The sequence below is a fragment of the Phocoena phocoena genome, chromosome 15 (assembly GCF_963924675.1).
Source record: "Phocoena phocoena chromosome 15, mPhoPho1.1, whole genome shotgun sequence".
Classification (NCBI taxonomy): domain Eukaryota; kingdom Metazoa; phylum Chordata; class Mammalia; order Artiodactyla; family Phocoenidae; genus Phocoena; species Phocoena phocoena.
Window position 1 is genome coordinate 25,803,177 of NC_089233.1, and position 144,179 is coordinate 25,947,355.

The 144,179-nt window shown below is 42.0% G+C and overlaps 4 protein-coding genes across 5 annotated transcripts in view; 1 reads left to right on the plus strand and 3 right to left on the minus strand.

Moving 5' to 3' along the window:
• Positions 1-5,182, minus strand: part of MPV17L (MPV17 mitochondrial inner membrane protein like) — an 8,156-nt gene extending 2,974 nt beyond the window's left edge. Inside the window, exons 1-2 of the mRNA XM_065893012.1 lie at positions 4,873-5,182; positions 2,210-2,280 (exon numbers count right to left, since the gene is read on the minus strand). Of these exons, the coding sequence (XP_065749084.1) occupies positions 2,210-2,280; positions 4,873-5,182 (381 nt within the window). The remainder of the gene's footprint in view (positions 1-2,209; positions 2,281-4,872) is intronic.
• Positions 5,183-37,805: 32,623 nt separating this feature from the next.
• PDXDC1 (pyridoxal dependent decarboxylase domain containing 1) lies at positions 37,806-73,085 on the plus strand. The gene is made up of 22 exons (XM_065892034.1): positions 37,806-37,876; positions 38,838-38,903; positions 41,475-41,555; positions 43,280-43,426; positions 44,594-44,783; positions 46,720-46,788; positions 47,847-47,925; positions 51,878-51,962; positions 52,834-52,882; positions 53,035-53,136; positions 54,012-54,137; positions 58,678-58,728; positions 63,907-63,970; positions 65,691-65,779; positions 67,236-67,341; positions 68,812-68,983; positions 69,586-69,704; positions 69,974-70,095; positions 71,074-71,166; positions 71,255-71,351; positions 72,212-72,316; positions 72,832-73,085. The coding sequence occupies exons 1-22, from the start codon at positions 37,827-37,829 to the stop codon at positions 73,083-73,085; spliced, it is 2,316 nt and encodes a 771-aa protein (XP_065748106.1). The 5' UTR covers positions 37,806-37,826.
• A 1,953-nt stretch (positions 73,086-75,038) lies between these two features.
• Positions 75,039-88,807, minus strand: NTAN1 (N-terminal asparagine amidase). Of its 2 annotated transcripts, XM_065892526.1 has the most exons (10): positions 88,695-88,807; positions 83,084-83,186; positions 82,942-83,007; positions 82,549-82,657; positions 80,598-80,671; positions 78,995-79,048; positions 78,394-78,447; positions 77,251-77,348; positions 75,800-75,913; positions 75,039-75,380 (listed from the first exon to the last, which is right to left on the minus strand). In XM_065892526.1, the coding sequence occupies exons 1-10, from the start codon at positions 88,773-88,775 to the stop codon at positions 75,201-75,203; spliced, it is 933 nt and encodes a 310-aa protein (XP_065748598.1). In that variant the 5' UTR covers positions 88,776-88,807; the 3' UTR covers positions 75,039-75,200. The 2 variants fall into 2 exon arrangements, with proteins under 2 accessions (XP_065748598.1, XP_065748599.1); XM_065892527.1 differs by lacking the exons at positions 82,942-83,007; positions 83,084-83,186 and having other exon boundaries at positions 88,695-88,796.
• Positions 88,808-92,389: 3,582 nt separating this feature from the next.
• Positions 92,390-118,597, minus strand: RRN3 (RRN3 homolog, RNA polymerase I transcription factor). Its single transcript, XM_065892239.1, has 18 exons — positions 118,509-118,597; positions 116,880-116,985; positions 115,666-115,722; positions 110,615-110,704; positions 110,373-110,502; positions 109,920-109,979; positions 109,505-109,568; positions 108,679-108,748; positions 106,079-106,177; positions 103,994-104,086; positions 102,862-103,000; positions 101,509-101,639; positions 99,583-99,713; positions 98,439-98,623; positions 97,200-97,308; positions 94,504-94,656; positions 93,446-93,533; positions 92,390-92,551 (listed from the first exon to the last, which is right to left on the minus strand). Exons 1-18 carry the CDS (start codon positions 118,595-118,597, stop codon positions 92,390-92,392), a joined length of 1,956 nt encoding a protein of 651 aa, XP_065748311.1.
• Positions 118,598-144,179: the final 25,582 nt, after the last annotated feature.

A 144,179-nucleotide genomic window follows, 5' to 3' on the forward strand; every position in this document is an offset into this window, starting at 1 on the left:
GCATGGCCTTCAACACCTTCCAAGATCCAAAGTCATTTGCAGTTGTTCCTCAATTCATATCTTATATTCTATGAATAGCATCTCTTGTAGTTTCTCCCTTACAGGTACACCACGGTGTTTTATGCATTCCTTCCTCGGCTCCTTCTGCCCCTGGAAAGGCCCCAGGTATCCGCCTAACTCCCCTGAGTTCTTTAAGACTCCGCTCAGGCATAACCTGCCCCCGGAAGCTTTCCTTGAGCCGCACCCTTACATCTCCGTGCTGTGCTAAGTACCCGTTTGCATGCTCTGAGCACTGCTCCTGGCATTGAGGTTAATGTTTGTCTATTTACTTGTCTATCTACCCCACGACATTGTAAGTCCCTTAAAGACAGTAGCAATGTGTGTGCGTGTATATCTCTCTATATCTATATCTATATATGTTTTGTGTTATCTTCTGCTAACACCTAGTGCAATACCTAGCAGATAGTTTCTTGTTATGGGAGATCTTCAGGAAAGTCCCCAAATGGTGCTGGGCATCAGACTGCCGGTACCCTCTTTCTTCTCAAGGGCATAGATACAACTGACTCATTTGGAACCACTGTTTTTGTTGTGTTTTGCTTTTTGTTTTTGTTTTTTTAAAAATATTTATTTATTTATTTATTTGGCCGTACCAGGTCTTAGTTGCAGCACCCATGATCTTCGTTGCCGCGTGCGGGATCTTTAGTTGCGGCATGTGGAATCTAGTTCCCTGACCAGGGATCGAACCTGGGCCCCCTGCATTGGGAGTGAAGAGTCTTAACCGCTAGACCACCAGGGAAATCCCAGAACCACTGTTTTTAAAAAGGTGTGTAAAAGTCGCCACGTTTCTACCCAATGAAGATAGCCTGTATGTCTTCATCAAAGAAAGAGAGTCTGAAACATCTGCAAATCCTTGGTCACAGGCCCTTTCTTTTACAACTCTGCTTGGCTTGCTCTTCGTATAAATGTATAAATGTCAGATGCACCTATCTCCATGAGATCTATAACATCATGGGCAAATTTGTTCCTTTCCCAAAGTAAAGCAGAAGAAAATCATATTTGGTTGTCACCATGGGCCCATAATTTTTGCCTCAAGAGAAGTAACAAGAGTTCTGAATGCTTTTCCCCCCGGAGGGGCTCGGCAGCATGTGGCTTCCACCCTCCCTGTCATCTGCCTTCAACCACCAAGCGGGTGATAATGGTTCTCGTGCTCAGAATAGCTCAACAGAAGATGCTGGGGGTGTGGTGAGGCTGGCGGGATGGCTGGGGGTGGCTTGGCACTGCTTCTGATCAGGAATTAAGTAGATGTGGAGCCCTAGACAAGGCTGTGTATATTCTGGAATCCTGAAAATTCACCTCATTGTCATTAATAATAGAATCAAACATTGTCATTAATAGAATCACACTAGGCCAGAGATGGAAAGCACCCCTGACTCTGCCAGGTCTTGAGGACACTGCTCAATAAATCTTCATTGAATAAATGAATAGATATTTGTGGGATTGGATCATATATATATTTGTACTAAGCAAACAGGACAAGAGGTGACTTGATTCCAGCCTCAGGATAACCCTGGGAAACATCTTCCTTTTCTGTAAATACCTCTGTGATGTCAAGAAGGTTCCTTTCATAGGGACTCAGCAGAATGCACACTTGGAAACATCAGCTCTAAATGTGAGAATGATTCCATTAAGCCACTCACATTCTACTATTCCTATTTTGCAATAACTTCTTTGGCTCCAAAAAAATCACTGTGATCGCTAACAAGAATAAATATAAGAATGTCAGAAATCGTTGTGAACACTGACTAAAATTCAGAGACACATATAGACACTCTTAAAGCTTCTCATTCAACTATCAAAACAAATTTAAGATCTGTCAAAATATAGTACCCTGTGCTAACCAACTGGAGCCCTAATTTAAGATTTTTTTTTTTTTTTTTGTGGTACACGGGCCCCTCACTGTTGTGGCCTCTCCCGTTGCGGAGCACAGGCTCCAGATGCGCAGGCTCAGCGGCCATGGCTCATGGGCCCAGCCACTCCGTGGCATGTGGGATCTTCCCAGACCGGGGCACAAACCTGCGTCCCCTGCATCGGCAGGCGGACTCTCAACCACTGCGCCACCAGGGAAACCCAAGAATATTTTTATTTAAATGTATTTAATGTTAAAAAGATACAAAAAGATCCTGGTCGTATTTTTAAAAGTCTGTCTTACCTTATATGTATTCCAGAATTTCGGTCTCAGGTCCAAAAATATGTCATCCTTTTCCTGGAGAATACTCATGCCTATTTGAAAAAACACACACCAGAAGAATTTTAAAAGATTTAATACGAAGAATACTGTATAACAGCTCATGTTCAAGTTTTCTATTCCAGTATGCAAGGTAACCACCACCATCACTAACTCAGTATGTTCCGTCTGACCCAACAGTGAAAACAAAAGATAATCTCCATTCTAAAGTTAGGTAAATTTTAAAGTGATGATAAATATGAACTGAGAATAGCAGGGTACCGAGTTATAGCAGAATGATTATTTTTTTAAAAAGCTGTTAGAGAATTCACAAAAACCTCAGTGTTAGCATGGTGGGACTATTGGTGACTTTTCTTCTCTCCCTTCAAAACATGTTGTGAAATGTTTAAAATTTAAAAAATTTAATTTCCTTCTTTTACAAAAAGGCTGCTGGACTCTGGGTATTCTAGCAACTGCAGATTTCCCATCTAAGAGGCTTTCTAAATGGAATTTGAAAGCAGAACACCAGTTCAGACTTCCTAAAAACATCTGGAAAACTTTGACGTTCAACAACCCTGAAAAGGAAGTCAGGGAACAAGGACAAAACCCTCCTATTTTAGGAAAGGTGTGAAAATGACAGTGCTTTAAAAAGTCTCCTCCAACTCTTATTAGGAAGAAGGGGAAATAAAATCTTTTCAGTCAATTGCCGGGGATTCTTAGAACAGGACCAGTAAGAAAACCGAACCCAATATTGGTAATAGTATTCCACTTACCCAGCACTAATTAAGGGCTAAGCACTTGATGTGTTTTCTTTCATCTGACTCTCCTAACCCTCAGCTAAGGATGATGGAGTTGCAGAGGAGGAAAAGAGCTCAGAGAGGTTGATAGTGATCCAAGTCCAACCCAGGTGTGGATTCCGAGCCAGACCTTTCAATCACAACTATTCTACCTCCCAAGGCAGCCCCAGCACAAAGGAACATCTGATACAGGCAATTTCCAGGTCTGAAGTGCCTTGAATAAACATCCAACCCACCCCCTTCCCACCATTCCCCCTTCAGTTTAAGCAATGTGGGCAAGAATCGGTTTCAGGGGCCTCAGGCTTGAACCACAGGCCCCAGCAGCCCTGTGACTGCAGCATCTTTCTGGTTTCAGGAACGCTGACATCCCCCCAGGGAGATGAAGACCATAATATGGATTGTGTTGCTTTCGGGTAGGTCGTTTATCCCTTTGAGCCTCAGTTTCCTTGTCTGTAACATGGGAATAACAATACCTGCCTCACTGGGTTGTTTGAGGATTAGATAGGAATCTGACTCCCAAATGCCAGCAGCTCCCAACCCTCCATCCCATCACCAGAGTACAAGGGCACTGCAGTAACAGGCATGAGGAACCTGTTTGCCAATCTGGCCTGGAAGTCACGCGCTGGGATCAGAGACAGATCTTCTGATAAATCAGGCAGCTCCTGGTCTCAGGTCCTCTATCCCCTGACCTCACTGACTCCATGGGCCATGTGGTTGGCACTGCATCAGGCATGTTTCCTGCGGAGTTTGTGAGTGACTCTGGCCCCCAAAATAAGATCCAAGGGGCAGTGTAGGTTCCTTCAAAGTGGTGACTTGACCACTTCAACACAGTTTAGAAGAAAGCACCAACAGCCACTGACAAGACCCCTTGGGGGATCTGTGATCCCCAATGCCAAGGCCAGGCCTAGGACCCTTGAATTTTCTTAGGGGATTGGGTGACCCTCCCCTGCCCACTCCCTTCCTAGCAATAGAAAACGCTATGAAGATGAAGGCCACAGGGCCCTTGACATTGTTTTTAGAATTTAGGGCGCTAAGAAAGGTTCCCAAAGTCAGGCCCTCAGGCTCCAGGGTGGACTTTTTGAGGAGGGGGCTCCCCAGACCCTCACAGGTACAGAGTCCTCTCATGGCAGGGGTCCGAGGTCTCCTGACATTTTCTGTGGGTTTTGATATGGGGATGGGACCCCCTTCAGGGAAATCTTGTTACAAAAGCAGGACTACCGCCCTGAGCACACATTTTGAGGGGAACCAGGCCGCACCTCAGATTCCACCGGCTCTGCCCGCACCATCCTGAATCCCCTCACCTTTTGTTTGTATGTTGAAAAGGAGTATCCCGCCAGTGGAAAGGAGACCCCGCCCCACAACATGGTCACGGGGCTCACAGCTGACATGGTAGCAAGCTGGGGGTCTCCTCGACGTTCCCGTGGACCTTTATCAGGGGAAAATGGATCCCCAGCCCTGCCTCCCCACTTCCGGCCTACGTACGCCCCAGGCCCCCTGAAACCTCCAGCCCCAGACTACGCGCAACCCAGCGTCCGAACTGCGACCTGGCCCCCTAATTCCTGGCCTCTCCGGCAACCTTCCCTCAATTTCTTTCCCCTCAATCCTGTTAATCCACGGTCCCCAAACTTCTCGACCCTCGCACCTCGACCTCCGGCCCTTATCCAGACCCTCCCAGTCTCCTGAACCCTGGCCCCCACCCCAGGATTCCAGCCCCGGTCCCCGGCCCCCAGAGCCCTAGGCTCCTGCCTGGTCCCAGCCCCTGAAACCCCGACCCCTGCCTCTCGTCCCCCAATTCCGGATCCGCCTCCGTCCCCCAGTTCCGGCCCCCAGGTGCCTGGCAAGGCTACTCACTGAAGTAGAAGGCAGAGAGGTACACCGGCCCGCCGAACGCCTGGTCGCACAGCACCTTGGCCAGGACGGCGCGCGGCGCGCGCCCCGGCAGCGCGCGCTCCAGCAGGCGCAGCCACACGTAGTTGAAATTCGCGTGGAAGGCCATGGCCACGGTGGCCACGTGCCGCGTCTGCCGCCAGTCAGCAGGGCCGCCTCGCAGCCGCTGCTGCAGCGCGTCGCCGGCTGAGAAGAGCGCGGCGTAGAGCAGCACGTTCATGGGCCAAGGGTAGCGCCGGACGGTGCGCAGGAGCTCCCGCCACCAGCCCGCCATGCCCGTGCCCTGGGCGCCGGCCAGCGACCGCCGCCAGCTCCGGGCCACGCCCACCGCCCCCTGCCCCCTACCCCCTACCCCCCGGCCTCCGCCCTCTGCCCCCAGCCACCGGCGCACCGTCTCCCGCCACCTGCACCTGCCTCCTCTCCACGCTCGAAGGCGATTGGGCGCCCCGCGTACACCCAACTGCACCGACCAATCCCGTGGCCACTGGCGATCCTGGAGGCTGAGCTTTTGAAATACTGCTGGTCCGCATATGCATTAACCCCTTACAAGTCATGTCCAGAACAGGCAAATCCTTACAGACTTAAGGGGATGGGCAATGGGGGGGCATGCGAAGTGACTGCTAACCGGGTGTGGGATTCTTTTTTGGGGTGATGAACTATTGTATAATTAGATAGTGGTAACAGTTGCACGGAAAACCATTAAAGACCCTTTTTTAAAAAAAAATTTATTTATTTATTTATTTTTGGCTGCGTTGGGCCTTCGTTGCTGCGCGCAGGCTTTCTCTAGTTGCGGCGAGCGGGGGCTACTCTTCGTTGTGGTGCGGGGGCTTCTCCTTGCAGTGGCTTCTCTTGTTGGGGAGCACTGGCTCTAGGCGCACGGGCTTCGGTAGTTGTGGCCCACGGGCTTAGTTGCTCTGCAGACCAGAGCTGGAACCCGTGTCCCCTGCACTGGCAGGCGGATTCTTAACCACTGAGCCAACAGGGAAGTCCCTAATTACACTTTAAAATGGTGAATTGTATGGTATGTGAATTATATCTCAAAACGAACCAAAAAAGGTTAAAAAAGAAGGGAAAAATTGGGGGAAAAAAGTGGTGTGGGCAGAATACCAAAACTCAGTTACCAAGATGGCAGTGTATTTTAAATGTCTTAACATACAAGGAATTCACACTTTCGACACACACACTGACTATGTAACAGTCTTTAGAGACAATGTCAGAAGTTAAACTTTGAGGCCTTTCATGAATGTGAGGTGGGATTCAATGGGGCTACTGCCTTCTTTTCAGAGTCTGTGCCTCAATGAATATTACCTCCCAAATCATATGCTGAGCTCCCAAAAGCAGGGGGTCATTGGAAACCCAAACAGCAGATGTAACCTCTGACCTCATGGAAATCAGTTCCTCTTTGCTTCTTTTCCTCTATTTTTCCTTCCTTCATTGTCACACCCAATTCCATTTTCATTTTCTCCCTCTCTCTTCTATTTGTTTATCCTATTTTAGTTAACTATTAATATTTTGATTTTTAACTTTTTATTTTGAAATAATTCCAGACTTTCTGAAAACTTGCAAAAATAGTACAGAGTTCCCATATATTCTTCAACCAAGCTTCCCCCAATATTGACATCTTATATAACCATAGTACAATTTTCAGAACGACTGATGTAATACTATTACCCAATCTACAGACCTTATTCAAACTATTGCCAATTGTCCCACTAAAGTCCTTTGTCAAGGACTGGCTTTCAATTCTGGATCACTTTGCCTTGTATTGAATTGTCATAGATCACGATCACCTTAGTCTCCAATCTGGGGCACTTATCAGTTATATCGTAGACTGTTCCTCAGTTTGTCAACCCTACTGTTATGGGCTGCATTGTGTGCCCCCAAAATTCATATGTTGAAGCCCTAACACCCGGTACCTCAGAATATGACTGTATTTGGAGATAAGACCTTTAAAGAGGTGATTAAGTTAAAAATGAGGCCCTGGGACTTCCCTGGTGGCACAGTGGTTAAGAGTCCACCTGCCGATGCAGGGGACACAGTTTCAAGCCCTGGTCTGGGAAGAACCCACATGCCATGGAGCAACTAATCCCCTGTGCCACAACTACTGAGCCTGTGCTCTAGATCCCGCAAGCTACAACTACTGAACCCGCGTGCCACAACTACTGAAGCCCGCGCGCCTAGAGCCCATGTTCCACAAGAGAAGCCACTGCAATGAGAAGCCTGCGCACCGCAAAGAAGAGTAGCCCCCGCTCACTGCAACTAGAGAAAGCCTGCGCACAGCAACGAAGACCCAACGCAGCCAAAAATTAATTAATTAAAAAAAAATTTTTAAATGAGGCCCTTAGGATGGGCCCTAATCCAATCTGACTGGCGTCCTAATAAGAAGAGGAAATTTGGACACACAAAGAGACACGAGGGCAGTGCATGCACAGAGGAAAGATCATGTGAGGACATGGTGAGAGGGAGGCCACGTACAAGCCAACGGGAGAGGCCTCAGAAGAAATCAAACCAGCTGACACCTTGACATTGGACTTCTAGCCCAGAAAACTGGAGAAAACATATTTTTAAAGGCACTTTGTCTGTGGTATTTTGTTCTGACAGCCCTAGGGCAGATTAATACACCCATTCTCTTCAGTTCTTGGGAATCTGCCAATTTCTGTGTTCTTTGACCCTTTCTATCCACCCATATGCTGATTCTCATCCCTCCCCTCTCCTTGTGCTTGTTACTGGTCCCAAGTAAATCTTTCTGTCAGACTTGTCCCAGCTAAGCAGGCTCCTAGCACGCACCTTTCTTTGTTTATTACTTACATTCCCCTTGTATTATTTTCCCATTGTTGCTGTGACAAGTTGCCACAAATTTGTTGTCCTCAGAGGTTTGGAGGTCAGAAGTCTAAAATGGGTCCATGGGGACTTCCCTGGCAGTCCAGTGGTTAAGACTCCATGCTTCCACTGCAGGGATCCCTGGTTGGGGAACTAAGATCCTACATACCACGCAGCGCAGCCAAAGGAAAAAAAAACGGGTCCATGGGCTGCATTCCCTCCAGAGGCCCTAGAAGAGAATCCATGTCCTTGCCTTTTCCAGCTTCTAGAGGCCCCCTTGCATTCCTGGATGGCCCCTTCCTTCAAAGTCAGCAGCCTAGCATCTTCCAATCTCTCTCTCTGTCATTCCATTGTCATATAGTCTTTTCTGACTCTGACCCACCTGCCCTCTCTCTTAGAAGGACCCTTATGATTACATTCAGCCTACCTGGATAATGCAGGGTGATCTCCACATCTCAAGATCCTTACGTTAAGAGTCATCTATAAAGTTCCTTTTGCCGTGTAAAATAGCATATTCACAGGTGTGGTGGATTAAGACATGGACATCTTTGGAGGGCCATTATTCGTGCCTTTCTTCTCTGTAATCCTTTTGATCTCCTCTAACAGCAATTGATCACATTAGCTGAAATCAAACTACCCATTTCTCAGCACACTGAGATCAGGACCATCGGTTTTTCCAGGCAATCTTTCATTCATTCATTCAGTTGATCAATATTCATTGAGCACAGTTATGTGCCAGGCACTAAACTATGGGCTTGTGGGAAGGATTTGTATTTGCAGTGCTTAAAAAAAAACCCAAAAAACGAGTTCCTGCCTAAATTAGAGAAAATTGTGGTCTTCATTATGAAAAAAAGAAAATCTCCCTAATGATTCCTACACAATTCCCTTAACCAAAGTTTTTAGAGAGAAAAATAGAGCAAAATTGGAGAAAATTGCAGGAAAGTAGGGTGGGGGGAGGGATTAGGGTTTCCAGGTAAAATATAGGGTGCCAAGTTAACTTGGAATTTCCTATGAGCAAAGAATAACTTCTTGGTGTAAGTATGTCCCAGTGCAATATTTGGGGCACACTAAAAAAATTTTCACTGTTCATCTGAAATTCGAAGTGAAATAGGCATCCTATATTTTTCTTTTTTTGGCCTCACAGCTTGCAGGATCTTAGTTCCCTGACCAGGGAGCAAACCCGTGTCCCCTGCAGTGAAAGCTTCGAATCCAAACCACTGCACCGCCAGGGGAGTCCCAAGGGCATCCTCTATTTTTAAAATTTATTTTGCTAAATTTGGCAACCCCAAAGGGATGGGACTGACATTTACCGAGAGCCCACTGTGGGTGTCGATTTTCTACTAAGCACTTTACTACATGAATTAATTTTCTCTTCACAGAAAGCCAGTGAGGCTGGAGATTGGTAACAATCTGTAGAGGCAAATATCCTCCAAAATCTATGGTGATCTTTATCAAGCAGCTCAATGTATTTACTTAATGGGAATTGAAAGAAAGAGGAATGGGGGCTTCCCTGGTGGCGCAGTGGTTGAGAGTCCGCCTGCCGATGCAGGGGACGCGGGTTCGTGCCCCGGTCTGGGAAGATCCCACATGCCGCGGAGCGGCTGGGCCCGTGAGCCATGGCCGCTGAGCCTGCGCGTCCGGAGCCTGTGCTCCACAACGGGAGAGGCCACAACAGTGAGAGGCCCGTGTACCGCCAAAAAAAAAAAAAAAAAAAAAAGAAAGAATGAATACTTCGAAGGCTGAGATGGTTTTACGACTATTGCTGTATATTTGTCTCTCCTTAAAAGCCACAAAAAATACAGTACTTAAAGACAATCTCATTCAGTAAAGATGCTAAAGAACCTGCTTGGCCTTCAAAGGGAAGAGATGCTCTAAGATTAAGTCATTACATTGATGCTTCATCATCTGTGCAAGTTGTGATTCAGAGCCCTCTGGCAATAATGAGACAACACATTTATGTGACATAAATATCTCTGAACACTGGGGGATAACCAGAGAACATAGTGCTGTGTTAAAATGGAAAAGAGGTGTTTTGTTAAGAGCTTTTTCAGCAGGGAATAAAGTACTGATGTGGGAACTGAGCTTCAATTTACAACTAAGGATCACATGAAACATACATTAAGATGATTACAATGACGCTTATTTGTAACCATTATTATTTCATTTTATTTAAATGAATGGGGGCTTAATAAGAACCACCAAGTGGGCTGCAGTGTCTAAAATCTTCTACCTTCTCTTGCTAATCTGTAAATTTCTACTGACAAACAAAAGGCTACTACTCTTAACAGGCTCCAAGACCAACAGGTCTGTTTTCCAATGAACAGAGGAAGCAATCAGCTTCAAAAACAGTCATGACCTTCAGAAAAGGTCATGGAAGTTCCTCCAGCCCCTTCAATATCACCTCTGAGATATCAATTGTCTCTGAGGGTGTGAGTACAGAGCCAGAAACTGAAGCAACTGTCTTCCTCCTTGTCACCTGAAGTGAGGTTGGCAATAAAAACCCTTATCTAATTCTCCTTCTTTCAAGCTTTTCTCCCCCACCCACCCCTTCCTTCATTCTTAGTAGAATTTCTCCAGCTTTGACCTGAATGGAAGAGGGTACTTTGATTTGAAGCTGGGCGTACCCAGTAAACACAAGGTTTTTGTTTAGTGTGGCTACAGATGAATAAAAAGAGCTATGCTTTATGCAAATGTAAATATGATTTTCTTTTTCAAAAATTATTTTTATTTGGATGAGTTCCAGTGGGTAGGATTGAAATGATGGAGGTGGGGGTAGGAGGCACCGCCACTGCTGACTTCCTATATGAATGTTCACGGGAGAGAAAGAAAGGGTACTCAGCTGGAAAAGGTCAGGAGGGGAGGTTGTTAGAAAGAAGATACAAGCCTGGTTCCCAACAGAGCCTTAATTTTTCCTGTTAACAGAAATGATATTAAACAATTCCTTCACGATATCATTGCATTTCAGCTCTGCTGTGGAAAAACCATCCCTAAGAATTCTGTCTCTATGACCTAGGCAACTCTTATGCCCTTGGCATTGGCACCAATTATGTGAAAGGTGCTTGGTTCCATATGGTCATTTTCAGACCATCTTAACATTGGAACTAAAACAAAGTACTAAGGTGAGAATTGTACCCGTCCTTTGCTCTTGTTTAGAAGTTTGGAACACTTCCCCATCCTTCTATCCTGCCCCCAATAGAGTATGAAAATGTGATAACAGATTTCTTAAGAGGGATGGCGGCCATCAGAGATTCCACCTTTGACTTGGTGCTTTGAAAATGTGCCATTTGGAAGAAATATTCAAAGTAGAGTGTTCAGGAACTCTGTTTTCACCAGCTTTATTTTAAGAAACTATTCTGCCCACATTGGTGTGGGATAATAGAGCAGCCAATTAAATTTATTTCATTAATTTTTTCATTGTTAAGTTTTGGGAAAAGAAATACCTTTTTAAGTTCTAAAATACATAAAGAAGAGATAAAATAGAAAATCTGAAATTATGAAAAACCCAACATTAGAGGTAGCTTTAAAGATCTTGCATATTCAAATATGCAAGTGATTAAGAATTCCCACATAAAAGGTGGAATTAATTTCAGAGAGTTTTCTTCTCCAGTTATGCTTTTTTGAACCTCTGGAAACTTCATTTACTATAGAAAATGTGTGACTCTACTAACGTGTGGAAGCAATAACTAATTAGTGGAATAATGGTTTAGAGATGATTTTAGTACTCTGTACGATCCAATCAGGAGGGAGAAATCACATTGTAATTAGAACAGGGAAAGTTTAATACAGTCGATTCTTATTACTTGATGTAGGTACATTCTATAAAGTTACTATGAGCACTGCAGAACTAAACTTGAGGGCCATTTTTTTTTTTTTTTTTTTTTTTTTGTGGTACGCAGGCCTCTCACTGCTGCGGCCTCTCCCGTTGCGGAGCACAGGCTCCGGACGCGCAGGCCCAGCGGCCATGGGTCACGGGCCCAGCCGCTCCGCGGCATGTGGGATCCTCCCGGACCGGGGCACGAACCCGCGTCCCCTGCATCGGCAGGCGGACTCTCAACCACTGCGCCACCAGGGAAGCCCTTGAGGGCCATTTAAAACAGTGAAAGTCCTGACAGAAAGCTCAAAAAATGTGGAAATAGACTGTGAAAAGGACACTTGCTTGCAGTATGAGAGACACAACAAAAAGGCCAAGCATCACCTTGTTTGACTGTAGCTGGGAAAGTGCAAGCTGGGTGATTCAAATATTTTGCTGCTCTGAGTGTGTGAATGTCTTCAAATGACAGCAAAAGCATCAAGAGTATTGACTTCGGGGTTCCAAAAAAAATTTAGCAAGTAGGGGAATTTGCAAATATGGAATCACCAAATAATGATTATCGACTGTATAAAGAATTATTAGCAGGGAATTGGAATGATGAGGGATTGAATAATAAGAGAACCCTAAAGAGTATAGAAATAGCAAACATAAGGACCAGCCACTACCACTAGGACTGAGATAAAACGCCCAAGAACCCTCCCTACCCTCTAGGGCTGAAATCCTGATCTTATTGGGAGGGTACAGCCCTGTCTCACCGAATGACAAAGAAGTCAGTTGCTCTAATGCCCTGACAGCTGGTGGAATTTGCTGGAGATCTGCTCTCTAGGGTAAACTGTTGTGGGAACTCATTGGAGGTACTCAGCTACAAAACCACCAGAGTGGGTGCCAGGGTTTGATACAGTGATTTATAATAAGAAATATTTATTTGGTCTGTGTCCTGTTTCTGGTACAGAGTTCCTAAAATGCTTGGAATTTCCTGAGTAATAAGAGCAATGGGAGCATCATTTTGTTGTAGTATTTGGTCTACAGTTTCGTACTCTGCCTGAAATAGCTTCTGAGTCCTCGATATAAAAGGAGTGTCTTGTTGTTCATAACAAGCCCCTTTCAACCACACCTGAGCTTATGTTATTGTGGTAACTTTTGGAAAGCTTCTAAGAGTGGGCTTGTTGCCAGGGGAAACCGATCTCATCATTAGAGGGTTAGAACTTTTAGTCCCACACCCACATCTGGGGATGCAGGCTGGGGACTGGAGATTGAAGCAATCACCAGTGGACAAGGATTTAATCAACTGCGCCTTTGTAAAGAAGCTTCCATAAAACCCCAAGATGATGGGGTTCAGAGAGCTTCCAGGTTGGTGAACGTGTGGAGATTTGGGGAAGAGTGGTCCCCAGAGAGGACATGGAAGCTCAGAACCCCTGCCCACATACCCTGCCCTGTGCATCTCTTCCATCTGGTTGTTCCTGAGTTATATCCTTTTATAATAAACTGGTGATCTAGCGAGAAACCTGTTTCTCTGAGTTCTGTAAGCCACTCTAGCAAATTAATCGAACCCAGTGAGGAGGCTGTGGGACCCTCTGATTTATATCCAGTTGGTCAGAAACACAGGTAACAACCTGGACTTGTGATTGGCGTGTGAAGTGGGAGGAAGTCTTGTGGGAGTGAGACCCTAACCTATGAGATCAGACTCTCCCCACGTAGATAGTGTCAGAATTGGGTTAAACTTAGGACACCCAGCTGATGTTACAGAACTGCTTGATGAGTGGAAAACCCGCACATCTGGTAGGAGTGAAGTAGGATTGTAGTAGAGTGTCGAGAGTAGAGGAGACACAGGAGGAGTAAGTTTTTCCTTGCATCTGGGGGAAGCTTCGCAGGGCAAGGGAGAAGCCCACTAGCAAGAACCTGGAAGCAAACCCCTTTCCTCCTGCAATGTCTCTCCCGCGCCCTCTAATGATAAAACTTAACATTGTGCCAGCTGGCAAAGGAGAAACATTTAAAGGGCCCAGATCCATTTTTACAGAGCAGGCAAAAAGAATGGATTTGGAGCCAGGAGATTACAAATTAATAACTAGCACAAGTACTATTTAATGTTATACATGCTATTTTCTTAGATATCTTTTTGAGTTAGATATCTTTTTGAGTTAACTATATATCATCTTTCCATGTCAATAAGTAGGTTATCTACATCATTGTTTGTGAAGGTGTGTTTTGACCAAGTTTATCATAACTTAACCAATTTTTTATTATATTATTGAATATACAGATTGTTTAAAATGTTTCACCAATATAAACAATCTGATATGACATTCTTTTTTTTTTTTTTTTTTTTTTATGCGTTACGCGGGCCTCTCACTGTTGTGGCCTCTCCCGTTGCGGAGGACAGGCTCCGGACGCGCAGGCTCAGCGGCCATGGCTCACGGGCCCAGCCGCTCCGCGGCCATGGCTCACGGGCCCAGCCGCTCCGCGGCATGTGGGATCTTCCCAGACCGGGGCACGAACCCGTGTCCCCTGCATCGGCAGGCAGACTCTCAACCACTGCGCCACCAGGGAAGCCGTGATATGACATTCTTATAGTAAAGTCTTTAACTTGATGTCTTTAGTTTAAATTTCTGGGAGCAGAATTTTGCGGACAAAAGATACGTATATTTTAGGCTTTTTTGGTTGTTATTACTGAATGCCAAATTGCATTCAGTTGAATATAATTGAAACCTATAAAAGGTTTATAACAATTTGAAATTCAACCAGTAATGCATGAGAGTATTTCTTCTCTCCTACTCTAATGAACCGTAGATGTTATTATTAAAAGCAAAAAAAATAAAATTGTTAATTTAATAGGCAAAAAACTCACTTGAATTTTGCATTTTTTTAATCACTAGTAATGTTGATGCTTTTTCATGTTAATTGAGCATCTGCACATGTTTTTCTTTTCTTATATCGTCTGTTAATGCCTTTGCTCATTCTTTTCGGTTACACAGTTTTAGAGAAGGCTGAATTCTTTCATAAAATATAAATAAATCTGAAACAAATGAAAGGTGAAATCACCTTTTTATACTATTTCACCTTTTTACAGCATCACCTAAAATTTAAGTATACTCTAAAATCCTACTTAGAAGAAAGTATTTTATTTATTTATTTATTTTTAAAATTTTGGCTGTGCTGGGTCTTAGTTGCAGGATCTTCGTTGCAGCATGTGGGATCTTTTTTTTGTTTGTTTGTTTTTGTGGTACGCGGGCCTCTCACTGTTGTGGCCTATCCCGTTGCGGAGCACAGGCTCCGGACGCGCAGGCTTAGCCGCCATGGCTCACAGGCCCAGCCGCCATGGCTCACAGGCCCAGCCGCTCCACAGCATGCGGGATCCTCCCGGACCAGGGCACGAACCCGTGTCCCCTGCATTGGCAGGCAGACTCTCAACCACTGCGCCACCAGGGAAGCCCATGTGGGATCTTTAGTTGCAGCATACAGGATCTTTTTTTAGCTGCAGCATGCAAACTCTTAGTTGCAGCATGCATGCAGGATCTAGTTTCCCGACCAGGGATCGAACCCAGGCCCCCTGCATTGGGAGCACAGAGTCTTCTCACTGGACCACCAGGGAAGTCCCTAGAAGAAAGTCTTAAACATAAATTAAATCATAGTTTAAAATGTTAGCAAAATTTTTTTTCATATTGCTGTATCAATGTTAACATATCTGCTTCAGATTTTCCAAGACATCATGTCCAATCCTGCTCCAGGGATAATTAGATGATGGTAGAGTGTAAATTACCAGAGGTGCTCAAACATCAAAGAAAAGTCCTTTAAGTAACAGAAATCAACAGAAACGCCTTCCTCAAGGTCTTGAAAATTAGTAAATTGTTGATGGTATTAAGTTGGCTTTGCTTAATTTTCTTCTATTTCCAGCTAGTTATCACTGAACAAATATTTTCAATGTTTTAGAACAAAGATTTCAAGTTTACGTCCTGAGGCATGGATTCATTTATAATTTACTCTCCATTCTTTTATCCTGCTTAATTTTCCTTATGATACTTACAACAAATTAATATAGAGCCATTTTTTATCACCCCATTCCAAAAGAATGTAAGATCTGCAAATGCAGAGACAATCTCTTAATCATGGTATCCCCGATTCCTAGAATACTGCCTGGCGTATAGTGGACTCTCAGAAAGTATTTGTTGAATCATTGCATTCAGTATTCATTCATTGAACCCCCACTGCATCCTAGACACTGACCTGGCTAGACTTGGGAAGTAAAATCGCCACTTGGACTGTGATGTTTTTTTAAGATGTGATACCCATTAAAACCAGATTGAAAATAATGAAAATGTTTAGGAATAAAGTCTGCACATCATGCCAGTATGTAGATTCATCATTCATTCATTCCACAAATAATTTTTAGAGCCTACCTGCTAGTCACTGGGAACAAAATAACATTAAAGACAGACTCCATCTCTGCAGAAATGGCATTTATCTCTGCAGAAATGGTCTTTTGGGGGGAAGACATTAAATAACTAATTAATTACAGTTATGCTAAGTACATTAAAAGAGAGACATAGGGGCCTAGAGGTGCCTATATGTACATAAGACATTTCCCAAAGAATGACAACCAAGACCGAAGAGGTAGAAAGGGCCATGTGAAGGATGCATGCTTTATTCTATGAGCAACGGAAAGCTTATAAACAGAGGATCCAGTTTCTCTGTTTAACAGACTACTCTTGTTACCGAATGCAAATTCAGGTGCCCGACGCACAGTGAGGCCAAAAAACCTCAACATCAGAGTTTGGAGCAAAGAAAGGTTTATTGCAGGCCCATGCAAGGAGAACGGGTGGCTCATGCCCGCCCCCCTCCCCCCCTGCCCCGCCCCTGAATTCCTTGCAGGGTTTCAGCAAAGCTTTTTAAAGGCAAAGTGAGGAGGGGCATCCCAGGGTATGTGATCAGCTTGTGCACAGTTCTCTGATCCGTTGATGGTGAGGTAGCAGGGAGGTGTCACAGGGGTTAAAATTATCTATATTTATCCTGAGGCATCAGTAGGTCTGGGGGCTATGTGCTCATGATCAACAAGTAGTTAATTTCTTCCATTTGGTGGTGAGTTTTTTGGTTTTTGTTTTTGGCCATGCCACTCAGCATGCGGGATCTTAGTTCCCCATCCAAGGATGAACCTGTGCCCCCTGCATTGGGAGCATGGAGTCTTAACCACTGGACTGCCAGGGAAGTCCCAAGGTGGTGGTTTTTAACATCTGAAAAACTCTGGAGATGTGCATGAGATACTATTATCTGGGTATTTCAGAGAGGAGCTACAGCAGAGGATATAGGGTAACGGTCTAGCCTGGGAAGGCCCCATAGGCTGAGTTACACTCTGGGTTCTGTGTGGCTATAGAGATCACTTATATAATGGCAGTGCTCAAGGTGTGGCAACAGAGATCCGTTTGTAGACAGCTTTAGGAGATATTTAGGAGGTATAGTTGGCAACAGTGATTGAAAGTGACTAGGGAAGAGAAAGTTTGTGTGTATGAGAGAGAGATACCAGGGTTGCTGGCTTGAACTACTGGGTGGATGATGGTGCCTTTACTGGGATGAGGAATGTTGAGGAATTTGGGGTGGAAGAGGATGAGTTCAATTCAGTCACTGCACGTATCTATATATACATAACTGGAAGAGAAGTTTCAGAAACAATGATTACCCTTACTATAGTTGATGTACTCTGATATGTTTTATCAACTTTATTGAAGTATGTTTTACCTACAATCAAATACATTCATATTACTTGTACAGTTCAGTGGGTTTTGACAAATGTGTATACCTCTGAACCTCCACCACAATTAAAATACAGAACATTTCTATCACCTGTAAAAGTTCCCTAGCACCCCTATGCACTCAATTCCCTTTGACCCCTGGCCCTAGGCTTTCTGTCATTATAGATGAGTTTGCATGGTATAGAATTTCATATAAATGGAATCACACAGTATACATACAGTGTCTGTGTCAATTTGTATTTGGCTTCTTTCACTCAGCATAATGTTTTTGAGATTCATCTATAACAGGGAGCAGCAAACTACAGGCTGTGGGCCAAATCTGGCCCACTCCCTGTTTATTTAAAGGCTCAAAAGCTAAGAATGGCTTTATGTTTTCAAACAACTTTAAAAAAATCAGAAGAATATTTCATGATGTGAAATTATATTAAATTCAAAATTCAGTGCCTATAAATAAAGTTTTATTGAGACTTGGTCATGATTCATTTCCTTATGTATTATCTATGGCTATGTTCATGCTACACAGAGCTGAGTAGTTGCAACAGAGACCAAATGGTCTGCAAAGCCTAAAATATTTTCTACCTGGCGCCTGACAGAAGAAATTTGCTGATCCCTGCTCTATGGTATTCTGTATATCAGCGGTTTGTTCCCTTTCATTGCTGCATAATATTCCATTCCATTGTATGGGCAGATCACAATTTATGTCTTCACCTGTTGATGGACATTTGGAGTTTTTCCTAATTATTCTTATTCCATATGTCATGTGCTCTGGTGTTTTCTATTCCATTTGATTTGTTAAAAATTGCTAAACATGACCCAGTAAACTCATTTCACAATGCATTAATGAAGTAACTCTCAGTTTAAGAGCCCAGGTATAGATGTTACTTGAATAATGGAGGATGAGAGTGTGTAGAATAAGGAAAGAAAGGGGCTTTAGGGCTGAGTGCTGAGGAAATCCAACAACTGTATGTTGGTAGATGGAGGAGCTACTCCAGAACACACTATTCCAGACTTTCTCTCTCCCAGACTTTACTGGGATAACTGTCAAGATCTGAATAGAGTATATTGATTAGAAAATAGTATTAAACAACAATGAGGTACCACCTCACACCAGTCAGAATGGCCATCATTAAAAAGTCTTCAAATAGGGACCTCCCTGGTGGTCCAGTGGTAAAGAATCCGCCTTCCAATGCAGGGGATGCGGGTTTGATCCCTGGTCGGGGAACTAAGATCCTACATGCCACGGGGCAACTATGCCCATGTGCCACAACTACGGAGCTCGTGCACCTCAATGAGAAAGCTCGTGCACCACAACTACAGAGCCCACACGCGCTGGACCCTGAACACCACAACTAGAGAGAAAACCCGCATGCCACAACTAGAGAGAAGCCCGGGTGCCGCAACAAGACACAGAAGCCCAAGCGCTGCAACAAAGAGACTGCATGCTGCAACCAAGACCCGATGCAGCCAAAATAAATAAATAAATAATATACATAAATAAAATAAAATAAAAACAAACTACTACTACAAAAGAAAAAAGGTCTTCAAATAAATGCTGGAGAGTGTACACTGCTGGTGGGAATGTAAATTGGGGCAGCCACTATGGAGAACAGTATGGACTTTCCTCAAAAAACTAAAAATACAGAATTGTCATATGATCCAGCAATACCACTACTGGGCATATATCCAGAGAATATATTCAAAAAGGTGTAATTCAAAAAGATGCATGCACCCCAATGTTCATAGCAGCACTATTCACAATAGCCAAGACATGGAAGCAACATAAATGTCCATCGACAGATGAATGGATAAAGAAGATGTGGTATATAGGTACAATGGAATATTACTCAGCCATAAAAAGAATGAAATATTGCCATTTGCAGCAACATGGATGGACCTAGAGATTATCATACTAAGCAAAGTCGGTCAGATAGAGAAAGACCAACAGCAAGTGATAACACTTATATGTGGAGTCTAAAATACGACACAAATGAACCTAGCTACAAAACAAAAACAGACTCATAGATATAGAGAACACGCTTGTGGTTGCCAAGGGAGAGGGAGGGGGAGGGAGGGAAGGATTGGGAGTTGGGGATTAGCAGATGCAAACTATTTTTTTATATATATAGGATGGATAAACAACAAGATCCTACTGTATAGCACAGGGAACTATATTCAATATCCTGTGATAAACTGTAATGGAAAAGAATATGAAAAAGAATATATATACGTATAACTGAGTCACTTTGCTGTACAGCAGAAATTAAACACAACATTGTAAATCAACTATACTTCGATAAAATTTTTTTAAAAGAGGAAATAGTATCAATGTTAATTTCCTGATTTTATTACTTGCATTGTGGTTGTGAAGGAGGATGTCCTTCTTTGGGGGGAAATATACACTAAGTTATTTAGAAATCAAAGGGCATCATCTGCAACTGACTATGAAATGATTCAGAAAAAAAGTAATGTGTGTATATACATATTTATTTAGAGAGAGAGAGAGAACAATGAAGCAAGTATGGTAAAATATTAACATTTGGGGAATTTGAGTGAAGAGTTTTTAAAATTTCTTTGTACTCTTCTGACAACTTTCCTACAAGTTTGAAATTACATCAAAAAAACCCCAAAATGAAAGTAGGGTGATATGGAATCATATCTCAGACTTACACTCTCGAAGAACCTTCCTCAGATATAAAAATGTATATGGTATAAGAAAATCCACAGTCCTTCCCATTCAGGTCAGAATTAATGTAAGTTAAAGAATATTAGTGCCTGCTAACAGCACAAAAAGAGAGAAAACCAGGTACTCTGTGCCTCTTGGTGAAGAGAACACCATCATCTTTGACTACTTTTCCCCAAACTTCAAATCTGAATCTGATTAAGCCTAAGTCCAACTGCCAATCTGCAGGAAATATAGAGAACAGAGGAAAACCCAGACTAAGGGAAATTCTAGAACAATAATCTGGTGTCTTCAACAAATAAGTTGCAAAGGAGGAAAAAGGTATAGGAAAACCTATAGATTAAAAGAGACTAAAAAGATATATAGATATAGATACAGATGGGGCTTTGTTTCAGTTTTTGTTTTTGTTTTTAAAGATGAAGCTAAGCTGTAGTGTTTAGGGATGCATCTTTGGGTGATAAAACTACAAAGAAAACGTAAGTGCATGATTACTATAAATGTGGGAGAGTGGTTATTTTTTCTTGGGAGGGGACTGGGATTGTTTTGGGGCTTATGGAGTATCTGAGAAGGTTCCTTTCATGGGGAGGATGGTGATTTTAGGGTGTTAGTGATTATAGGGTGTTAGTCAATGACAATTCATTTCTTTTAAGTTGTTTTCTATATTTTAACAATAGAAAGATTAAAAAAATTTGTTAGTGAAGTTGGTGTAACTAATGAAGTAAGGTAGGATACAAATGGTCTCAGGGTTGCCACCTCAAGTTGCCTTTAGGGACTGCAGACTTCTCTCTCAAAATTTTAAAATATTAAAAAATGATTGAAATCTAGTTTTTACAGGCAATTTAATTTAAATTTTTTAATTCATAAGAGAAAATGCATGCAAATGATAAAACTTCAAATAGTGCAGAAGAATATAAAATGGAATATTGCCATTTCTTTTCTTTCATCTCCAAACTCCTAGTCCCATTCCTCCAAAGCCTTTACCTTCTACTTTGTAAAAAATATCCTTATATCTGTTTCTTAATTCAGAAAAAATATATTGACTCCTTACTATAAAAATGAGAAATTTATTGCCATTTGCATCAGCTTTCCTATCTTCTCCAACTCCTGATTTTTGTTGATTTTATTTCTTCCGAGGTTTCATTTATGTCTTTAAATATTGTAGTTAAAACTTTGAATCTTGATTTAGCTCTTTTATTCACTGTTTTAAATGCTTTTGTTTGTTTATTTATGCCCGCGTTGGGTCTTCATCCCTGCGCGCAGGCTTTCTCTAGTTGCGGTGAGTCGGGGCTACTCTTCCTTGTGGTGCTTGGGCTTCTCATTGTGGTAGCTTCTCTTGTTGCGGAGCACGGGCTCTAGGTACACGGGCTTCAGTAGTTGTGCTATGTGGGCTCAGTAGTTGTGGTGCATGCGCTTAGTTGCTCTGCAGCATGTGAGATCTTCCCGGACCAGGGCTCGAACCCATGTCCCCTGCATTGGCAGGTGGATTCTTAACCACTGCGCCACCAGGGAAGTCCTTGATTTAGCCCTTTTAGAGAGTATCTACTTACTTCCTGGAATGAAGTTGAGGACATTAGTGATTCCCCTTAAGTTCCTCTTCACCTCACCTCTTCCTGCCCACTTTTTGGTAATTTATTATTTTTACATTACCATGGTGAATAATAACTATATCTTCCGTATGTGTAATTTGGTTGATTCTAAAACTTAAAGACTTAAAAACAACATCTACAATATGGGTATGTAAATATTATTCAGGATACAACAAAAATCATGTGAATGGACCCAAAAGGAAAAATAACCACAAACTTCCTTTATTTGGTTTGCTTTTTGCCTATTAATCAGGAAAGGTCTATATCAGAACATATAAGCCAAATTGTTCCCACAAGGAGTGGTTTCATCTTCTGGCTTCCAACAATATTTTTTTCATCTCTCTGTTCTAGCCCATAGAATGCCGCATTATAATTTATCAGCTTACATATCTGTCTGTCTACAAGCCAAGTGGTTTTAATTTCTTTTGACAGGAGTGTGTGTGTGTGTGTGTCCAACTTGATCTTGAAAGCTATGCAATGCTCCCCAGAAAAATGCACTCATGCAAAATTTAGAGCATAGTTTCAAGGGTTTCACAGACCTCCCCCTGGGTCCAAAGTAAAAACCTCTGCCCTAAACAGCATTTTCTTAAGGGCAGGATCTTATATTTCTAGCCCCTAACTGTCCAAGATGGCAGTCGATAAACATTTGGATAAATATTGAATGAACCAATTATTCCCACTTTCTTCATGTTGGCTTTTAAAGTCTACTTTAAAAATAGAAAATGTAAGTTTCATCTCTCTAGTATTTGTTTTGTAGAATCTACTTTTTAATATAATCCAGATACTTGGAGGTGGTTTTAAAAATTAGGAGTTTTTAATGATACCCAGGCTGAGGTGTTAAGGGGTGAGACGTATTGATGTCTGCAATTTTGGAATGTATCAAAACCTAAGACGTATTGATGGATAGATAGATGGATACTTATGTAAATATCATATTTGTAAAGCAAATACAGGTAGATGTTCATTGTAGGATAGGCATATGGGTGTTCATGGTATAACAACTTTTCTAAATGCTTGATAACAACACGTTGGAAAAGGTGACTTGTTTAGCTCGAAGAGGTACATTCCACTTTTAGATCTTGGAAGACATAAATCTATCATCCTTTTCTGTTTGCAGAGCTCTGTGGAGAATCTGAATAGTTCCCACTGTACACAAAGCTTCTTTTGGTAGAGAATAATTTTATTAACATAACTGGGCAATTTATCTAATACAGTTTAGAGAGCTCAAAAAATATAATTACTACACTGAAAATGCAACCCAGTCATTTACACAGATTTCGGAAGAGAGGCGCCCAGAACAGGAGAGAAGAGGTATGGTTTTGCGGTTGTAACGTCATCGGTGTACTAGAGGTGAATTGTTTTACGGACTGTAACCGTGATAGACTAGTTCATTTCAGTTTTCCTCATTTAGAGGGAAGAATAAGGAAATTTATGTCTTCTCTTATTCCCTGGAAACACCTTATGATTATACAGGAGGGGTGGAAGTGGTTATAGAGGCAGTATGTGTAATGTACAGACGCTGGGGTCAGGGTGCTTGGATCCAACCTAGATGTGCACTGTGAAATGGAGATAATAATGATCTCTACATCACAAGGCTGTTGTACCATAAACTGGAATAGCAGCAACTGATCTATTATTATCATTATTACCTAACAAGTCATAATTGTGGCCTGACACGAAGAAAGTGGCTGAGCCAGTTGTCTCAAAGTCGTTTCCGTCTAGAATTCTGCGGTAAGGTCTGAAACAAATACCTCAGCTCTGATCAGCGCCTTTTCAGAGTAGCGGTCACTGGTCAGGAGTCCAATAGCTGAAACCCGCGAAGCGCTGAGCACCTAGGAAACCACCGAAGCTGCGCGTGCGCGGGGGCGCTCGCTCGCCCCGCCTCTCCGTGGTGAATGGCCTGTTCCATTCCTGAGGAATGTCGATAGCGGGGAGAACTTGGAACACTACTAGAAGTAGAGGTGCGTTACCAGTATTTCCAGCATTTTGCTACATGAGTGACCCCTTATAATTATTATACTTCTACTCTGACACCCGGACAGGCTTCTGAAGAGAGTTTGGAACGGCTCCACCATCCATTCTCCCCCTCTCACCTGGAAACATTTGGGCTGGCCGGCGTGACGGCCTTGTACGGAAGCCTGGACGGCCCCGCCCACCCAGGGCCCCACCCACCCCGTGGGCCCCGCCTCCCCGTGGGCCCCGCCTCCCCCGCCTTCCCGAGCTCCGCTTTCCACTCCCAGCTGCGCAGCCAGGAAGTTCCTTTTCTTCTCCGCCCCGCCGGCCGCGGGCGAGCGGGACGTCAGCGTTGCCAGCGTGGAAACGGCGGCGGGGCTCGGGAGGCGGAAGTAGTGCCCGGGATCGCCGGGCCTCTGTCGGGCTCCACCGGCCGCATTAGCCATGGACGCGCCCCTGGAGAAGGTCCGTACCGGGGGTGGATGCGGAGCGGCGGCCCGAGGCCCCCGCCTGCGGGGCGCCTGTTTCCCGGTCGCGAGCTGCCATTGTGACCGGGGAGGGGGCCGGGGGCTAACGGGCCCGCCTGAGGAGGCCTGGCTGCGAGGGCGTCCGGCCCGTCGCTCGAGGCTGGGGCCTGGTCACGTCACGGGGCCGGGGGTCTCTGGGGTCCCTGTGGGCCGGGAGAGGCTGGGCCGGGTTCTACCCGGGGCCCCGAACGACCCGGAGCCCAGTCGGGGGCCGCGGGGCCGACCTTGGGGCCTGCGAGAGCTCGGCTCACCCTCTCGGATGACAGAGCTAACAACTTGCGGCCGCAGAAGCGCCTGGAATGAAGCCCCAGTTGTTTCGGAGCCAATTGGAAACCTGTAGGTTGTCTGTGGGTTCCAAGTTAGGAAGGGAGATGTGCAAGCAGTAATTTGCCATCTTCAGCTAGCCTAGGAATCACCTGGGGCCCTTGGTAAAAATCCAGATTTTTCAGCCCTCGGGTCGGAACCTTGGGGGACGGGACCGGGATCTGTGGGTTTAACGAGGTCCTCACGTGATTCTGATGCAGTAGTTTGAAAGACCCCTGAGGTCCAGAAAGGGGCGGGGCTTCTGTAGATTGTGAATTTCGTCTTTGGGACTGCTGCTGCTCCACAACTTTCTGGCTCCCCCTTTCCGTGGCGAGGGGGGGACCCTGAGGTCAGTCGGAAATCCACTGGTAGCAGGGTTTTACTCTGGTTTCCTCTTGGGGAAACAGCAGCGTGATGTACCTGGCTGACCGCTCTGGCATGTGAAATGGATTCTAATTGTCCCGGATTTAGGGCTAGTAAATGAGAACCAGTGCTTGGATTTCTTCACGGATACCTACTTTCAGACCCTGACTTTCTGCCCTCCCTCAAAGTCCTTTCTTTTCAAGCTTGGGAGTCCGCTTGTCCAGACCCGGTTTTTCATATATGTGGAATTCAGGAGCAATGCTAGTGTTTCAAGACTGCTTTATTTTAATTTTTAACTGGCAGAAGTAACATTTTGTCGATTTTTCAATGCAGCAGCTGCTGTGGATTTGTTCACTTGTCACTGGAGAGTTGAAGGGAGTAATTGTACAAGTTGAGCCAGATGTCTTCATGTGCACACAGTGGTATTGCCTACGCCTCCGTTGTTTCTCATATATTGGGTGGAAGGAATCAAGAAAGGACAAAGATAATATGTTTTTCTTACACCGCCTCTGTGGTGAATGTTACATGTTTTTCTGTCTAGGAATAAAGTCTTCCCAGGCTTTTGATGAGCACAGTGTATACCTTGTGGTACTTTGAGTTTCAGTCTAGATCAGTGATTCTCAACCACCAGGCTGTTTTGTTCCCCAGGGGATATTTGGCCAACATTTGGATACACTTTTGATTGTCACAATCAGGCATTAGGAAGGGGCTGCTGGTACCTAGTGGGGTAGAGGCCAGGGATGCTGCTAACATCCGACATTGCACAAGACAGACCCTGTACCAGAGAATTATCAGTAGTGCTGAGGCTGAGAACCCCCGGTCTACACCGTGTGTGGACCAGTAGTTGAATACAAACGCCAGTGGTTGAATACAAAATGATGCTAAAAATGTCCCTTCAGTGTTGTTTCCTTTCCAATTTCATAAAGAAGATGGGAGGGGCTTTGTGGCATTTCAGTTAGAAATCTAAAGAACTGGAGTGTTCTTTCCTCCAAGAAGAGTTCGTTATAGGCAAATCTGCAAAACAGAATGGGTTGGAATCCTGCTTCAAATATTACTTTTCTGGTATTTGATTACTAGATTACAGTGGTTGCTCCCTAAATGTTAATTGATGATAAAAGATCTTAAACTCTTCAAATGAAGATCTGAAGAGGTACTGAAACTCCAGCATGCTTAAGCCTGGCACATTCACAAAAATTGCAGGGATCTTTCAGGAATTCAGAATGTGTGGGCTGGAAGTCTCTGCCTTAGGCCAGTGTGTAAATTCTGAATGTAAGTTTTTCAGAACTAGTATTGTGTCTTATTTTTATATTCCCTGAAGCAAGACAGGGCTTTACTTGTAATGAACAATTTCTCTTGGTGCTAAGTGGGCAGAAAAGAAAAAGCATTGCTGTAATATGAATGTTGAAAATTTTGTGTTGTGAAAAAGTTTGAATCAAAGTAAAACATTGAATTGTGTCCATTCTGGTTTCTTTGAGGAATAGACTGCTGGGTTAAATTCTACATTGCTAGTATAAATTTAAGAACTATTTGAGCAGTTCTGAATGATGCCATTTACACTAATCCTTGCATAATTTAGACTGGCTACAGAAACCACAATGTTATTTGATACCCATCCTCTAAAATTTCAAGTAATCTCTCTCACTCTATAATGTAGTGTGCTATCATTGTTTAATAGAATCACTCAGTACATTTCCTTTGGTCCAAATATAATTTTGTACCCTTGCTTTTTCTTAAATATGTAGACATGCAGACCTGCGATGACAGAGCCATTTTCTTGCCTTGATTTGCTTTTCTTTCACAATATATGTTTTCTTTTTGTATTCAAAATTAGTGACATCCAGAGAAACTATAGATAGGTTAATTATAGGGACAAGGAATTCAAACTAGAAGAGTTGGCGCCTCGGCCCCCCCAATACTGTACGTCCAACTCATAAGGAACAAATCTCACAGTGTTTACTTATGTTAATATCCAAGTTTAAAAATGCCACAGGAAGTAATAACGCTGATGCTGAAGATTTCAATAAGGCACTCAACACACCTACATAACACCTGTTAGTAAAAACCTGCTACTTTATACTTGTAGAACAGCCCAGATCTTTTCCTGCTGCTTGGAAAAATCTCATTCTTCCTGGGTATTATGTTTAGACAAGGTGTATAGCAGTTTGTCTTGCACTTTTTTTTTTTTTTTTCGGTACGCGGACCTCTCACTGCTGTGGCCTCTCCTGTTGTGGAGCACAGGCTCCGGACGCGCCGGCTCAGCAGCCATGGCTCACAGGCCTAGCTGCTCCGCGGCATGCGGGATCCTCCCGGACCGGGGCACGAACCCGTGTCCCCTGCATCGGCAGGCAGACTCTCAACCACTGCGCCACCAGGGAAGCCCTGTTTTGCACTTTTAATTCCAACCTTGAGTAAACTTAGAGCAGATGTCTCAACCTTGGCACCACTGACATTGGGCTGGATAATTCTCTATTGTAGGAGGCTGTCCTGTGTACTGTAGAATGTTTAGCAGCATCCCTGGCCTCCACCCACTAGATGCCAGTAGCATCTCCTCCCCACAGTGTGACAACCAAAAACATCTCCAGTTGAGGCAGTTGTCCCCTGGGGGTGAAAGGATCCCCTCTGGTTGAGAACCACTGACTTAGAGAATCTAGAGCTGCACTGTCCACCAGCCACATTTTTAAAAAATTTATTTAATTTATTATTTTTGGCGGCGTTGGGTCTTTGTTGCTGCGTGCAGTCTTTCTCTAGTTGCGGCCAGTGGGGCTACTCTTCGTTGCGGTGCGCGGGCTTCTCACTGCAGTGGCTTCTCTTGTTGCCGAGCACAGGCTCTAGGTGCGCAGGCTTCAGTAGTTGTGGTGTGTGGGCTTAGTAGTTGTGGCGCACGGGCTTAGTTGCTTTGCGGCATGTGAGATCTTCCTGGACCAGGGCTCGAACCCGTGTCCCCTGCATTGGCAGGTGGATTCTAAACCACTGCGCCACCGTGGAAACCCCACCAGCCACATTTGGCTATTTAAATTTAAATGTAATTAATTAAAATTAAATAAATTTAAAATTTAGTTCCTCAGTCACATTAGCCACATTTCAAGTGTTCAGCAGTCACAAGGTGGTTTGTGGCTGCAGTACTGGGGCAGCACAGATAATAGGAATGTTCACCACAGAAAGTTCTATTGGATAGTGCTATAGAGCGGGGCCAATTTATTTATTTACCGTATATCTAATTCTTGTCTCTAAAAGAGGCAACCTTGACCCTGTTTCTGACCTAAATAATTACAACCAAACCCATTTTTTACTGTTGTACTCATCCTGAGCTAAGTTCCCCCCTACCCCCTTGGACCTGATTTTGGAAAATTCTGTTACCACCTTACTGTTTATAAGGGGCAATAGGAGCTGCGTGGATGGATCATTGCTGATCATTACTGATAAGGACTACCAGAATTTCTATTCCTGCTCTTTACCTAAAAAGCTCATGTAAAGAACCCCCATTAGCCAAGCTTGAAATGACCAGTTTCTGTGATAAGCCTTTGTAGATCCCTCTCTTACCTAGAATAGAAGGACTTCTGTGAGGATATGATAGCCTATAATGTTACCGTTCATTTAAAGCTGATCTCTATACCATCATGATTGAGGGTTTTGCATACAGGTGCATGGTGCCTAAGGCAGTAAATGATTATCAAATGCTGGGTGTCAGGGAAAGCGTGGCACAAGGTTCTTGATCCTAAAAATTTATGGCGTTGGTGGTTCTCGATTTATTCAAAATTTCAGCTGTAGTTAGCAGAGCTGTTGGTGGTCCCCAGTCCTGTGTGTTCCACCTTATCTAGAATTATGAGTTATAATTATAGATAGCAGTTGCTTGAGCTTAAAGTCATGTTTTCACCTGAAGCAGAAACCTGTTTTGACTTAAATTTTTTATTCCTGGTCAACTATGGTCAAAGCCCAGTGCTGAGTGCTGAGAAAGACACAAGGTGAATAAGACATGATCCCTGGGAGAGGTTACATTATAGTAAGGGGCATACAAGTTTAGGCAAAGCCTTGTATAACAAAGAGGGGTAAAAAGAATCACAGGAATTAAGAAACAAAGGGCATCGAGTGAGTGACCAGGAAAGAGTATGTGGAAGAGATTCTTTAGGTAGAATATTTAGTTCAGAATCATGGCTTTTCTAGGTTTGTTTTAAATGTAAATATAATGTAGATTTTTACTTTGTTTGTGCCTAATGTTATTGCTGGTAGAACATAAGAGAAAGGAAGCCATTTTACCTTTTAAAGTTAGATATAAAAAATATGCCTCCAGTCACTTTGAAAATGTTTAAAAAATTCCTTTCAGAAACTTATCTAACTTAAATTAAATCCATTCCCTCCAAACAATAGTCAAGGGCCATAAAACTATTTTGAGTTTAATAGTTTGTTTATTTAATTTCTGTTACTATTGCAGTAGTTTTTGTTTTTTGTGGCGAATGCTAAGTGTTTAGCTGCCTTAAGGTTAGTTAGTCCTTGAGGCCCAGCCTGGGGCCCTGTCCACTTTTTTTTCCCCCAGTGCCTGTGGAAAAGGCATGCTGAGTTTCAAATGACTGAGGGCAAAGTAAACCTTTCTGAGATCTTTTTCCTATGTGCAGAAAAACAGAAACAGCAAAGTAAAGCCTTCAATTTGAAGGTGCAACTCAGGGACATTGAACATTTGCTACAGTGAGATTTTCAGGAGCCTAGTGAGACTGAATTACTTATTAGACTGGACATTGTATTGGTGCAGTCATATGAAATTGCTGTTTTTGTCCCCTAGAAATATCTGAATATTGGCAGTTTCACACAGTTTACAGTTTTACAACAGTAAAGTTCTGAAGATACATAGAAGGAATTGATGGGTTCCTTTCCTTAGAATTATTATTTTTAAGATAAGGTTGGCAACATTAAACCTGCATAATTCCAATTCAGTTTTGGAAATAATGATATTGATAAGGGTAATGGATATCTTTATGTTTCTGAATTGATCCCCCAATAAGTCCTAGGAAACACCTTCTTTAAGAAGCATATCTTAATGACTTATTTTTTCCAGTGACTATAGCATGTTTTGCTTTAAGCAGTTTTCTTTTTGTTCCAGAATAAGTATGTGATTCCAGATAAACTAGTAAACTTCTTAGAAATAGAGCTTGCCTGTTGTGGTATTTTTCCATCCGTGTAGTTATTGGCAAACACTCATAATAAAATGTGTAAATGAACTACATGTAAAATAGATAACTAATAAGGACTTTACTGTATAGCACAGGGAACTCTACTCAATACTCTGTAATGGCCTATATAGGAAAAGAATTTAAAAAAGAGTGGATATATGTATATGTATAGCTGATTCACTTTGCTATACACCTGAAACTAATACAACATTGTAAATCAACTATATTCCAATAAAAATTTAAAAAATAAAAAATAAAATGTCTAAGTGAATTGATTCTCTTGGAATACATTTTTTGAAATTTAGATTTCGATCCCTGGCTTTCCCATCATGTATCTTAAGGCAAGTAAATTGAATGCCCCTTTTTTCCTTCTGTGTACTTCTTTTTTTTTTTTTTTTTTTTTGTGGTTCGCGGGCCCCTCACTGCTGTGGCCTCTCCCGTTGCGGAGCACAGGCTCCAGACGCGCAGGCTCAGCGGCCATGGCTCACGGGCCCAGCCGCTCCGCGGCATATGGGATCTTCCCAGACCGGGACACGAACCCGTGTCCCCTGCATCGGCAGGCAGACTCTCAACCACTGCGCCACCAGGGAAGCCCCTCTTTTTTTTTTTTAAACTGTTTTATTTATTTATTTATGGCTGTGTTGGGTCTTCATTGCTGCATGCAGGCTTTCTTTAGTTGTGGTGAGGAGGGGCTACTCTTTGTTGCGGTGCATGGGCTTCTCATTGCGGTGGCTTCTCTTGTAGCAGAGCACGGGCCCTAGGCGCGAGGGCTTCAGTAGTTGTGGCGCGCAGGCTCAGTAGTTGTGGCACATGGGCTTAGTTGCTCTGCAGCATGTGGGATTTTCCCGGAATGGAGCTCGAACCCGTGTCCCCTGCATTGGCAGGCGGATTCTTAACCACTGCGCCACCAAGGAAGTCCCTGTGTACTTCTACTGATGCCAGGTTTGATCTGGTGTTACTAACTTTGCTGCCTCCTTATTGCTACCTGATTTTCCCCACTCTTTTGTATATTTTTGCCCTTTTTTCCCTATATGTTCTTTTTTGCCTCTTTTCATGAGGGATTTGTAAGTTTAAATACTAACACCTCATGCAATATTTGCAAATCCCTCTTCAACTAAAATATTTTGCTTAATGAGCCAATAAGTACAGTATGTCTTCATGCTCTCACACACTCAAGCGTAAAGTCCACACTCAAGCATAGTTAAAAATAAGATTTGCCAAGAGTATCCAATTCTTAAAAGACAAACATAGACGAAAGTGCCTTGTTCTTAATTAAATACTTTTCTGTTGGAACTACACAAAAGTATTTACAGATGTAGAAATTGAGGCTCCAATGAGTAAGTCAGGTTTGCAAGGTGCTTTTATTACCTTGGAGAATCCCTACATTTTCTCATTGTTGACCCATAAGGAACAGCTGTGTTCCTGAAGCAGCTGCTGCTGTTCTTATTGCTTCTCTGAGATGTGTAGTATTTGGGGCACTTGTTTAGTGCTAGATAGCAGGCATCCTTTGTGTTTTCACCTGGGAGGAAAATATATGGTTTTTGGAAAGTTGATACTTGCATGCTTATCACTATCCAGGATTAACCTTGCTTAGAAAGCTGTGGAAGGCAAAAGAGTAGGTGAAATGTTAGAAACATCAATTCAGAGCTTTATCTGATAACGTTTATCAATTGAAGAAAGGTAGTGATTTGTTTTTTATTGAAGTATAGTTGATTTATACTGTTGTGGTAATTTCTGTGTAGTGTTTTTTTTTTTGTAAGTCTAATGCAAATGTTGGAAACTAGCATTTGTTAACATCAAGGCCTTCTATCTGGTACGATCAGCTAGTATTCTCACATGCTTTCGTTTTTCTTCTGTCAATAGTCCTAGAACCCCCCAAAATGAATATTCCTCCCCTGAAAAAAGTTTATTGAAACATGGTGTTGTATACTTCTATTATTAATGAATGTTGTGATTTATATATTTTAAAATTACTCTTTAAACTTCCCCTTTTCTGGACGTTGCTTCTTTTTAAATGTATAGCTCTGCATTTTTCAAACAGCAGTTATTCACATACAATCTTTGCAAATTTTGTCACATCAGTTACCACTTGTACGGTTATTTGCTTAATATTTCTTTTCAGTCGACTAAATCAATTCAACCTCCTTCTTTAAAATTGAGGAACAATTTATATACAATAAAAATATGCACTTTAATTATACAGTTTGAGTTTTGGCAGTTGTGTATAGTCATATAACCACCAGCATAATCAAGATATGGAACATTTCCATCTCCCTAAAAAGTTCCCTTGTGCCCCTTTGCAAGTGGATCCCAGATCTGCTGTCACTACAGCCCTTTTTTTTTAAAACTTAGATTTGTGCTAAACAGTAATGTTTATGAATTCAGGATTTGAGGTATTATTTTTTCCTTAATTCATGTGAAAGTAAATCATATAGTTTTTGGTCACACTTTGGTAGGCTGGTTTAACTGAAGAAAATGTATACAAGAGCTTGATTAAGCATTTGAAAGCTGAGAAAATTTTAAGTGACTGGAGAGCAGTAGTTCCCAGATCTTAGGCCCTAAGATTTTATTCTTCTTCTGCTGTAGTTTCCACTTTTTTTTTTTTTTTTTTGCGGTACGCGGGCCTCTCACAGTTGTGGCCTATCCCGTTGCGAGCACAGGCTCCAGATGCACAGGCCCAGTGGCCATGGCTCACGGGCCCAGCCGCTCCGCAGCGTGTGGGATCTTCCTGGCCCGGGGCACGAACCCGTGTCCCCTGCATCGGCAGGCGGACTCTCAACCACTGCGCCACCAGGGAAGCCCATGTAGTTTCCACTTTTGAAAGGTTATTATAAACAACTTCTCAGTTAATACACTTTATTAACAAATGATTGTTTATTCCATTACTAATAACTGGATGTTAATTTTCAATAACATCCATTAAAATAGTGTGGGTTCCCCCCCCAAACTGCAGGTTACATCCTATATATGAGATGTCAAATCAATTTAGCAGGTCATGACCAGCAGTTTTTTTTTTTTAATGAAGTAGAATAAAATGATAAATATAATGTCTTCCGAATAATACGGGTAGGAATAGTACCAGTGTTACCTCATAACTAAGTTGATATAATTCTAGCCAAAAGCAAAAAATAAGTGATTTTTTTCATTAACCCATGTTGCCTTATTCCAAATAAATGTATAATTTCCTCCTGGCTTGAAAAATAGAGAATTACTTCCTGACCTCCTTTACTATTTTATCTTGCATTTGACTTTCAACTTTTTTCCTCCAACATTTAAATTGTGAGAATTTTAATGATATTTTACCATTACATATATACTATTTCTTCTTCTGATAATGGCAGGATATTTTAATATTTAATATCCCACACTGAAAGTGATGGAAATCAACTAGTATAAAAATATTGAAAAGATGCTTATCAAAGGATGAATGGCGGGGCTTGTTTTACAAAATGAGCTGTCTAGTTCTGTGACAGTTATCATATGAACAGTTGAATGGTTCTCCTTAGGAGTTTTGAACTTGCTTTAAGCCATGCCATGCATCTATGTTAGACGTAATTGAAGCAAAAATACCGAATCCACTTCATTACACAGAATCAACATAGCTGAAATATAATTTACAAATTTGCAATCTAATGACTAACGGTCTAATAATGGTTTCTGAATCTTCAGTAGTGAACATGTGGTAGTTTTGTAATTAGAAAGTGAACCTGTGGATATACACACTCCATAGGTGCACAGGCTTCAGTAGTTGTGGCACGTGGGCTCCATAGTTGTGGTTCTTGGGCTGTAGAGTACAGGCTCAGTAGTTGTGGCGCATGGGCCCAGTTGCTCCATGGCATGTGGGATCTTCCCGGACCAGGCCTTGAACCCGTGTCCCCTGCATTGGTAGGCAGATTCTTAACCACTGCACCACCAGGGAAGTCCCAAGGATTATCTTTAAAATGAGACCTTACTTAGCTCTAATTATGGTTCTTGAGACAAGAGCTTTTTCAAAATGTGAGTTGCTTTGTTTACTTTTTTGATGAAATTGAGGAGCAGTATTGCCTAGTGGTCAAGAGCACTGGTTCTAGAGTAGTACAGACCTTGTTTTAAATTCTGGCTCCAAAACATACTAACTCTGTGCCTTTGGGTTAGCCAGGCAGTAATGCATGTAAAGGTGTTAATTAGAGCAAGCAACTCAGTAAGTGTTAGTAATTATTAAGGATCACAAATCTTATTGAGCCCTTTTTCTGTGCCAGATCCTGTGTTAGATGCTAAGGGTTGAAAAAATATGACATTCTTCTGGGAACCTGGCATAGAATACTATTTTTTTTCTTCCCTCAATATTGTAAAACAGCCTCCTTCTAAATACCAAATAATGGACATCTTTATTCAACTTAATTCTCACTCATTTTGTTTTGTGTCTGGCTGTTACCCTGCTATTATTTATTAACATTTATCACACAAGTACTCTGGCACTGTAACAGGTGCTGAGGATACGAAATGCAAATAAGAAAGTAGTTGCTGCCCTTAGTAGAAGTTTATGGAGGCATGGTTTAAGGAACCAATTTATAAATATTTTTCTTAGAGCATTTCTTGACTTAAGGCCTAATATCCTGCAACTGGATAACATTTTATATTTTGGATTATCCCGTTAACACAAGCATGTGAGGGTCTACATCATATTCCCATTTAATTGAGTCAAATTTAACTAAAAGTGCTATTTTCCCTACGCACCCGTTACCCACTCCCCGCTGTCCCCACTTAACTCTCTAAAAGAGAGTAGGATCAAGAGCAATTTAAATGTCAGCCTTTCCATTCAATGAGTGTGTGCTTGCTCTCTCGAGAGACTCAGATGGAGAAATGTGAAGCTGTACTTCCCTCTTGCCTCTCTCAGTGTAAACATCTTGTCATCACATGCGATTCTGGTGTTTAAAAATAAGTATTGTCATATGAAGTGGCTTCTAAAGTAAGTCAACTATTTTGTCTATTCTTTTTTTTTTTTTTTTGCGGTACGCGGGCCTCTCACCGCTGTGGCCTCTCCCGCTGCGGAGCACAGGCTCCGGACGCCCAGGCTCAGCGGCCATGGCTCACGGGCCCAGCCGCTCCGCGGCATGCGGGATCCTCCCGGACCGGGGCACGAACCCGCGTCCCCTGCATCGGCAGGCGGACTCTCAACCACTGCGCCACCAGGGAAGCCCCTATTTTGTCTATTCTTAACTGAAAAATCTGTTCAATCTTATAGGAGAAGTTAGCCGTGTTGAACTTAGAGGCAGTATGTTGATATCCAATATGCCATGCCTTCCTAAGGGGTTTCAGAGGTAATATGACAACCCAAGAATCAAGCTGACTTTAGATTCTTGGTCTTATAAGAGAAGTCAAAATTAGTAGGAGTCTGAATGGCTGCTTTCAAAAAGCATATAATCTAATTGGGGAGAATACCTATAGTGGAAAGATCATCTATAAAACAATTCATAGTAAAGGATGTAAAGAATCGTGAGGATAAATGGCAGTTGCATATTAGAATGACCCCAGTTTCAAGCCTTCCGTCCTGTTGTCCCCATAAATACAATCATTTGTCAGGCAGTGAGTCCAGATTTTTGGTTTAGGAAAAAATGGTATCGATATCATTAGAGGGGATGTGAACATGTGAAAATGGTTTTATCCATAGGGGTTTCTTGGAAGTAGTGAATTGTGATTTAATAGGTAGTTAGAGGTGGATAAAAGGTACAAGGACATTTCAGATGGGGCAGATGTTATAAGCATGAAACACGGAGGTGTAATTGATCAAGCAAACTGTTTATCTTTTCATTTGGCCAGATGATCAGGGATTGATGTGTCACAGGAGATGAGGGTAGTAAGGACCGTGACCAGAAGACTGAGGAGCAAGATCAATTCTCTTGACCATTATCTGTTCCTCATCCTACTCAGAACTGTTAATGGAGATCATGGAGACCCTTTTAGATTACTCTCTAACCCATCTGGTGCTTACATTTAAATCGTGATTTTTATTGGAAACACCTGTTTTTTTTAATTTTTTTTCTCGTGTAAAAATTAGATCGGATGTGGCTATGTGATTATTTTCTAATCTCTTGTAGAATCAGTGTGATGTAATAGAAACAGGCAGAAACACATCAGGAAACCAGGGTTCTGGCACCTCTCTGTCATTTATTAGTTCCATGAGCCTAGGCAAGTCAGTGTACCTCTCTAAGTCTTAGTTTCCTCTCCTCTAAAATGTTATACCAGAATCAGAGGTTTTCATGCTTATACTTTTTTTTCTTCTTTTTAATGAAACTTTTTACAAGTGAAACTTTACTCAAAACCCTATTGTTAAAAACAGCTGATCTCCTTAAGGGGGGGGCAGAGAGGTAGCAGCTCCAACTGGCTACCCAACCCCTTCTCCCCAAAGTTCTTTCCAGGAGTCTTAAGGCTGAGAAGAACACAGGTGGGAAATCCCTGGACTAGACCCCTAAGGTCCCTTCTAGAATTAATATTTTCTGATGCTTACATTGATAAACAGTAGAATTTCTTTAAAAAATAAACAATTTTGAGGAGGTAACACAGTACTAAAGGTAATATACACTCATTGCACATCTACATTGTGTAAACTATTACGAGGTACAAGAGACAATATGAAGAGAAAAGCAGATAAATACACTTGAAGTGTATTTGAAGAGTAAGGGGGGAACAAGAGAGAGCTTCTGTGATTGTTTATAACCTAATTCATACTATACAGAGATTCAGGGCAACAAGATTGTCTCTCTAAAAATTTTTACGGAGACGTAAGAAGAAAGAAAGGAAAATGAGTGTTTCAATTCTGCAAGAATTTTTAAAAATTTGTTTCGTTTATGTTTTGAATGGGAGATAGATGTACACGTGGTACTAAAATCCAAAAGGAACAAAAGGATATGAACTAAAAAGACTCCCTCTGACCCCTGTAGCCATTCTTTGGAGGCAGTCACTATGGCTAGCTTGTGTAAGTGTCCCAAAGTTTTTAGAAGCACTTGCAGATGTTTGAGCGTATTAGTCTCCTGGGGCTGCTGTAACAAATGAGCACAAACTGGGTGGCTTAGAACAACAGAAATACATTCTCTCTCAGTCCTGGAGGCCAGAAGTTTGAAATCACTGTCGCTGGCAGGGCTGCGCTCCCTCCAGAGGCTTGGGGGGAGTGTCCCTTCCTTTCTTGTTCCAGCTTATATTGCTTGCCAGCCATCCTTCCCTGTTTGGTGGCTCCGTCACTCCAGTTTCAAGGTCAGCATCTTCAAATCTCTCTCTGCTCTGTCTTCACGTAGTCTTCTCTCTCTGTGTGGTCTCCCTCCAATTCTCTCATGTGGATACATGTGATTGAATTTAGGGCTCACCTGGATGATTCAGGGTAATCGTGCCATCTCAAGATCCTTAATCACATCTGCAAAGACTTTGTCATATAAGGTAATGTTCACAAATTCCAGGGATTAGGATGTGAATATCCTTTGGGGGGCTATTTTTCAGCCTACTACAACAGTAAAATGAATAGTATACTATACATACTTTTCTGGACCTTGCTTCTAATAGTGAACAACTGAAATAACCTAAGGGTCCATTAATTCAGGACTGGTTCAGTAAATTATAATACATCCATCAGATGCAAAAAGGTGTAACCACTAAGAGGAATGAAGTAGACCTGCTGACATGGAACCATATTCACTATAAAGCAGAAAAAAGCAATTTGGAGAGGTGCATATGAGCAAAGTGAAACTTTGGAGAGATACGTCAAACTTAAAAGTGGCCTCCCCTGGGGAGTGGGACATTTTTATGTTATACCTTTGTACTGTTGGAATTTTAAAATCAAACATGTTCTTTAATAATGCAGGTATTTTATAATAAATCCAGAAGAAAATGGACTTGCATTTAGTTTTTCTGGATGAATTATGTTGCAGAAGTAATAGAGGGTTGTTAAAATTTAACCTTTTGAAAATTTGTTTCCCAGATAGCAGACCCTACACTAGCTGAAATGGGAAAAAACTTGAAGGAGGCCATGAAGATGCTAGAGGACAGTCAGAGGTGAGCCTGTGGAACAGAAGTGACCCATTAAATGTGTTCAACTTGCTGTGAAACTGGCAGCACTAGTTTCCTTCTGTTAAAGACACCTCTTGGTCTGTCATACAGAGTGAAGTAAGTCAGAAAGAGAAAGACAAATACCGTATGCTAACACATATACATGGAATCTAAGAAAAAAAAAATGTCATGAAGAACCTAGGGGTAAGACAGGAATAAAGACACAGACCTACTAAAGAATGGACTTGAGGATATGGGGAGGGGGAAGGGTAAGCTGTGACAAAGTGAGAGAGTGGCATGGACATATATACACTACCAAACGTAAGGTAGATAGCTAGTGGGAAGCAGCTGCATAGCACAGGGAGATCAGCTCGGTGCTTTGTCACCACCTAAAGGTGTGGGATAGGGAGGGTGGGAGTGAGGGAGACGCAAGAGGGAAGAGATATGGGAACATATGTGTATGTATAACCGATTCACTTTGTTATAAAGCAGGAACTAACACCATTGTAAAGCAATTATACTCCAATAAAGATGAAAAAAAAAAGACACCTCTTGGTTTCAGAACGTCACACTTAGCTTCAGCTGAATTTAAAATTGGTATTTGTCTTGGTTATAAGGTGCTTTGTAATTAAAGGATTTTGAAATTAAGGGACAGGACTTATAATTTTCAGTCCTGCCTACTAAGAGTTTCATTTATTTAATATATTGACTTGAATCTATAAATACTTCTTACTGTATATTCAGGTCATATAGGGCATCAACTAACCAAGCAGTGGCTTGAAGTATTATTATATTTTTAATATTATTTTCCTGAAACTAAACCCTACCCCAGCCTGGGGGCTGGGACGAGAAGGCGAGATGTGTGTTTCAAATCTCATATCAGTTACTAAGAGTTTGTGAGCAACATTATCACATGTTCATGCTCAAATGTTAGAAGGTTAACAGTTTTTTATTTCGTTTAAATTAGAAGAACAGAGGAGGAAAATGGAAAGAAGCTCCTATCAGGGGATATTCCAGGGCCACTGCAAGGCAGGTAGGTGGCAATGAAGATAAGTACCTTTACTTAGGGTGTACACTTTCTTTAAACCAAGATTTTACCATCACTGACTTACAATTTTAGTTTTAATGAGCACAAAGCAAATTGAGAGTTATATGTAGTGTAACAGAAAACTGAAATGCCATTGGTTGGTTGGTGATAACGCTAAACCTACTGTTTCTCCCCCTTTCCCGTTCAGAGTTTAACACAGCCTCGTAACTCAAAAGTGATACGCAAACTCATAATTATAATCAACTATCATACTTGATTCATCCTTGAAACCAGTAATCTATTTGGTAGACTGAGCTTTATTGTGAGAGTTATTTTAACTTGATAAGATTTATCATTTTATTATATAGTAAATGAGAGGAAAATGTCAACTCTAATTTATTAGCAGAGTGGTTTATTTTTTGGCAACTAAAGCAAATCTGTCAAGTGTTTGTGACTTGAGCTATCAGGGAAGAAGTCAGAAAAATAAGTAGTTATCCAACTAACATTTTCACAGGATGTTAGCATTCAATCTGGAGTTAAAGTCCCAGCCCAGTTTCCCTCAGACAAACTTATTATTTTTTTTATAACCAGGAAACTGTACGTAGGTAAATAGTACAACTCCCTTAAGTTGTCCTTTGACCTGAATATAAATATGTACAATAAGTATGTTGCAAAAGAGTAGCATAGAAGAAGGATCCCAGTGTGCCAATAAATGTCACATCTAACACACCCAGATACTAATTTTTTTTTTGGCTGCGTTGGGTCTTCGTTGCTGCGCACAGGCTTTCTCTAGTTGCAGCAAGCAGGGGCTACTCTTCGCTGCAGTGTGCTAGCTTCTCATTGCAGTGGCTTCTCTTGTTGCAGAGTACGGGCTCTAGGCACACGGGCCTCAGTAGTTGTGGCTCGCTGGCTCTAGGGCGCAGGCTCAGTAGTTGTGGCGCACGGGCTTAGTTGCTCTGCGGCATGTGGGATCTTCCCAGACCAGGACTCGAACCTGTGTCCCCTGCAGTGGCAGGTGGATTCTTAACCACTGTGCCACCAGGGAAGTCCCCAGGTACTAACATTTTAAAATAAGCACTCCTGCTTGTAGATGAAGGGTGCTGACTTGAAGTCCTCTACGGGTGAAGTTCATTCTCCAACTGAGAACAGGAACCAAATCTTGTAAGTCTCCTCATCCCAGGCCTACTGAAGGGAATTAAAGCGTTCCACTCATCCCACAGAAGTTTCCCTAGAAGACGTACTACCAAGAACATCCGTAATTCTCAGAGTGGGAGGGCATTAATGTCACCAGTCAGGAGTACTCACACTAATAATGCTAATAGCCAGCGCCTGAGATAGCAGTTCCCCAGGCGTGGCATTCGGTGCTTTCCATGGACTAACAGCATCCTCACAGTTGTATAATGTAGGGCTTCGTGAGTTTCAGTAGCTTGCTCAAGGTCATGTGGCCTCATCTCTACACAATGTCCAAGGATCAGAGTCCCTCACACGTGAAGGTCAGCACCTTGAGGAGGATAGGTTTGGGGACATTGTTTTGATGGTGCTTTTTGAAAAGAGATAACTTTTTTTTTTGGTGGGGGGCTGCATTGGGTCTTCGTTGCTGCTCATGGGCTTTCTCTAGTTGTGGCGAGCGGGGGCTACTCTTTGTTGCAGTGCGCCGGCTTCTCATTGCAGTGGCTTCTCTTGTTGCAGAGCACAAGCTCTAGGCGCACGGGCTTTAGTAGTTGTGGCTCATGGGCTCTAGAGCACAGGCTCAGTAGTTGTGGCACACGGGTTTAGTGGCTCCACGGCATGTGGGATCTTCATGGACCAGAGCTCGAACACATGTCCCCTGCATTGGCAGGCGGATTCTGAACCACTGTGCCACCAGGGAAGCCCGAAAGGGAGAACTTTTTATTAGTCACATTCTCATTAATAAAGTGATAGTTTTTTGACATCACATGTTTTACAGGTTGCCTTGCCATTGCTTAGAACTTCACCTTTCACATTCTTCTCGTAAGTTTCCACCTCCTCATGTGAGGAGCGTTTAAAAACATATCTTGGATAGAAGTAAGTGTTTACACTGCAAGCGAATCTGCAGTTTCCCCAGCTTGGGGAAGAGGTAATAATAAATCATGCTTGCATTTCATGTTTAGCTCTGTTAGAACAGACAGACAAGACTCCCACATGGAGGGAAGCTAGATACACCAGTGGCATTGGAGTATTCTTGCTGCTTTTGTGACCTTCCAACAGCTTATAAGGACTACTTCGGCCCTTATTACGTGCTTATTAAATAGTCTCCAAGATTCAAATGAACAGGTAGAGAAATATTGCTAAAGCTGGTGAAATTTTTAAAAATCAAATTAATATTTAGGCAGAAGATTAATCACAAGTAAGGTTATATTCAGAATTCAGTTGATAATTTGAGGTTTGTTTTTAAAATGATGTATACTGTATCTCAAAACACATTATTTCTTTCGTAGCTCCTCAGTTAAAAAAGAAAACATGTCAAGCTAGTTTATACGAGAGAAAAATAGTGAGAGACTGGTGAGGGATGTGTGCTGTTTCCACCTGTTTGTCAGCTGTTTTTCTGTTCCGCAGTGGACAGGACATGGTGAGCATCCTCCAGTTAGTTCAGAATCTGATGCACGGAGATGAAGATGAGGAGCCCCAGAGTACCCGGTAATGGAGAACAGTTGGCAGCTTCTGTTTGAAAGTATATGTGTTCTTGATTTTGATAATGATTGCATTCTCACAAGTTGCTGCAGTAATAAGCTATATTTAATTCCTAGTTACGTGTGATATTAAAATGATGTTCAGTTTCTTCAGAGAGACATTGACGTATTTTAGATAATATATTTTGTAAAAGGAAGTCATTTACTAAAATCTTGTCGTTTTTATGGTCTTGTGTCTTAGGGAGGGGCTGGCACAGGGGCCAGAGAATAGCTGCCGTGTGCTTTTCTGTTTCTGACTGCTTCTGCTCCTGTGCTTCCGCCCCTGATTGCTGAGAAGTGCTGCAGCTGAATTCCTTGGTGGCAGGCCGCTTTGTCTGTGAATCACCTGTTTATTTTATTTCTGTTTATGCATCTATCAAGCAATTTATTTAGTTTCATTTTCTGTTTAATAGTTTTAAATTTAATTTTTTTGGAGTAAGTAATTCATTCTTCCAGTTCAAATTTCAAAAGATAGAAAGGGTGTATACACAAAGGCAATTTTCCTTCTTACCTCTGCCTCCCTACCTTGTTCTCCTTCCTAGAGATAAGTTGCCAGTTTTTTGTGTATTCGTCAGAGATACTTTATGTGTATGTACACCCAATCAAAATGTCTGTGCTCACCCCCTCCAGTACCTAAATACTATGCATGTTGTTCTGTGACTTGCTTTTTTCATTTATGTCTTGGAGTTCCTGGCATAGCAGTATACAAGGAGCTTTCTCCTTTAAGAGCTGTTTAGTGTTACTCTAAATGGATGAGCCATATTTTATTTAACTAGTCTCCTTTTCATGTTTTACTCTTATGAACATTCCTACAGCCAGTAACTCTGTACATGTGTCATTTCTCATAGAAGAAGTGTTTCTGTAGATTAAAGTCCTAGAAGTGGGATTGCTGGGCCAGATAAGTTTGTGCATTTGTAAATTTGACAGATATTGCCAAATTTCCCTTCGTGGAATTGTGCCAATTCACATTCCCACCCATAATGTGTGAGAGTACATCTTTCCCCACACCTTCGCCTGAAAGGGTATTAGCAGACTTAAGGATCGTTGCCAGTCTGATAGGTGAGAAATGATATTTCAGCGTAGTTTTAGTTTGCATTTTTCTTATGAACCAGATTAAGTGTCTTTTTGTATGTTTTAAGACCCATTTATATTTCCTATTCTATGAACTGTCTCCTTTGCCCAGTATCCTGTCAATTTTTTGTGTTTTTCTTTTTACATTTATTCTTTATAAGGGAAATTAGTCCATCCACTTTAATATGTAAAACAATACCTAGTTCCCCTTGAATGTGCTGTGTTGTTATAAATAGCTATTTAATGCAGGGAATTGATCTTCGTCTGTTGATTATTAAATTTTCTGCACATTTTAGCTCTACTCTCCATAGTTCTTCAACTGGTATTTAATTTAAAAAACTTTTTTGGAGAAAATTATTCAAAAACAGTTTGTGTATTTAGTTGGTATTCAATAAAAAGGATATTTATCTCCTAGGACTTGAATTTAAAAAAAGAAATTTCCCCCCAAACTATTAATACCTTATGCATTGAATTTTCTAAATGTATCTGTGTCTGCCTTCTAGGCCATTAAATGCATTTCAAGTCTGACAGAAATTTGTGTGGAATAATGTGTCTCTGTGTTTTATTTATTTATGCTTTGACTAATACTTTTTTTTTAATCTAATAAATTTTGATTAACAGAATCCAGAATATTGGAGAACAAGGTCATATAGCTTTGTTGGGGCACAGTCTGGGAGCTTACATTTCAACTCTGGACAAAGAGAAGCTGAGAAAACTTACAACTAGGATACTTTCAGACACTACCTTATGGCTATGCAGAATTTTCAGGTAATAAGTTTTTGGTTTCTGGTAAAGACATTTATGTGTTGGGTATAGACTGTGAGAGATCTATTTTCTGGAGCTATGCTACCTGGGTTCAGCTCTGCCTCTTCCCTTTCCTCTTGGAAGCGTTGCTTAACCACTCCGTGCCTCAGTTTCCTTATCTATGAAATGGGGATAGCCTTAATATCTATTTGATGACATTGTTGTGAGGATTAAATGAACTAATGAATTAATACATGTAAAGAGCTGAGAACATGAGCACATACATGTTGGATAGTGTCCACAGTTACTTGTTCTTAAGATTCCTAATTGGCACATGTTGATAGAAGGTACAGCAGTGGAATAGGTTCAAGTATTTTTAATCAAAGTATTAGCTGTGCTTTAGTAAAAAGGAAATGCTGTCAGAAGGAAGATGAGTATGTGTTATGAAATTGAAATTTGCTTTATACTGTGATAATATTGGCATTATTAAGGAATTCTAGCAGACTAAGGAGTCAGTAGAAGAAATGGGACCAATGGTATTTTGTGTTTATTTATGCTATTATGTTTATGGAAAAGGAATGTTTACCTAACGTTGGAACATTTAACTTGGGAGACTTATTTTCAGATGCTGGGAAAGAGCTTGACCTGGCGAGAGTATGAATTTGCCTAACTGTATGGCAAAGGAGAAATTTTCTTCTGTTCTAATAAAAATCCAATACCTGTAACTGAAAATCTCTCTGTCCTTCTTTTTGGAGAATGAGAAGAATAAAATGTCCCAGGCAGATATTAGTGAAAGCAAAAGTTAGCCTGACTAGCATTTTTGACAGTTTTACTTAACTTTGGATGTTTTAGGGCTGAAACTACTAAGAACCATGCCTGCATTATCCAGTGCTGGCTTTATTGTAAAGTAAGCCAGTCCATGATCTTCAGCCTTTTTATATCTGAGGGATTTCCATTCTCTACTGGTTTTCATAGTTTCTGCTCTTTCTGGAGCTGGGTGTGGATGAGGGGTCATTGCCTCTGTTCTTTATGACCTCCAGCTGCAGTGAGGTGTCAGCCCACTGAGATGAGGGTGATTCCTATCTCCTTTCACTGAGATAGGAATTGAGAAAAGAATTACTTCCATGGTTATAAGACTGGGATATAATATCAGAGATAGGAACATACTGACATATGGGTGTCTCTTAACAGGTATGAAAATGGCTGTGCTTATTTCCATGAAGAAGAAAGAGAAGGACTTGCAAAGATCTGTAGGCTTGCCATTCATTCCCGTTATGAAGACTTTGTGGTGGATGGGTTCAATGTGTTATATAACAAGACGCCTGTTATATATCTAAGTGCTGCTGCTAGGCCTGGCCTGGGCCAGTACCTCTGTAATCAGGTAATGTGGCATAAGGTGGATATTTTAAAGAAACGATGTTTTGTTCTGTCCTGGAAGTTTTTCTTTAGCTGCTGTTTTTTTCAAGTGAAAAGAAAGGTGATTTTCTTATAAGCTTGTTTTGTCATTATTATGTATAAATGTGTATTAATAAATTTATATATAGATACATGTTTTTTTTTTTTTTTTAGTTGCCCAAAGGCAACCACAGTCAACACGTTACTTTATTTCCTTTCAGACTTGGCTTAATCAGAGTGTATGTGTGTTTTTACATAGCTATAGCTGGCTTTTTTCACTTACTGTTATACAGGTTCATATCATGTTTTACCAGTTCTCCAAAGTAAAGTATATTTTTAATATCTTCATAATATTCCTTCAAGTGAGTATATAGTATTTTACCTGTTTCCCTTTTGGGCAATTAGAGTGTTCGCATTCTTTTGCTTTTTATGACCATTTTGAGGAAGTGCTCTTTGTATAGTGCTTTTATGGACATCTTTGTGCATGAAGCTTTTCTATACTTTGGGTTGTATTCCTCAGATGGATTTTCAGAGCCAGTCTAGAATTATTAGATCAAAGAGCATTACCTTTTTTTTTTTTTTTTTTTTTTTGCATTACCATTTTTTAAAGTTCACGGTAGCCTGATTACGGGGCTACCTTGAGTCAAGAACTTGTTAAGCCTCTTGGCCAAGAATGTTTTAAAGTAAAACCCATAGGATTGGAGGGGTTGTCTTTTGTAAGATGGAGGAGTCCAGGGAGATACATAGGGGAAACTCAGGGCTTAAGTTGATTCTGAGCTGTGGTCATTGGTGGCAAGAAATTATGTCCTCTTCTTGAGGGTGTACAAAATAAGGAGTTTTATAATATCTCTGTAGAAACATGAAACAAATTACTTATTGAGTACCTACTGTAGGCCAGACTCTTATGGACCCAGAGCTGTCTTGGAACAGCAGTCCAATCTGCAAAAGATGTGTGAGAGTGTTCTGTTAAGTGGGAAAGGTAGGTCGCAGAATAGTCATGTTCATGTTTTAAAAAGTGTGTACATGCTTATATGCATATGTTTTTTTTTTTTTGCGGTACGTGGGCCTCTCACTGTTGTGGCCTCTCCCGTTGCAGAGCACAGGCTCTGGACGCGCAGGCTCAGCGGCCATGGCTCACGGGCCCAGCCGCTCCGCGGCATGTGGGATCCTCCCGGACCGGGGCACGAACCCGTGTCCCCTGCATCGGCAGGCAGACTCTCAACCACTGCGCCACCAGGGAAGCCCGCATATGTTTTTTATACCTAGAAAAATATATAAATATATATATTTTTGCCTAGCAATTATCTGCAAGGTTCTATACTAACCTATTAACAGCAGTAGATTGGTGGCTTATGGGGGGGGATTTTCACTTTTAATTTCTATAATTTTTTATTGTGTGTTTTACTTGGGTTTCACTTTCATAATTTAAAAGAAAAATTCTTTAAGGGGATAAAGTGTGAATAAATTGCTTGTTAAATTTTTGGTCTTTAAATGCTTCCAAGTTTTAGTTATACAGAGCAATATGCTGCAAATGTTAAAAAAAATTCCTAAAGCATATACTCCTTAAGGATTTGGAAGCTAAAAATGAGGAATATAAAATTTATTTGACAATTACTGTCTCCATAACGCTGACTTCATTTCTCTCAAGATATGTACATCTGCTAGTCCATATCTGTTGCTTTTTAGGAATGGGTGGACCCATAAATAAGATATTGTACTTTGAATGCCTTTAGCTGGTGTTATTTACCACTTATCCTTGGAGGAAGGATTTTAAATTATCCCCCCAAATGCTCATATTAAGAGTTCCTAAGGAGAGAGAATATTTAAAAAGAATAATTGTGACTTAGAGCCACAATCTTTTGGGGACATAAGGGAATGGTGACAAAGATCTTTCTTGTAAAATTGTATGTTTCTTCTTGCAGCTTGGCTTGCCCTTCCCCTGCTTGTGTCGTGTACCCTGTAACACTATGTTTGGATCCCAGCATCAGATGGTGAGTTCTTTAGGTTTATAAAATAATAAAGAATTGTGTTTTGAAACCGTACCTTCCTTTAAACTGCAGTTCTATTTGCTGGCCTCCAGATAATTATTAGGTTATTCATGGATTGCTTAGATCTTCCTGTTGCATAATACATGCTGCCAGGTTTGAATGTCCAGGAAGATTGGCTGGCATAAAGGTGAGGAGCACCTGGCTCTTAAGGAATCTTGTAATCACTGTATCACCTGTTTTAAGTAGAAACATGGAGTCCAATTAAGCCTCAGAAATTCCTTCTAAAGCTCATTCTTTCAAATGGTTATCACTGTTGCCTGGATTTATGAATGGGCAGATTTTGATTATTGTAATCCTTGGCATTGGATTCTGCTTATTTTTAGACATGCAAGAGATAAGCCTTTCCATACTGAAGTCAGAAGCAAAAGGGATAGGTTTTAGGGTTCTGCATTTCTTTTTTTTCTTTTTCTTTTTCTTTTTTTTTTTTTTGCCATACGCGGGCCTCTCACTGTTGTGACCTCTCCCGTTGCGGAGCACAGGCTCCGGATGCGCAGGCTCAGCAGCCATGGCTCACGGGCCCAGCCGCTCTGTGGCATGTGGGATCCTCCCGGACCGGGGCACGAACCCGTGTCCCCTGCATCGGCAGGTGGACTCCCAACCACTGCGCCACCAGGGAAGCCCTCTGCATTTCTTTATCAAGGTAGTTAGATTTTCTGGTTCAGATACGTCAATGAGTAATATCAGAGATAACATTTTTGGTTGTTTTTGGTGGGGGGGTTTGAGAGAACATTTTTTTTATTGTAAATGTTTAAAACTAGAGAAATGTTGGTTCTGTATGTCCAGTTTCTAACTTTAATCTCATTTAACTGATTTTTCTAGTTTTCAAGGAAAACGATTTTATTTTCACAACTATGATTGGAGAAAAAAGGAAAATTGTCAAGAAAAGAATTGCTCTGATAAATTTTGAGAGTCATCTGCTTCTTTTAGAAGTTATAATTTTTCAGTGTATACGCTTTTGTGCGGGTTGTCTCATGTTTTTGTGGTTTGTCTTTCAATCCCAGGACGTTGCCTTCCTGGAGAAACTGATTAAAGATGACATAGAACGAGGAAAACTGCCCCTGTTGCTTGTTGCAAATGCTGGTAGGTATCATGAACCTGAATCTTCCATTTTGGACATACAAGAAAGAGGCTAGATAGTTAGCCTAAAAGAGATCAAGTCTTAAGAATGTTTGTGTGCCACGTGTTTAAGGAAGTCGGTAGCAGCACTGTGGTGAGAATTACAGTACTAAAGTTTTAGCTCATTAGATTCCCTTAATTGTTGGTTTGTTTTGGGAGTTCTTGTTTGTGTGTATATACTTTTTCATTTAGGTTGTGCTTCTCTATTCCTTCATATGCTTCCTTTCTAAATTGAATTTTTTTTTTTTTTTTTTGGCTGTGTTGGGTCTTCGTTGCTGCACGCAGGTTTTTCTCTAGTTGCAGCAAGCAGGGGCTATTCTTTGTTGCATGTGTGGGCTTCTCATTGTGGTGGCTTCTCGTTGCAGAGCACGGGCTCTAGGTGCACAGGCTTCAGTAGTTGTGGCATGTGGGCTCAGTAGTTGTGGCTCGCGGGCTCTAGAGCGCAGGCTTAGTAGTTGTGGTACACGGGCTTAGTTGCTCCGTGGCATATGGGATCTTCCTGGCCCAGGGCTCAACCCGTGTTCCCTGCATTGGCAGGTGGATTCTTAACCACTGTGCCACCAGGGAAGCCCTAAATTAAATTCTTAAATGTCACATTTAGATGTCCACCTTTGAGACAGCTGGTCAGCTACCACTTTCTGCTGTGCTCACCACATTGTATTCAGCATTGTACTTGAAGCTCTAGATAGTGAAGTAAGGCAAGAAAAATAATTAAATGACATACAGTTTGGAAAGGAAGAATAAACTGTCTTTATTTGCAGATGGCATGATTGTATAGGTAGAAAGTCCTAAGGAAACCACAAAGAACAGCCATTGGAACTAATAAGCAGGTCTATCAAGCTTGCAATGAACAATTGAAATTTAAATGCCATTCATAATAGCATCAAGAAAAAAACCTTTATGGATAAATTTAACAAAATAAGGCAAGATATGTACACTGAAAACTACAGAATGTTGCTGAGAGAAATTCAAGAAGACCCAAATAAATGGAACAATATGGCATGTGCATGGGTTGAAAGACGCAATATTATTAAGTCATATCTCCCCAAATTAATCTGTAGATTCAACTCAATCCTTATCAAAATCTCAGCAGACTTCCAATTTCTTATAGAAATTGATGAGCTGATTTTAAAATTTATATGGACATAAAAGGATCTAAGAAGAGACAAAATAATTGTGAAAAAGAACAACACTGGAAGACTTATCCTATCTGACTTTTAGACTTACTGTGCAGCTACAAATAAAAGAGTGTGAGATTGGGCTTCCCTGGTGGTGCAGTGGTTGAGAGTCCGCCTGCCGATGCAGGGGACACCGGTTCGTGCCCCAGTCCGGAAAGATCCCACGTGCTGCAGAGCGGCTGGGCCCGTGAGCCATGGCCGCTGAGCCTGCGTGTCCGGAGCCTGTGCTCCGCAACTGGAGAAGCCACAGCAGTGAGAGGCCTGCGTACCGCCAAAAAAAAAAAAAAAGAAAAGAAAAAGAAAATAGAAAGGCAAATAACAGACTGGGAGAAAATATTTGCAAAATATTTTTCTGACAAAAGACTATATCCAAAATATATAAGGAAGTTTTACAATTCAATATTTTGGAGGTAGACAGTACAGTTTTTAAAGTGAACAAGAGATTTGAGTAGAAACTTTGCCAAAGAAAATATATGAACGTATAAGCACTTGAAAAGATGCTTAGAGAAATGCAAAATAAAACCACAGTGAGCTACTACTATATATCTGTTAGAATGGAGAACATAAAAAAATACAATGCCAAACACTGGTGAGGATGCAGAGTAACTGGAACTATCCCTTCAGTTAGGGATGCAATATTCCTAACTGAAAACAACCCAGATGCCCTTCCCTTGATGAATGGATAAACAAATTGTAGTATAAACATATCATGGGATACTAAGCAATAAATGGAAATAACTACTGATCACACATATCAACACAGATGAATTTCAAAAGCATTCTAAGTGCCAAAATCCAAACATGAAAGAAGTTACATAGTATATGATCCGTTTATATGAAATTCTAGAAAGATAAAACTACAGTGACAGAAAACAGATCACAGTTTTCTGGGGCCAGTGAGGAGTATAGAGAAGGGTGAAACTTCAGGGGGGATGAGGGAACTTTTGGTGTGATGGTGGTTGCACACTGTATTTGTCAGAATTCATTGAACCATACCCTTAAATGAGTGAATTCTATTGTATGTAAATTATACTTCAATCAGTAAAGCTAATTATTTAAAAAAATAATAATAAACAGAAAAAACACATATCCACCTTGCTGCCAGCAGAAAAACTACCACTTCCTGCCTGCCTTAGTATATTGTATGTTTAAAAAGAAACATAGGGCTTCCCTGGTGGCGCAGTGGTTGAGAGTCCGCCTGCAGTTTCAGGGGACACGGGTTCGTGTCCCGGTCTGGGAAGATCCCACATGCCGCAGAGCGGCTAGGCCCGTGAGCCATGGCCGCTGAGCCTGCGCGTCTGGAGCCTGTGCTCCGCAACGGGAGAGGCCACAACAGTGAGAGGCCCACATACTGCAAAAAAAAAAAAAGAAAGAAACATAACCAGTCTACTATCAATCACTTAATAGATGGGAGAGGCTGCAGTTTACACGTGATTGAGTGGTTTACCAGTGTGACTACATTGCCGTCACCAGAGTGCACGTCCCAGTGGTTAGCAAGTGGGCGTTGCCAAAAAAGAAAGAGAGCCTGAATGTGGTCCAGTCACTTAAACACGGCACAGTGCTTTATGTTTTGATGGCTCATGTGACACAACCCATGTGTTGGCCTTTGATCTTGTTTCTACTAAACTAAATGTGTCATTTTAGATTTTTTTTAAAAATTTGAGACAAATTTAGGTGGGGGGAGGAGTGGAGTTGTCAGCCCTTTTCCTGGCATAACCCCTGCAAAAGAAGCACTTGTATTAGTTGTGTTTGTTGATGAGCGTTAGAAGTCTTGTGAGGTGGGTTCTGCTAACTGGAAATTTAGGACAGTTGGGAGAATGTGTGACTGTGCATTTTACTAAAGGCTCTGTGAGGAGGATCTGCCCAGCAAAGCCTGCAGTGTAAACAGATCACCTAGGGAATGGGTCAAAGTGTGTGATATGTTTCAGCTGACTTCAGAATGCTTTCTATATTAAAGCAAAATACCTCTCGGGAATTCCCTGGTGGTCTAGTGGTTAGGATTCTGCGCTTTCACTGCCATGGCCTGGGTTCAATTCCTGGTCAGGGAACTGAGATCCCGCAAGCCGTGCAGTGCAGCAAAAAACAAAAAACAAAACAAACAAAAAACCCACAAAGGGCCTCTAAAATTTGGTTAAAACAAACAAAACAAATTCATCTATGTATTTTTTATAGAGAGCACACCTAAATAAAAATAACCCAGAAAGTGATAAAAAGTAAGTGTGGAAAAGGGATATCTTGGGCAAATGCTAATGAAACACAAGTACTGTAGCAAGGTTGCTGTGAGATAAAATAGACTTCATATTAATAATAATTCATGACATCTACTCAGAGATATAACAGGTATGAATGCTTATGAATATAACTGAAATATATAAAGGAAAAGTTGATAGAATACAAGTATAAATTGACAAAACCACAATCTTGGTGGGAGACTTGAATATATTTCTCATGAAACAACAGATCAAGTAAATAGAAAATAAGTATATAGAGGATTTAAATAACACAGTTAACAAGTTTGACTTTATAGATACATATAGTGAACAATACACACTCTTCAAAACTTGAATAACCAGTTTGCAAAAGTTGATTTTAAGCCAGTCCACAAAGAAAAGCTCAATAAAACAGAGATACAATGTTACTTCTCTCATAAGGAGATAATGTATATAGAAGCTTTTATCATGCTGCAAAGACTCAGAAAATATTTGTTTTAGTATCCTTTCTTGTGTGTTTTATCCTAGGAACTGCAGCAGTAGGGCACACAGATAAGATTGGGCGTTTGAAAGAGCTCTGTGAGCAGTACGGCATATGGCTCCACGTGAAAGGGTGAGTGGAGGGGAATTTGGCTGCATGGTGGGCTGGCAGAGGGCCCAGGAGGAGCTCACTTTGTCGTCACATATATCACTAAGGGCTCTTTGGCTTGCAGATTACAAAATTACCCAAACTGGCTTAAGCAAGAAGTTTTATTGGCTCCCATAGCTAAGAAGACCAGTGTTAGGATTGGCCTTAGGCACCACGTCAGCCAGGTCACTTGGCTGAAGTTCCTCCATGGTGGTGGCTCCGTCTGTAGATAGCCTTTCCTGTTCTGGTGCAGAGTTCCATCCGCCTTTCCAGGTGTGTGCAGAGGGTCAGACGTCCCAGCGGGAGTCTCATACTGAGCCAATTGCTGTGGTGAGGGAAATGTAACACTTAATAGTTTAGGTGATTTGTGAAGCTGTGGTCTCATAGAGGAGATTGGGGTGGCTTCCCAGAAGACCATTGGACTGCTGCTAAGAGAAGAGAGGGGAGAGGATGCAGGGCAGCCCAAGTAGTCCATTTCCAGGACATCATACACGTACACGGTGCGTTGCTTTTTAATATTGTCCCTCTGGGAAAGAAGGATGACTGGGAAATAATACTGGTATCTACCAAAGATATAAAATAATATAAAATAAGACACCCATTACACTGAGTAAGTAGATGTCACCCCCTGAAATACGTTTTGATTAAAATGCATTTTCCAGGTTTTCCTGAAAGTTGTATATGTACCACACTTTATGTTGCTGTTATAAAAGCTACCAACCCAGCTGAAAGACATGTAAATGTCAGTGTGGAACAGCACAGCCCTTTTTAAAAAATTTTTTTAAATTTAAAGTGTGTACTTAGTGAATAAGCAGCAGTAAATAATTAGTTCTTAGGTCTGTGTTTTTCCTTCCAGTGTGAATCTGGCAACATTGGCTCTAGGTTATGTCTCCTCATCAGTGCTGGTATGTTGTTGATTTACTAAATACTGTGTTTTTAAGAAGGAATTTAACATCACTTAATGCCTGATGGCTTTTCACAGTTTTTATGAATGGAGAAAGGTGTTGGGTTTAGTGTATCCTGATAGTGTAACAAGAAGTTGTTCTCTCTGTGGTAGGCTGCAACCAAATGTGACAGCATGACGTTGACTCCAGGCCCATGGCTGGGTTTGCCAGCAGTTCCTGCTGTGACGCTTTATAAGCACGACGATCCTGCCTTGGTAAGCTTACTCTCACTGGGAGGGAGTGGGGAGTGGCTAATAATCATTGGGTCTGGGGGCAAAATACAGAAAAAGGAAAAAGTGAACATTTTCCTTAATGTTACCTCTGTGACTTTTTGTTTTTAAAAAATGTTTTTAACATAAATGAAACTATGCCATATATATTTTTCTATTTAGTCTCCCCATACTACCCCATGTGTATGAAAACCTTTTTATCACTGTGTAATATTCCATCACTTGAGTACCACAGTTATTTAATTATTCTCCATTTGTGAACTTTTAGGCTGTTTTCAAATTTTTGTTACTAAAATAATGAGCATCATTCTGTGTTTCAAATTATTCCTTAGACTGGGTTCCCAGAAGTGGAATCAATAATGAGTAAGAGTATTTTAAGGTTCTTGATCCACATTGTCTAAAAGGTTGTAACATGATATAGTTTTTAAAAGGATAGTGGTGGTTCTTGTTAGTGGATCAGTTAGTGAGAGGCACATGCAAAATAAGCTTTCGTTGATTCTTCTTAAACAGTTAATACCTTGCTCAGGTGATAATGGCCAGGTGTTTGAGGATGCTCAGAACAGCCTTGGGAGGGGCCGCCTCTTGAATGGCTAAGAGCTCCAGCTCTGGGATGAACCCATTTGGATTCTCATCCTGGCTTTGCCACATCTTAGCCGTGAACCCTTAGACAAAGCAAGGTCTCTGAGCTAAGTTGCCTAGAATACTTACCTCATGGAGTTGTTTGATGATCAAATGAATAATGCAAGCCAAGTGCCTGCATAGCATCTGACACAAACCAAGTGCATAATAAATGGTAACTAGTTAGTTCTGCTATGTGATTTCATTGGCTTTGATTAATAAACCCATATTGGCATTTTTAGACTTTAGTTGCTGGTCTTACATCAAATAAGCCAACAGACAAGCTCCGTGCCCTGCCACTGTGGTTGTCCTTACAATACTTGGGACTTGATGGGATTGTGGAGAGGATTAAGCATGCCTGTCAGCTGGTGAGTAGAAACCTGAAGTTCAAATGAGTCACAGATACTCCATGGCAAAAACAGAGACAGAAAAATGCTTCATTGATTTACCCTCCCCCCAATACCTTGTTGTCTGGATTTCCCATCTCATAAGCAAGCAGACTAATTTCCCTGCATATATAGGTTTCTTGTTCAAAGTTCTGGGAGAGACTGCTGGGGCTGTCCCAGCATTTGTGTCCATATGAAATCAGATTAAAATGAATGCCGGTGTCAGCATGGGGGAGAAAAGAAGTCCCAAGGTGACAGCGAAGGAGTGGAGAAGAATGCAGAAGCCGGGATAAATGTTCCACTTGACTGACCGACTCTTGAGGGTAAAGAAATATGATGGTTGGGGGGAGTAAGGCTGACATGGATATTTTTAACACCCACCGGCTTGGGCTCCCAAATTGCAAGGCTCTAGGGACAATTTTAATTCTCTGTTTGAGGTGTTCTAATTGTGAAAAATATATAATTATGTTGTAGTTTAGAAAGCAAAAAAAAATGCCATATTTACACAGTTTGAGAGCTGAGTTCTACCTAAGTCTAAAGCATGATGTCACCTTTCTATACCTCCAATTCCTCACCTGTAGAATAGGGGTGATGATGTGATGGAAGGTTGTTATGAGGACTTAGTTCGTACATGTAAAACTCTTATAGCGGCACCTAGTCATATAGTAAGGTATGCAGATAGTTTTAAAAATAAATCTTTGTTTTAAATATGTTCTTGAAATTGACACTTCCTCATGTCATTTTTATATTTAAGAAAAATTAGTATTTTCATATTACTGTAGCAGGAGTCCTTTGGTTTATAATATTAGGATAGTTCATTTTAACATTAGTTTCTAATGAAATAGACATTCTAAATGAAGTAGTTTCATTTTTACATTAAGTAATATTAAGATTTATGTTCATTATGTTTACAGAAGCACCACATTTTTAAAAACATTTTCTCACTGGGCTGTTGGCTCACATCTTGAGGTTTGGTCCTTTGGAAGGAGAAGCCTTCATCGCCATGGTAACTAAGTCAGTTTGGGGAAGGTTTGGGCAGTCCAGGGAGAGTTTTTCAATTCCCTTCAGTGTTTTTCAATTCAATTCAGTGGGGCGCAGGAAAATAATGATGACAATTAGCCACCAAACACTTGAGGTCACTGCAGCTCTGGCATCTTCCCTGCCAGCAGACACTCTGGCGGATCTCAAACCCTCCTGAGCACTTGACTCTGCTGCTGACTCACTGCTGCTAAATGCACACGTGAAAACCGCATGGAGGGCTTCCCTGGTGGCGCAGTGGTTGAGAATCTGCCTGCCAATGCAGGGGACACGTGTTCGAGCCCTCATCTGGGAAGATCCCACATGCTGCGGAGCAACTGGGCCCGTGAGCCACAATTACTGAGCCTGCGCGTCTGGAGCCTGTGCTCCACAACAAGAGAGGCCGCAATGGTGAGAGGTCTGTGCACCGCGATGAAGGGTGGCCCCCGCTTGCCACAACTAGAGAAAGCCCTCACACAGAAACGAAGACCCAACACAGCCATAAATAAATAAATTAAATTAAAAAAAAAAAAAACCGCATGGAGGTTTAGCAGGTGTGGTCGCCCGTGTCCAGTCCTGCCTTTGTAGTCCGCACCAGGTCACATGTTTCCTGAGAGCAAAAATCAGTGTCCTCCTTCTTTTCTTCCTCCTTCTCATCTTCGTCTTCGTGGGAAGCAGTTCCTGAGCATTTACTCAGTGCCAGGCGCTGCACAGCACCGTGGATGCAGGCTCTCACTTGGTCCCTACAGCTTCCCCAGAATATAAGGTCCACTGATAACATATTAAGAATTAGTTTTCATGAGGGGTTTTCCTGTGTCCAACACTCAAATAAACATCTGTTGAATTAATGACCCCCAGGCCATGCAGTATATGTTATTTTGTCCCCACATTAGTGATGAGAGAGCTGGGATTGAGATATTAACGATGATGACAGTCATCATCACTTATGTAATGCATGCCACGTCCTAGACACCTAATGTATATCAACTTGTGGAGGATAGATACTGTCACCCCACTATGTAGTTGAGGGAACGGAAGCACAGAGAGGCTGAAAAACTTGTCCAAGGTCATAGCTAGTAAGTGGCAGATAAGTAATTTACCCACAGTCCCACAGGTGGTAAGGGGCAGAGCCAGGTTTTGAACCCAGATGTGGTTATTCCAGACTCTACGCTCCTGACCAGCTCTTAACGGTGCTGTGCACTCTCATTTACCTTTGCTCTTCCTCCCAATATGGATACTGTGCTTTGCACACATTTGCACTCGGTAGTTTGGTTTTGTTTTTTTTCTGTTTCTGTTTTTGTTTTTTAACATTTTCTTGGCCACGCCATGTGGTATGTGGAATCTTAGTTCCCGACCAGGGATTGAACCCACACCCCTTGCATTGGAAGCACAGAGTCTTAACCACTGGACCACCAGGGAAGCCCCTGGTTTTTTGTTTTTTGTTTTTGTTTTTGAGGTATAATTGACATATAACATTATATTCGTTTCAGGAGTACATCATAATGATTTGATATTTGTATGCATTGTGAAATGATCACCGCAATACGTCTAGTTAACATCCATCACCACACATAGTTACAAAAAATTTTCTTTTCTTGTGATAAAGACCTTTAAGATTTATTCTCTTAGCAACTTTCAAACATGCAATACAGTATTAAAGTTACTACAGGGGCTTCCCTGGTGGCGCAGTGGTTGAGAGTCCGCCTGCCGATGCAGGGGACACGGGTTCGTGCCCTGGTCCGGGAGGATCCCACATGCCGTGGAGCGGCTGGGCCCGTGGGCCATGGCCACTGGGCCTGCGTGTCCAGAGCCTGTGCTCCGCAACAGGAGAGGCCACAGTGGTGAGAGGCCCGCGTACTGCCAAAAAAAAAAAAAAGTTACTACAGTATTGGGAATTCCCTGGTATTCCAGTGGTTAGGCCTTCGCGCTTCTACTGGTAGGCCCCGGTTTTAGTCCCTGGTCGGGGAACTAAGATCCTGCAAGCAGCAAGTTGTGGCCAAAAAAAAAAAAGTTACTACAGTATTATTGACTATATTCCCCGTGACTCATTTTTAATAACTGCTGTTTGTACCTTTTGATCCCTTTCACCCACCCACCACCAGCCCCTGCCTCTAGCAACCACCAGTCTTCTCTGTAGCTATGAGCTTTGTTTTGTTTTGTTTTGTTTTAGATTTCATATGTAAGTGAGATCATATGGTATTTGTCTTTGTCTGAATTATTTCACTTAGCATAATGCCCTTAAGGTCTACCCATGTTGTTGCAAATGACAAGATTTCATTCTTTTTTATGGCTGATTATTTTCCATTGTGTGTGTGTTTGTGTGTGTGTGTGTGTGTGTGTGTGTGTGTGTGTGTATCCCATCTCCTTTATCCATTCACCCTTTGATGGACACTTAAGTTGTTTCCGTATCTTGGTGATCATAAATAATGCTGCAGTGAACATACCTTGTCGAATTAGCGTTTTCATGTTCTTCAGTTCAGATAACCCACGTGGACTTGCTGGATCATATGGTTCTATTTTTAATTTTTTGCAGAAGCTCCATATGTTTTCCACAGTGGCTGCACCAATTTACATTCCAACCAACAGTTCACAAGCATTCCTTTTTCTCCACATTCTTGTGAACACTTGTCATTTCTTGTCTTTTTGATGACAGCCATTCTAACAGGTGTGAGGTGATATCTCATTGTGCTTTTGATTTGCATTTCCCTGATGATTAGCGAAGTTGAGCATCTTTACATGTGCCTGTTGTCCATCTCTATGTCTGGAAAAATGTCTATTCAGATCTTCTGCCCATTTTTTAATTGGATTGTTTGGCTTTTTGCTGTTGAATTGTATGAGTTATTTGTATATTTTGGATATTAACCCCTTATCAAATAAATGATTTGCAAATGTTTTCTCCCATTTCATAGGTTCCCTTTTCATTTTGTTGATTATTTCCTTTGCTGTGCAGAAGCTTTTTAGTCTGACATAGTCTGCTTCTTTAATTTTGCTTTTGTTGCCTTGCACTCAGTAGTTTTTGAATCAATGAATGACCTATATTGCTAATATGACAAATTCACATATGTCTCATTAGAAAAAGCTTTTCTGGAACCACTAAATATAACTTTTAACTGAAATATTGGGGAATATTGCAGATGTTTAAATGCAAAAATTGGCAGCTGAAATTAGAAATCATCAAGTTGCAGATGGCTTTATCTGCCTGAGATCCTTGTTTGCAGACCTGCAAAGACCCTCATAAAAACCGCTTCTGGGCTTCCCTTGTGGCGCAGTGGTTGAGGGTCTGCCCGCCGATGCAGGGGACATGGGTTCATGTCCTGGTCCGGGGAGATCCCACATGCCGCGGAGCAGCTAGGCCTATGAGCCATGGCCGCTGAGCCTACACATCCGGAGCCTGTGCTCCGCAACAGGAGAGGCCACAACAGTGAGAGGCCCGCGTACCGAAAAAAAAACAAAAAAAACGCTTCTTAATATGAAATTACATAAGCTGTTTTTCTGTCATTTGCAGAGTCAGCGATTGCAAGAAAGTTTGAAGAAAGTGAACCACGTCAAAATCTTGGTATAGTATATAATTTGATCTGTTTTTTGAAGTAAATAACTCTTAATTTCAGTGAGTTAGAATGATTTTCTCCAGGTTTGATGCATGTCCATGGAATTGTGGCAGCTCCAGTAAAACCACATTCTTTGGGAGAGAGTCATGCATGTACTGATGACCTAATTCTGCGGTTAGCAGAAAGCCTAGAAATTTGCCCCATATACTGTTTGAACCCATACAGTGCTTTTCATATAATCCATTTGCAGTTTTTATTCTGTTAAAATTTAGCATTGCACAAAGATGTAATAAGCACCATTGATTTCACCTGCCCAAGGATTTTTAGAACACCCATTTTTCTGAAGTGAAAAATCATTTTGTCTGTGAGTGCTTTGAGCTACTCTTTCTGAAACCCTTTGACCCCAGAGTTGGCATTTGCATGAAGGGGAATAAGGCAGAGAAAAGGGGGCGGCCCTGCTCCTCTTGCCCTGGTAATCTTCCTGAAAGATACCACCATCTGTCAGAGATTGTGCCCTAAGGCTGGTAACTAGACAAGTAGATGAGGATTTAGGGGGTCTGATAACCAAGTATCAGTTCACGTTGGAATGTTTTCATCTTTTGCTTCATTGTATTTTAGGATTTCAGAAAATACGTAGATCAGATTCTAATTTAAACAGGGTCACTGGTGTTTCTTTGACAATTCTGCAGGATACAGTTAAGTTTAAAACCAATGTTTGAGTTTATTTGGGGTTCAGGTGAGTGCAGTTTATCTCCACTTTAGTACACAGTTCGGTTTAAGTGCGTGAATGGGGGCTGCTCGCATTGCCTTCTGAGTAGGAGCTTGGAGCTACTCAGCTGACCTGAGGTGACTCAAGTCCTAGCCTGGAAGAGGACAGTGGCCCCTCCGGAGAAGCAGAGGGATGAATGTAAGTCAGGAGACTTGGGTTCCAATTTCAGCAGTACCACTGGGGCCCTGTGACACTGACTCATTCTGTTAACCTCCTAAGCCTGTGCGCTCAGCTGTCGGTGAAGGTATGTTGGTTGGATGCCCTTGACTGCAAACAGAGACCTAAATTATGGACTAGAATGAGTGCGCTCGTGGGGTGAAGGCAGTGCTGGGCCTGTGTACTTCCTGTCCCGCCCTTGCTGAGCCCTCTGGGGCTCCTCTTCATGTCCTCTCCTTCCTCATTCTCCTCCAAGCAGGGAGGAGCTGGTGATGCTAATTGATCTCCAGTTGGTTTGGAACATCTTTGTAAGGCCACATATGGTCCAGGCATAACCCTGCTCCCTCCCTCCCTCCAGTGGCTGCTTTACTCAGTAGGGGGCACAGTAACTGGCAAACACCATGAGGCCTTGTGGCCTGTCGGTAATCCACCACCACCATCGTCATCATCATCATCACAGATGCTGTTTCTGAAATGCTTGCTGTTTAGCATACGTGGTACTAAGTCCCTTACATACCTATTTCATTTAACCCTCACAAGTCTCCTTTGTACATGCTGTTCCCTGTACCTGAAAACACTGTTCCCCCTAATTCTTCTCATTACTGATTTCTTATCCATCAGATCTTAGTTCAAATATCACCTCTTGAGAGAGGCCTTCCCTGAGCCCCGACCCTACCTAGAGTAACACCCACCACCTTCCATCACTCTCTGGGTTTTTTCCTTCATTGAACTTATTACTACCTGAAATCGTGGTCTATATTTGTTTGTTGTCTGTTTTTCCCCTGAAGAAGCCTTGTAAAGGCAAGGACTTTTGCCTGTTTTTTCATGGTTTTATATCCTGTGCCAAGTATGATACTTGGCATACAGTAGGCACGCAAGTGTGAATAAATATATAGAATCTGTGAATTGGATGCAGTGTTTATTCCCTTTTTACTAGTGAGGAAACTAAGGCACAGATAGGTTGAGTGCGTGCCCAGGCTGCCCAGCGAGGCAGTGGTAGAGCTGGGATGCACACTCATTGCCTGCGAACTTAGTCAGTGGACCATCCCTCTGAGGTCAGTTACAGGAGAATGAATTCCTCCTGCCTCAGGCTCGTTATGAGGGGGTATATCAGATAATGCGTGGGAAAGCAACATGAAGGCTGTCAGGTGCCGTAAGATAGAAGTAATTATTAAGTGTCTTTTGCTCCTCACCACGGTATTAGTCTAGTGCTTTCACAGGTACTGACTCCGGAATCCTCACAGTACATCTCTGGGGTAGAGTAGCGTTATCTCCATTTCTGTGGCTCAGATGAGTTGTGTGTCCAGAGTCCCAGAACTAATATGTGGCAAAGCCAGGACTTGACCCCAGGTTATCACAGAAGAGCTTCTCTGCTGCTCAGCCAATCCCTTCTCCAGGCGTCCATGGCCGCCTTCCTTCCCACCTGGATGGCCCTTCAGGAGCCTCTCCCATCCCAGAAGCACAGGCCCACTGCCCCAGCTCACCGCCTCCAGCACCAAGGCCTTTTCCAGGGCCCGGGGTGGTGCTTGTGCCCCGCTTTATCAGTGCCCGATTCAGTCTCCTCTGCAGCTGCATTCTGATAAGGCTGTTGTTTCACAGGACTCTTATCCAGCACATGGAGTAGACTCTAAAGTCAGCATGTGAGGGGAAACTCTTAATATTGTCACTCTTACACCTGGAAATTCCAGAATGCCTCTGGGGGGCAGTTAACATGGTTTCGTGTTTACGTCTCTGGTGGCTTTTAAGATTTTCCTGGTCCTTAGTGTACTGCCACTTTCACCATGGTATATCTAAGTAAGGATTTTTTTCGTTTTTTAATCTTGCTTGGGACTTGTGCTAATTGAACCTGAGGATTCTTTTATTTAATCCTGTAAAATTCATTTTTTCAGCTATGACCTCTTTCTCTTTCTCTTCTGGAACACCAGTGAGCTGCATATTGAACCTTGTCATCCCACCTTCCATCAGTCTCTTGGATGCCTCCATCTCTTTGCTGCTTTCTAGTGTAGCCCTTCAGATCCTTCTTGGAGTTCAGTAATTTGCTCTGGAGCTGCATCTAATCTGCCATTTAACCTATTCACTGCGTTTTAACTTTCAGTGACCTCTTTTTCATTTCAGGATATTCTCTTTAGTTCTTTTTCAAGTTATTCTGTTTCATAAGCATCTTTTAAAAAAAAGATTTCTGGTCCTTCGTTTCTGTTTAAACACAGTGATGGACGTCTGTTCCGATGGTCGTTTCAGTGTCTCGGTTCTTGGGGCCACAGATTGTCCTCTCAGCTGTGTCTGCTGACTCTTGCTCCCTGTGTGTGTTTTAATTTTTCTGTTATGAGCTAGATTTTTTTTTTCTTCTGTGACTGGCCTAGGTCCATTTATTTATGTTGGTTTCACAGCTCTAGGAGTCTTACACTACAGAGGACATCACACCCAGGTGCAGAGCACGCCTGACATTTTGATTTCTTGTGAGAGAATTTTTTCTCTCTCTACAGAGCATCAGGCAGAGTTAAGCTTTCTTACTGATCAGTGGGTGGAGTTTTTCCCTCTTTTCATGAAGAGTGTTTTTCAAGGGTCCTGGCTTTATGTAAACTCAGCACTGTCCCTCACATGGGTTTCAAACCCATGACCTTAGACATTAAAGCGAAGTTCCAGGCCCCATCCGTGCTCCTCTCCCCCCAGCCCCTGCAGCTCAGCTTACACTATTCTTTCTGTTTTCTTTCTGGATTCACCTTTTTTTTGTGAGCCTAGCAATGATTTGAACTTCTTTTGGTTATTGGTGACATTTAATCAAGCATTTCAGGTATTTAGAATTGATGACTTAAATATTAGCTTGATCTACCATGTTGCTGGAACCAGAATTCTATGTATATAACCCTGTACAGGATTTCTTGTGCAGGCTGACATTTGAGACCACTGAGCTCAAAGAAACAAGAAACAAAAGACTATAAGTCTTGGCACTCAAGTCATTCTGCCTTATCCTAACTGAGAATAGGGGAATGGGTGTAGAATTTTGTCACTTTGTTCCTCTTTACTTATTGGGCTTACTCCGTTCTATATAAATATTAAACCCCTCTAACTTTAAAGGTATTAATAGATTTATTTGTTTATGTGAAAGTTAAAGGAGATAGTGCCTATGAAAGCACAGGAATTGGCTCAATAAATAATTGGCAGATTTGAATGTTCCTCTTGCTTGATCTGAATCACATCCACTGTCCCTTTGAAAAGCTTAGTAGAGAAGATCTTGCACCAGCTACTTCCTGTCTCTCCGGTTAGCATATCCTGTTGTGGCCCTACGAGTGAGCCTTCACTGGCAGAGCCTTGGGAAATGGTTTCAAGACGAGAATTGTAGTACTGGAATTGTTAAATGCTTAGAGATCCTCTCTCCCTTCTCCCGCCTCCCCCCACTTCAAATACCACAGTCTGTCAAGGGCATTGCCGCTCCCTTTGTGTCCTGACCCCACGGGAAAGCTGACCGCTCACTGTACATTCGTTCAGTGGAGAACATGGACCTAGTGCTGTGCAATCTTAATGCAGTGGACGTCTTCAGCTGTTATGAAATCTGTTAGTGAAGATAGTTGTCTGATGCCTGTCCCGAGTATAAGTACCGCTTCAATGATTTAGAAAAACGTAGCTTCAGTTCTAGACTGTGGTTATCCACATTGCCAGCAGGACTTGCATCCTGCCCAGAGAGTTTACAGGATGAGTAGGAAAAGCTCCAGTCAGTCCTGCTTGAGGTGGCGTCACTTCTGGATTCTTGAAAGCTCGGACGCTCGACAGTGATTCTAGTGCCAGTTTTTCCTTGCCTTTTTTTAATCTTTCACGTTAGACCCATGTTTATCCATAATTATTAAAATTTCCTCCCACTTTTCAAGGTATCAGTGTCAGATGTTATGATTCAGCCATGTATTCTCGGGACTGGCTTATAATTATGTCTTAAGAATTTTACTAAACCATTGATTTTTGTTTCTCTAGCAAATGAAATTAACCTTTGAACTTTTTTATGTGGTTTTTTGTTGGTGGTGGTGGGGTGTGTGTGTGTGTGTGTGTGTGTGCGTGTGTTTTTCGGCTTGCAGGAAGTTAGTTCCCCGACCAGGGGTTGAACCCAGGCCCAGGCAGTGGAAGCACCGAGTCCTAACCACTGGACCACCAGGGAATTCCCTTGATGTGTTTAAGTGCCAATGTCTGTAGCCTGTTTTCCAAGCTCACTGATTGATTTTGTAGGTGTTTGAAATTTACTGTTACTGGGTAATAATCAGACTCCATCTTTTAGGTGGAGGATGAGCTCAGTTCGCCAGTGGTGGTGTTCAGATTTTTCCAGGAGTTACCAGGCTCAGGTAGGTGATTTTAAAAGGGGGGTTATTTTTCTCTCTGTGTTTAAGGGCTTTGAATTTTAAACCACTTCAAGTTAACTAAATAATCCAAAATATTTTGATTGCTAGAATCTTACCATCATTTCAAAAAAAACTGAATAATGTTCACAAGAACTCCAGACCTATTTGCCTTAGCATTTTCCTGACAGTTTCCTATGATTAAACCAGTGTTTTCCAAACACCAGTCCCTGGACTAGTGCTGGAATGGATGAGAGAGAGTCCCTTGAAAATAGAGCTGGGGGCCCTCCTTCCTGAGTATTTTGACTCAGTAAGCTGGATCTAGGAATCTCTATCTTTAAAGAATGTCCCAAGTGCCCCCTACCCAGTCCAGGGCTCTGTTATCTTTCACCTGACAGCCACGGGTCCCCTCTCACCTGACCTCTCACTTCCATACATTCCACACGCTCCATTCCGGGCTGCTCTCCACATCCTGCCACCTCCCTGCCCAGAAGCCTGTGTACCTTCTGTTCCAGATGGAAGGCCTGCGGGTCCTAGCCCTTGCCTTCCCCTCCGACTTCCTCTTCCTGCTCACTGTTCTTCAGTCAGACTGGTCTTCTCTGAGTCTCTAGAACACTCCACCGTCTCCTAGAGCAGGACCTCTGCACTGCTGTCCCCCTCGCTCTCGCTCTTCTGGCTCCTTCTCACCATTCAGGTCCCTGCAGCGTCCACCTCCTCATGGAGGCCCTCCCTGCCTGTCCTGTCCAAGGTGACTCCCTCACATTATATCAGAGCTCCCGCCTTCTTTCAAGGCCCTAACAACAATGTATGGTGATTTCATTTCATTTCCTTATGCTACTTCTTCAATAGAAGGTAAGCACCACCCTGACAAAAACCTTGTCTGCCTCATATCGTAACCCCGTGCCCAGCACAGTGCCTGGCACAAGCAGGCACCTCAACCATTTAACAAAAGGAAGCCAGTTGTGTTCTGAGGCCTGGTGTGCTGCTGGGTCTCTGACTTCCTTGCACGGTGCTCAGTGCTGGTAGACTGGTTGGTAACTTATAATTTTATGCTTTGATTTTCCTTCAAAATTCCTTGAAAGAAAAACTTTTTAAATGAAATTAAGAATTCTATTTGTGAGAATATATTCAAATGTATTTTTCATGAGAAAAAAAAGTGAAAGCTTTAAACCCTCTGTAACATATATATTGTTTTAAAATTTTAATTGTGGTTAAAAAAACAAATTTACCACCTTAACCATTTTAAAGTGTACAGTTCAATAGTGTTAAATATATTCACATCATTGGACAACAGCTCTCCAGAATTTTTTCGTCTTGCAAAACTGAAACTTCATACCCATTAAACAGTAACTCCCATTCCCCCTTCCCCCCAGCCCCTGGCACCCACCATTCTACTCTCTGTCTCTCTGAATTAGACAGCTTTACTTCATGTAAGTGGAATCATATAGTGTTTGTCTTTTTGTGGCCGGCTTATTTCATTTAGCATAACACCTTCAGGGTACGTTATGTTGAGCATGTGACAGACTTTCCTTACTTCTTACGGCTGTATGTACTCCGTTGTCTGTATGTGCCATTTTGTTCATTCATGGTGAGATATTTGTTTGATTTCCGGTTGAGACATTTCTCTCAGGTTAACATTGGGAGCTAAGTGAAACGGGGTTGGAGGGGTGTTTTGTAGTTAGCTGTGTTTCTGGGAGGCGAATCCCCTCTCTGTGTTGTGTGTCAGATCCAGGACTTAATGCCATCCCAGCGCCCAACACAGCCCTGTCAGCAGTCAGCCAGGAGAGGCACTCCTGCGACGCACTGAACCGCTGGGTAAGATCAGCTGTCACGTGCCCTTTATTCTGCGTCCTGGATGGTTGGGGTAACACATGGTCCTGTCTGGGAAATCAGAAACCCACAGGGGGAGCCTCTTGTGAAGGCGCGGGGCTTCGTCCTGGGCTTCTTAAGCAGACCACAGCCCCACGTGCTGCACGACTAACAGCAGGTCCCGTCAGCATTGTTCCCGCCGCTTCCTCACGGGACTGTTTCCCTGCTGCTGTGTCAGGCTGAGCAACAACGTGCAAGACGTGGCCTGCGGTGCAGCCACTTTGGAGCTCTGGTGATACCAGAAGCACATGAGCCAGACCCTTGCACGCCTCTGGCAGTCTGGCGACATGGATCAGAAGCATTATGCTTTGGCTTCTTTTTGACACTGAAATCATACCTCCTGGATTTGAGTATAAAGAATATTCTAAACGATGTAAAGATGTTCACCAGAGCAGTACCAATCCTAGCAAAACACTGGACAAGCCCCCAGTGGTTAGGACTCCGCGCTTCCACTGCAGGGGGCGAGGGTTAGATCCGTGGTCGGGGAACTAAGGTCCTGCAAGCTGCACGGCTCGGCCTAAAAAGACACAAAACAAAACAAAAAACATTGGACATGCCTAACCTAGGGGTTTTGGTGAATAAATTATGGTACATCCACACAGTGACATTCAGAACAGCCAGTATAAACCACATAGCTGCATGTTTGCGGCAGAGGGGAAATGGTCATTGTAAATTATGTGAAAAAATGCAGATTACTACACAGCATGTAGAATGTCATGTTTTATGACAACAGAAGACACACATACATACACACACACACACATACACACCCAGAAGATCCGGGGGTGGGGGATGGTTATACCACATGTCAACAGTGTGTGTCTCTCAGTGGTGTATTGTGGGTAAATTTTCTTTTTTTTTACTTTACCTGATTGCGTAGATCTTTCTATAGTGAACTTATTTTTGAGTAAGAAAAAAGGTAAAATTTACGGTTTTTAAAAACAAGGTGGTGGGCTTCCCTGGTGGCGCAGTGGTTGAGAATCTGCCTGCCAGTGCAGGGGACATGGGTTCGAGCCCTGGGCTGGGAAGATCCCACATGCCGCGGAACAACTAGGCCCGTGAGCCACAACTACTGAGCCTGCGCGTCTGGAGCCTGTGCTCCGCAATAAGAGAGGCCGCGATAGTGAGAGGCCCACACACTGCGATGATGAGTGGCCCCCGCTTGCCGCAACTAGAGAAAGCCCTCGCATAGAAACGAAGACCCAACACAGCCAAAAATTAATTAATTAATTAATTAAAAAAAATAATAATAAGGTACCGTAAGTATTCAAAGAAAATCAAAGGTGAAAGGAAACTAGCCTCCAGTAGCCTCTTGGGTCTGGGCTGAGCGGACGAGGGCAGGTCCAGAGACACTGGATTCCCTCCTTGCGGGAGTGTGTTCATTCTGCCCCTTTCCCTGCAGCTGGGAGAACAGCTGAAGCAGCTGGTGCCGGCGAGTGGCCTCACGGTCATGGATCTGGAGGTGGAAGGCACGTGCGTGCGGTTCAGCCCCCTGACTACCGCGGCAGGTAACCAGTCTCCGTGGGTCGCCCTCGCTGTTCTGGGAGCACCAGTGCTGTGTCTGTCAAAGTCCAGGCTGTGATATTCTCTTCTCTCCCTGGAGAGGCTTTTCCTTTTCCTTTGGGCTGAGTTTAGGTAGATTAACCTTCCGGGGTAACTTCTCAGAAAGAGAGATCTCTGAAGTCAATTGAATTCCTGTGTTTTGATGTCCTGTGACCCTCTGTTGAGTGGTTCTCAGCCCAGACTGACTTTAGAATCCCTGTGGAGCTCTGAAAACTCCCAGCGCCTCGGCCCCACCTGCAGAGATTCTGGTTGACTGACTGGGTTTACTTGGAGTGGAGCCTGGGCACAGTAGGCCAGTGAAGGTCGAGAACCACTGTTGTAGACATTTTAGAGAACTATAGAGCTGAAAGCACGTGGACTTTTGTGACAAAGTCCTGGGGATTCTTGTCCCCCCCCTCGGCCATTTCATACCTGTAGGATCTGGAGCAAGTTTCTTATCTCCAGACCTGTTCCCCACCACCTCATAGTGGTGACGTGAAGATTAAACTGTGAGATCATGAATATGAAATAGCTTGGATAGTGGTTGGCATATTTTATAGTAGGCACTTAAAAATAAGCTGAAAAGAGATGCCTTAAAAATCTGATTGTGCTTTTTTCTGAGACGATTTAAACATTTTCAGAAAATGTTTGATGGTTTTTCATGAGGTGTTTTCAACATTTTTGGAAAGATATTTTCTCAAAAACATCAAAGTGGTGAAGTGCAGGCAGCTGTCCTGCACAGAAAAGCCATCGTGAAGATAGCCAGTGGCCTCCAGATCTTCCAGGAGTCTCTGCTTCTGCTATGCAGGGGGCCTAGCCCCAGAGGTTTAGCCTCTGAAACTGGAAAAGCTAGCTGTGGCTACCCCAGGCCACTGAGGCTTAGATCATATAAGCGTTGGAATCAGCAGAAGTGAGGGTGCAGTGATGTTGCCAAGACTCTTGCATCCCTGAACCCGGAGACCTCTCAGGCTCTGACCTTCAGAAGCCATCATCACCCTGCCCTTCTGCCCCCCACCCTTGCCCCCTGAAACCCCTCTCTTTCTCTCCATGTGAACATAGAGCGAGAACTGTGTGGACGTCTCCTTGTTTCTAACCTGTGCTATGATGTTTATAACCTGACTTAAGCAGAGTCTTTCTGTGAGAAGAATCTGATTTCTATGGTAGGATTTCATTGTGTATTAAATCGGAGAGGCTAATTCTTTGGTGTAATGAAAAAATGTGTCTACACCTGGGCAGCCAGCTATATGATTTTTTAACACCTGATTCTTCCATATCTGGGTTTATTTAGTGGGTTTTCTTCTTTTTTAAAACCCCTCAGCTCAGCTAATGTGCTATACCTAGAGCTGCTGACTTTCTGACAGTAGAAGTGGGAGCACTGCTCCCTCATTTTTAGCCATTCCTTAAGCGTTTGCCTAACATTCTGTGCACGTGTTCAGTTTTAGGAACTCGGGGAGAGGATGTGGATCAGCTCGTAGCCTGCATCCAGAGCCAGCTGCCAGTCCTGACCTGTACACTGCAGCTGCGAGAGGAGTTCAAGCAGGAGGTGATGGGAACAGCAGGTCTCTTATACGTTGATGACCCAAACTGGCCTGGAATAGGGGTTGTCAGGTACGGTGTAAAGACCGTGGGTGGGTCATTTTGTGAACCAGCTTAGAAATCTAAGATGACTGCGTGGAGTGACAGTGTTCACGTCTGATGAAAGTTCATCTAGATGTGCTGGGCATTTACAAGAGCACAGCGGGCAGGCGGCCCAGCGCACACTGAGTGAAATAGGAGTTGCTGTGTTCTTTCTGTGCCAGCTTGAAAGTTACTAGGAGAACTACGTTGGGTGCACCACTGACGTGCGTACAGACAACTACAGCTCACCAAGGAGAAGCCAGTTCCCAGTTCTTCTGGTTCAGTGTGTGTCCCTCCTGTGGCCCCTTCGTCCCCTCTCTGGATCAGGGAAGCCTCCTGTTCCTCTTACAAGTGATGGGACTTCCCAGCCTTGCCCCTCCTTCTACATTTTCATGCCCCTGGAGACTTGGGCTTCCCTTGGGACTTTCTGGAAAGGTTTGATCTTGAGACCCTCTGAGTGGCTCCTTTGCCCTTTGTCTCATTCCACATCCATGGTAACTTCCAGTAGCTTCTATTCCACCTGTTATCCTGTGTCTGAAGAGACACTTGATCTTGTAGATTGCTGAAGTACTGTTATGTGATATCGTTTATAGGTATGAACACGCTAATGATGATAAGAGCAGTTTGAAATCGGATCCAGAAGGGGAAAAAATCCATGCTGGACTCCTGAAAAAGTTAAATGAACTGGAATCTGACCTTACATTTAAAATGGGTAATTACTCCTTCTAAAGTCAACTGTGAACTTTGAAAGCTGTTTTCTAACTGGTTTGAAGGGAAATGGTCTCTCTTAGCTATTTAGATCTTCCCAGGGTGATAGAGCCCTCTGCCCCTTCTGCAGCCTCTCTGGGTCCCATCTCCTCATTAGATCCACGTCCTCACCCCCTCGGGGAGGCTCTCCTGTGCCTGGTTGCGCTGCTGTACAGGGAGTGACCCGTGTCTGAGGACTTGGGAACCAAGTCAGTCTGTTGTTTCTGCCCGCAGGCCCTGAGTATAAAAGCATGAAGAGCTGTATTTACATTGGCATGGCAAGTGACGACATAGATGTTTCTGAACTAGTGGAGACCATTGCAGTCACAGCCCGAGAAATCGAGGAAAACTCCAGGGTCTGTAAGACTAATCAGTGTCTCATTCCTTTTCTGGGTTTTCCCTGGGCAATTAGCTGGAGTCACAAAGGAAGAAGCTACCCTTGGCAGTGTCTGTTCATTCATTCTTTCCCCAAGTTTTTAAAGGCTTCCTGTGAGCCAGGCATTGTGCAGGCATCAGGGATGCCGATGATGTGATGCGGTCACTGCCTTCAGTGAACTCACAAGCCAGAGTGGGGAAGAGACGCATGTGAGCAACTGAGGTAGTAAATGCTGTGGACAGAAGTTAGGGGAGGCTGTGCATTCAGGAAGATGTGTTCGCCTCTGCCTGACAAGGCCAGGGAAGAGTTCCCAATTGGAGCTGGTCCTGAGGCTGGATGGGATGGTGCTTCTGATAACAGAACTTTCCGCCAGTAATAGACCTACTTCTCTTGGCCAGTTGGCACGGAGGACCAGGCTTGTCAGACTTACAGGACGCTCTCCACACCAGATATGCGAGTCACTAGAAATTACTCAAAAGGAGAGAAAAGGGACCAAAGCAAGACTGGTCTGAGAGGAGGCAGAAACCCGTGTCATGTGATTCACTTTTGGTAGTAGGGGTGCGGAAGAGAAGGGAGTTGGAAATGAAGCCTAGGAGCCAACTTTATTCATTCTTGGGTGGACTTCTTGAAGTTTCTTCCAAACCCGCCTATATTACTTCTGCCTCTGTCTCCATGAATGTTGAGAGTCATGTCTGTTTTCTATTGATATGACATTCAGATCACAGGGACAGTTATTGCTGTTCCCTGGCAAATGAGGCTGGTCACCAAGGTACGTCTGCCTAGGCCTCCTTTAACATTTTGACCTCTTCTATTTGACATTCTGTTTTATTTTTACACTGACATTTTAAAGTGCCATTTACTAATATACTTTTGAAAGATGTCCCCAGCACTATGTTAATAGTTCTAGGCCTTCAGCAAGAAGCTTAGACAAATAATGCCTTTCTTGGTCTTAACACAGCTTCTGGAAAACATGACAGAAGTGGTTCGGAAAGGAATTCAGGAAGCTCAGGTTCAACTGCAGAAGGCAAATGAGGAGCGACTTCTGGAAGAGGTGAGGCTCCAGGGTGGGCTCCCCAGCTGGCCTCAGGCTGGGCGCCAGCCTCCACAGGATGGCCTTGAGCAACGGTTATGTTTTGCAGGGGGTGTTACGGCAAATCCCCGTGGTAGGATCCGTGCTGAATTGGTTTTCTCCAGTACAGGCTTCACAAAAGGGAAGAACTTTTAACCTAACGGCAGGTAGGACTCTCTTTCATCTGGAGAGTTTTGCCAGATGATGCCCTGGGATCCCACACTCGTGCTGAGGGGCCTTGTCCATGTCCCAGGCTTTACACCAAGCACTGGGCCGGGACTCTTGTGAGAGGAGGCGAGATTTGTCTGCCCCTGGGACTCTGTCATCTTCCCTCTCCTGCCCCGACAGCTGAAACAGTACGAAAGCAGGTGCCTGTTGCCCACAGCAGACTCCTCTTGACCTCAACGAGAACGCGCTCACTCAGCTGTTCAGTCCTCCAGACAGTGTGTCTTGGACGTTTTGGTTCAGTGTTAACATTCTGTGCAGTCCTCATTAGTGTTTTGCCCCAGCAGAGAGCTGCTTTTGCCAGGGGCAAGTAAAAGATTATAGTCTGTAGTGCTGAGCCATTTTATTTCAAACCAGGCAACTAGCAAGTATTACCAGTTGCTGGGATTTGGGGAAGATGATATTGAGCTGCAGGCCCCTCCTTTCCTGTTCTACCAGTGGAATAATTCCCTGAACCTGGGGCCCCTTCCCCAGGAAATGATGACTACACTGTCATATGACAGCCAGGGATAATCTGACACTGAACCCGCCAAACCTTTAGCAAAGAGGCATCCATTCCTTGTTGCTAAAGGACATTTCCCACTGGGGCCTGGCTCCCCAGGCACACTTGGGCCACACTGCTGTCTGGTTGTTTTCACACGTACACAGGACACGTGGGGAGACGAGGCTGAAACACCCCAGCAGGGCCGGGACTCACTCGTGGGCACAGCTGCGAGATGGCTTTGTCATGTGCTTCCCGGCACGTGTCAGGAGACCTGGGGCCTCCCCCACACACACCTCCCCACCCCCCTCTTTTCTGCAGGCTCCCTGGAGTCCACAGAACACACATACGTGTACAAAGTACAAGGCTCGGGAGTAACACCGCCTCAGACCCCCTCAGGCGCTCGCACTAAACAGAGACTTCCAGGTACGTCACGTCTCCATGTTTGAGTTCGTTAACACTGAAGAAGACTGGTTGTATTTCCCCTGGTAAAACAGACCTTTGCATCATGTAACGCCTAACCGTTTGGTATTACCTGCATTCCTGTTTTCTTGATTCTTCAACCCAAAGTCCTATTTCTCATCATTTAAGGACAGTTGTCACTGTCCCTTTAGCTTTTTCAAAGCCTTGGGGAAATACCTGGGTAGCACTCCCTGGGGGAAGTCAGGGTCTGGATAGCTGTCATGCTTAACCTGGTGTTCACTCCCCTGAGCTTTTCCCAACTGAGGTTCCCTCAAAGTCCTCGGCACTGGGGGCGTGTTAATGTCATATCAGCTCTCATTTCTCACCTCATCACTTAAATGCTTCAGAGCCAGTGATCCCAGGGGTTTCTGCCGAAGCAGCTGTGATTAAATAAAGCAATCACTTAGAGCACAGACAGCTTCCATTGCAGGGGTGTCCTTTTCCGAGCGTTCAGTGCCGTTCATTGATCTTCCTTCTAGGCCAGAAGCCTTTTAAAAGGTCCCTAAGAGGTTCAGATGCTGTGAGCGAGACCAGCTCAGTCAGTCACATCGAGGACTTAGAGAAGATCGAGCACCTGTCGGGTGGGCAAGATGCCTCGGAAGCTAACAGCCCTGAGCGGCACCCAGGGGTGCCCACCCCTCCAGAAGCCGAGCAGACGGGGGCCCTCCAGGACAGGGCCCAGCGCCTGGAAGATGACTGCCCACAGGTAGAGGAGCCAGAGAGCTTAAGATAAAATTCAGTGTTTGCTTGGAGACTGTACTGAATATTGTTTCAGGGAAGATGAAGTTATTCTGAAAATGTGAACTGTGCCACATGCTAGTATGAGAGAAATTACTGTTATTTGTGCTTAACTGGGATTTTTGCACACAAATGTGCCTGAAAGCCAGGCTTCTGGGAGGGCAATTGACTTGTCTAATTTTGTGGGTATGTATTGATAGAACAACCAACAACTACTGTTTCTGTCTACCCAACTGTAGTAATACCTTTTTCCCCCCAGTTACCATAAACACTTTTTATTCACAGAGAAAACTTAGAATTGCAAGTGCCTGCCACTTGAAACACTTGCTCTCATCTTTCTAAACACACGTGTGAGAAGTTACTAGGTTGCACATAATAACCCTTCGGTAAGACAGCTTTCTTTAGAACTCTCTGGGTTCTCTGTTGTCCTGCTGCAGAGGAGACAGACAGTGTTCTTTGCCATCTGTTTTGCTTGGTGTTTAGTTTGATCAGGTTGCAGTATACAACTGGATTGCGTTTGGCTTGAAGGAGAGTGGGTTTCAATGGGATTGTAAATAAGAGTGTCAGAGGCCCTCTCCTGCCACCCCCGATTGCTGCTTCCCCGGAGACGTCAGGAAGGACCGTGTCCGCTCAAGCTGTGGCAGGGTCGTCAAGCAAGTTAGACTGGACAGTGCTTCTGTCTGACTTAGCTCTGCCACAAATCCATTTCTCCCTTTATATACTATTTGTAAACAAATTAAAGGACTCATCTATTAAGGGTAACTGTAAAGACTCTTCTTGACCATATTATATATATATATATATATGTGTGTGTATATTTTTAAATACTGATAAAGCTTTTAAATTGGCACACAAGTACAGACTACTTATTTCTATGTTTAATATCTAAAACTCAATAGATGCTACTCTTAAAAGCCTCCTATTAATATTGTATAGCACCTCATTACGTTGAAATTCTAAATTAAGTACACCTTTGACCCGTTCTCGTGGGAGCTTCTGTAGCTTCTGTTCCACTAGCAGCTCACCCTTTTGGGCCCAAATCAAACAAGAACCAGAAATGTAATCTTCCTCAGGCTGATCACGCCAGACTACTGCTGAAATGATTGGAAGTAACCCTTGATTACTGCCTGTTCCTACTTTTCCAAAAGTACTGCATCACTTCATTTATCATAGGTAAGGGCCCCTGTGCCTTTTAGTCCAGTGAAGTCAAGCTACGGGAGACCTTAAGGTGGTGGGGATTCACATTGGGTTTGTGGACTGTAGTACTGAAAGCCTTAGTTACACCACATTAAGTCTGTAATTACACTCTGATCTGATGTGATTTCTGACATTTGGCACTTGTCAAAATGCAATTTTCCTTTTTTTTTTTTTTTTTTTTGGTGCAAATGATTAAACAAAGTCTTCCCTGTTTATTTGGTGCAATGAAGTATAGCAGATAAAATGGGGGAAGGGGAAATTATCACCTTTAACAAGATTAATTTTTAAATGTTTTTATATATATTTGAAATTGTTAAATTGGTTTTGCTGAAACAGAATTTCACCCTTGAGATACTATTTGAATGTTGGTTTCAATAAAGGTTCTTGAAATTGGTACCACTGAGTTCACTTCATAAATCTTAGCATTAATTGGGCATGGTAACTTCCTTTTGGATAACAATTTCAGAAAAATAAAGGTTTCTAAAAATATAACATCAGTTTTGGATTTGATGCTTCTAAAATATTTTGAGGTCAAAAAAAAAAATCTCTGTGAGATGTATAAATTCTCACCGAACTTTACTGCATTTTAAATAGTTCTTTTAAACAAAATAGATGACAGTTTTTCCCTTATTCGTTAATTTAGCAGAATTAGACTTACCCAAGTATCTGAAATAGCTGCTTATAGCACAGTGAGAAAGCTGGCTTCTCCTCTGCCTCTCATTACTAACCAAAAAGTAAACCTAAACAAATACCTTTGCCAAAATAAGATTTTATTTTAAAGTCATTTGAAAAACACGGAGCAAGGAAAGAGACCTAAGACTGAATGGATGTAGAATGGATATTCTTTCCTACCTCCACCAGTGGTCTTTTGTCATGCCAAAAAGTTGCTTTCTTTGGTAATTCCTATTTATTTTTAGCTTCCTGGAGAAGAGATCTTTTCCCATAAGCCATCTTCATTTTTTTTGTAGAGTAGAGCCTTATTTCCAAGAAACAGCGTGTTAGCCGGAGAAGGGTATTTCTTTAAAAACATCAAGGTAGATCTAATATGTTTAACAAAGTGGGGGGGCTCAGCCAGAGGTGATGTGGAAAGGTTCTGGAAAAACAAACAAGATTTGGGGCATGAGAGAAGAACCCTGCTCTGTTCCCTACTTTGATAAAGATGTCAGAGTCTCTCTGTGCTCCTTAAACATTAATCAGGCTGTTCTCAGATCACTATATATATATATATATATATACACATATATATGTAATTTGTAAAATTACATAAGAAACGAGGTGTCCTGGGTTAATAAGAACAAAACAGTTGGTTGCCTACTGCTGCCCTGTGTAGATGTCCATCCAGGACTCCACTTACCCCTGACTGATACAGCAGCTAAACAGGGTCTGCCAATGGCATCCTCCAAACACTGAAGGAAAAGCTGCTGTTATCTAGTCTAATCCCTTTTTTTTTCCTTACAGATGAGGAAACCAAGGTCCACAGATTTAAGATTTACCCAACATGTAAATTCTCACCTCTAGTATTTGCTTATCATCTTGCTGCAACCAGAAATCCACATGGGGAAATGGCATCCAGGAATATGGTCCTATACGAAGTTGTTCTGTCTCTGCATCGTAAATACTAATCATCTAAAAAAGAACGTTTTAAGGATAGAATTTAAGGAATGTTAATCAGCTTAAACCCTACCTTTAATGCAAGCTCCAGTGTAGTCTTGAAATTAAGGCATTTGTCTGGATGATAAGCTTCTTTCAGTTTTTGTCTCATAACTAACAGAAGCTGCTACTTACTGAATACTTTCCACCTCTCTGGTACTACACTTTGTGGGAAACAGACATTACTTTGTTTAGTTCTGACAACAGTCCTGCAGGAAGATGGCATTTTTCCCATTTTGGTTGGAAACCCGAGGCTCAGAGAGACGGGCCCGTTGCCCATGGTCACACGTCCATAAGAGTTAGGGCCAGGCCCAGACCCAGGTGTGTCTGACTGAAGTCCACACTCCTCAATGCTACATGAAACACTGCCTCATTATTCACACCCCGAGTAACCTTGAAACTTAAAAGTACACATGCCGTTGCCCCATCAGAAGAAGGGGAAAACCAATTTGTAAAAATGTTAATTTGCCAAATGATCAATTCCCTGAATTCTCAAATGTGCCAATGGTAGTTTTCAGCTTCACCAGCAATGTTCAATTTTGGTTACTGAGACTGAAATATGTCCTGAATCTTAGCTAAATCAAGGCTGTTATGCTACTTGAGAGGCTGCAAAAGGAACCCTAACAATGTCAAAGGGTTGGCAGAACAGACCATTGAATCCAGACATTTCCAATGAAAGTGGCAGTATTTCATAAGTGAGCAGATTTCTTTTGGGTGCTCTGAATGCAATTTCTATTTTTTTCACACTTTAAGCATTTTAAAAGGATTCTTTCACCCATTCCTCAAACAACGTGTAAGTCTTAGGTTTTTATTTTTCTAACTTTTAAAATGAAGGTGTTACTTAATTAAAAAGCACCCTAAGGCAATCAGACTCTTAAAATGATTTGATTATTTTGGGGGTTAATCAATTCATCCCAGCAAACCGGTCTTCAGTTACTTGGTCCAGAGGAGAGTGTGATCCTGAGGTGCAGAGGGGAGAAGGCTCTTCTTCCCCCTTAGCTCGCCTTTCTCTGCAGCAGCTTCACTGGCAAAGTCCTTACAAAGTAAAAGGGGCTCGTTCTCTCTGGATCTGGGCGCTGGGTGTTCACATACCTCCCCAACATCTTCACGGTAGAGAACTGGGGTCTTGAGCTTATAACTGAAAACGTTCATTATTATTCTACGTGACGTGTTCGTGATGGTTCCTGATCATGTACAACTTTAAAGAAGTGACAAACTTTTCATTTCTAAGGTCTATAAAACTTAAGACTTTGGAGTTTGATGCCCCCCTTTTTCCCTTAACCCCGTAACACAAAGATGATAATCAAACTCACTGGTCCTCCTGTTAAAGCTCGTGCGGCACGTAGCTCCTCCTCCGGACCTCGGTCTTGGAAGGAGGCTCTGTAGATCTCCGAGGTTTTGATGTTGACAGCTGTGAGGGACAACAGGATGACTTCCTTGACAAAAGCCACAAGGGTTGGCACAGTCTCACACTTCTGCCACCACATGTAATAGAATATGAATGAGTCTCCCTCAGAGAGAAAAGAGTGGAAACTGAACAAAGTTACTCTTAGATGTCTGTAGCATCTACCTTCCTGGAAAGGGATAATGCAATCCTTTAGCCAAGCATCTCGCTGAGAAGAGCTGAGGCCTGAGCTGGACTAGGTAAGACCTGGTTCCAAACCAAGGGCCCCCCCACAGGAGGCGCACCATCTCTTCAGGCAGCACGTGGCAAAGCCTCCCTGGTCAGCCCTGTGACCAAACACGGCTGCGAACATGGCCTGGGACTGGGGCCAAATTGGTGTTTGTGTGTTGGTTTTTACTATTTCAGACATACAAAGTATAGAGAATAAAGCAGTGAACACCCAGCCAAATAAATGTCACAGATATGGCAGGAGCCCTCTGTAGAGACAGCCAGGCTCACCCTATTACAGCCTTGGGAGTCCTAGGGGCTGTTACAGGAGGGAGGAAAGTTCTGGGTTTTCTTTAGCCTGGTGATTGCACACTTTCCTTTGTAGGATCTTTGTTCTCAATCAAAACCTTAATTAGTTCCCTAAGAAGGGAAGAAGATTCAATTGAATCTTCTTAGGGATTCGATTGAATCCCTAAGAAGATTCAAATTCAAATGCCCTGCTCCAGCCCCCAGAGCACTGGCTGGAAAAAAGCAGAGAGGCCTCTTGGGGGAGCAGAGACCACTGACATTCAGCTTTCCCCTAATGGGGGTGATGCCTACACTTTATATTTGCTACCCTGTTTCTTTTCACAGCCTTAGGATTTGGATGTTTTCTCTATTTTGTAGATAAAGGTTAGAGAAGGTAAGCTTCTTTCCCAGCAAATACACCGAGAAGTCAGGATCAGAACCTAAGGCTGTGACACACCGACAGCAACGGGCTTACTAGCTGGTGGAATCGGCCTTTAACCGGAGCTTGTCTTGTCAGTGTGAGACCAATAAACCCTCCGATCAACACGCTACTTACCAATGCCATAAATTACTGGAAAGTGGTTTTCATTTTCTTCCCGGTCATTTAATTCTAACACGTAAAAAAAAAAAATTTTAAGATCAGTTTTTAATAAATACCAAACAATCGCTTTTATTTTCCATAAATAAAGGCCAAGAAGGAGTCCCCACTGCAAAAAGGGGGGAAATCAGAACATGAAAGGGACTGTGTCCCTGTTTCCTCGCTGAGCCCCAGAGCAGTAAGGTTATAGCGAACAAACCGCCTCTCCAGAGTCTGGGCCTCCCAGCTGCCTACACGCGTGGCGGCAGCTCCTCTCCGGGATCTGGCCCCTCCACCTTCCCAGAAGTACAGAGCAGACTGCTGAGAATCCCAAGGAAGGACAGAGGAGTTGCACTCAAGGGGGTGGGTCAGGATCTCAACTGAGGTTGAGCAGGATTTGGAGTGGGGAGGGGTGGGGAAGGCCATCCCAGAAGATACGGGAAAAGCCAGAAGGCATCAAAGCATTTGACAAACAGTGCCGCCTGCGACTGAGGCACGGATGCTGGGTCCTGCTTTAAGAGCAAGAGCAAAACATCCCCGAAATCTATAGCTTTGCTTTGGGAAAGATGGCAGAACTTACCTGTCACACATAATGTCACCAAGTGAATGTCATCTTCCTGTCTGTCAAATTCACCTACGATGAGAATTTAAAAACTGATGTCAAACAAGTTCCTTTAGGGACTTCCCTGGCGGTCCAGTGGGTAAGACTACTCACTCCCAATGCAGGGGGCCTGGGTTCGATCCCTGGTCTGGGAACGAGATCCCACGTGCATGCTGCAACTAAGAGTCCTCACGCTGCAACTAAAAGAAGATCCCACATACTGCTGCAACTAAAAAGATCCCGCATGCCACAAGGAAGATCCTGAGTGCCACAACTAAGCTGGCACAGCCTAAAAAAAATATTAAAAACAAAAAAACAAAATCCATCTGCCAATATGTAAGCCAGTTCTGAGCTGTGTGCAGTATTCAAAAGATTTCAGGCATTTGACACACAATTTAAAAAAAAAAAAAAAGTTCCTTTAATTAGCAGAGCATATGCTGAACAAGTCAAGAAGGGGACAGAGAGTCGGATCCACTAGCCTTCCAGTCACAACCTGGCCTCTTATCAGAGGTCAGATCCACATGAGCTGATGCCCAGAACCCTGCCTGCCAAGGGACAGACGTGCTCCTAGCCTCAAGCTCAAAGGAAACTTCGACCAAGGCTTTCCATTCTTCTCTCCATTCTGAGAGGCTGGGGGGACAAATTCATAAGATTTTTACCCTTTTCCTAAATAACTTTTTTTTCCTGATTATCAGTCATAAAAAATTTGATCATTATGAAAAATTTGGAAAATACAGGAGAGTGGAAAGAATATGTGGGTTTTTAAAGATATAAGTGTATGGGCTTTTAATGCCCATAATCCTAGCAGTTAACATTCAGTATGTTTCCTGCCATATTTGTCCGTGCACCGCTGAGCTCAGATGTAGACAATTTTATATCCTGATTGTTTTGTACATATGTATTTTCTCATGTAATTCAAACCTCTTCATAAGTATTATTTTTTAATGGCTATATAACTGTTCCTCTACTAATGGACATTAGATTATTTCCAATTGTAAATAACATTCTACTGCCCATCTTCGGGCATAAATCTCTGTGTACATTTCAGATTATTTTCTTATAATACATTCCCAGAAGGGGAATTACTGGGTCCATAATGGACCATGATGCCAAATGGCTTTCCTGACAGGTTACACCAAAGTATGTTCCAGTGCTGCAGGAATACACCCACCTCACTGCCTCATGGTTAATCAAAGAACATCTTTTTTTTTTTTTAATATTTGCTAATTTAACAGGGGAAAAATTGGCTTTTATTGGGGTTTTAATTCTCTTCAGATTAAAATGGACATTTCTGCCCAGAAGGTGGTTCTTGTTTTCAAACAGTCCACAGCACTTGCTATTTTGGGATGCATCACCTGCTGTTTTGAAAGAAAATCTTGTCCCCATCCCATTACCTCTAAGCATTTAGCTCTTTGCTATCCTGTCTTTATGGAAGATTCCAAGCTGAGCAGTTTGTGTGGCTCCAAGCAGGTGCACCCCTCTGTACTGTACTAATAATTGGGATTTTGTACTAATTGGGATTTTTATCTAAGCAAAAATAGATACATATTTTTATCAAATCTGAGGAAGAAAGTGAACTTACTAAGAAGCTGATGAGTCAGTTTTTGTGACAACTGCCTGTCATCACTGAAGCCGCCCACGAGGTGCACTTCCAGCCTGGCAAAGAGACAGGAGGTGGTCAGAGGCTGAACAGCACGGGACAGCGTGTGCTGGGTCTGCTGTGAACTTTAGCTCTCGGCTCCCGGGCCCCGTTTACGCCTCAGCACACGCACAAGAACCCAGGCGGCACACTGGGACCCTGCCCGGGTGCCTGGGGGCCGAGCGGAGCTGTGTCTTAACACCAACACGATGCCACCTCGAGGCACAGGGTGAAAAAGGCTGCTCTGGAAGAAGACAACCATGTCACACTATGGACCCGCCCCGAGCTGGATGCTTCCCAAACCTCTTAAAAGTCTCAGCCTAAGAGGACCTGGGGTGCAGAACTGGGAAGGGCGGGACTGACACCTTCCCTGCACAGACGCCGTCTTCTCTACCACCCAGCGTCGTGGAGAGATGGGTTTGCATCTCCGTTTCACAGAGAAGGAAACTGCGTCTGTGTCTAAAGCACATGCTTATCTACAACACCAGCTTTTCCCAAAGTGTGTTCCCCTGAACACTGGCCTCATGAGACAGAAAAAAGTGTTCTTGGGGTTAAATAAGTTTGGGAAGCCTTGCCTACTCCCCAAGGGAGTCACCATGCACAGCAAAGCTCCAGGTAGGAAGCCCTACAGCTGGACAGACCGCACTAACCTTGTTAACCCTGAGTGCCCCGTGCACACTTCTCTGCTAACCCCTGGTCCTCAGCCTATGACAACCTGGCAACCAGAGCTTGGGAAAGTGTGGCCGTATTTCACATCCCTTCTCCTGACAGACGAAATCCTCCTGAAGAATGAACCAGAATCTTCCGCATCAGCAGCACAGGGCAAAGCATCAAGTCGCCTCATGACATCTTCTATCTCACAACTGTGTGCTGAGAATCACGGAGTTGGGCCCATGGCCCAGTCCGGCTACGTAACCTGGAGGGCCCAGCAGTCTGCACAAGCCACAAAGCCGTGAGGCTAGCCCAGCCTGTCGCAGACCTGGCAGGAGAACAGTTACATTTTAAAACTGCTCTGTGTTACACTAGTGAAACTTGGACAGAGAGGCTGGTCTTTTAAAACCCTGGGATTCTAAGAACTTGCATAGGACTAGTTCATTCAAAGGAACTGCTGCCTTAGACTTCAAATAAGATGAGATGCCTGCCAGGCCCACCAACGAGAGAGAAAGGGGAGAGGACAGGCCAGACAGTGAGTACCAGCCAGACAGCCAGGCTGGGGTCATGGGCCTCCCGTTTAACTAACCCTGTGACTCTGGGAAGCTGAATCTCGGGGCCGCACATGTGAAACAGGTGGTCATGCTTTCTGTCACCGGTGAGAGGGTTGGGCGCTGTGGTGGACACCCAGGGCAGGCGTCAGCTGTCATACAGAATCCACGACACTGAGAACTGCACCCACTTCCTCCCGGCCATCTCCGGCTCCTCCCCAGCCCTGTTTTCCTCAGAGCCCTGTCCATCATTAGAATCCTGTTTTGCTGACATCTCCTTGCTATGGAATATGAGCCCCGCGGGGGCAGGGTTTGTCTACTCCATTCACTGCTATGTCCCTAAAACAAGTTCTAGTTCACAGGAAACGTTCAACAAACAACTGCTGAAAGAATGAAGAGATTCCACCGCTGGGGTGTAACAAGGCAATGTCCGCAAAACGGACATCTAAGAGGACGTTACTGAGAACAGAACTACAGATTCAAAGTCAAACCTTCCCTCGTACCCGCCACCCATTCACTCCCTCAGCAACTACTGACGAGGGGCCGACGCTGGGCCACGTTCTGCTCCAGGGGGACCAGGCGGCCACTGTGCTGGTGACAGGCCATGTTGCTGGAACAGCTGCCACGGCTGTTTCCGCTACGTGATGGTGTCAAGTTCCCAATATCACAAAACAGAGTAGCGTGGAGCTCACCTTCCACATTGAGTGTGGTCGGAAAAGGATTTTATGGAGTTCATGATCAAGGGGACCTCAGCTTTGGTGTCAGTTCCGTCACAATGTGTCAAGCAGGTAGCCCCATTACCTGAAGAACAAGGGTGAAACGACTCATGTTATTCCCGATGAGAACTCGGGGAGCAGGCCAGGTCTACGCCTGTCCATTCGGACCGCCTCATCTTTGAACAGCCTGTAAAAGGAAAAATAGAGACGTCTGGGCTGCCCAGCCAACCCATCTGACCAGGGCCACAGGGAGGGGCCATGCAGATGGAGAAGAGGTAAGCGGAGCCAGAAAACGCAAATCGAGAAATTCATGGTCCCACGTGTCAGGTCCGTTTAAGTTAACGGTTTCCTTCATCTCTCTCATCATACCTGTGTGCCTCAGGACCACAATGTGACAAGTGGTGGCATCATCAGAACCCAGAATGGAGATGGAGCCTGTTTAAAAAAGAAATAAAATAAAATATCCAATAGCCTTTGGGGATAACGCCCAATTCACTGCTTCCTAACCTACCATCCTTTGGGGAGGTCACTGCAAGCTCTCTTTGCTGAACATACAGAAGGCCCTGGGGTCCCACTTGTTGAACAGACTGACCTCTGAGAAGTCTGGCTCTTTCCTGTTTATTAAAAAAAAAAATAAAATAGTGATGGAAATTAGTGAGGATTGAGTGACTAGAGAGGTGGAGAGAGCCAAAGTGTGCCCTACGTGGGAAACACACACTTGTGAGGTCTGAGGTGTGTGTATTATCTGACAGAAAAGCTAAAATAAAAAGGCAGCAGCAGTAACTACCATGTGGAACAATGTGAAGGAAACAAGGAAGTTCTGTTCTTTTTTCACCCTATAGAACAAGACCCTAGTACCTATGAAATAAGATGCAAAAATCTTTCCCCATTCTTTACAGTTGTAAAGAGAATCAGATCATATGGACTAGTGGATTGGGTGGCTCAGAAATCACAGACCTTCTTCACTTTCTTTAAAGAGGAGGAGGGATCCAGACCTTACCTGTCTCCTAATCTAGTAATTCCCACCTCTGGAAATCTGTACTGTGGAAATAACCTAAAATGCACTCAATCCCTGTGTTATCGAGAATGGCACAAAGCTGGGGACAACCACAGAAAAGGCAAGTAAATTATGCAGAACCAACTCACAACTGCTAACTGCACAGACATGAAAAAATGAAGACTATGGGAAAAGAGCTTGGAAATATAAACTGAAGAGCAAGATTCAAGTAAAAAAATTTAAGCTGCAAATATGCTGTTAATACAACAATGCTAAAAATGTTGCCACATATAGGGAAAAATACTGGAAGGAAATTCACGAATATAACCATGATTGTGTTAGAACAGGGCAAACACAAGTCATTTAACTGTCGCTCTAGTCTCCAAATATCTTATGATGTAATTATGTTATTAAAGTAGAAAACCAAAAAGGAGCCCTCATAAATAAGCAAATTTATGAAAAGATAGGTTAATATTAGGTGTGAAAATTCTGACTAATTGAATATTTGTATAAATTATTAGTAAGCCTGGGGGGAAAAACTCAGGTGGTTAATTCTTTCATGAGAACTAAATTAAACTTTTTTTTCTTCAAAAACGTCAAATTGAGGCATCACTAAAATGTTTCATAATTTTCTTCTTACTTGCAACAAATAAACTGCTCAATAAACAATTTCCTAACCATGTGTGCCAATACAGAGCTTGTGTACTGTCTAGACCAGGGAACATTTTTATGGTCTTATACTGGCTTCTGGCCATTCCTCACTGTTGGTGCTAATTTAGGTTAGTACTTGCTTACTTAACAAAATACAAGAGATGTAAAAAAACATGACGATACACTTGATGAGTTCCAGAGGGTTCTCTTTTAATAAACTTTCATTAATTGGAAGCAAGACAGTTATAGTGAGACTGGCCCCTCCATTTAAGAAAGGAACTAAGTTGGGATTAGCAGATGCAAACTATTATATATAGGATAGATAAACAACAAGGTCCTACAGTACAGCACAAGGAACTATATTCAATATCCTGTAATAAACCATAACATAAAAGGCTATGAAAGAGTATATATATATAACTGAATCACTTTGCTGTACAGCAGAAATTAACTCAACAGTATAAATCAACTATACTTCAATAAAAAAATTTTTTTAAAGAAGAAAGGAACTAAGGACTGAATGAAGTGCAGTGTGTGATCAGACGGCTGAGTCGGGGAGAAAGAGATGCAGCCAATTGTGCAAAAACTCACAACACCTCATAGCAGTAAGCACTTTTCATTTTCACACCATTTCTCACCTTAATTCAAGATAAGATAAAGGAGAATGCAGAATTTCCTTTTTATTATTCCTTTAATACTTACCTCTTTTTGTTCTTTTCGGGGAGGGGGAGGGAGAAGTCACGGCAAATTTTTACCACTTATTTTCACAACTTGGTCACCACCCAAAAGCAAAGCTATTTCTGAGAAATGAATTATCACTTGCGTGCCCAAGACCAAAAATCACAATGTCTCTCATCGACACAGCTCCTACTATTTCCCAGAGAAACAGAAGCACAAATTATCAGGAGAGAGAATGGCCAGAAAGTGAAAACAGCAACGTTGCTTTGGTCTTTCACTTCAAAAAATGAAAAAAGGTTAGCCAAAGTTCTCCTCTGTGGAAAAACACACAGTCCTACTTTATAAACTCGCATCCTTTCTGAAACAAAAGCAGTCGTTTTCTGAACTTTTCCTGAACTTTTTTTATTCGCTGGACGCTCAGATTCACGAAAAAATATCTTTTCCCTCAGTCTCTCCCTGCTACGGCTCATCCTCATTTCCCAGTCCCTATCGGATGGCACTGTTCTCTTAACCCAGGGGTCAGTACACTTGTTTCAGGAAAGGGCCAGACAGTAAGTATCCTGGGCTTTGCAGGCCGTGCGGTCTCAGCTCCTCAGCGTGAAAGCAGCATAGACAACACATGACAAGTGGCCGTGGCTGTGTCCCCAGAAAGCTACTTATGAGTGACACTGAAATTTGAAGAAGACGGGAGAGCAAGTATGAGAGTGCTGCCAGGCGCAGCCCTCAGAACTGAGCCTTCCTCCCACCCCTCGGGCGCTACCTCATTTCAGTCCTTTCTTCCCTTACACCTAAATTCCTACAATATAGTGCCCGGGGGCCTCTCCCTGAGCCAGTGACCTGGGCATTAGGCTGAGCTTCGGTGCTCCATCCCCTCCTCTGGGAAACGGGGCAGATGACGGCCACTCCTTAGGCTGCGGGAGGATTAACTGACAGCAGGTCTGTAGGGGGTGGCTGTCACCATTCCCCACCTCTGGTCCCCTGTCCTGACCCCGCTTTTCTGCTCAAAAAAACCCTTCTGAGGAATAATTCCAGAGGTTTATAAAGATTTAGCTCTGTGAACGTTCCTAATGGGGAAAGAGCATAAATACTGCGCATGCTTAAAGGCAGGAACGAAGTTACGTGGAATTCCACGGGACTGTTTCTCAAGAGGCCGCAGGACCAGTTCCTGAGCATCCAGTGACTGGTTAAGAACAAAGGCTCTAGACAGCACCGCCCAAAGGTGCTTTCTGCAGCGATGGCAAGGATCTGTAACTGCCCTGTCTCATACAGCAGCCACTGGCCACATGTGGCTGTCGAGCACTTGAAACGTGGCTAGTGTGACTGAGGAGCTGATTTTTAAATTTTATTAAATTTTAATTAACTTAAATGTAAATCGCCACATGCAGCCAGTGGCTAACATATTGAGCACTGCTGCTCTAGAGGCAAAGGCGGACCACCTGGGTTGTGATCCAGGCTTCACCACTCACAGGATGTGGGATCTTGGGCAATTTACTCCACCCTCTGTGCCTCAGAGTCCCCATCTGTAAAATGGGAACAGGAGCAGTACCTGCTTCCTAGGGCTGGGATGCTCAGCAAGTTCCACGGCATTGCTATCATTGTTGCTCTTGTTACTATTATCCTATGCTAAGCATAGCTATGGACAGGCTTGTAAGTGCTGCTACTGCATACTCACAACCTACTGTCACATGAAAAAGACACGTTATAGAACAGAATATATAGTATGCTATCATGTAAAAAAGTATAGCAAAATGTGAAGCATGGTTGTGGTCACAGATTCTTTTTTCTTCTTTTTGAGATTTATAATTTCTGTTTTCTTACCAAGGAGACACTACTTGTTATTTAAAAAAATAATTAAACCTTTCATTTCTCCACACTGCACGTCAGCTGAAAGATCCATCTAAACCCCTGCCACGTAGGTACGACCTACCCCTCCCAGCTTATCTTCCACTCTGCCCCTCCTGCCCTCTCTGCCAGTCCACCCGCCTTCGGGGCCCTTCCCCTCCTGCCCAGGGGCCACAGGGCACAGTCCAGCTTGCTCAGCTAGAATGCCCTCCCCCTCTTCCCTTAGGCTGCTGAGATGGAAGTGCCCCCCCCCGCCCCCCCGCCCCGTTCCTGTAAGGCAAACTGGTCCCCACTACACAGCATTTCTAGGCCACGTCTCCCCAGAGAAGCCAAACCTCCCTTCTAGGGGGCCAGCCGCCCTGGTATCTCATCTCATTCCCTGCTCTCTACACACTTAGGGGGCTGCTTTGGACACTGATCTAACTTTTTATCATAGAAAATTTCAAGCAGACGTAAAAATAGGGTGCCACCTATATTCTTTAGGCAGCTGCAATTTTTCTCCCTTGGTGAGTCGTACTCCCAACTACACCAGTTCATGGTGTGGCAGTGACACAGTACAAGGAAAGTACTTAACACTTAACCTAGTGTCTGCTAGGTGCCCCATATGTGTTGGCTAATATCACTACTGTTTTCTTGAAATGCAAGTTGAGAATCACACAGAGTTGTCCTCTTTTCCCTGTCAGTAACACCCGCCCCCCCCCCCCATCTTTTGGGTCATTTTCAGGGGTCATTCTGATCAGACATTTGTGTAACAAATATTTACAAAGCACAGATTCACTGACAAGGACTGCCCTAGGCTCTGACGATACAAAGACACACTGTCTGCCTTCAGGAAGCTTACATTCTGGGGGCGAGACCAAAGGAAAATAAACAAAACAAGCATGCAGACAAAATCACCCTGCAACTGTTACAGAAGAAAACCCAAAAATACCTTCCCTGAGCCTACAGACTCAATGTGGTTCCCCGGCTTCACTCTGCAGAGTCAAAAGGGGCATTTTTTTTCCCCTTTATGGCACTTAATTAACAGTCATGGTATTTGAGCCACCCTGTGATTAAAAAACATCCCCACCCTATAAATGTCCTGATTGTGGGGAAAGAGGCAAACACCATAGGCAACGTACATTAGAGGCTCAACATGAATCTCTTAAATCAATGAAATGGTTGATTTCCCCTTAACTGGGTCTGGGGCAAGTGGGAGGTTTGGTTCGGATTTTTTTTTTTTTTTTTTTTTTACAGTAAGAACCCTTTTCTAAACAGTCTCTGCATAAGCTTGGACTAAGGGTTCAGAGGTCCATCTAAGGACAAAAGCAGGAAACAAAACAAAACACCCTTCCATAGGGTGTGGTTTCTCAACACGCCCCAGCTGGGTGAAAATAGGACCCTTTCTTCCGACTGAAACTAACCGGGAGCCCCAGATCCCGGGTCTAGAAGACTAGGCGACCCGCCAGGACGCCCCTGCCCACCCCAGAAAACCTCCTGCTTCCTGAGGACCCAAGGACGATGCCGCGCTCACCACGGGTGGGGATCCCCGGCGAGGGAGCGAGCAAGGGCGCTGCCCAGATTTGCCTAAACGGGCCAAGTCCGGATTGGAGATTGGGACCGCCCTGTCTGGAAAAAGGGGGTCCCGGGGTGTCCTCAAGCCGCGGTGCTGGGCGACCCTGGACAAGTCACCTAACCTCTCTGGGCCCCCGTTCCCTCCTTTGGAAAAGAGGGGCCTCAGCAGATGCCCTCTAAGGTCCAAAGAAGGTAAAAGCTCCACAGATGGCTCAAGCGAGGGCAGAAAACTCTGCTGCCGGCGGCCTGGGCTCCGGATGTGCCGATAGCACCTCCGCTGCGCCAAGTTTCGAGCCTGATTCGGGGAGAGCGGGTGGTGGTGGCTGGGTGAGGAGGGCTCTGGACCGCCTGCGGATTCCCTCGGGCCAGCCTCGAAGCCCCCCGCCCGGGCCCTGCTCACCTCCAGAAGCGGGTGGGCTCGGACGAGGTCCCCAGCGGACTGCGGCAGCCTCACTCGCCGCCCCTCCACGAGCAGCGGCATCGCGGAAGCGGCCACCCCGGCAGGCCCAGGGAGGCGGCGGCCTCCTCAGCCGCGGGCCGCCCGCCGCCCCTGCCCCCGCCCTCGCCTTCGCCTTCGCCCTCGCCCTCGCCCTCTCTCTCGGGCCGCCCCGCCGCCGCGCCCAGCCGCGGGTGCCACCGGGAAGTGGAGTCCGACGGAAGCGGTGCAGCCCCAAGAGGCTGAGGAAATCTATGGGGGGGGGGGGGGGGAGCGCGGCGCATGGCCCCATGGGAAACGTAGTCCAAACGGGAGGGAGCGGCCCGCCTCCGCTAGGGGCGCTGGGAAATGTAGTTCTGAAAGCGTGGCTCACATTTCAGCCAACCTGGCCTGAGTGCGGGCTCTGGGGTCGCCGCCTGCCTAGGTTCATATCCCGGCTGTACCACTTCCCATAGTGACCTTGAGCAAGTTTTACGAGTTTCCGAACCTGCCGTTCTGCGCCATAGGATTGTATTTAATAGTAAACACAACCTGTCTTAAACTGGGAAAATGGAGCCTAAAGTTTGCTAGCAAAAAAAAAAAAAAAAAAAAAAAAGTTTGCTAGCGCCACACATTCAGAAATCATTAATAACACTTGGTGCTTGACATTCAGTAGGCACTCATAGATGGATTAAGAACCCTGGGAGTAAAGATCAGCAAGATACCCTACAGACCCTACTGAGGACAGGTACCCTGGCGTGAGACTTCTCACCTTATTTGAGTTTAAAATAGTTTTAGCTATTCTAAAACTTGGAAATATTACCCAAATAGATCCAACTCCACATTAACCAAACTAATTTTACAAAAGACTGGTGGGACGAAAAAGAGGCCCCACTTCACACAGAGCAAAATATTAGAATGTCTACAGGATGCTGTAATAAGCACTGCCTGGCAGGTGGAGCCCTCTGGCCCTTCCCCTCCAGTTGAGATTAAGTTGGTACTAAGTAGGTAATACAGGTGAAACGGAAGTTATCTTTGCCTTGAAAAGACCTTTCCATGAAAATGCTTCCAGCTTAACTAGACTTTCTCACAAGGTAACCAAACAGCTGACTTTACGTGCATTTTCATCAAATCCTCACAACCATAAAGTAGGTATTAGTAATTTCCACTTTTATTTTCAAAGTGGAGCTCAGAGAGAGGCTAGGTAACTTGCTCAAGGTCACACAGCTGATTAGAAAGAGAAGACAGGTCTGACACCCATGACACTGGTCCTTTCACACTTGTATGAATTGGCCACTTCTCATTAAAGAAGACCTGCCCATAGCAGACAAACAAAATGATGGACCCTGGAACTCCTACCCCAGTTGAAAACCTGCTTTTGAGTAAGAGGGATAGGAAAATCCTGTTTTCATATATAATTCCCAAGGAGATTAAACAGCTTTTTTTTTTGCACAGATGTTCCTTAAAAGCATGTAACTTTTTGGAAGTGTTTGTTTTCCTTGGACTCGCTGGGTGTGATCAAGGAGAGTCAGTGACACTTCAGATGCACCTGGAAGCCATTCTCATCACCAGTATGCAATTATTTTTGAGTACTTGCAATCACACTGGCATTACTTTTGCCTCTTTAATAAAGTATCAATTAAGTAAAGTCTCAGTTGCAGTTTTCTACTGCAAAACGGTGCTTTAATACAGTAGATCAATAAATATAAAATAAAAAAAACACAGGAGTCAAAAGAACATTTACATGAGAAGCTTCTTTATTGGGGTACCTCCCTTTATTGGCATAAGGACAAAAGTTCCAGATTAACCATGTCATTGTTTTATTTTCACAGTATTTTTTTCTCAAATTCCTTTGAAATTTTAGACTTATTTGTCTAAATACTTCTACATTAAAACTACTTCTCAACTCACAAAGACCCCACTTACTGTTAATTTCTACAGACACATTCTTCAATTACTCATTTTATCCACTATACAAAAATCCTACCTTTTTGTCAGCAGTTAAAAAAACAGAGAACCTAAAGGCTCTCAAACAACTTTCCACCAAGTCACCAAGAGAAAATCACCAATACCCAAAACTTTTTAAAACAATAAAAATTTCTTATTTTCCAAAAACATATTTACAGACTGAAATTCAAACTCTACATTGCCATCAATGTAAATATATGAGAGCATACAAAGCCCTAGGAAAGAGAAAGTATTTCATTATAAAATATTTGTGATCAAGAAAATATCACTTGCCTTTAAATAAAGAATAGGAAAGTGGCAGAAAAATAAATATATTTAAAGGTGTCCATTTTCACAAATAACAAGTACACAAATAAGGTATGAAGCTAAAATATGCAGGAGCTTCAAAATGACTAGCAGCGCTTGCACAAATTTATCATACAGCGAGGTTGTTTAGACTCCTCTCTCTCAGTGTTTAGTTATAAAAATACAAAAAGAGCCTCGCCAGAGGATTTCACTGAGCTGGAATCCATGGTACGAACAGCCAGTAGACAGGGACTGTAGCTGTAACCATGACCTACTGTTGCTAGCAAAACCATTCCACCAAATAACCTAAAATCCCCTCTCTTCCCCTACTTCTGGACAAAGAAATTCTCAATGATCAATACTACATTCCACTACAAGTAGTTCCAGTTCTGACAGCACTTCTGGGAGAGTCAGGGTAAAACACTGTGAGCTGTGTTTTATAAAAGTCCAACCCTACTTCAGTCAATGTGAATTACATTTACCTGGAACTCCTTTTTTCTTTTAAACCCATTTTTACACTCACAAATGTACGATGTGTCTGATTCTGTTTCTCTAAATCCTCTCTCGTCCCTCTAGGCTTTTATTAGTTTCTGAAGTCCCTGGAGATCTCCTTCAGTGCCAGCTCCAACTTGCAGCATCCAGGACCAGCCCTGGCCCCCTCCCCACACTTTGCTGCTATCTTCTCTGCACCCCACTGAAACCGCGGAACACAAATACAGTTACAGCAGAGGGGAAACAGCGTATCCAAAAGAAACTCATTCTGAAGACTTCATAGAGTGTCCTTGAGGATTTTTCAGTGAAAAGATATCATATCAACAAAGTCCTGTAAGTATGGCTCTGACAAAAACCTTGTTAAAAATGCAATCTGTTAAAATAGGCTGTTGCTGATATTAGAAATTTCACAATAATTATGTCAAAAAGCTGTAACAAAAAAATGTATACATTAAACAAATGAGCCAAGCTTTCAACACTTATCATCAACTCCACCGTAAAATATTGCACATGATATCCTGTCTTTTCCTTTTTTTTTTTTTTGCAGTACGCGGGCCTCTCACTGCTGTGGCCTCTCCCGCTGCGGAGCACAGGCTCCGGACGTGCAGGCTCAGTGGCCATGGCTCACGGGCCTAGCCACTCCGCAGCATGTGGGATCTTCCCGGACCGGGGCACGAACCTGTGTCCCCTGCATCGGCAGGTGGACTCTCAACCACTGCGCCACCAGGGAAGCCCCTGTCTTTTCCTTTTGTCTGTACAGGAGCAAAACAGAAAAAACAAAAACAAAACAAAAAACCCAACCACGTCTGTTCAGACATTAGCGTAAGTCTAACTTGAAAGTGAGACGCCTGAAGCACGTACTCGCTCTAGTTCAACGCGATGCTCAAACAGTATGAACCTTGGTACTGAAGGGCACGACGGGAGGAATATCAGTCTCAATCACAAATCCTTGTGATCGTGGGGGACTGGTCTGGCAGGTATAAGACAGGTGGGGAGCCCACACTACTTGAAGGACTGCGGAAATGCGCATCAAAGGAGCTAGGTGTAATCCCAGCTTCACCTTTCAAAAAATCATCTTCTTCATCTTCCACCACCTCCTGCACAAAGAACAGAGATTATCAACAAGATATCAAGTGGCAGTTTGAAATGCTTTCAAGAATCCCTTTCCTCAGGAATGTGCTACTTCTGGAAAGACAAAGGTGAAGGAAAAGAATCTTAATTTCGAACGCTTCCCAATGCACACTTCTTTATTATGAACCATCCGCACAACTGCTCATCACACGTTGTGTTTGTTTAAAGTCTGATTTTTTGTTTTTGAACAGATTTTAAGCTCAATGAGGGCAGGTAACATAATATGTCATTCTTGCTCAATCTAACATAATGTGAATGAATGAATGAATGACCATCCTCCTCAAACGCAAAATTTAAAGAAAGAATAAAACTAAAAAGAGCTTTCCAATGATTACTTATAAAAAAGAAGACAGGCACATTAAAGCTGACTTTTAATACAGAAATGAATGCGCCACAAAGAAACAAATGGTGACACTTTTTATTATTGGATTCTAGTTTTCTCCTTTGGCAATAGCTGCCTCAGCTCCATGGCCACGCACTGGAGGACATGCTGCAGACCCGCATCTTCACCACCTATTCATGAAAACCTACAAAATTAATGTTAACTTCTGGGAACATTTCAACAGTAAGCAGATCTGAGACTGTTACTTGGTGGTAACGATCAAGTGGTAGAGATCTAAATGTGTTAAGCCGACTTTTAATTACCATTCACTTCCCAAAGTCAGCATGTGAAGTGTCTGGTTTGAACAATTCATTAAAAAACAAACACTATTCTCGTAAGAACACAACCTGGGCTTGGAATTCTGTAAAGGCAGAATGAACAAATGTATTTTTAAAGTGTAACATTGCTATTAACTATTTGACTGTGCTCTGTAACCACATAGGAGATTCCCAGAAAGTATGTTGAATCATAAATTTACCTTTTTAATGGGTTTCTTAAACTCCTGAAGCTCTTCTGCACTCATGTCTTCCCATACCTGATAAAGAGGATCAATGAATTTCTTTGACCTGTCAAGAAGATCAGGTTTCAAAATCAAATTAAATACTACAGCAAAGGTCACCACATATTTAACTCTTTTCTCACAAGACCCATTACCCAAAATGAAGAAGTAAAAACTATCGCTCAAATAATAATGGTGTCCAAAAATATCCTATGTAGGTTCTGTAACTAACGGGGCTCCTTCTTTGTAAGAGTTCATCCACTCACGTAGATGGAGTATTACACTTACTGTTTCTCAACTTTTCATTTTCAAGTGAAATTACTTCTCAACTTTGCAAAGATTAACGGTGAATTATAATATGTCCAAATGAAGGTGAAATTATATTATTCTGGAAATTCCTTTTTAATATTCCTATAGTCATTTACTAAAAATAAATCTGGGTAAAAAGACCAATCTGGTTTCAGTCAACCAAGACTTGGGGGACCAGATAATCCCAAATCATTGTGTTGTTAGTTAACAAACTGTCATAAGCAGAAATCCTGCTTCCTTATATATATATACATTTGAAGTTAAGACTGGCCTGGGGGTTTTCCAGAACTCCCCATCCAGATAAATCACTTGGCATTTGCTTATCCTGTGCAACAGTATGGGATGTGGTCTCTAGAAGAAGGAACAAGTCATTTGGCAGAAATTTATGAGCCAAGAAAAGGCAGCATCCTCCCTATCCAGGTACCTCTATCCCCAGCCTCTTGTATTTTTAAACCAACAGGTTTCAAGAAAAACAAAAACCTCTTGGTGTCAATCTGGGCTCCTACTGAGGGAGAGACCTGCAAGCCCTCGTGTGCCACGACCCTCAGCAGCCTTGAACAGGCTTCTCCACACTGGGCCTGGAAAACACGCAAGGAGACCACGAGACCCTATCAACGACCAGAAGGGTCACTCACCACAAAGAAACCCCAAATCCCGATCCTGGTAAAGGCACATACACACCGCATTTAAATTCACCATCGAAAGGTCGACTGTCTAAGTGTACCTACCTCTTCAGTACACAAGGATCGAAGGGGAAGAAAGTGTCAAGTGGGTTCGTGCAGGTTTGCACTGAGTCCCCCCCAGCAGTGTTTCTGATAACTGGCAGCATCTGGCGGTTGTTCCTCTCAATGAGGGTGTAGCAGAAAACAAGCTGGTATTTGCTGTGGAGTAATACCAACACAGACAGAGGCATTAATGTGCTGGAATTACTCTGCATGGACACGCCCGTTCATGTGTGACAACTACCCCGACTACATAGATTTTATTGAACATAACAACTACAAGAAAAAAAATAACATAAAGTAGAAAGTAATGCTTTTGGGGTACAGTCCTCTGGGCCTACTATTTACAAGTTAGCTAAGGAGAAAGAATATGTGCTATCACTTTAAGAATATGAGAGTGGGCTTACATTACTAATTAGGCACAACTCACTAAAAATTAATGCATTCACGGTAATTCTTTTAGTTTACAGAATTATGTAGCTGTATTTACTTATTTTTTACTGTTTGTAAGAATTAGTGGGTTGGTGAAAAAGGGATTCAGGATTCACTGAGAGGGGATATGGGTTGTTGGTAGAGAAACTTGGCTGTTGAAGATATTAAGGAGGGTACTAAGGGAGAGCCATGGGGTTTACTGAATCACGACCTCAGAAAGTGGTAAAGAAAAGAAAAGCCATAGTGAGTGAAAACAGTTAAGTGGACAGAAAAACTTGCGATAAAAACCAATAGGACCAGGACTTCCCTGGTGGTGCAGTGGTTAAGAATCCACCTACCAATGCAGGGGACATGGGTTCGAGCCCTGGTCCGGGAAGACCCCACATGCCGCGGAGCAACTAAGCCGGTGAGCCACAACTACTGAGCCCATGCGCCTAGAGCCCATGCTCCGCAACAGGAGAAGCCACTGCAATGACGAGCCCTTGCACTGCAGCGAAGAGTAGCCCCCGCTTGCCGCAACTAGAGAAAGCCCATGCGCAGCAACGAAGACCCAGCATAGCCAAAAATTAATTAATTAATTAATTAAAAAAAACAACAACAACAAAGCCCAACAGGACCATATGTTGTCAAACTCCCCGGTGGTTATGACTTAGGAACTTCAAAAATCACTCACTGGGCGACTTCTTTGCGAGGAAGATTTAGCTCACCTTTGCCAACGCTCCCCCTCCCACCCTCCCTCCCACGGTACTCATTCAGGTATCTGTTCTCAGGCTCTTAGGTCACTACTGCTATTTTAAGCACCATATGTTCATTTCTGTTCCATTAGCCAAGGATCACATTTGACTCTTGGTGTTAAATGGCCAAACCACACTGGAGTACTTCGCAATATTCGGTAAAAGTGAAGATGTGCACCTCCTACAACCCAGCAACTGCACTTCTGGGTGACAGGAAGTATGTGCCTGTGTACCAGGACACACACACAACCATGCACCCACACTGAAAAAGGAAGACAGCTTAAATCCCAACAAAGAATCGATGTTTTAAAATTATGAGAACATTACGCAGCAGTCGAAATCAAAATACAGCTATTTGAGTCAATACAGCAGAAGCAGTAGCTACAGAATGATACATAAATTCCTTGACACAGACCTTTATTTCGACCTCTTGCTCTCAGCCTCACGTCCTACTCCTAACGTCCATGCTAATTCCAAACCCCAGATCTAGAGCCTCTCTGGCCAGTCTGCTCCTCAACTGCAGCCCTCTACTCCCACCCCATGAATATTCTACGGGCAGCTGCCTCTGCTTTGCTCCATCCATCCTACTCTTCCAGCTGCTTTCTATCTTCCCGCGATGTGCTGGAAACGTCCACCCACTGGACACTGTTGCTTATTGGTTTCTTATCTTAATTCTTTACTACCATTTTTGAGATCTGAGGGAGAGAGAATACCTTGAACTAGATGGCCAGCAAAGGAAAAATAAGCCTGCTGAATGAGAGCAACAAGATGTCTAAAGGGGACTGAGGGATGCAGAAATTATTCTTATCTTCTAATAGCTCAATCTGTTAAAGATTTTAAGCTATGATCCTGCCCTCAATATCAGGATAAGATACCCAAGGTCTCCAATTCACTTTCTACGTGAAGCAAAATAATTCAGTGAATGCTTACGAAGGAGCCGGCCTGCCGGCATTCAAACCTTAGCTCTGCCACAGTCTAGCCATGAGTCCACACAAGTCATTCAATCTCTCTGTGCCCCCCTTCTTGCCATTTATAAATAGGGTTTAATAATACAGTCATAGGATTGTGTGAGGATTAAGTGAGTTCTATGCAGAGTGCTTATCAGACCTGTGCTGGGCACACAATAAATGCTACGCACATCAGCTGTAGCCACAAGGCCCTCAATGAACCAATTTCCTATTGTTGGATGTTTATCTCATGTCCAGTCTATTTTTATTACCATTATGAGAGTCACTCTAATAAACATCTGTGGTTTGTACCTCTCAGCTTGCTAGCTGCCTTACTTATTTCAAAGTGCCTAAGCTTCTGCTGAATTATCGTCCTCAGATTAAAAAGTAGTAGCAATTTCCAGTGCAACCAAAGTATAAAAACAACACCTTCAATGCAGTGCTTTCCACAAGTACTGGGTTACTGGTTTTTAAATGTTTTTTGCTATTAATTTTGTTAAATAATTCCATAGAAATTTAATGAAATTTTATAATACTAACATAAATTCACTAAGAAATAACTTCCACAAATAGAGCATAAATAACTTACTTTGTGATTGCAGCAAAAAAGTTAACTACCGAGGGCAGGCAAATCTTCAGAGGATTTAGCTGACTCATCACTATCCGTTCAAAATTTAGACTTTGAAGGTACCTCAAACCTTTGATTAAAAAACAAAAGATTTTTTTAAAAGATACAAACACAATATAGTCTAAGCAGCACTTATTATTTTATACAGTAAAAAAAACAAATTTAAAAGAGGTATTTGCACAAATGCTTTATAGGTCCATGTAGACAGTCACGCAGTGTAGAGCCCAAAGAATATCACTAGGCTCAACCATATGTATTTATGACCAAACCAACTTTTCTAAAGAAAAGAGTTTATTCTTTTAAAGAGTCAGGAAGTAAACATACATTTCCAGTGGGCAACCTTACATGACAATTTGGAACTCAGATATAAGCAACCTCAGCACATGCTGAGCGTATAGCGGGAAACAAAGACTGTGATGATTTCTGCTAACAATCATGGAATCATTAAAAAGCTGAGACAACACAGTGATTCTCCATTCCTTAGAGGTAATGATTATACAATATGGAATTTCTCCTTCTTGAATTCCATATGTACACACACACACACACACACACACACACAATCTGTCAATGCGACAGCCAACAAAACCAAGAGAGACTTACATGTCTTAAGTTATCAGTAAAGTTGAGCATGTTTTTCAAGTGTGCATTAGTTCTTTGTATTTCAGGGTTTTGTTTGTTTTGTTTACAAAAAACTATGGAGGTAGAAGGAAAAATTAGGTAGATACTACTGTCTTGGAACCGATAAATATACTTCTCTCCTATGTTAAAAATAAAGACACCACACTTATTCTAAGAGGCAAGCAAACCAACTTGTGCCTAAGTGTCTTTTGTTAGGAGATTCTTTGATGTATATTTTGATAAAAATTACTAAAAATGGCATAAGGTAATGGCTTACAAGAAATAGGTCCTCTTTTTTTTTAATATCTTTCTTGGAGTATAATTGCTTTACAATGGTGTGTTAGTTTCTGCTTTATAACAAAGTGAATCAGTTATACATATGTTCCCATATAAAGTAGGTCCTCTTTAACCAAGACGCTTACCATTTATTTATACAAAAAAAAGCAGTGATTTTACTTATCTTGTGATAAAACTTTGTCCTACTAGAGTTCATACAACTATTTTTAAGCCCCACATCTTTTTAGAAGTGGGGCTTAAAAGGAAATTCCAGTTCATATCCATCAACCCCACATCACTGACCTTCCTTCAGGTTTCCACTTAAAAGCTGCCTGTGTCTAAAAACAAAAGTGTAGAACACAGCTTGGCAGGCTGAATAAAATGGTCCGTGGAGAGCAACGTCACAAAATGCCTTCGTTCCTGAATCCTGGTTATTAAGGTATACATGCAGCCACTTAACCAAAAGATCGAGGCATGATTTTACAGTACTAGAGAAAAGAAAAATTCAAGTCAACTTCACTTGCTTCATAAAAAACTAGAATGACATAAGAACACACAATTGCCTCTCCTTACAAACTAAGAAAAGTCTGTCCATTGTCTTCTGTATCTATCACCCATGGGCACAGAGGAGAAGCAAAGAAAGGAAGGAAAATGGTAGGCAGGTGGAAAGACAGCCTTCCGGTTACAAGCTCAAGCACGTGGACCTCCTAGGAACAACAGGCAGGCCCCTAAGAATGCCTGAAGTCCCAAGAGCTAGAGAACAGTTTCTCCTCATCAACTCAGAAGGGCTTCTCCGATGGCCTCCCAGCCCTCTTGGGGGAATATGGCCAAAGAGCAGGGCATGTTTACCCACATCTTACAAGAGAAAGACAGTCCAGTTGACCTCACCATTCCCTAAGGGGTTCTGATGAAATCCCATGGTCAACAATTTAGGACAGAACAGCCAGATAGCTTTTAGCTATCAGGAAAGGGTTTTTAAATAGCATCCTTGTCCAAAGGTATCTTCATGGATAACTAGAAGAAACAGGCCCAGAGCTGGCCTCCTAAATAGATTTATTACCTTTAAAAGGATATTTTTCTTCAGCTTTAACAGATACAATTGATTCGGAATGCAAATGAAAAATGACAAACCTATAAAAAGAATCAAAACAGTATACAACACTGTACACCATCCATGAAGACAAATGGATCTTCATATTCAAGTGCAACCATACAGAACAGATTACAAAAGCTTTTCATGTGAGGTTTTACATTTTGAAAAGGAGACATTTTATTCTGAAATTGCCTCTCAGAAATATAAACTTCTTGAATAGAGTGGGAGAACAGATTTTTTCACTGTTTTTCACTGACAAACCAAAAAAATAAGGCAGATATTTCTCTGACTTGAGACAATACTATACTTTTTAAAGGATGATATGAAAAGCACTTAGAAAATTAGGTTACTTACATAAGAGGAACAAATTTAGCTCTTGCCAAAAAGCTTCCAATATAATTTGCAGCAGCTTGCCTGATGATAGCAGGATTATTTGGATCCTGCAATTTTTTCCACAGATGTTCCAAAAATGCTTCTGCAAATCCCTATAAAAAGAGAAGGTGTTGGTCTCATCTTTTTTTAACACTTAAGATATTCTGGTGATCAGAATCCTAAGATTTTTAACTCACCAATATGGTAAAGTTCTAGTATCTCAGTTATACTGCTAGATAAATAATGAATACGTTATTATGGTTCTTATTTTTAAAACATCTTGAGATAATACTATTAAAAACAAAAGGTGTTCCACAGCATTAAATAATTCAATGGATCCCAAAACTAGCTGAGCATCAAAATCAACCCTATAGGGGCTTCCCTGGTGGAGCAGGAGTTAAGAATCCACCTGCCAATGCAGGGGACACAGGTTCGAGCCCTGGTCCAAGAAGATCCCACATGCCACAGAGCAACTAAGCCTGTACGCCACAACTACTGAGCCTGAGCTCTAGAGCTCGCGAGTTACAACTACTGAGCCTGTGTGCCACAACTACTGAAACCTGCACGCCTAGAGCCTGTACTCTGCAACAAGAGAAGCCATCGCAATCAGAAGCCCATGCACCGCAACAAAGAGTAGCCCCCGCTCACTGCAACTAGAGAAGGCCCATGCCCAGCAACCAAGACCCAACACAGCCAAAAAAAAAAAATCAAGCCTACAGTTTCAGGGCTTTGGAACCCTACAAATTTGTGACAGGGCTTTGGGATCCACCAAAACTCTGTTGGCTCTGTTAGGAAATTCTCTGGTGGTCCAGTAGTTAGGATTCGGTGCTATCACTGCCAGGGCCCAGGTTCTATCCCTGGTCAGGGAGCTAAGATCCCAAAAGCTAAGTGGCGCAGCCAAAAAAAACACAAATAAATAAAGCTATGTAAATGATTCTGATATTTAGCCATAATTGGAAACCAATGATTAACCACGCTCACATGGGAACCCCTTCTGCAGTACCTTTCAGGCTGCACATATCAAACTTAACCAGAAATAGAGACTAAAGTATAGTCGGTGGGACTTCCCAAGTGGTCCAGTGGGTAAGACCCTGAACTCCCAATGCAGGCGGCCCGAGTTTGATCCCTGGTCAGGGAACCAGATCCCACACACACGCCCCAAATATGAGACCACATGCCGCAACTAAAGGATCCTGCATGCTGCACCGAAGACCTGGTGCAGCCAAAATAAATAAATAAATATTTTAAAATAAATAAATATAGTTGGCATTTGACTAATTATGCTAATTGTAGGGAAAAAAAAGACCAATTTGCTTCTTTTCAACAAAGGATGCAACCTCCAACTTCTCCCAAATAGCTCTTTTCAAAAGCCACTAACACATGCTTTGGGGCAGATTGAGTTTAACCTTTCTATCCATGACCAATACTCTCCTGGACTATTCTAGGAAGCTACAAAATAGTTGCAAAGAAGAGTCCTGTGTTCTTTTGTTTTGCTTTGTTCTCAAAATAGAAAAACAAAGTCTAAAGTTTTTAAATCCTAGATTAAAAATTTAGTTTGGGCTAGTTAAGATCAACTGAAAGAGAATAAAGAAAATAAACAGTTAAATATCCCTTACGAGATTTTAATAAAAGCTTGAATTAAAGGGAAGGGCACCACCTAGTGGACCAAATGCAGGATGACATTTTCAGAGCACTCAGCTTAAGCTGACAGGCAGCAGCAATGCCCTCTGCTCTTTCCACGGGTTGAAAAAGGGCTTGTTATTTCATCAGGGGCACTAAGTAAAATGAGCTCAAGACAAAGAAATACCTCATGGTCTCTATTCCACACCTCCCTCCACCCCCCACTTTTTAAGGGGAAATTCTGGGAAAGAAGAAAATAAGCTACAATAATGTGAATGACATACTCACCAATTTAAAGCTACAGAGGTAAAACATGAAAAACTGCACATGGCAAGAGGCATGGGTGGGCAACAGGAGTTTGTCAAAGATGGTTATGAGATCTCGATATAAATCCTTTGTTTTGTTGTTATCAAGCTTACCTACGAAGAAAATTTGGCATTTCAGTTTTATAAAGACATTATTTTCAAGCTACCAGTTTCATTTACCAAATTTGTAAAAAGCAAACACCACCATTAAGACATACATCATCTATTAAGCTACGGGGGGTGGGGGGGTGGGGGGAATGCCATCTTTATTTTGTACAGAGTTCCCTTTTTAATTACAATAACCCAGCACTAGCAAGGAAGCAGGCTCTCATCTCATACACACTACTGTGATGCCACACATTGTAAAACTGCCACACATTGTAAAACTGCAGAAGCCCTCTGATCCAGTAATTCTACTGCTAGAAACTTATCACAAGTAAATAATTGACAATATATACACAAGGATGTTCATTATACTGTTATTTATAATGGCAAAAAAAGCAGGGGGAGAAAAAAAATAAGAAACCAGTTAAATCCATATAACTATTTTAGAAGAACAGTGAATGGTACGAGAAAATGTTCACAAGAGGTGAAAAGGGAAGATTATAAAATACTACATATAGTGTGATCCCCAAATTCACTGAGAAAAACACATATACCCATACAAACAGAAAAGAAAAAAAAAATGCTAATAACGGTTCTCCAAATAGTAAGAATGTGGCTGTATAAACTTTGTAAATCCTTTCCTGTATTCTCCAAATTTTCTCTAATCAATATGTATTATTTTTATAACAGCAAAAAAGTTAGAGTAGTAACATATTAATTCAGATTCAAGTCCTAATAATAGGACTGAATGGCAGTCCTATTATCAGGCAAAGCCTCTAGACTAAAAATTCTGTAAGGGCAAGAAGCATATCAATTTGTTCACTACAGTACCAACACCTGGCAAAACCAAAGTACCTAGACTCTCTAAATTCAATACGGAACACCAAGTACCATGTATCAACGTCTACTATACCATTTCTTAAATGTCTTGAACTTGAGGTCTGCCTAAAACTGTCCAAACTCCATATATAAGCTTTCAATACAGTAATCGGTGAAAATATCATCAAGGGCTCTGAAGACAAACATAACTAAGCCTGAATCCCAGTCCCACTATTCTCAAGCTATGTCATGTTGGCAAGTAACAACCTCTCTAAACCTTCTCTTCCTCATACTCAAAACAGTGATTTTTTGACAGGATTTCTATCAGTACTAAAGTATGAAAAATACCCAGCACAGTGCATTGTAGGTGTTCAACAAAGCAGCGGTTACTGTGACTACTACAGGTTGTTACCATCTACATAGCAGACATCCTTAATGTAGGACAAAAGTAAAGACAGCAGGATGTCCAGGCGTTCAGCTACAGGATGGACCATCTGATCAAGCATTCCTGGATCGGCCTTTGTTTCACGGTCAGTTTCTTCATCTTCGTCCTTTGAAAGTAAAGTAAAAACTAACATGAAATGCCTCAGTAAAAGTAGTTTAGTGAGAAAATTCTGAGGTAATCGTTTCCTTTAAAAGATAAAAGAAAATGCACAAAGACCTTTCCAGGCAGGGGCTCTCAACCAGAGGTGTGTCAGAACCACCCGTGGAATTCAAAATGAAAGCACAGATTCAGCCTCTTATTCTCATTTAGACACCCATTTACAGTGTGGCCATGCAAACATCACAGATTTCCCCCAGCTCCTGGCACCCACTGTTGGTGCCAGGTTTCCTTTCCCAGGACAGGGTGCCCATCCCTGAGCTGCTATGAGTATTGGCTGCTGACAGCTCACAGCTGACCCCCTTCTCCAGAGAAATGCCTTTGCTGCTCCCATTCCTTCCCCATCAGAACTGACTGACATGAGGTCACAGGAGGCCATCTCTCTGGTCTCAAAGTAGGACTAACTCTATCCTGCAACTCACGCTCCAGAGCTTCTGCAGGGGATCAGGCTGGAGCTGCTTTCCAACTGAGACCGAACTCTCACTTAGTTCCTTCCCCTGCCTTTTCCAGCTTCCTCACACCCTTTGTCCCAAGGGCACCTGAATCCCCATCTCAGGCTTTCCTCCCGGTGAACCCAACTGAAGACACTGCCCCAGGTAGAGAAGCACTGCATTAAGGTATACAGTTTGTAAAACACAGAAGTTACATTGGTATGCTTTTCCATTTATCACTCTTTCACAAACAATATGTGGTTTACAAAGAACAAACAGAAGAATAAAAATGAAACATACTTCACAAAACCCAAATTCAAAGCCTTGGAAATAAGCTCTACTAGTCAATAAGGAACAAAAAAGCAAACTACTCATTTAAAAAATCATTTTCAAGTTTGCTGAACTACTGTTTTAATTCAAAGCCTTGAAAAAGGTGAGAAGCCATTAGCTGTTTCTTCCCACCCCCTGGGACTGTGAACTGCGTATGTCTGATTTCATTAATAAATGCTGACCATATTAAAGAGCCCTTCTGTGGCATCTGTTCCACTACTAGTCTGAGTTGCTGTTTCCTCAGCATCTTCAATATCCTGCCGGGATGCATTCACCTACATTACAACAAAGAAAAAAAAAAAGAATAAAAGCACTTAAAATATAACTACATTATTCAGGGACTTGAAATTCATCTGATACACATGCTTTAAAGATGTCCATATTAGCACCCTATATAGCACTGTAACTCAATAAATAATCACAATGCAAACCTATAAATGGGTCTGGGTCATGGAGAAATTTACAAGATTATAAATTAAGCTCCCTGTACTACATATGTACATAAAATTAATATGAACTGTGCTATGTTGGTCTAAAACAGATAGCTTCAACAGACTCAACGTTTGTCCAACTCTAACTATGCACAAGACACACGCATGGTGTATAAGAAGCATATCATCAATCAACTGAGGAGAAAATTATTAAATGCAATCAATTTGAATTAATGAATATTTACTTGGCTATATAACCCTTCAGATATCTTGTTTAACATACCACTCAAATCATGCCTTTTCAACTGTCTATAAATGACCTTCTTCCTAAGTATACTCTAAAATGTTCCATAAGCATATATTTATGCAGTTGACCAGAGAGGTTTAACTCCAAGTGAGCAATGTGCCAGCCCACCCAACCTCCAGCCCTTCCTAGACCTCCTACAGAATCAATGTTCTTCCCATCAACTCCTATTTCCTTAGTCCACAAACCTCAAGTCTCCCCAACCCTGAAATATGTCTCTCACCCCGCCTCATCCCCCCTTTACACCACAAACTCTCACCAGGTCTCTAGCAGCCCCACTTCCTAACCATCCATGCTCTCTCCAGCAATAGACTACAACCTAAACACCAAACCCAAGGACTTTGCTTTTCTCATCCTCCTTAAAAAGCTCAGCAATAGGGGACTTCCCTGGTGGTCCAATGGTAAAGAATCCGCCTTCCAATGCAGGGGACGTGGGTTCGATCCCTGGTCAGGGAACTAAGATCTCACATGCCACGGGGCAACTGAGCCTGGGCACCACAGCTAGAGAACCTGCATTCTGCAAACTACAGAGCCCACGCACTCTGGAACTGTGCGCCACAACTATATAGAGAACACCCGTACATCCCTAGAGAGAGAAAACCCGCACACCACAACTAGAGAGAAGTCCATGCGTCGCAACAAAAGATACCGCATGCCACAACAAAGATCCCGCATGCTGCCAACTAAGACGCGACGTAGGCAAAAATAAATAAATAAATAATGATAAATAAATAAATAAAATATTTTTTAAAAAGTCTCATGCTGCCTACTAAAGCCTTCCTCCCTCCAGATCCTCCCTGGGTATCCAGACTCTTGATTTTCCTCTCATTTCCGATCTCACTTCCTCTCTCCTGTTGGCCTCATTCTCAGTCCCCTACCTGCAGCTAAAACTGCTTGGTGAATATTCTCCATCTAGCTCCCCACCTGCACCTCAATCCATACAAAATGGAACTCATCATCCTGCAACTTCCTCCTAACGTTTCTTATTACTGTTACCGCAACACCAAACTTTCATTCCACAGGGAGCTACCTTTGAAGGGTTCCTTTCCCTTACCTTCTACTCCCCTACTTCCAATACAGTCTCAAGGACCTTTCCTCGCCATGTCACCAGAATCCATCACTTTCTCATTCTCACTGCAGCTTATTGCAAGCCTCTTTAAAAAAAGTATAAAGAATCCCCAAATAACTTCCTTAGGTATGCATTTCCAACCTCTTCTGACTACATCAGGTTTTCTAGCTCATAACGCATGTGTTCCATTCACAGCATTTACCACACTGTACTTTTCCATTTACGTGACTATTTAATTAATGCCTTGTTCCCCAACCATGAGAAATGGGACTGTCTATAAACATCAGCACATCAATGCTCATAGAAATGTTCAAGAAATGTTCAAAGAAATGAATCAAAGGTGGAACTGTGGATTTTTTTCCATTGTTGCTACTACTGTTTCAAATATTATGATAATAACAAATACTATAACACTATTTAATAAATAAAAATCAAAGAGAAAAACAGATTACCCAATACTTACGTCCAACTTGAGCAGCTTTTCAATAACAAGCTCCAGAATTTCATGTCTCAAGGTCGGAAAATACACACTAATCCTTAGTAAGTTATGAACATAACACTCCTAAAACATAAAAAGATGAACATTTCAACAGAGAATAAATGTTTCATAATTATGCAAGCAAAACTACACAATCTTTAGTTTCAACTATTCAAATAGAAAAGACTATCAAGCAACATAGAAACAACACTGTTTATATACACAATACTAGTATAATTTAATTACCCCCAGTAAATTAAGTTTGTGATTTGTATACTTCTACAGTGTTTTTAAAGCAGGTTTGTTGAGATATAATTCATATAAAATTCACCTATTTATAAAGTGTACAATTCAATAGTTTTTAGTATATTCACAGAGTTGTGTAACCATCACCATAATCAATTTTAGAACATTTTCATCACCCTAAAAAAAAAACCTTGTATCTTCTAATAATGTACCTCCTCTCAGCCCTAGGTAACCACTGGTCTACTTTCTTTCTCTATGAATTTGCCTAGTATAGACATTCCATATAAGTGGAATCTTACAACATGTGGTGTTTTAGCATAATGTTTTCAAGGTCCATTCATGTTGTAGCAAGTAAACTACTCTTTTTTTATTGCTGAATAATATTCCAATGTATAGACATAGCACATTCTGTTTATTCATAAGCTGCTAAACATTTGGTTTCCATATTTTAGCTACTATGAATAATGCTGCCTTGAACATTCATGTAAAAGTTTTCAGGTGGACATATATTTTTACTTCTCTTGGGTATATACTTAGCAGCGGAAATGCTAGGTCATATGGCAATTCTACATTTAACCTTTTGAGGAACTGTAAGACTGTTTTCCAAAGTAGCTGCACCATTTACCATTTTACATTCCCACCAGCAGGGTAGGGGGGTTCTGGTTTCTCCACATCCTTGCCAACATGTGCTATTATCTATCTTTTTGAGTACAGCCATCCTAGTTGGTAAGAAACAATATCTCATGGTTTTGACTTGCATTTCCCTCATGGCTAATGATGTTGTTTCTCATGTGCTCATTAGCCATTTGTATGACTATTTTGGAGAAACACCTATTCAGACCCTTTGTCCATTTTTAAATTGGGTTATATGACTTTTCATTATTGAGTCAGTAAGAGTTATTTATATACTCTAGATACAAGGCCTTTATCTGATACACGATTTGCAAGTATTTCCCCATTTTAAGTCGTCTTTTCATTTTCTTAAAGGTGTCCTATGAAGCACAACAGTTTTTAATTTTGATGAAATCCAATTTAACTACTTCTACGGCTGCTTGTGGTATATCTAGAAATGGTTGTCTAATCCAAGGTCACAAATATTTTCTTCTATTTTCTAAGAGTTTTATCCACTTTGAGTTCAGTTTTGTATATGGTGTAATAAGTCCTATTTCATTCTTTGCATGTGAACATACTCTTGTCCCAGAACCAACTGTTGAAAAGACTGTTCTTTTCCCCACTGTCCTGTACAACAAGTTTTTATACATTAATCTTATATTCTGTGACTATACTGAACTCATTTATTACTTCTACTGTTTTTGTGGATTCCTTAGGATTTTTCTATATGTAAGATAATGTCATCTGCAAATAGAGATAGTTTTACTTCTTCCTTTCCAATCTGGATACCTTTTTCTTTTTGTTGCTTAACTCACCTGGCTAGAACCTCTAGAATAATACTGACCAGAAATGGCAAAAATGGACATCCTTGTTTTGTTCCTTATCTTAGGGGAAAGGCTTCAGTCTTTCACTATTGAGTATAAAGTTAGCTGTGAATTTTTCATAGATGCCTTTTATCAGGTTGATAAAGTTCCCTTCTATTTTTGTCGTAAAAGGGTTTTGGTGTTTTTCCATCCATTGAGATGACCATGTGGTATTTATCATTTATTCTGATACAGTATACTAATTGGTTTTGAGGTATTAAATCAACCTTGCATTCCTAGGATAAATTTCATTTGATAATGGTGCATAATTCCTTTCATATGTTGTTAGGTTCAATTTTCTAGTATTTTGTTGAGAATTTTTGCAACTATATTCATAAGAGATACAGAATTTGTAATACTCCACTTGAAGCATACCATCACAAATAGCAGCAAAAGTTATTAACTCCTTATTTAATACCTGTAATACATTATTTAGGAAAAAATAATCTATGCTTAAAAGGGAACCACTATTGAAAGTTAGGCAGATGATCTAAATATTACACAAAAAACTTAAGACTTCATCTATAGAAGGCTCTGCCTTCATGTTTAAATAAAGCATGTTTATAATTGGTATTAAATGAACTATTATCTTCTAGTAATTCCCATCTGTGTAAGCATTAAGCTTATTTAGATATTTCTGAAATGGACTCTGCCTTTGACTTGCACGTAGGAATAAGAGAAAAGGCACTGAGAACCCTCAGTCAGTCGCTTGCTAAGAAAGGAATCTGAGTCAAATTCTTAGCCTTGAGTTTAAAATTCAGCAGACAAAACAACTTTTAAGAAAAAGACCTAAACTCAGCTAAAACTACATAACAAAAAACTACATACTTTTCCATTAGTTTCCCCCATGAAAAGATTTCTTACCAATGTTCTCTCTGATTTTCGAACAAACGGAAATTTTTCCACCAGTATCGGCATAAGAAACCATGGTGTTCTGTTTTAAAAAGAAAAAACATGCAACCAATCCATGTTAACTGGACTTTCTTGGAAGGCTAACATTTCCATTCTAAGAGCAAATATAGATACAGGAGGCAAACAGTAACTCCTACTTCAAGCAATTGGAACTGAAAATAAATGCATGGCTTCAGAGAAAATCGGTAACAACTTGGGGAAAAATAAGCTTCTATTAAGTTTGATATCAACAGCAAATTAAAGGGGGGATCCTTTTTTCCACAAAAGTTTAATGAAGAGCTTCAGTTTAAAATCACTGCACATATATATTATTTTAAAAAGGAGAAAAAATTATCAACTTGGACTTTTTAAAGCTAGCTTATTTGCTAAACTTACTGGGGGAATTTGAAGTTCACCCCTCCAAAAGAAACCTACACACCTTAAAAGATTTTCTTAGAACTAATTTTTATTCATATGGCATGGCACAAACGCAGGGGCTTCTCACTGAAAAGTTTTGGATATCGTGTCTGTTGAAGATAAAAGCAAAATTCTAACCACCATAAAAAGCTGGAGGGGAGAATTTGCATACAAGTTTTGAAAAATAGTTAAAGACAATGAATAGAGAACTGAAATGCTATTTTTTGTAGAATGTGATCTGATATCAACAGGATACAAAATATATGCAGCATATAACTTCAGTTTTGATGCTATGAACATTTTACAATTTTCTACTAACCAATCATAATTTTCTTGAGACTTAAACACCACAATTCAAAATAAGTAAACAAAGTATACTCACGATGGGACATATCTTGCTATTATTTGTAAGGCTCTGTGACATGTGTCAAAATTTGCAGGAAGATCTACAAGGTGAAAAGGGAGAGTATGGGCATGAAGATAAAACTGAAAACTGAACAATTATCTACCTAAGTCTAAAAATGCCTGCTAACCAAAACTGAATCATGTGTCAGCAAAATAATAATTTCAAGAGTTTTCTCCATGACCAACTATCAACGAAGACTATAAATAATGCCATTAAGGGCAACTGATTGCACATTAACATTAAATATAACAAAACGACTCCATCTAAGGTTGCCTTTTGTTGCAGTCTACATATTAGATTAAGTCCTGGAGGTGCCAGGATACTTTAGCATTCAGCATGCATTCACTAAGACACAGGAGGCAATTTTGGCTTTAATCCTCTTTATACTTACTATCATCTTCGTCATCAGAATCTGAAACATCTATGTCACCTTCCTTAGTGACCACTCTGGCTTTTGAAGAAAAAAGGAAATATGTTATTCTTCTAATATTGATCTAAACAATCAACAGCTACATAAAAAAGCGATTTTTCCATTGTCCAAACTTAATACAATAAAATTTACAATGGGGGCAGGAGGTTTAAGTAGCTAAAAATCCCTGAGTTCCAAGACTTCGTCAGAAGCTCACTAAAGCAAATTACAATCCATAAAAATCATAGCAACAAATGAATCTAGATACTTCCACAGAGGTCATTATAGGGGACAGACATGTACCAGAACTGCTGCCAATAAGCATCCTGGAATCTTCCATGGTGGCATAATCTCCAAAATATAGTGGGAAGGTAACTTTTTAATAGAGATATTTAAAAAAATAAAAATAAAAACAAGCAAAGAGCAGCCACTTACGAGGTACAAAATGAGAAGCAATCATGCTGAGACATGGTCTAAGGAAGACAGTCTGTGCTGATACAAGATTACCAAGGAAAGCTAAATACTCCTCCACCACTGTCTGACTTCTATTTAACCACCGCAACCTCTAGAGGTGGGAGAGAAAGAAAGACAAAAGGAACATTTTACTGATAAAATATATACTATTTTCGAAGTACTGAATTACATATAATAGTTGATGAAATAAATGGCGAACTTACCAACAGAATATTAATAAGCTGCTCAAAGTCTTTTGTCAAGTAAATGATGGAGGAACGGAATTCCAGCAGCCAGTTAATGATCTGGTCATCCTTAAGTTAAACAAAAGTACGTTCAAAATCACAAATTCTCTCAAATAACAGAGAAATGATAGCTATCTGGCATTGATCATCTATCAACAATATTTAGGGACTTTCCTGGTTGTCCAGTAGTTAAGACTTTACCTTACGATGCAGGGCGTGTGGGTTCGGGTTCGATCCCTAGTCAGGGAGCTAAGATCCCACATTGCTCGTGGCCAAAAAACCAAAACATGAAACAGAAGCAACATTGTAACAAATTCAATAAAGACTTAAAGAAAAAACCGTCCACATCAAAAAAAAAAGAAAATTTAAATTGAGGGAAAAAAAATGTCACAAACTTGGACTTAAGCCAAAGTTGGGGTGAAAACTTCTTAGTTTGTATCAAAATGGAAAAAGATGTTACAATAAATTTTTCTTTTTTTTAAAGTAATATAATAACTGATATACAGGAAAAAGAATCAAATGCAATACTTAATTCTAATCACTTTTGTTTGCCCTAGAAAAGTGAGAACACCTCAAATGCTGACACCTGGGACTTCTTTAAACTAAAGAATTGTAACAGATTTAAATATTCTAAGACCACAAGGACCAACAAGTACCTCTACTTCCTCTATACTCATGCTGACCTGCAAGCATGTTGACAACATTCATCTAAGCTGATTAACTAGACTCATCAATAAATGTAACTTTTTCTTAACCCAACCTTCAAATGGGTTTAAACGAATTAAAATGTGTTCTATATAAATGATGGTTCCACTACTCCATTAAATATTTTTCAGACAATAAAATTACTATTCATAATACTTTTAGTGACATGGGAAAACCTAAATAGCAATACAAAAAAGCCATGTAGAGAATAAGATATCAGTTATATTTAATAAAGATACTGTTTGTATTCATGCATATATACAGCATACACAAGAAAAAAATTAAAGCCCCTAATTTTGGGGAATTCCATGGTGGTCCAGTGGCTTTCACTGCTGAGGGTGCGGATTCAATCCCTGGGTGGGGAACTAAGACTCTGCAAGCTGGGCAGCACAGCCAAAAAAGAAAAAAAAAAAGGCCCTAATTTTTTAAAGAAAATGGTTAATGCTGACTAAGACTCAGTAGGGGAAAGAGACATATGGTGTTGTACCTTTAGCAACAGACTACAAACAGACAGTGTTGAACCTGCAGTGATAAACTATTAGCAGACAGGGCTGGACCTACAGCAACAGACTACTTATAGGGAGTGTCATTTAGTGAGAACACACCATGTGCCAGGCACGGTGCTCAACACCGTACGTATATACCTTTTCCGAATCCTAACAATGCTGCAAATGGATTACTGTTATTCCCATTTTACAGCTGAGGCAACTGAGCCTAAGAAAGATTAATAAGCAATTTGCCCAACCAAACCAGTAAAAAACTAGGTTCAAACCTGACCGCCTACAGGAATAAAGACACAGACGTAGAGAATGGACTTGAGGACACAGGGAGGGGGAAAGGGTAAGCTGGGACGAAGTGAGAGAGTGGCATGGACATATATACACTATCAAATATAAAACAGATAGCTAGTGGGAAGCAGCCGTATAGCACAAGGAGATCAGTTCAGTGCTTTGTGATCACCTAGAGAGGTGGGATAGGGAGGATGGGAGGGAGACGCAAGAGGGAGGAGATATGGGGATGTATGTATATGTATAGATGATTCACTTTGTTATAAAGCAGAAACTAACACACCATTGTAAAGCAATTATACTCCAATAGGATGTTTAAAAAAAAAAAAACCTGTCCGCCTAGATCAACGTTCTGCCCACTTTCCCACAATGCCTTGCCCCACATGAAGAAGCTCCCCACGTTTCCCCCACCGGTTCACCAGTGAGTGCTTCCTATGCATTATCTATGTGACAAACCTCAATGACACTGACTATTTACTGATGAACCCTAAGTAACCTGGTAATAAAATAAAGTAAGTCGCAACTCATTTGCACTACAGTAACTTCATAATGTCCACAGTCATTAAGGATAACAAGGCCTGAAACAGAGAAGACAAGCTAAGTTACACATAAATAAAAATAAGTTGGCTCTATCCTGTCACTTTTCCACTAAAACAAGTACAACAAAATTATAAGGACAACATTTAAACTGCTCCACTTTTTAAAGTAAACCAGTCAGAGACTTTGGTGCTTTAGTACTGAACTATTATTAGAAACAAATTATTTTAACACTCCTCTGAACTAATGTGGACACAAATGATGTGATTCTTGGTCTGTCAAAATCCCAAGGAGATGCGCTGATATAAAATACAGCCAAACACAAAGAATGTGGTTCTTCGTACCTGTGGAAGAATGCACAGGTCTTTAAAGAAAGCTCTAAAGAAGTGATGCTTCCATTGTCTTTAAACAGAGTGAGTATTCTTGGGGGCTCTATACTTTACAGAGGTAAAAGCATGTCTTCAGAAAACCAAAAGTAGTTCAGTATGGCTGGACTATATCGTGAGCAAGCAAGCCAACAGATAAATCTGGGGAGCAAAGAGGGGCCAGACAAATCAGTGAAGTCCTTGTAAGCCAAATTTACAATTAGAAAGATCTGCTGGCAGTGTAGGGTATGGACTGAATGAACAACCATGTGCTTAGACAGAACCTGAGAAAGTTCGTTGGTGAAGATGATATTGCAGTTGGATCTCAAAGAGTAGGAGTTTTATAATTACAGTAATAATAATAATAAACACTAATATAAGACTAACTACGTGCAAGGCATTATTCTAAGACTTTAACATATATTAACTCGTTTAATCCTTACAACCACTCCATGAGATAGGTACTACCACTGGTTCCCATTTTATAGCTGGGGATACTGAGGCACTGAAATGCAGTAACTTGCCCTCAGTCACAAAGCCAGTAAGGGAGGGAGGCTATGTAACCAGAGCCCATGCTCAAATAGGTAGCAAACAAAGTAGATACAGAGGACCTCTTACAGCCAGAAAAAAAAAGGCACATGCAAAGCCCTCAAGATGAACAGAAATGGCAAATTTAAGAAATAAAGTATCTAGTGGGACTGAACTCTGAAAATTTGTTGCAGACCATGCTAAGAAGCTGGTCCTTTATTCTTCAGTGGGCATGAAGAAGGGCAATGACATGTTTAGAATGTGCTTTAGAGATGACTTAGGCTGAGACAAAGGTAAGCAATAAATCATTTAAGCACATAAAGAAAGCTGCAGACGTGGGTTTGGGAGAGAGAGAATGCTAAGTTCAGGGCACTTGTAACACCTGTGGGCTGGCAGTTAAGACATCTGTACAGCATTGTAATTCAACTATACTTCGATAAAAAATAAATTAAATTAAATAAAAATTTTAAGATTTAAAAAAAAAAGAAAGAAACAGGTCTGGAGCCCACAAGAGCAATCTGAGCTATAGATGCAAATCTGGAAGTTATAAGGACACAGATAAATTTCAAAGCCATGAGGGCATAAGGAAAACACACAGGACGAATCTGTAAAGTGAGGAAAGGGTTAAGATTGGAAATCCAATCAATGCCAAATTTAAGAACCTGTCAAGAAAATGATTAGAGATAAGTGATAAGAAGAGAGGAAGATCAAAGAAACCGAAGGAAAGGGGTTTTTTGTTTTGTTTTTTCATTTTATTTTATTTTTTGGCCACGCCACGCAGCATGCGGGATCTCAGTTCCCCAACCAGGGATCAAACCTGCACCCTCTGCAGTGGAAGTGCTAAGTCTTAACCACTGGACCGCCAGGGAAGTCTTGAAGGAAAGGTTTTAAGAAATGGGTAGTCAACTGTATAAACTGCTACAAGGAATTACTATGGGGCTTTAAAAAAAAAAATAAAGAAGTCCACTGAAATCAACACATAAGAAATCACTGGTAACTTCTGTCATAGTAAATACAGCAGTGGACTTAACAGTGGATTTAAACATGCATGAGAAATGAGAAAATGCAGACTGTCAACAGGAACAACAACTAACAATTACAAAGTCCTCTGAGTCAGAGGCTGTTCTAAATGCTTCTTGTATATTAACTCATTGGATCCTCTTAAAACAGCTACATTTAAAGTACTTCTCTCATTTCTCTGGTTTTACAAGGAGGAAAACAGAGGCAAAGAGGTTAAACAACATGCCCAGTATCACACACTGGGAAACAATGGAGTTGGGATTTTAATGCCAGGCAATTTAACTACCACTGCCCACAGTAATAGACTATTCTTTCCAAAACTGGGCAATAAAGGAAGAAAAGGGAAATAACATGTACTGAGTTGTTACTACATGACAGGTATATACCTTGAACCATTTCCAAAAACACTGAAAGAGTAGTAGTTTGAAAGACAAGTCATTTTCTGTTGTTTCTTTGTTTTGTTGTTTTAGAACTGGAGAAATATGAGAGTTGCATGCAGCATAGAAGAAAGGTTCTAAAAAGGAAAAATTAAAGCAGGGTTTCTCAACCTCAGGACTACAGGCATTTGGGGCCAGATCATTCATTGCTGTGAAGGGCTGCCACGTGTATTGTAGGATGTTTAGCAGCATCCCTATCATCCACTCACTAGATGCCAGTAGCACTCTTCCCTTCTCCCAGTTGTGGCAATCAAAAATGTCTCCATGGGCTTCCCTGGTGGCGCAGTGGTTGAGAGTCCACCTGCCGATGCAGGGGACGCGGGTTCATGCCCCGGTCCGGGAGGATCCCACGTGCCGCGGAGCGGCTGGGCCCGTGGGCCATGGCTGCTGGGCCTGCGCGTCCGGAGCCTGTGCTCCACAACGGGAGAGGCCACAACAGTGAGAGGCCTGTGTACCGCAAAAAAAAAAAAAAAAAAAAAGTCTCCAGTTCATCACCAAATTACCTCAGAGGCAAAAGTGCCCCTGGTTGAGAACCATTAAAGAAGGATCATAGAGCAAGCTCTAGAGAATGGAATAGGACCAAAAGTGCGAACCAATGTCTCTACAAAGTGGCAACAACTTTGCTAATAATCAAACACAAAATTAATTACCTTTATCTCTGGATCTGACAGCTGGTTCTTCAACAACTCAAAGTCATTTGTTTCCCCCTTAACAAGAAGGGGGGAAAAAAAAATGAATTTTTCCTTGCTTGGGTTTCCAGTTAAAGACCAACAGCAGGATTTTTAACTTTTACAAAAAGAACATTGTAACATACACATATCAGTTGCGGATTATAAAATCCTGACTACGAAAATTTTAAAACTCATGTTAGTGTAGCTAGGGGGCTTGGAAGTAAGAAAATGACAACAGGCCATTCATATTTAGCTATACTTGTGTACTGACATTTGAATATGATAGTCAATATCCATGATACTATCCAATCATATATATGGATATAAATGCAGGTTACATATAAAAATAGACAGTAATGCATATTTTCCCACCATTGCTGAGATACAGCAGAATCACTTCTAAACACACAAAAACAAAGCCAAAAAAAAAAAATCCCCAATAACAGAGCTGGTTTATTGTCCCAAAGCAATGCTTTGGTAATTCCTTAAGAAATAAAATGCGGGACTTCCCTGGTGGCGCAGTGGTTAGGCATCCGCCTGCCGATGCAGGGGACACAGGTTCAATCCCTGGTCTGGGAAGATCCCACATGCAGAGGAGCAACTAAGCCACAACATAGTTGTGCGCCACAACTACTGAGCCTGCACTCTAGAGCCTGCGAGCCACAACTACTGAGCCCACGTGCCACAACTACTGAAGCTCGCGCACCTAGAGCCGTGCTCTGCAACGAGAAGCCACCACAATGAGAAGCCCACATACTGCAATGAAGAATAGCCCCCGCTCGCTGCAACTAGAGAAAACCCATGCACAGCAACAAAGACCCGACACAGTCAAAAATAAATAAATAAAATAAATAAATTTATTTAAAAAAAAAGAAATAAAATGCTTTGATCTAATGGTTTTTTATTCTACTACTTGCTGAAGATTTTAAAAGACACTAGGTAAATAAAGCGCTTGAAGATGTGAAACCTCAGTAAAGGGGTTACTACTCTAATTCTGAACTGACAGCACCGTGCTGTTGTTAAATTTATTTGATTTCAATATTGATATCTAAAATCCATTTTATTTATCTACTGGTTTTTAGTATAACAGCTATAATTGTATTCTGACTAGCAAAATTCAAACCTCAATATATCAATTATATTTCAATAAAGCTGGGAAAAACCCCCACCAACCTCACATTATCACCTCTTACCTTTCTGTACTTCAGCAACACTTCTGTCACAGTTCCACCAAACCGAACAGTTTTTCTTGGGGGAGAATTGAAGAAATCATTTTCTAGTGCAAGCATATCTGAAAGCCTATAGAACCAAGATTATCAAGCCATTAAGTGCATGACAGGGAAAAATAAAAGCTATAACAGCCAATACTTATTGAACCAACATCATTCAGTGGGACTTCTGCTAAAGCCTCCTAATTGACCTCCCTCCTTCCACTTGAGTCCCCCAGCAATCCACTCTTCATTCAGTGATCTAATGATCTTTCAAAAACTTAAGACAGATCATGCTACTCTACTCTCTTGCTTAAATTCTCTAGAGGTTTCCTACTCTTTATCGTCTTCAAGGTCCTACATTAATCTGGCCCCTGCCTACCTCTCTGACCTCACCTCTAACCACTCACCGTACTGCAGCCAGGGTCCTTTCTGTTCTTCAAACCTGCCAAGCAGATTCCCATTTTACTTATTATTCCCTCTGTCAGAAACACTCTCCAGATGTGTACATGGTTGGACACTTGTCTTCATTCAAGTTGAAGCTCAAATGTCAGAGACCTTCCCCATTGGAAATCCAAAGTACCCATCCTCTCCCTCTCCCCTACCATCACACTGTTTTATTTCTTCACAGCAGTTACCGCTATCTGAAATCATTGTTTACTTATCTACTGTCTTTCCCTCCTTAGACTGAAGGTCTGTTGAGACCAGAGACACTGTCTCTTTTGATATACTGTCCCCCATGCCTAACGCCAAAAGTAGGCACTTAAAAAATATATATTATACGGGCTTCCCTGGTGGCGCAGTGGTTGAGAGTCCGCCTGCTGATGCAGGGGACACGGGTTCGTGCCCTGGTCGGGGAAGATCCCACATACCGCGGAGCGGCTGGGCCCGTGAGCCATGGCCGCTGAGCCTGCGCGTCCGGAGCCTGTGCTCCGCGGCGGGAGAGGCCACGGCGGCGAGAGGCCCGCGTACCGGAAAAAAACAAACAAAAAAACCTATATATATATATATATATATATATATATAAAATAAATGATATTATGCCAAGTGTTCCGCAAAGTTTGCTTCTTTTAAACAGAGCAGATTAGTGAAAAAACATAGCATCCTGCTAAGGACTCTCAAAGTTAAACCCCGAAGTGTTTTACGGGCGTTAGGGGCTTTAAAAGCTGAGCTAGATATAAACACTGTTAAACAAACGTATGTCAAAACAAATTTTAAAAAACAAACAAGCAAAACGTAAGACGCAATTTTCCGTCAGTGGCAGCATTTGGCTAATAACCCAAATAGCCCAGGGACCTCTTTCCAAAGCTAGTCGAAGAAGCAGGAGGGAAGAGTAAAGGAACAGAATGCAGTACCCAGGCCTGGGATGCTATAAAGGAACCAGTGGGGAGAAAGGAGGGACTATGGAACAGCGAATAGGTTCATTTTTCCATCCCCTCTCCCATTTTTATTACCCATCTAAGGGGCATGGACTCACTCTTGAGGACATGAAGTGACCCTCTTCCCTCTGCTCCCACCCCACTCCGTTAGCTCTGTCCCAGACCCTTCAGCTCCCTAATCCCGGTCCTGGGCTTTGGTCCCAGACGCGCAGAAGGAAGCGTCCTTGGTTCTTACCCGGTCCTCGACGCGCCCAGCGTCTTGACTGCAGCTGCCGAAGCGGCGGCATCTCCGGGCAACCGCGTGTGAAGCAACGGTGCCGCCATCTGATCGGACACGCGACGACTACACCTTACGCCGGAAGTCGTGCTCCTTCTAGGACCGCCTCCATCCCGGAAAACGAGTGTGCGAGCGACGGCCTTCAGCCAATCAGGAACCCCACGTGGGGAGAGCTGAGTGACCTCGGCGGGCTAGAGTGCCGCCAAGGCGGTCTCTTCGGCCCCCTGCATCAGGCCCCTCCTTCCGCTTGGAGGACTTTCTCCGCCCAGCGAGGTGCGGCGATGAGGCCACCTCTAGTATTAAGGCTGGAGACGTTTGTAGGATGATTCGGTCCAGCCCTGAGGCTCCAGGAGAAAGGACGAGGACACCGGGAGGTGCTAAGCGGTGGCTGGGTATGGCGAGTATTAACTTTTTGGAGTCAAAGCCTTCCTCAATCAAACTGAAGAACCCGAAGCCCTGTGATTAATCCAAACCCGCAGAGACATAGGTGGGTCGGGGTTTGAACAAGTCAGCTTGACCCAGGAACCCGCTTCTCCGTCCCCACTGCGCTATCCTCGCAGATTAGCTTGGGTAAGCTAATCTTACCCTCCCGGAAGCAGGTTTGACTAAGAGAGTTACCCAGAAATCTCAGAGCTGTGATGATGCTTGGATGAGAAATCAGAGAGTGAGAGAAGACAGTTTCCAAAAGGCATTAGCCCTTAAACTTAAAATTTTAAAGGAGGTACCGAGTCGGCCGACCAACAAAGCAGGGAAGGGTCTTCCAAGCATAGGGAACAACAGGTGCCAAAGCAGGGTGGGTGGGAAGGAGGCAGAGGGAAAAAGGGAGTGTCCCTCCCCTCAGTTTCTAAGAAGGGAAAATGTTGCAACCTTTGGAAACTGTATAGAACTATATAAAAAGGACGTAAACCAGCTACAGCAACTTGTTGAATATAAAGCACTGTTCTGTTTTTGCAACAGTGTAACTGTCCTTCTGCTGTCTCCATATGGTCTCACCATTTCTTCGCTCACTGCTTTAGAGTTCCTGCGGAATGCTGGGCAGAAATCATTCATGTCCCCAAAACAGAGGAAATTACGCCCTAGCTCACAAAGATGTTCAAGACAGCTGTTTAAGTGGGAATCTTTACCCCTCCACCGCCAGAGCTTAAAAAACAAAACAAAACAATTCTTTGCACTCTCAGCCAGTAGAAGTTTAACTCTGTACTGTCAAGCAATTTGACAATTACTTTATTCTTTCATTTTTAGAAAGTCTGATATGTAAAAAAGAATATATATTAATGTAAGTTATCAAACATAGTAAAGTGAACACCTGTGAATGTACACCCAACTTATGAAACAACCTGTATTATTGATTCTTCCTGTGTGCTCCTTCCATATCCCACCTTTTCCCTGCTTCCTCTCAAGGTAATCACTAACCTGATTTTTTAAAAATCATTTCAACTTTTCTTTATGCAATTACCATATATATTCCCAGACAATATACTGTTTATTTTCACTTGTCTTTCAATGATAAAATTACTTCCATGCTGTATTATGCTGCTGCTTCTTTTCAATCAACATTATGCTTCTAGAATCCATCCCTGTTGTATGTAATTGTGTTTTCCCTGCTTTGTAGTGTTCTATTATATGAACATACCATGATTTATAAATCCATTTTCTTATCTCCAACATTTAGATTTTTTTCTTTCCGCACTCCCTCCCACTGTTACGTACATTGCTATGAATATTCTTATAATAGTCTCCTGATTCACATGTTCAAGAATTTTTCTAGGGTAGAGTTGCTGGCTTGGGGGGTATACAAGACACAGTCAAAGAGCTTTCCATGGGAGTTTACCCATAGAATGGGTAAACAACAAGGTCCTACTTTATAGCACAGGGAACTGTATTCAGTATCCTCTGATAAAACATAATGGAGGGCTTCCCTGGTGGCACAGTGGTTAAGAATCCTTCTGCCAATGCAGGGGACACAGGTTCAAGTCCTGGTTTGGGAAAATCCCACATGATGTGGACCAGCTAAGTCTATGCGCCACAACTACTGATCCTGCGCTCTAGAGCCCCAGAGCCACAACTACTGAGCCCACTTACCTAGAGCTGGTGCTCTGCAACAAGAGAAGCCACCGCAATGAGAAGCCCATGCACCACAACGAAGAGTAGCCCCCGCTCGCCGCAACTAGAGAAAGCCCACGCGCAGCAACAAAAACCCAGTGCCGCCAAAAATAAATAAATTTAATAAATTTAAAAATAAATAATGGAAAAGAATATGAAAAAGAACGTATATAGGGACTTCCCTCGTGGTCCAGTGGGTAGGACTCGGCACTCCCAATGCAGGGGCCCCAGGTTTGACTCCTGGTCGGGGAACTAGATCCTGCATGCGTGCCGCACCTAAGAGTCCACATGCTGCAACTAAGAAGCCCGCATGCCACAACTAAAGATCCCACATGCCGCAACTAAGATCCGGCACAGCCAAAATAAATAAATAATAAATAAATAAGTATTTTAAAAAATACTCTTTAAAAAAAGAATGTATATATATATATATATATATATATATATCAATATAACTGAGTCACTTTGCTGTACAGCAGTAACACAACGTTGTAAATTAAGTATACTTCAGTAAAAATTAAAAGAAAAAAAGAGCTTTCCAAAGTGGTTGTGCCACTACACACTGCCAGCAATACCTTGTCCTTAAGCTTGAGCACAACTCCTTCCTTATTCCCACAAAGCACAGTTAAGACAAGACTTCTAAGTTAAAATGTTTTTTCAGTGAAACCTGAGCACAATGCAAGAAAAATCCTAAAACTAGATAGTATAATCTACTATTGGAGTTCCTTGGTCATGTTTCTTCATTGGGGATCCTCTACTCACTCTGTTCCATGGGCCAACTCAGCTGGCCAGGGAAAAGCCTCCTTTATCCAATCTTGCCTTTCCCAGACTCTGATCTCTTTTTGTCTCCAACTCTAATAAAAAAAATAATAATAATAAAGACCTCTCCTTCTCCAACAACAACAAGCAAACAAGAATTAACATGCTCCTGAAAAGATGCAGCCTTGCTCACAAAGAAGTCATCCCTTTACATTACTGTGTATTACAGCTGTTCATAATTTTTCTGAGCTTCTTCACTCCAGAATGAAATTTTACTTTCATATACCCAGAAGACCCATTAAACTGTTTTTCAAAAGAGCAGTGTTCCCCTAGAGATGAATTTTACAGTCATCCCTAGAGTAGTTCTCTTGGTTAAAGCCTCTTGGCTTGAAAGTAACAGAAACTTTCTCAAGCTAGTTTAAGCAAAAAAGGAGAATTTGTTCTAAGGATACAGGATATCTTAAAGCACCGGAAAATAATTTTTCACTGGCCAAATTTGAGTCAGGCGCCCTCCTCTAACCCAATCTTGAGAGGTGAGGTCATGTTGTACCTTTGCTGTAGATGAAAATGTCACTATTAATGCTCCAGAAATGTTTTTCAAATCACTATATGGCAGGGATGATTCAAATGAACAATTTCTAAATAGCAAAGCCAATAATAGATATCCCATTTGTCCCTTTTCCCTTTCCAAAAACAGTCAACAATTATTTTATGTCACTTATCTTTACAAAAACGCCATTCCTTAATGCAAGATCTCAACTATATATCTTTATTACTTATTTATTTTGGCTGCGTCGGGTCTTAGTTGCAGCACGCAGGATCTTCATTGAGGCATGAGAGATCTTTTGATGCAGAGTGTGGGCTTCTCTCTAGTTGTGGCATGTGGGGTTTCTCTTCTCTAGTTGTGGCGCGGGCTCCAGGGCACATGGGCTCTGTAGTTTGCAGCAAGCGGGCTCTCTAGTTAAGGCATGTGAGCTCAGTAGTTGTGGTGCATGGGCTTAGTTGCCCCGCAGCATGTGGGATCTTAGTTCCCTGACCAGGGATCAAACCCGCATCCTTTGCATTGTAAGGCAGATTCTTTGCCACTGGACCACCAGGAAAGTCCCTGTGTATCTTTAATACATATAGTTAATGTATATTAATTAATAATGTATATATGTTTACTAATTAAAGTATATTTACACAGTATATGTAATTATAAATAATAAAAATACATACAAATTGTATTGCTATCTAATTATAATAGATAATTACATACAATATAATGTATTTAATACATTATTAAATAATAGTATAAATATATCCCAAGACCATTAATTTAGAGCCTTCCTTTTCCCAGAGAAGTATAAAGCAGAGTTTGTCATCCTTGGCACTATTGATATTTTGGTCCAGATAATGCTTTATGAGGGGAGGAGACTGTCCTGCGCATTGTAGGATGTTTAGCAGTATCTCTGGTCTCCACCCACTAGGTGATAGTAGCATTCCCCTCCTCCCCATTATGAAAAGCAAAAGTCTCCAGACATGTCAAATGCCCCTGGGAGACAATATTGCCAAAATTAAGAACCACTGGTATAAAGCAGGGCCTTAGTGAACTTTTAGTCCAGTTGAAGACACAAAATATATAAGAAACAACTAGAGAAAAAAAGGTAAAACGGTATACAAAATTATATTGTAAACAGTCATAAAATTTTCATTTTTGCCTTTAATATTCTTGGAGGATATTAAAAAATATTACCATTTTATTCTGTTGGGAAATGGTGGTAATGCACAAGAGCCTCATGCTATTTAACACCTAGTTGGAATGTTTTTCAGAGTTTTACCAGAAGGATGCTACAGAGAAAAGTACCTTAATTTCTTCCCTAAATTCCTTAGAAGACAACTGCATCTGACTTAATCAATAACATTTTCTATTGTTTTATTTGCATAATTTCAGAACTTTGTTTTATCTGTCTTTCTAATTGATCTTTGGTTGGAAGGAACTACCAAACCTCAACTTTATCTTTTCTGACAGACTTTCAGTCTAATAGTAGTTAATATCTATATTCATCTATTCAACAAATATTTATTGAACACCTAGGTACCAGGCCCTGTGCTAGGCACTGGAAGTCTGTGGTCAGCTAACAACAACAACAGCAGTAATGGTCCTTGCCTCATGGGGTTTGCCAACTAGTGAGAGAAACAGACATTGATCAAATGTATCATTGATCACACTTACAAACCTATTAATTCCTTTACAGGAGAATACATAGTGCTGTGGGGTTCTATAATGTGCATAATTTATATCTTTAGGGAGTTCTGGGAAGTTTCCTTGAGAAAGTGATTATTGAGTTGAAATTTTAAAAGCACTAAGCGGGTATTCCCGGATGATCCAGTGGTTAAGACTTTATGCTTCCACTGCAGGGAGCACGGGTTCAGCCCCCTGTTGGGGAACTAAGATCTCGCATGTGGTGGGGCCAAAAAAAAAAATCACTAAGGGTGAAGGGGTCAGGAGACTGTGAGGGGACAGTGCTTTGAAGGCAGGAAGAAAATTGTGTGCAAGACCCCATGTCAAGAGTAGAAAATGGGATATCATTTAGGATTTCAGTCAGTTCAGGGTTGAGGTAACAGTCATTTGGAGGAGGGTGGTGGTGGGTGAGAAGAAGAGAATCCACTGAGAAAACAGCCAAAATTGGAATCCTGAAATAAATGAATAATTGTCCAGGGATCCTTTTGTAATGCAAATACTCATTCCTTTTCCTTCTTTATATTCAAATTATATTAGCCTTTTGCAAAGCAAGACACAAAGTACAGAAATCTAAGCTAAGTGGATGTTAAATTTCAGAAGAAGTAATATATTATTTAACAGCAATTCACCATGATATAATCTGATAATGGTACTGGAAAATTTTCTCCATACTAATGTTACTGAACTCAGGTTCACGTGATCATCACTCAGGAATCCAATACCGAGAGGCAAGTGTTGGGTGAAAAGGAAAGATGGCTTTATTGAGGAAGCCAGCAATCCTGGGGAGAAGGTGGAGTCATGTCCCAAAGAACCAAATCCCTACTCCCCAGGTTTTGCTTTGCGATTACACAGGGAAAAGAAGAAAGGGCTACATTCTGGGGAGGGGGCCATCTTCTATTTTCAGAGATTATTGTCTTGATCACACAGAAATAGCCATCATGTCTCACTTGTGATTGGAACATTATCTGAGCCATAAATCTTTGGTCAGCTAGGCCTTCTGGTTCCAACTGGCCTGGGGTCTATGTGCTTGTGGGCAGTATACAGTTAACTTATTCTACCTTGTGGGGGTTCCAGTATCTGCAAAACAGCTCAAAGGATATGGCTCAGGATATTATCTATAGTCCTTGAGGAGGTACTAAATGTCCTTGACTTTGTTTAATAGCAAAATGATTAATTTGCCTTGCTTGCCTATTTTCCTCTGCATTTTCTCATTTCTCAGATTAAATTTATTCTTTGGAACTGGGGGAAGGCCTAGGAGGCTAAAGTTTTTCTACAAACATGAGGCAGGTGGAGGATGGAGGTTGTGGCAGGGTCATCTGTCCCGGGAAGGTTCCACAGGGTCCTGCTTATTTACACTAAATCATTTAACTAAAAATTTACTTATATAACAGAGGATAAAGAAAGCCTTAGAACTATATTTTGCTGTATGATCCATTCCCTGTTTATTAAAATAGTGTGGTAAATACATACTGTGTGATATAAAAGCACGTTGAGGAGAAAGAGTGGCACTGCAGAAAGAGCATCAGGCTCTAGAGCTGTACACCTTGACCTAGCTCACAGGGTTAAACTTTCAGCTCACTCCATTCAGAAACAAGAACTAGAAAAGTACCCTTTCTCAGGCTGATCAAACCAGATTACTGCATAAATAATGAGTTAATCTCCTAATTACAGCCCCTTTTGACTTTTCCAACAAAGTTCTGCATCACTTTGTTAATCATAAGTAATGACCCTTGTGCCATTTTGTCTAGCAGAGTCAAACTATGAGAGATCTTAACATGGTGGGGAATTCACATTAGTTTTGCAGACTGTAATATTGGAAGTCTTATACTACATACAGTCTATAATTATACTCTAATATAATTTATGGTATTTGGCACTTGTCAAAATGCAGTTTCCTTTCCTTATTTTTGTGTAGGTGACTAAAAGGCATATAGTCTTCCATGCTTATTTAATTTAATGAAGTATATTAACTCATAGAACATAGGGGATGGGTAAATAATCACATTAACAATATTAATTTTAAAATTAAAAAAATGTTTCATGGGTTTTACTGATGGAGTTTCACCCTTTAGAGCTGAGTCACAAAGAATAGGAATCAAACCCCAGATTTGTCATTTACTCTATTACTTTGGGCAACTGCCTAAATGTTCTCAGAACTTCAGTTACCTTATCTATAAAATGGGGATAACAATTTTTTTCAGTTATTTTAGGGCTATTGTAAGGATTAGATTAGAGCGTGTAAAGCACAAACCACAGAGTATGGCACAGTGAGCACTACAGAGTGGGTTTTAATTAAATGACAGTAGTATTTGCCCATTTATTTTCATGTAAACATGAGAAATGTAGTTGCAGTCAGGTGAAAACTGACCTGTGAGAGAGATGGATTTATTGTAGAAAAGAAGAAAATAATTCATAAATTGTCCAGCAGTAACACCTTGAATATTTTGCATCCTATTACTTATAGTTTGTTTCTTATGGCTTTTTAAACTTATTTTAAAAACCGCAGCCAATGCCTGATTATTTCAGACTTGATTATCTAGTTATGGACTACTCAGCCCTTAATTTCTTGCTGTACAACACTGAAAACAGAGAGAAAGGAAATGACTTCTGCAGAGATTGAATCATCCTTGTGCCTCGTATAGTATCTGGCACTTAGTATGTACTAAATAAAAAATAAATCAATTTAATCACTTTTTAGTAACTCCAGTTTTAGAAGTCTTGGGTAAGACCAAAGGTAAAAATAAGATTCTTTGAACAATGCTATTTTGTTTTTCACTGTCACTATCTCTAGCCTTCTCACAACTGAGTTTTGACTATGCCAGAGACATTAAATGAAATGCTGAGAATGGTGTTGAATAGAACACACATTGATTCTTTTTCAGGATGATGTCAAGTATGACCTTAATTATTAGAAGAATAAAACTAAGTCCAAAATACTTCAGTGTATATTATATGACCTGTGGGAGAAACAAAAGAGAGAGAGGATTTTAGCCATCAAGGAGTTTACAAACCTATAAAGTCAGATTTAGCTTGCATATTAACAACTTAAGAGAAACTTTATTTATTTATTTATTTATTTTTACATCTTTATTGGAGTATAATTGCTTCACAATGGTGTGTTAGTGTCTGCTTTATAACAAAGTGAATCAGTTATACATATACATATGTTCCCATATCTTTTCCCTCTTGCATCTTAAGAGAAACTTTAAAAGGGGGAGGGGGACATATGACAGTGAAAACACGATGACCCAAAACCAGTGGGATGCAGCAAAAGCAGTTCTAAGAGGGAAGTTTATAGCAACACAATCCTACCTCAAGAAACAAGAAACATCTCAAATAAAAAACCTAACCTTACACCTAAAGCAATTAGAGAAAGAACAAAAAAACCCCAAAGTTAGCAGAAGGAAAGAAATCATAAATATCAGATAAGAAATAAATGAAAAAGAAATGAAGGAAACAGTAGCAAAGATCAATAAAACTAAAAGCTGGTTCTTTGAGAAGATAAACAAAATTGATAAACTATTAGCCAGACTCATCCAGAAAAAAAGGGAGAAGACTCAGATCAACAAAATTAGAAATGAAAAAGAAGAAGTAACAACTGATACTGCAAAAATACAAAGAATCATGAGCGATTACTACAAGCAACTATATGCCAATAAAATGGACAACCTGGAAGAAATGGACACATTCTTAGAAAAGCACAACCTTCCGAGACTGAACCAGGAAGAAATAGAAAATATAAACAGACCAATCACAAGCACTGAAATTGAGACTGTGATTAAAAATCTGCCAACAAACAAAAGCCCAGTATCAGACGGCTTCACAGGCGAATTCTATCAAACATTTAGAGAAGAGCTAACACCTATCCTTCTCAAACTCTTCCAAAATATAGCAGAGGCAGGAACACTCCCAAACTCATTCTACGAGGCCACAATCACCCTGATTCCAAAACCAGACAAAGATGTCACAAAGAAAGAAAACTACAGACCAATATCACTGATGAACATAGATGCAAAAATCCTCAACAAAATACTAGCAAACAGAATCCAATAGCATGTTAAAAGGATCATACACCATGATCAAGTGGAGTTTATCCCAGGAATGCAAGGATTCTTCAATATACTCAATTCAATCAATGTGATAAACCATATTAACAAACTGAAGGAGAAAAACCACATGATCATCTCAATAGATGCAGAAAAAACTTTCGACAAAATTCAACACCCATTTACGATAAAAACTCTCCAGAAAGTAGGCATAGAGGGAACTTACCTCAACATAATACAGGCCATATATGAGAAACCCACAGCCAAAATTGTCCTTAATGGTGAAAAACTGAAACCATTTCCACTAAGATCAAAAACAAGACAAGGTTGTCCACTCTCACCACTATTATTCAATATAGTTTTGGAAATTTTAGCCACAGCAATCAGAGAAGAAAAAGAAATAAAAGGAATCCAAATCAGAAAAGAAGAAGTAAAGCTGTCCCTGTTTGCAGATGACATGATACTATACATAGAGAATCCTAAAGATGCTACCAGAAAACTGCTAGTGCTAATCAATGAATCTGGTAAAGTAGCAGGATACAAAATTAATGCACAGAAATCTCTTGCATTCCTATACCCTAATGATGAAAAGTCTGAAAGAGAAATTAAGGAAACATTCCCATTTACCATTGCAACAAAAAGAATAAAATACCTAGGAATAAACCTACCTAAGGAGACAAAAGACCTGTATGCAGAAAGCTAAAGACACTGATGAAAGAAATGAAAGATGATACAAACAGATGGAGAGATATACCATGTTCTTGGATTGGAAGAATCAACATTGTGAAAATGATTATACTATCCAAAGCAATCTACAGATGCAGTGCAATCCCTATCAAGGTACCAACGGCATTTTTCACTGAACTAGAGCAAAAAATTTCACAATTTGTATGGAAACACAAAAGACCCTGAATGGCCAAAGCAATCTTGAGAAAGAAAAACGGAGCTGGAGGAATCAGGCTCCCTGACTTCAGACTATACTACAAAGCTACAGTAATCAAGACAATATGGTACTGGCACAAGAACAGAAATATAGATCAATGGAACAGGATAGAAAGTCCAGAGATAAACCCACACATATATGGTCATGTTAGTTTTGATAAAGGAGGCAAGAATACACAATGGAGAAAGGACAGCCTCTTCAATAAGTGGTGCTGGGAAAACTGGACAGCTACATGTAAAAGAACGAAATTAGAGCACTCCCTAACACTATACAAAAAAATAAACTCAAAATGGATTAAAGACCTAAATGTAAGGCCAAACACTATAAAACTCTTAGAGGAAAACATAGATCACTCTATGACATAAATCACAGCAAGTTCCTTTTTGTCCTACCTCCTAGAGAAATGGAAATAAAAACAAAAATAAACAAATGAGACCTAATGAAACTAAAAAGCTTTTGCACAGCAAAGGAAACCATAAATAAGACGAAAAGACAACCCTCAGACAGAATGGGAGAAAATATTTGCAAACGAAGCAACTGACAAAGGTTTAATCTCCAAAATTTACAAGTAGCTCATGCAACTCAATATCAAAAAACTAACAACCCAATCCAAATATGGGCAGAAGATCTAAATAGACATTTCTGCAAAGGAGATATACAGATTGCCAACAAACACATGAAAGGATGCTCAACATCACTGATCATTAGAGAAATGCAAATCAGAACTACAATGAAGTATCACCTCACACCAGTCAGAATGGCCATCATCAAAAAATCTACAAACAATAAATGCTGGAGAGGGTGTGGAGAAAAGGGAACCCTCTTGCATTGTTGGTGGGAATGTAAATTGGTACAGCCACTATGGAGAACAGTATGGAGGTTCCTTAAAAAACTAGAAATAGAACTACCATATGACCCAGCAATCCCACTACGGGGCATATACCCTGAGAAAACCATAATTCAAAAAGAGTCATGTACCGAACTGTTCATTGCAGCTCTATTTACAATAGCCCGGAGATGGAAACAACCTAAGTGTCCATCATCGGATGAATGGATAAAGAAGATGTGGCACATGTATACAATGGAACATTACTCAGCCATAAAAAGAAACGAAATTGAGCTATTTGTAATGAGGTGGATAGACCTAGAGTCTGTCATACAGAGTGAAGTAAGTCAGAAAGAGAGAGACAAATACCGTATGCTAACACATATACATGGAATTTAAGGAAAAAAATGTCATAAAGAACCTAGGGGTAAAACAGGAATAAAGTCACACACTGGAGAATTGACTTGAGGATATGGGGAGGGGGAAGGGTAAACTGTGACAAAGCTAGAGAGAGGCATGGACATATATACACTACCAAACGTAAGGTAGATAGCTAGTGGGAAGCAGCCGCACAGCACAGGGAGATCAGCTTGGTGCTTTGTGACCGCCTGGAGGGGTGGGATAGGGAGGGTTGGAGGGAGGGAGACGCAAGCGGGAAGAGATATGGGAACATATGTATATATAAAACTGATTCGTTTTGTTGTGAAGCACAAACTAACACACCGTTGTAAAGCAATTATACTCCAATAAAGATGTTAAAAAAATTTTGAAAAAAAACTAGAAGGTACAGTATAAGCACGTTATATATATAAATGAATGTTATATAATGAATGTATTATATATATTTGAATGAATGGATTTACAAGAAACTAATAACATTTTTTAAAATATATAAATTTATTTATTTATTTATTACTTTTTGGCTGTGTTGGGTCTTTGTTGCTGCACGTGGGCTTTCTCTAGTTGCGGCTAGTGGGGCCTACTCTTTGTTGCAGTGCGCGGACTTCTCACTGCAGTGGCTTCTCGTTGTGGAGCACAGGCTTTAGGCACATGGGCTTCAGTAGTTGTGGCACATGGGCTCAGTAGTTGTGGCTCATGGGCTCTAGAGCGCAGGGTCAGTTGTTGTGGCACACGGGCTTCGTTGCTCCACGACATGTGGGATCTTCCCAGACCAGGGCTCGACCCATGTCCCCTGCATTTGCAGGTGGATTCTTAACCACTGCACCATCAGGGAAGTCCCAATAACATTTTTAATGTCTATCAGTAGCACTGTGCTGAGGATTATAGAGAGACTTTACTCTGTGCTATTTTATGCTTGTTGGATTTTGTAATATGGAAATATATTACCCAAAGATTTAAACTTTAAAAATGTGTTCATCCTATATATTTTTTTATATCACATTTTTAATTGAAGTATAGTTGATGTACAATACTATATGTTACAGGTATACAATATAGTGATTCACAATTTTTAAAGGTTATAATTCATTTAAAGTTGTTATAAAATATTGGCTATATTCCCTGTGTTGTATATTTCCTTGTAGCTTATTTTATTTATTTTATTAAACAATTATTTATTTGGTTGCACCGGGTCTTAGCTGCAGCAGGCAGCCTCCTCAGTTGCAGCTCCAGGGCTCCTTAGTTGTGGCATGCGAACTCTTAGTTGTGCTATGCATGTGGGATCTAGTTCCCTGACCAGGGATCGAACCCAGACCCCCTGCATTGGGAGCGTGGAGTCCCATCTGCTGTGCCACTAGGGAAGTCCCCTGTAGATTATTTTATACATAATAGTTTGTACCTCTTAATCCCCTACTCCCATCTTGCTCCTCCCTCCTTCCTTCTCCCCTCTGGTAACCACTAATTTGTTTTCTGTATCTGTGGGTCTGTTTCTTTTTTGTTATATTCACTAGTTCGTTACATGTTTTAGATTCCACATATAAGTGATATCATACAGTATTTGTCTTTGTCTGACTTATTTCACTTAGCACAATACCCTCCAAGTCCATCCATGTTGTTGCAAATGGCAAAATTTCATTCTTTTTTATGGCTGAGTAGTATAAAAACATTTCTTTTGAAATGGGGGAAAAATAAACCAGACAGTGTTTTTATTTTATATTTATTGATTTATGTATTTATTTTTTAAGAATAACGAGATTTATTTTTCCTTCATGTCGAGGCCTGTGTGGAGTCCAGGCTGGTGGGCAGCTCTGCTCCAGGCAGCGGGTCATTTGGGGACCTTGTGTTTTTTTTTTTTTTTTTTGGACCTTGTGTTTTTAAAATACATAAACATCTATATTTACTAAGATGATTAAAGTTGTTTCTATCTTTCTTTCAAGGTGACTATCTGCTTCCTGGCAGGTGGTAGCACCTGAGGTTCACTAATCACAATTCTTGAGAACCACCTCTATTTACCCAAGATAAAATCCAACCATACAAATATTGATTAGCTACTGCAAGATAAAAGGCTCTTCTGTAGGTTCCTGAAACGTGCGTGTGGGCACACCCCCCAACAATGGCCTTTGCACTTACCTGGTCGCTTGTTCTGTACTACGTTACAGTTGATTTTTCTCTGAGTTCCTAACTATAGTTCTTGTGTTATTAAAACATCTGTGCTTACCTGGTTCATTTTATATACAGAAGCTCAACTGTTGCATATATTATTACTTAAAAATAAATTGATAAATGTCATATAGTTTATAAATTGCTGGTTTAATCCAATTATTCTTTTTTAAAAATTGTGGTAAAATACACATAAAATTTACCACCTTAACCATTTTTAAGTGTACAGTTCAGTAGTGTTAAGTACATTGACATTGTTGTACAGCCAACCTCCAGAACTCTTTTCATCTGAAACTCTGTACCCATTAAACAACTACTGGTTCCCCACTCTCCTCAGCTTCTGGCAACCACCATTCTACTTTCTGTTTCTTTGAATTTGGTTCTCTGATATGAGAAATCTCATATAGGTGGACTCATACAGTATATACCTTGTTGAAACTGGCTTATTTCACTTAGCATAATGTCCTTCCCTTACTCTTTTTTCCAAGTATCTGCAATGCATGAAGTCTTCCAACTTGAGTTAATTTTTAAAAATTATAAACATAGAAATAATGAAGCATAGGGCAGAAAAGGGGAAGAAATATAAAAGCAACTAAATTTTTGGAAGTTTTGATCCAAAGTACCATACCACCTAAAAATGTACTTTTGCCTATAATTGGAAAATTTTAAAGCAAACTATCCCTATATTAGACCATTCTTGCATAAACAATTCACTGATACAAAGAAAGAACATAAGAGGAGAGCAGTCCCAAATGAATATTATTTGATTATCATTAAAATATGCAATCAAATCAGCAGGTTTTAAATCCTTGGGAAAAAGGGAAACTCACATTGCTTAAATCAAATGAACATATAAATAAACTGTAACATGTTATAATACCCTGATTGTATTAACCTTTCTGATAGCTTAATGAGGTCACAAAGCATCCTTAAATACAAGGAGCTGCAATTTTCCATGTCCGTTTCTGTGGGATTTGTACTGACACATTCACCCAGAGTATGTGAGACATGATTTTCCGCTTAGAATGCTGGAATGTTTTCATAAGAGAAGTGTATTTTAAAAACCAACTTCTTTTAAAATGAAGTTAATTTGGAACAGCATAGTTTATTATGGCTTCAAATTCTGGCAATAAACATCTTTACTGTCTGGGGCTGGAAAATTCTCCCCACTCTGCAGCACAGACTTGGTGGAGGCAGCTGGTCAAGTCTGCAGTGCTGAGACAGGCCAGGGCTCCAGATGGAGGTTTCCAAATCGAGATTAAGGTAGGTATTTGTGCTTTTATAAACTTGGCACTTAAATCTGTAGGAACATTGGTGAGCTCTGGAAAGAAAAAAACAATTTTATTTGAGATGAGACTTATAAACATAGAGAGGAACCAAAAAATGAAAGAGTTGTTGATTTGCATTCTCTCTCTGGAAATAAGGCTTTCAACAGAGAAATAACCCTAGACTGATCTGGGGTATTACAGCCCAAGTTATGACTAATAGGCTTAAGAAAAAAGCTCTTTAATAACTATCGCTTGGAAGGAAAGCTTATAATATACACCTTATAACAAATTAGACATCAATTATACATCAATTCCAGCTCCTCCATTTATGTGACATTGAAAAGAATTACATAACCTTCCAATAACAAATCTCCCTTCCTTGAAGTGGAGATAATAATGGTGCCTTATCTCTGATGGTTGTGACGAATGAGATAAAGCCTGTAAGTTACTTAAGCACAATGGGTAGTATATTATGAACACCCAATAAATGTTAGCTATTATTATTAATAAATGCCCCATATGTGTGTGTTGATTCAGAATTATACAAAATGGGAATACAAAGATGAACAAAACAAAGATGAATGAGATCCTCATGGTCTAGTGGAGAGGATACCATTACTATTTAAGAGGTAATGCGTCATCTGAGGATCAAAATAAAGTGGGTTTTTTTTTAAGTGCCTAATGAACTATAGCGCAAATTTTTATTAGTCTAGATCAGGGTTTCTCAACTTCACACATGATGTTTGGGGCGGGATAATTCTGTGCTGTGAGGGGCTGGCCTGAGCATTATAGGGTGTTTGGCAGCCCCTCTGGCCTCCACCCACTAGATGCCAGCAGCACCTCTCCCTACTCCGTGCTTTTACATTGCTGTGGTCTATGGCTGGGAGCCTCCAAGACTAAACCCCGGGGATCGGTTTCCACTTCTGCTCTCCCCAGAGCTCCCTGTGCCTGCCTGTCTGGCCTGCCGTCTCCTCAGGGCCTGAACATTATGGCAGATGGCAGGCATCCAACGGTGGAATCTCAACCTGGGAGTCAGGGACTGGGCAAATCAGCTGTCCTCAGGCCAGCAGACAAAGATGAGACAGCCAGGTTCTCTGAGAGGAGAGAATGACGGCCTCGGGCGTGGGTGTCACTGGGGCAGAGTGAAGTACACTGTGTCGGCTGCGAACCTGGCCAGCCAGGCTGGTCTCCCTCTGCCTCGGGCCAGTTGCTCTTGGTCAGGTGGATGACTCCAGCCCTGCAACTGGAGTCAAAGCCGCTATACAGCCCACCCCCGAGCAAAAGGGGGTGGGGTGGGGCGGGAGTAGTTACTCTCTTGTTATAAAAGCAGCCACGTAATAGTCTGGATCTTGCCTTTGGGCCCACAAAGCCTAAAATATTTACCATCTGGGCCTTTATAGAAAAAAGTTTGTCAACCTCCATTTTAGATAGGTACTTATCCTACCATCAGTACAGAGAAATGCAACAAAATGGTGTCATTCTACCTGACGTCATCTTGAGACAGGAAGACAAGAGCACAGCCATTTTGGAAAACGACCAGGGTAATGGCCTTGGGCAAAAGAGGCCTTGTAAGCTAAAGAACAAAGGCCCCGGGGGTCTGAGTCCCAGAGACTAACCTTATCTGTTCCTGTGCGTTTTTTGCAGAAAATTCTCATGCATTTCTACACCCTCACAGAAACTCCCTATTTCTTACAGCCATCATGGAGCCACCTGCTGATGATCAAAGAAGTTGGACGATTTCTGGAAATTATCAGTGATCCATGAGACAAACCCTCCCTTTTGTTATAAAAGCAACTTGCCCCTTCTACTCTAGAAGCTGGAAGTTTTGTTTTGCTTTGTTTTCTTGCTGTTGTAGTTTTCCGCCCTCTCCTTTGTGCACACGCTACCTCTTTGAATAAAAACCTCTGCTTGCCTAAGGGTCTTGTGGAAACAATATCATTTCTATGGTGGTAACATCCAAGAATCCGGAAAGGGCCTGGCAACAATCTTTGTAGCAAAGAAAATGTTATGTACAAGTAAATAAACACCTGACAGTGTTTTCCAGGATGAATACCCATGGAGCCTACACTTTATTTTTTAATTAATTAATTTATTTATGGCTGTGCTGGGTCTTCGTTTCTTCAGGTGGCCTTTCTCTACTTGCGGCGAACGGGGGCTACTCTTTGTTGCAGTGCGTGGGCTTCTCATTGCGGTGGCTTCTCTTGTGGAGCACAGGCTCTAGGCGTGTGGGCTTCAGTAGTTGTGGCATGCGGGCTCAGTACTTGTGGCTCATGGGCTCTAGAGCACAGGCGCACGGGCTTAGTTGCTCCGTGGCATGTGGGATCTTCCCGGACCGGGGCTCGAACTTGTGTCCTCTGCATTGGCAGATGGATTCTTAATTACTGCGTCACCAGGGAAGTCCCCTACACTTTAATTAGAAACTGTTGTAACATCTAAGAGGACTGTTTTCCCCTTAGAACTAACTGGCAGAGAACTTAGCAATTATTCTCTAATTATTGGCCACCTGCCATTACTTTAGAACAGAGCCCACAGGTAGAATTATGAACACAAGTACCCTTCTTAAAAAGCCTTCAAAGGTTTCCCACTTCCTCACACCCAACCCCAAGCACTCTTGACTCCAGCATCGGATTATCCTTTCCCAAATGTGTTGCCAGCAAGCCATGGACTGACTGTTAAACCTCTGAGCCTTTCTGTTGATGATTTTCCCCCATGCATGGAATGTTCTTCTCATCTTCCTCAACCAATAGACACCTACTTTAGGATCCAATTCAAAAATTCCTCACCCTGTATTGTGGAAGACTGTGAGTAGACTCATGTTACAGCTCACTGTGTTAGTTATTCCTAGATGTGTCTGCCTTGATCAACAGTGAGCACTTGGAGAGCAGGGGCACCTTCTCTCTGAATCCCCAATGCCTAATGGAATGCCTGGCACTTGCTAGAAATTCAGTAAATGCCGGGTCAGTGAATTAATTATTTGAAAGGCACTGCATGGCTCTTCCTGTCAAAAATAATTATTCCACTAAAAATTATCAGGTAGACACCAGCCTACCCCTTCTCCTTCCTTGTCTAAAATTTTCTCCTCTTTAGAGAACAGGGTCTCTAAGCTTTCTGATGGCAAGGTCTGCATCCTTTCATGTTTATATGCATTTACCACTATTCCTGGTACTTAGTAAGTGCTCCTTTAAGAATTACATGGAGACTTATTTCGATCATATGAATTACTTGAAAGAATTAATGGGAAAAAATGATCTTTTTCAATAATACGAAATCTTTAACTTCTGGAATTATTATGGTTTGTCAGTGTTTTGCTCTTAAAAAATTTTTTAAAGAGATAAACATAAATCACTGAATGTATTTCATTTTAGAATCCACGTGTCCAAATTGTACAAAATCAAGAGCTAAAATACTTTGCCCCTACGATTATCTATAGAATACATATGTGTTTATACACCTAGAGAGTGTTACATATTCTCTTAAAGGCAAATTGGAGAAAATCATAAGGAAATAAAGAGTTTGACTTCCACCTAATATTCAGTTGTATCTCACGCTGGAAATGAAACCAACCAGTATGAAATTAGGATAAACACCTTCTTGAATATGTTGGTAGCATTTAAACAAGGAGCATTAACATAATTTCAAAGTATTGCTCTGCCCCCCATACTCTTCCTCCCTGCCCCCCAGCTAACTTATCAACAGGATTAGAGAGAAAGACCAGGATATTGACACTCAGCACTTAACCCCCTGGAAGCAGGGTCACCAATTTTGACCTTCACATGATCTTTTCTACCATTCCAATTGCCAAGAGTTTGGGAGTTAAGTGAACTTCCTCCTCAATAACTTTAACCACAAAATTCATCCAATAGGTCAGAATAAAGGGTCTTGGGATTTAATAGAAAGTGCATACGATTTAGTACAAATAACCAAATGTTTTCCAAATCTCAGAATCTTTCCAAGTTTCACTCTACAATTAATTTTTACCTTTACATTGACTCATGTAAAGTACTTTTTACTTAAATAAGTGGATTTCAAAAAAGAACCATCACTATTGTATCAATAAATAGAGAAACCAGTATTACTGGGCATGAATAGAAGTTATCCACTGAAATAACTTTGTTAACACAAATGGTATGAAGTTCTAGGTGGGTGCAGGTGTTGCCTACCAAAGTGTTACAGAGGTGTTAGAGATCACTAACCCCAAACTAAGGGCATTCTCCTTGATATAATCAGAAAGATTGAAAAAAGAATTGAAAAGGGAATAACTTTCCCACTGGAAGGCTCACTGCTATTTGTGCTGTGTCCCTGTACCACCTAAAATTATCTTGTTTCAGAAACACTGCAGAGTCCCTCCAACTTAGAAGCCCTGAAGGAAGGTAATTAACACCCTCTCCACACCAAGTCGAAATAAAGTATCAGGCTGGGAGAGCCATAAAACCTTAACAGGGCTTCCCTGGTGGCGCAGTGGTTGAGAGTCCGCCTGCCGATGCAGGGGACACGGGTTCGTGCCCCGGTCCGGGAGGATCCCACATGCCGCGGAGCGGCTGGGCCCGTGAGCCATGGCCGCTGAGCCTGCACGTCCGGAGCCTGCGCTCCGCAGCGGGAGAGGCCACAACAGTGAGAGGCCCGCATACCGCAAAAAAAAAAAAAAAAAAAAAAAACCTTAACAGCAACTCATCCACACTCAGAGCACTAGGTTTCAAAAATCTACCAAAGTTCAAATGATCTAATCCCTGAAGGACGAGGCCACTTCACCTCCAGTAACTTCATGTTTTTGAAGAGAGGGGGTTGAGGAAACCACCAGAACATGGACCCAGCAACAGTTAAGGAATACTGCAGGCATTCCTCCAAAGTCACTTACTTGGTGGAGGCCTTAGGGCCACTCGGAGGGCTGGGGTCTGGTTCTGTGCTAGAGAGAGCGACTCCTCCTCTCCGGGACGGGGGTGGGCGCCCTGCCGGGGGGCACTGACTGCTGGGCTTGAGCAGCTGGAGCTGGGGACTCAGGGAGCAGGGATGCAGTGTCAGAGGGGTTCTGACTTAGCTCCTGGCCCGCTGGTGGTGGGGTCTCAAAAGCAACTGGCTCTCTGTGAAACTCCTGGGCAGATGGAGACTGGCTTGGTCCAATCCTCTGGACTAAAGAGCTGCTCTGGGAGGTCTGTTGGGTGTGATACATGGCCTGAAAGTCCTGGATAGCCTGGGCCACCTGAAGGTCCACAGGTTGGGTCTGAAAAGACTGGGTGGGCAGCAGCTGGAGCAGAGAGACCTGGGTGGCCAGACCCTGGGATTGGGAAGCCTGAAGAGGTGGTGGCTGAGTTTGACAGGCCTGAGCAAGATTCTGGAGCTGGCTCTGTGAAGCCACAGGCACCAGGAGGTGGCTCTGTGAAGCCACAGGTACCCGGGGGTGGCTCTGTGAAGCCACAGGCACCAGGAGGTGGCTCTGAGAGGTAAGGATGGTCAGAGGCTGACTTGTAGAGGACAAAGGGACAGCAGGCAGGCTCTCAGAGGCAAAGAGGACCGGAGGCTGAGTAGTAGAAGCCAAGGAAGCTACAGGCTGGCTCTTAGAAGTCAGAATAGGTAGAGGCTGGCTAGCAGAGGCCAAGGGGGCAGCAGGCTGGCTCACAGAGGCAAGAGTAACTGCAGGGGGCTGGCTCGTAGAGGCCAAGGAAACTACAGGCTGGCTCTTAGAGTTCAGAATAGGCAGAGGCTGGCTAGCAGAGGCCTCGGGGACTATGGGCAGGCTCTTAAAAGCCAGGATGGCTGGAGTGAGAGGCTGGTCCAGAGGAGATGGAGTGAATGGCTGCACCAGATGGGTCCATGGTCCTTTAACAAACCTTGGGAGACTAGCCTCAGTGCCTAGGGGACCCGCATTGGGGCCCAAGGAGCAAACTCCCTTTAAACTTTTGACAGCTTCAGGTTTGGGGAGATCCTCGCTGCCAAAGTCCAGAGCGTCGCTGCTCTCCTTGGCACCTTCCATCCCGTCTTTGTCCTGGTCTAGCTGGTTTTCGACCTGGCCCGTGACGGTCATATCCAGAGCACTCCCTTGCAGGAACCTCTGGCGGTGCCGCCGCCGCGGCCGCATCCGCATAAAGGTGTTGGAAACGCTGCCCATGTTGAAAGAGAAACGGTTGCTGATGGTCTGGCTCAGGACTTCCAGCGTGGTGGCGGAAGGCAGGTGGTAGGGCCTGTTCAAGGGCTCTTCAGAAGACAGTTCGATGTTACCGCTGTACCAGAAAACCCACCAGAGGAGGCTGAGGAAGATGATGATGGAACCCAGGTAAAGCAACAGGTCGTAGAAGAGCAGATCGGCGAAGACCCCGGTGAACATCACGGTCGCGCCCACCGTGTCGAAGGCGACGCCCAACCAAAAGAAATGCTTGCAACGGCCCAGACCCGACCGCTTCTTGGTCCTGTCGACGTCGTTAACCGAAACATCCATGAGCTCCCACCGTCGCCGCCACCAGGTCCGCAAAAGCGACCAGGCAGGCGGCACCGCCACAGGCCAGCTGTGGCCGCTTGGTCCCCATGGCAACGCCTTGGGGGCGAGCCAAGCAGGAGGCGGGGCGAGAGGGCGGGAAAGAGAAGCCGCCGCTCACCTGTCCTGAGGAAAAAAAAAGGGGGCGCGTCCCCAGATCCTGGCGCATGCGCGGTACGCCCTGTCGCCCGCGGGGCCATCTTCTCCGCATGCGCAGTGCTCCGTCCCTGTGCTACCCTCGCGTGTTCGTTCCCTCGGGGATCCTCGGAGAGTAGAGAGCTTATCTCTCCTGACTGTCGTCTGTTGTCCCCGCCGTAGGGAGGGGGGACGTATCTACATTCCTTTCCCCTCGCTCCCACCTTCCAGAACGAGGGCGACATCCTGAAGGAGAGCAAAAGGCAAGGACCCTCTTCTAGGAATTTCCCCTTCTCAGATAGGAGTACAGCTTGGTCTCAGGTATTGCCACCTTCAGAGTTGAAGGCTTTCCTTTGTTTTGGTGAAGAATTGGCTAGATTAGGGTCTGTTGATAGAGATCTTAATTCCGATCTTATCTGTTTGCCTCCTAGTGACTGAACTATTACATACTTCTACTGGTTAATAGCTGGCCTGGAGGTGAATTCCCCTACCCATCCCCGTGTCTTCAGTTTCTTCCCTTTTAGTTTTCCTTACAAAGTTGTTTTTTTGTTTTTTGTGTTTTGCGGTACGCGGGCCTCTCACTGCAGTGGCCTCTCCCGCCGCGGAGCACAGGCCCCGGACGCGCAGGCCCAGCGGCCATGGCTCACGGGCCCAGCCGCTCCGCGGCACGTGGGACCTTCCCGGACCCGGGCACGACCCTGTGTCCCCTGCATCGGCAGGCGGACTCCCAACCACTGCGCCACCAGGGAAGTCCCCTTACAAAGTTTTTTTGATGCTCCCTGTGGCATGCGGGATCGAATCCGTGCCCCCTGCAGTGGAAGCACGGAATCGTAACCACTGGACCGCCAGGGAATTCTATTTTCCTTACAGTGTTAAAGTAGTTGAAAAAATATTGAAATATTGGTGTATTAAAACTCATAACATTGGGGGACTTCCCTGGTGACGCAGTGGTTAAAAATCCGCCTTCCAATTCAGGGGACACGGGTTCGAGCCCTGGTCCAGGAAGATCTCACATGCTGCGGAGCAACTAACCCCCTGCGCCACAGCTACTGAGCCTGCACTCTAGAGCCTGTGAGCCACAACTACTGAAGCCCTGGCGCCTAGAGCCTGTGCTCTGCAGCAAGAGATGCCACCCCAATGAGAAGCCTGCGCACCGCAAAGAAGAGTAGTCCCTGCTCGCTGCAACTAGAGAGAAAGCCCACAGGCAACAAGGAAGACCCAACAGAGACATAAATTAATTAATTAATTAAATAAAAATTACTTTAAAACCCCCCCACAAAACTCACAATATTGGGACTTCTCTGGTGGTACAGTGGTTAAGACTCCAGGCTCCCACTGCAAGGGGCAGAGTTTCACTCCCTGGTCAGGGAACTAGATCCCACGTGCATGCTGCAACTAAGGGTCTGTATGCCACAATTGAGGAGCCTGCATGCTGCAGCTAAGACCCAGTGCAGCCAAATAAATATTAATATTAAAAAGTCGTGCTCAGTTATTACATTCTATTTACAAAAAAACACTTCACAACAGTATTTTAAGTATTTATACCAAAACCAGAATTTATTACAATTTTATATTCCTGGTCTTAATGGAAGCAAACATCAATAATACTATTAAAATATACTTCTTAGTATATCTCATTTTCAATGGAGATTGTCCTATTTTACAATTTTTCACGAGCCAGTAATTGTCTTTAACTTTTTTTTTTTTTTTTTGGCTGCACCTCAGGGCTTGTGGGATCTTAGTTCCCCCGCCAGGTATCAAACCGGCCCCAACAGTGAAAGCGCCGAGTCCTAACCGCTGGACAACCAGGGAATTCCCAAACTACAGGATGTTTCTGAGTAAATAATTTTTAAAAAGTTATTTTTTTATGAAAGGAATGTTTGCTTTACTTACCTGATAGTAAAAAGTAGTTCTTATACAGGAACACAGATCAAAGCCTTTCAGCACAACCAGCAAGTGTGGCTGCTCTTTGATATGAGGTAGGGTCTTGCTTGGGTCATTATAAGAATATAGTTTCTCAGAGGAAGATGTTTTCACACCTCAGATTAGTATTTTTTCTTAAGTCAATAACTTAATGAACTTAATTATTCATTTATTGGCTAAGAAGGAATTCATTAACCAGAGGAAACATGAGCAATTACTTGTCCAGTAACCAACATGATACTAACTGGGTTTAAATTTCAGAAATAATAGATTTCTTTTACACTGATAACGCCTTTTAGCTGGGAGCTGTTGGTCTGTCTTTGGTTTTACATACTGTTAATATACCCTGACAAATGATGTGACATACTTTAAGCTGCAATGTTTTTATTGCAGTATAGTTGATTTACAATGTTGTGTTAATTTCTGCTGTACAGCAAAGTGATTCAGATATATATATATAGGGTTAGCCAAAAAGTTCGTTCAGGTTTTTCCATAAGAATATATATATTCTTAGCAGAGGGATATCAGCTCGGTGCTTTGTGACCGCCTGGAGGGGTGGGATAGGGAGGGTGGGAGGGAGGAAGATGCAAGAGGGAAGAGATATGGGAACATATGTATATGTATAACTGATTCACTTTGTTATAAAGCAGAAACAAACACACCATTGTAAAGCAATTACACCCCAATAAAGATGTTAAAAAAATTAAAAAATATATATATATTCTTTTTTACATTCTTTTCCATTATGGTTTATCACAAGATATTGGATATAGTTCCCTGTGCTATACAGTAGGATCTTGTTGTTTATCCATTCTATATATAATAGTTTGCATCTGGTAATCCCAACTCCCAATCCATCCTTCCTCCACTCCCCCTCTCCCTTGACAACCACAATTGTTCTCTATGTCTGTGAGACTGTTTCTGTTTCATAGATAAGTTCATTTGTGTCATATTTTAGATTCCATGTGTAAGTGATATATGGTATTTGTCTTTCTCTTTCTGACCTACTTCATTTAGTACGATAATCTCTTGGTCCATCCATGTTACTGCAAATGTATGCTGGATGTCTTAACTCTGCCTACACGTTAGAATCACTTGGAGAATTTTTAACAAATGCTGATGCCTGGGCCCCAGCCCCAGAGATTCTATTTAATTGCTCTCGGGTAGGGCCCCAGCATCAGCATATTAAAAAATAATCTTCCTAGGTGAATCTAACGTGCAACCAAAATTGAAAATTCTTGATTTAAACATTCCTCAGAGGTCAACTGATTGTTTAGAAGAGTGGAATGAACGACCATCGAGATTTAAAAGTTGAATCTATTTTACTTATTTGATTACTTGTCTTTCCCTGCATTCCAAGCTACATGCTTCATGAGAGCAGGAACTAAGTCTTATTCATCTTGGTATCCCCACAGCCTAGCATAGAACTTGGCATATAATCTCTTAATGAAGAATTTTTGAATGAAGGAAGAAATAATAGGACTTGGTAGTTGATTGGACATGGGATGATGCAGATAGTGGAGTCAAATATGTATTTATTATTTTACTTGTTTATTGGGCATTTAGAACCCTGGAGAGCACTTGGGAAGAAGGAGTGTGTCTTGTGGGCTAATAACCAGGCCTCTGAAAGCGTTATCAAGGCCTTGGTGGCTTTCAGATTTGAGGTCCCTCACTCCCAAGTTCATCCTATGAAGTCCTCAAATCTGTAGCTAGTACCAGAGGCTGGGTGTATTTCCAATAGGATTAGAAGTTGGACTTTGGGGTAAAGTATTAAGTAATTAATCAGGAAACTTTTACATTATGAGTAAAAAGAAATCTTGTGAAGAAAAAAAAATCTTAAAGAATGTGCAAATGGTTGTTAGAGGTATCCACTACGGGAAATGGGATTGTTAGGGAGGAATTTAACTTTTTACTCTTATGTACCCATTTATCATAATATAGTGAACTTCTTTGTCTCTTGTTACCATTTTTGGCTTAAAGTCTATCTTGTCTGATTTAAGTGTAGCTATCCCTGCTTTCTTTTAGTTTCCACTTGCATGGAATGTCTTTTTCCATCCCTTCACTTTGATCTTTTGTGTGTCCTCAAAGCTGAAGTGAACCTCTTGTAGGCAGCATGTAGTTGTGCTGTTTTTCAATACATTCATCCACTCTGTGTCTTTTGATTGGAGAATTTAGTCCATTTATATTTAACATAATTAATGATAGCTCTGGACTTACTATTGCCATTTTGTTAATTGTTTTCTGGACATTTGGTAGTTCCCTTTTTCCTTTCTCCCTTTCTTGCTGCATTCCTTTTTGAACTGATTATTTTCTATAGTGGTATGCTTTGATTCCCTTCTCTTTATCTTTTGTGAATCTACTGTAGGTTTTTGCTTTG

What these genes read in the sequence shown, in the direction of transcription:
- PDXDC1 (XM_065892034.1), top strand. Translation starts at nt 37,827, where the DNA reads ATGGGAAAAAACTTGAAGGAGGCCATGAAGATGCTAGAGGACAGTCAG. An exon ending in ATATGGCTCCACGTGAAAGG is followed by an intron (nt 51,963 to 52,833) that starts GTGAGTGGAGGG and finishes TTTTCCTTCCAG; the next exon opens with TGTGAATCTGGCAACATTGG. An exon ending in AAATCGAGGAAAACTCCAGG is followed by an intron (nt 70,096 to 71,073) that starts GTCTGTAAGACT and finishes GTCTTAACACAG; the next exon opens with CTTCTGGAAAACATGACAGA.
- NTAN1 (XM_065892526.1), bottom strand. Translation starts at nt 88,775, where the DNA reads ATGCCGCTGCTCGTGGAGGGGCGGCGAGTGAGGCTGCCGCAGTCCGCT. An exon ending in ACTGACTCATCAGCTTCTTA is followed by an intron (nt 79,049 to 80,597) that starts GTAAGTTCACTT and finishes TTCTCATCGTAG; the next exon opens with GTGAATTTGACAGACAGGAA. An exon ending in GAGCTTTAACAGGAGGACCA is followed by an intron (nt 75,914 to 77,250) that starts GTGAGTTTGATT and finishes GTTCTTTTTTAG; the next exon opens with ATGATTAGTATTTACGATGC.
- RRN3 (XM_065892239.1), bottom strand. Translation starts at nt 118,597, where the DNA reads ATGGCGGCACCGTTGCTTCACACGCGGTTGCCCGGAGATGCCGCCGCT. An exon ending in TGTCAGATCCAGAGATAAAG is followed by an intron (nt 110,705 to 115,665) that starts GTAATTAATTTT and finishes GTTTAACTTAAG; the next exon opens with GATGACCAGATCATTAACTG. An exon ending in GAAAATCAGAGAGAACATTG is followed by an intron (nt 106,178 to 108,678) that starts GTAAGAAATCTT and finishes TTTATGTTTTAG; the next exon opens with GAGTGTTATGTTCATAACTT.